The following is a 144,179-nucleotide window of genomic DNA, read 5'->3' on the forward strand; positions in this document are numbered from 1 at the left end:
AATCCGAGGAGCTCTGTTCTAGCATATATTGGATGACCACGGTTACAGGAGTTGTTGAGGTTGCTACAGTGCTTTCTCTTCTCATTTTTTCCGTCCCCTCTCTCTGGGATCTCTACCCTTATTTATATTACATCTCCCCCTTCATCCTTACCCTACATGTGGACTACATGTGGACAGTTGATGGTTTATGCTGATATTTGTCCCATCATCCCCCTCTAAAAGTCTTCTGGGGTGGCTGTAAGGCTGCCATAATACTGTTCAGAGGTCACTTCCTCATTAATGCGGTGATAGCAGCTTTCCCTTAGATATTTTTGAGTCCTTATCCCTCTTGTACGTTCATGATACTCGTTGCTATCATTAGAACTTCTTGGAAGGTCATCCTTGATCATTAGGATTTATACTAGATTTACATTTTTAGCTTTGTCCGAGGAGATAGTACTCCTCGGACTAGGACCACCCATGCTTCTCGGCCAAACCCACATGCTCGCGGCCAAAACCACATGCTCTCGGCCAAATCCCAAGATCCATGACCCCACAGTAAATTTTATATTATTAAGTGGATTATAAATATTTATGATAGTAATTAGTATATAGAGGGTGGACAGCAAAGTGATCTATCTTTTTTTTACCTTCTTCTTTTTGTATGGTACTCTATTTTCAAGAAACCTAGTATTGGGTAATTTTTTGTTTTTTTTTTTATTTTGTAAATTTTATATTATTAAATGGATTAGAAATATTTAAGATAGTAATTAATATTTAGATTGTATACTATGGAGTGATTTATCTTTTTCTTTTTGTATGGTACTTTATTTTCAAGAAATTGAGTACTGCATATATTGTGTCTTTTTTTTTTTCTTTTGTAAATTTTATATTATTTAGTGGATTATAAATATTTAAGATATTAATTAGTATTTAGAGTATGTACTGTGGAGTCATTCATCTTTATTATTATTATTTTTTTGTATGGTACTTTACTTTCTAGATATCAAGTACTGGGTAAATTTTTCACTTTTTTATTATTTTGTAAATTTTATATTATTAAGTGGATTTTAAATATTTATAATAGTAATTAGTATTTAGAGTGTGGAATCCGAAGTAATTTATCTTATCTTTTTCTTTTTCTTTTTCTATAGTACTTTATTTTCAAGAAATTAAGTACAAGGTAAATTTTTTCACTTTTTTTTTTCTTTTTTAAGTTTTATATTATTAAGTGGATTAAAAATATTAAAATCGTAATTAGTATTTAGATTATGAATTGTGGAGTGATTTATCTTTCTTTTTTTGCAGGGTACTTTATTTTCAAAAAATCAAGTACTGAGTAAATTTTTTTTCACTTTTTTTCCTTTTATAAATTTTATATTATTAAGTGGATTATAAATATTTAAGATAGTAATTAGTATTTAGATTGTAAACTGTAAAATGATTTATCTTTTCTTTTTCATTTTATTTTTGTATGGTACTTTACTTTCAAGAAATCAAGTACTAGGTAATTTTTTTTTTCACTTTTTTTTTTTCTTTTGTAAATTTTATATTATTAAGTGAATTATAAATATTTAAGATAGTAATTAGTATTTAGAGTGTGGGTGACTTATCTTCTCTCTTTTTTTCCTTTTTGTATGATACTTTATTTTCAAGAAACAAAATACTGGTAATTGTATTTAACTCTTTTTTTTGTAAATTTTATATTATAAAGTGGATTATAAACATTTAAGATAATAATTAGTATTTAGATTGTAGATTGTGGAGTTATTTATATTTTATTTATCTTTTTCTTTTTGTATGATACTTTACTTTCAAAAAATAAAGTACTGGGTAAATTCTTTTTTTCATTTTTAAATTTTATATTATTAAGAGGATTATAAATATTTAAGATAGTAATTAGTATTTAGATTTTGGACTATGGAGTGATTTATCTCTTTTTTTTCTTTTTTCTTTTTGTATGGTATTTTACTTTCACGAAATCAATATTTTTTTTCACTTTTTTGGTAAATTCTATATTATTAAGTGGATTATAAATATTTAAGATTGTAATTAATTTTTAGGGTGTGGAATGCAAAGTGATCTATCTTTCTTTTTTTATTTTTCTTTTTGTGTGGTACTTTATTTTCAAGAAATCAAGTATTGGATAATTTTTTTTCTTTTTTTTCTTTTGTAAATTTTATATTATTAAGTGGACTATAAATATTTAAAATAATAATTAGTATTTAGATTGTGGACTGTAGAATCATTTATGTTATATATATTCTTTTTCTTTTTCTTTTTGTATGGTACTTTACTTTCCAAAAATCAAGTACTGAATAATTTTTTTTTTCACTTTTTTTTATTTTGTAAATTTTATATTATTATGTGGATTATAAATATTTAAGATATTAATTGGTATTTAAATTGTAGATTGTATAGTAATTTATCTTTTGTTTTTTTTTTCTTTTTGTATGGTACTCTACTTTCAATAAATCAAGTATTGAGTAAAGTTTTTTATTCGCTTTTTTTTTTTCTTTTATAAATTTTATATTATTTAGTAAATTATAAATATTTAAGATAGTAATTAGTATTTAGAGTGTGGACTATGAAGTGATTTTTTTTTCTTTTTGTATAGTACTTTGTTTTCAAGAAATCAATTAGTACTAGGCAATTTCTTTTGACTTTGTTTTCTTTTGTAAATTTTATATTATTAAATAGATTATAAATATAGAAAATAGTAATTAGTATTTAGAGTGTGAAATACAAAGTTATGGTTCCGTGTTATTTTTTGCAAAGGACATGACAATTCCTCACAAATGCCACCTTAAGCTACGACGTGAATCATATATAGATATTGCTCAGCAAATATGTATTGTCTTTGTCTCTCTATTCCATGTCACGAGAGACTTCAACGTTCAAAGAAACTTCCAAGGCTGCAGCACAACCTTTTGGATGTTGCAATTAAGGCAAATGTGATAATTGATATTCTAGCTCTTCAAACTTTCACCGCGTAATATATGTCTTGAATTCCACGTTAGACTAATACGAAGGCTTTGACAAGTTGGTGTAGACTATATCTATATTTAGAGGGGTGTGGCTTGGTAGTAAGAGTTCTCGTATCGCTTCACATAATACTTGATAAAAGTTAAGCAGTTTGAATAGTGATATTTCAATGAATATGTTGTACTCACGATGATAACCTTATCAAAGCTCTAGTCATATATATATGATATTACTTATTGGCACCATATATCGTGGGGTCGATCAACCTAAGACTTCTTATTCATTAAAACAGAACATATAAAGCCGTGGAGTCACGAGGGAGAGAGACAGAAGAGAGAGGCATATGAACATGAACATGAACATGATATGACCAACTACTTGTTTGTTTTCAATAATTGGCGGCGGCATATGATATGACCAACTTAGAGATCTCACCCATGACCCAACTCGTACGCAACTAAACGCATATTTATGTGAATTGTGAAATGCCATTGCATCAGTGCATGCTTCCCGTTGCTTTACCCATGCGAAACTTCAAATTCATTTTCACGCATTATATCATGCGCGCAACTATAAATCTATACTCTCTCTCTCTCTTCATTAATTTAATAACTTTCTATCTTTTTCTTTGTTAGCTTCAATCTTCATGGGTGAGAATGAAGATATTGTGAACAGGACCAGAAAAATTTTTCCTGAATAAAAAAGTACGTAGTTGGTGTGGAATTATTAATCTTAAGTTACGTGAAAATAAGGATAATACCAAATATATTACCGAGGTTTTAATGAGCTATTGTAGTAGGGAGCATGATTTTATCTATGGAGATCAAAACATGAACCAACAATTTTTTTTGTTAAAAAAATTTACTTAAAATTTAATATTAAATAATATTTAAAGGATAAATGTTATATCGACAACATTTTTACAATATTTTAACAACAAATCCTAAGTAGTAGATTGTTACTTGCTATTATAGGTGGACAAAAAAATAATTTAAGTAATGAATTCAAATTAGAATTAGAAACAATTTACCATCTATAATTTGTTGTGAAAATGTAGTAGACATAACACTTCTCTATTTAAAGAATGAAACTAAAATTTATTCAAAATTTAATAAAATATTAACAAAATTATGAAAATATACAAAATGGTTATTTCTTAACACATTTTTAACCCAACCATTTGTGGTCAATGATTGGTCAATCCCAATAGAACTTAACTTTAAATTCCACAAATCACCTATTTAGGAATGATTTCCATATCAATGTACAAAATCAATGAGTCTAATAGAAAATCATTTTTTATTTTGTTACAAATCCCTAATCTTGACAATGGTTATCGCAAAGGTGAAATATCATTTAATTTGTAGCATAGTTTTGACAATATTCATAACCAGTAACCAAACTAAAATGGGTTTGAAAACGAAATCAACACTTTATTGCCGATACATTTTAATTAGGTCTAAGATCAATATCATTTTATTATGCACCAATCATAATATAGGTTATATCAACAATTGTGAAATATATATTTTTCATTAGACTTATTGATTAGCCGGACACTGGCTTTAATAGTTCTGAATCTTGTCCTTCCCTCTACCATCTCTGTATCTTTGCTTGCATAATTAATCATGAACTGGTGTTTCCCTTGGGCTTCTATAACCTGCATTTTCAACTGCTTGTCTTAGGTTTGAAAAATCACCAGGGCTTCACAGCTAGAGTAAACAGGTTAAAAGTTTAATATATCCCTAGTGAAATGTCTAGTTTAGACCCTCTATACGAATTAATTAGCAAAATTATCAAATTGCCTCAATTAAGAGATCCATACAGATAATTATTCTTTACCACATCTTGGCATATTCCAAATCTGAATGCAACAAAAAATAAAGGCAACAAAGCATGCCATGTGATTAGGTAACAAGTAGAAAACCAAATAAGAACTTCGTCAATATAAAAACCACTTTAAAGGTAACATATCCCAACAAGTCAATTCACTATAAAAGAAATAGTTTACACACTCCCAAAAAATTAATTTGTGGTTATATTAGCCCAACAAACAACTTGTTAATATCACTATAGCAACTCCAGAAAAGCTTTGAACTTCTATATGATTCCCTTTTTGTTAATAATTAGTTTTTAAATCGTGGACTGTAGAGTGATTTATCTTTTTTATTTCTTTTCCTTTTTGTATAGGACTTTATTTTCAAAAAATCAATTACACTGGTAAATTTTTTCCCCCTTTTTTTTTTTTTGTAAATTTTATATTATTAAGTAGATTATAAATATTTAAGATGATAATTAGTTTTTAGATTGTAGATAGTGGAGTGATTTATCTTTAATTTTTTTTTTGTATGTTACTTTACTTTTATGAAATCCAATACTAGGTAATTTTTTTCACTTTTTTTTTTTTATTTTGTAAATTTCATATTATTAAGTGGATTATAAATATTTAATATAGTAATTAGTATTTAGAGTGTGACATGTGGAGTGATTTCTCTTTATCATTTTTATTATTTTTCTTTTTGTATGGTACTTTACTTTCTACAAATCAAGTACTGGATAAAAAAAAATTTCACTTTTATTTTGTAAATTTTTTATTATTAAGTAGATTATAAATATTTAAGATAGTAATTAATATTTAGATTTTAAACTGTGTAGTGGTTTATCTTTTTCTTTTTCTTTTATCTTTTTTTGTATGATACTTTATTTTCAAGAAATCAAGTACTAGGTAAAAAAAATCACTTTTTTTCTTCTATAAATTTATATTATTAAATGAATTATAAATATTTAAGATATTAATTTGTATTTAAAGTGCGGAATGTAGAGTGATTTATCTTTATCTTTTTTTTTTCTTTTTGTATGGTACTTTACTTTTTAGAAATCAAGTACTAGGTAAATTTTTGTTTTCACTCTTTTTTTTCTATTTTAAATTTTATATTGTTAAGTCGATTATAAATATATAAGATAGTAATTAGTATTTAGATTGTGGACTATGAAGTGATTCATCTTTATCTTTATCATTTTTTTTTGCATGGTACTTTATTTTCAAGAAATCAAGTATTGGGTATAAAAAAATTTTCACTTTTCTTTTATTTTGTAAATTTTATATTATTATGTGGATTATAAATATTTAAGATAGTAATTAGTATTTAAAGTGTGGAATGTGTAGTGATTTTTCTTTTTCTTTTTCTTTTTGTATAATACTTTACTTTCCAGAAATCAAGTACTGGGTAAATTTTTGTTTTCACTTTTTTTTTTGTTGTAAATTTTAGATTATTAAGTAGATTATAAATATTTAAGATAGCAATTAGTATTTTTTTTTCTTTTTGTATGGTACTTTATTTTCAAAAAATCAAGTACTGAGTATTTTTTTTTTTACTTTTTTTTCTTTTGTAAATTATATATTATTAAGTAGATTATAAATATTTAAGATAACTGTGGGGAGTAAAGATACCTTGATGGGAATATGGGCCGATGGGTCATGCTAAGGAAGGCCGACCTGCTCTTGGGTTTAGGGTCTGTTAGTACTACGGGTCGGCCCATAAGCCGAGGATCCGAAGATCCATCCGAGGATGTTTTTCCCCTCGGATTGACCAATGATTAAAGGGGGTGAACCCTTGAATGTCCTAGAAGCACCGATGTTGAAAAATGTCAAAGGTAAAGGCTACTGCCTCCACATTAAAGACCCTGCACCTACCACCCTGGCCGCATTAATGGGGAAGTGACACTTGAACAGTGGAAGGGAAACTTCTAGTTACTGTTCAAAGGCATTAAGAAAAGAAATATCTAGGCTAAGGGAGGAATTGGGGCAACACGTGTATAAAGTATTAAAAAGAGGAGTATTTAGGGAAGGACCTAGAACAGAAACGGGACGGACTTTTTGTAACCTAAAAAAGAAAAAAGATAAAGAGAAAGATATAATATAAGAACAGCTCTCGGCTTACGTCCGAGGAGGCCTATTTTGCAATATTCCTTGTTGTTTCCAAGTACTGGCAATCTTTGGTTTGTCATTTAATTCCCACCCATTTCTAATCTAGGTTTCAAGCCCACACTCTACAAATTCGTATTGTTTAAGGCTCATTGGGCCTGAGCCCATAACTGTTCTTGGGTCCAGGTGCAATTGTGCACTTACAATTGGCGCCGTCTGTGGGAATCTAGTCTAGAAGAGGTAGGGATATTATGGCAGGCTTAGGCTCTCACCATGCAGAGTCACAAGGATCACAACCGGAAGATCATTTCGAACGTCTTGAACATCGTAGGGATCGTGAGGGAAGCGTCCATACAGAATACCCAGGGGCTAGCCATACTCATGAAGGGGGTAGCACTACCCACGATGAGGGTTCTAAATCCATGCAGAAGGAAATCAATCGTTTGAAGAGGAAGTTACGCCGTGCTAAACGTAAGGTTTCCCCGTCCTCGTCTAGTTCTTCCTCAGAGAAGGATAGGGGACTTGGCTATAGTTCAAGGTCATGTTCCCCCACCAGCGCAACATCCTCTGGTGAGGAGGACGACCAGCCAACCCGCAGACGTAAGAAGCTTCGTTCTAGGGGCTTAGGCAACGATACCATGAGTAGGGCGTTGCACCAACTCTCTAAATCTCCGTTTTCACGGAGGATTGAGAGGGGAAGGCTTCCCAGGAGGTTCACCCAGCCCACCTTTACCATCTATAATGGCCGGACTGATCCGGTGGAGCACGTGAGTCACTTCAACCAAAGGATGGCAGTGCACTCTCACAACGAGACTCTGATGTGTAAAGTCTTCCCCTCCAGCTTGGGACCTGTGGTTATGAAATGGTTTAACGGTCTTAAATCGGGGTCTGTAGGCTCGTTTGGGGAACTAACTAGTGCATTTGCTTCGCGGTTCATTACTTGTAGCAGAGTCCCTCGGCCATTGGATTCGTTGCTATCCATGGTCATGAAGGAAGGGGAGACACTAAAAGCATACTCCGACAGATACTGAGAGATGTTTAATGAAATAGATGGCGACTTTGATGAGGTGGCCCTTAATACCTTTAAGGTGGGCCTCCCTACTGATCACGACCTAAGAAAGTCTTTGACGAAAAAGCCCGTCCGCAGCGTACGCCGTCTTATGGATCGTATTGATGAATATAAAAGGGTAGAGGAAGACCAGCAGCAGGGGAAAGGGAAGGAGAAGGTTATCCCGCAGGAAAGAAGGGATTTCAGGTCGGATAAATATCACAACAACAAGCCGAGGAGGGATTACTTCGGACAATCCGGCTCGGCAGCACCCCAGGCTGTAAATACTGTGTTCCGAGAACCAGTGCATCAGTTATTAGAAAAAGTTCGTAAAGAGCCCTTCTTCAGATGGCCTGGCAAGATGGCAGGAGACCCTGCGAGAAGAAATCAAAACCTTTTCTGTCAGTACCATCAGGATGTGGGCCACACTACTGAGAACTGTCGGACCCTGTGGAATCATCTAGAGCAGCTCGTCGGTGAGGGAAAGTTAAAGCAGCACTTGTGTCAGCCCACTGGGCAAGTCAGTCAAGTTGGTTCAAACAACCAGAGGAACAGTTCATCTCGGCCAGCATTGGGAACAATCAATGTTATCTTCGCTGCACCTGGTAGGACCGGCTCAGGTCCCACTAGGGTTATGGCGGTTTCCCATCCGCAGGCCGAGGATGTGGGTAGCAGGCCGAAGAGATTAAAGAGTACTTTACCTGTCTTAGGTTTTTCCGAGGAAGATAAAGTAGGGACTATCCAGCCCCATGACGATGCTCTTGTGGTTACCCTCAGGATAGGGAATTATGATGTGAGAAGGGTGATGATAGATCAGGGCAGCGGTGCAGATATCATGTACCCTGATCTATTTAAAGGGCTGAGGTTGGAGTTGGAAGATCTAACTCCTTACGACTCCCCACTTATAAGCTTCGAAGGAAGGGCCGTTGTGCCGAAGGGACAGATCCGTTTACCCGTTCAATCCGGCACAGAAACGGTTGAGGTAGATTTCATTGTGGTTGACGCGTACTCTCCATATACAGCCATCCTCGCCAGGCCATGGCTGCACGCTTTGGGAGCTGTCTCTTCTACCTTACATGTTAAAGTAAAATTCCCCTCGGGGGAGCATGTTGAGGAAATCCTCGGCAGCCAGGTAGTGGCTAGGCAATGCATATCGGCTGCGGTGCTTCGTCAGTCAGAAATTGAGTCATCAACCTTGCCCATCCAGGAGTCATAGCAATTAACAGCTCCGGAGGCACCTGGAGCGATGACAGAAGATGAGGCTGTTTGTGAGGAGTTAGAGAAGTTTGTAATAACAGATGATCCAGAGAGGTTCTTCCAAGTTGGCATACGATTGCCACACCAAGAGAAGATGGAGTTGTTGAAATTTCTGAAGGATAATTTAGATGTCTTTGCGTGGGACCCTTATGAGGCTCCGGGCGTAGATCCGAACTTTATTTGTCATCATTTAAACGTCAATCCGGCCATTGTTTCGAGGAGGCAGCCACCTCGGCGATCTTCCCGAGAACATTCTGAGGCTGTGAAGGAAGAGGTTCTTAAACTCAAAAGGGCGGGGGCTATCAAAGAAGTTTTCTACCCTGAATGGTTGGCTCATACTGTTGTTGTTAAGAAGAAGAACGGCAAGTGGAGAGTATGTGTGGACTTTACTGATTTGAACAAGGCCTGTCCTAAAGATTCGTTCCCAATGCCACGGATTGATCAACTGGTAGATGCTACTGTCGGACATCCTCGGATGAGTTTTTTGGACGCCTTCCAGGGTTACCACCAAATTCCCTTGGCGTTAGAAGATCAGGAGAAGACTGCTTTCATTACTCCAACCGGGAATTATCATTATAAGGTCATGCCATTTGGGTTAAAAAATGCTGGGGCTACTTACCAAAGAATGATGACCCGAATGTTTGAACAGCAACTGGGGAAAACCATAGAAGTATACGTGGATGATATGGTGGTGAAGAGTAAGACGGTACCTTCGCACATGACAGATTTGGCCGACACCTTCCAGATGTTGAGGAAGTATAAGTTGCGCCTTAACGCCTCCAAGTGTTCTTTTGGCGTGGGATCTGGAAAGTTCTTAGGATATATGATCACTCATAGGGGCATAGAGGTAAACCCAGTGCAGGTTAAGGCTATTCAGAATTTGCAGCCGCCTCGGAACCCAAAAGAGATTCAGAAATTGACCGGGATGATTGCTGCGTTGAATAGATTTATTTCTCGGTCAGCTGACTGGTGCCGTCCTTTCTTTCAGTTGTTGAACAAATGGAAAGGGTTTCAATGGACCGAGGATTGTGAGTCAGTTTTCCAACGGCTTAAGCAATATCTTTCTCGGCCACCAATTTTATCTCGCCCTGAGGTGGACAAGGTTTTATTCGCTTATCTAGCCGTGGCTATTCACGCGGTGAGCCTAGTCCTTATAAGGAATGAAAATGGAGTGCAGAGACCGATTTACTACGTTAGTAAGTCCTTGAATGAGGCCGAGGTGCGCTATCTGCCCTTAGAAAAAGCGCTTCTAGCTATAGTCCACGCCACGCGCAAACTTCCTCATTATTTCCAATCTCATACTGTGGTTGTTTTGACCCAGTTGCCTCTCAAGGCTGTGTTGCGTAGTGCTGATTATTCTGGCAGGGTGGCAAAATGGGGAACCATTTTGGGAGCCTTTGATGTTAAATACAAGCCTCGCACTTCAGTAAAGGGACAGGTGCTCGCTGATTTGGTGGCAGAGTTTACTGAACCATTGTTAGAAGAAACTTCAAAAGAAGCACACATGGGTGAAAAATCAGTTGGTGTGATCACAGCCATATCACCCTCGGCTTGGAGAGTTTATGTAGATGGGACTGCTAATCAAAAAGGGTCTGGTGTTGGACTTGTTCTAATATCCCCTGAAGGAATTGTCTTTGAAAAATCTTTGAGATTGGCCTTCTCGGCTACTAATAATGAGGCCGAGTATGAAGCAGTTTTGGTAGGCATGCAAATGGTACATAAGATGGGTGGTAAGGAAATCCATGTGTTCTCGGATTCTCAGTTAGTGGTCGGCCAAGTCATGGGGACCATGGAGGCTAGAGACCCCAGAATGCAGGAATATTTGGCCCAGGTCAAGTGTCAGCAGGCAGAATTCGATTCCTTTGCCTTAGCTCATGTCTCTAGGAGTGGAAACACTCATGCAGATTCTTTGGCTACGTTAGCAACATCCTCGGCTCAAGGTCTACCAAGGGTTATTCTCGTTGAGGATCTGGTAGAACCTTCTCTTGTAATTGCTAACGCACCTCGCATCCATCTAATAAGGCCTGGTCCTAGTTGGATGGATTCGATCATATCTTTTCTTAAAAGTGACATCCTTCCCGAAGATAAGGTTGAAGCAGAAAAGGTACGTCGAAAGGCGCCGCGTTTCTGGTTGTCCGAGGACCAGAAGCTATACAAACGATCCTTTTCAGGACCATATTTGTTGTGTGTACATCCTGAATCAACAGAATCATTACTGGAGGAATTGCATGAGGGAATTTGTGGGAGTCACACTGGGGGAAGGTCCTTAGCCCATAGAGCCCTAACTCAGGGTTATTGGTGGCCCAATATGCAGAGGGAGGCTCAGGACTATGCCAGAAAATGTGATCAATGTCAGAGATTTGCCCCTAATATTCACCAACCTGGAGGGGTTCTTAACCCTCTCTCCAGCCCTTGGCCTTTCGCACAATGGGGCCTGGACATTGTAGGGCCATTTCCGAGAGCTGCTGGTAACAAAAGATGGCTGCTCGTGGGAACGGACTACTTCACTAAATGGGTTGAAGCTGAGCCCTTAGCCAATATCCGAGATGTTGATTCTAAGAAATTTATATGGAAAAATATTGTTACTAGATTTGGTATACCGCATACACTTATCTCAGACAATGGCGTTCAATTTGACAGCAACGCCTTTAGGCAATATTGTGGTGACATGGGTATCACGAATAGATATTCTACTCCAGCTTATCCTCGAGGGAATGGGCAGGCCGAGGCCGTTAACAAGGTCATAGTCAACGGGCTCAAGAAGAGGTTGGATGATGCGAAAGGCAGATGGGTAGAAGAGCTCCCTCATGTCTTGTGGACGTATCGGACCACTCCGCGCAGGTCCACTGGAGAAACGCCATTCTCTATGACTTATGGAGCCGAGGCGGTGATACCATTGGAATCTGGTTTTCCTACTCTAAAGACAAGTTCTTTTAGCCCAGAGAATAACAAGGAACTTCTAGAGAGAGATCTTGATTTACTTGAGGAACGGCGTGAGGCAGCTATGGTCCAAATGGCTTATTATCAGCAGAAGCTAAAACAAGGGTATGATGCCCACGTGAAGCTAAGGCCACTTGCGCCTGGTGATCTTGTATTAAGGAAAGTTGTAGGCACTTCTAAGAACTCAGCTTGGGGTAAGCTAGGACCTAACTGGGAAGGCCCCTATCGCATTGTTTCAATAGCAGGCATAGGGTCGTATAGGCTAGTTGACCTAGACGAACGAATTGTACCACGTCCATGGAATGTAAATAATCTTAGAAGGTATTATTATTAATGAAAATGAGCTTTTGTCAATTAATATTTCAAAGTTATGGGTAGTTCTGATTTTTGAAGTCATAATTTTTAAGAATCAAACAGAAACTTGGTTAAGTGCAGTCCTCGGATCACAAACCTTGTGGAAATTGATGTCTTGTCACTTGTTAAACAGAACCTTAGTTATGCCGGGTCTTCGGACCTCCTACTTTGGGAAAATTAACATTTGAAGTCATAATTTTTAAGAATCAAACAGAAACTTGGTTAAGTGCAGTCCTCGAATCACAAACCTTGTGGAAATTGATGTCTTGTCACTTGTTAAACAGAACCTTAGTTATGCCGGGTCTTCGGACCTCCTACTTTGGGAAAATTAACATTTGAAGCTATAATTTTTAAGAATTAAACGTAAAATTGGTTAAGTCTTATCTTCGGACCACAATTTTGATCAAGGTTATCTCCTTATTATGTCTGGATGTTAATGCGTTACTGTTTATTAAACTCGGACCTTAAGTTTCATATCTTTAAGTGTTAAGCAATTTTGTGTAAGGAATGGTCCTCGGATCTTACATCCTACTAGAAACAGTGTTATGCATTATAAGGGTTTAATCGTTATATGAATTCTTCTTTTCTTTTTAATCAAGGCATTGTTTAAATATATTAACCATGTCACCTTTATTAAATCTTTAATGATGTGCATAAGATTATGTGAAAGTTATGATTGTGCAATCCTTGGAGTTAGATTTGTTTACTCTGAGAAATTTTGGTTATGCGCTAGTGGCAATCTTTATAACAAATACAAAAAAAGTAAGGTAAAGTATAACAGATACAACCCAAGTGAAAACCAAATGAAATTGTTCTTCATTAATTAGTTAAATATGCATTACATAGATAGTTCAAAAATGGAAAAAGAGAAGCCCTAAGCTAAGTCCTAAGCTTTCGGAGGAGGCTCTTGCTGAGAGGTACTAGTGCCCTCAGTCTTTCTCAACTCCAGCTCAAAGGGAGTCAAGATCTGCTTTCCCTTATCTGCTGTCTTCGTTGGAGGGACGTTGGGTTCAACTGTTTGGCTTAAATCCTTCTCTGCATCCCCTCCTCCTTCCTTCTCTTTGTTGGAAACAGAAGGTTCTGTAGGATCAGGAATTTGCTGTAGGACCACTGGAGGTAGAGCAGGAAGAGTTGTCTCAGGGGTAGGAGTAGCAGCAGGAGCCTCTTCAATCTCCTGTATTTCTAGGGGAAGCCAAACGTTCTCGGACTTCCTCAAATCCGAAGATTGGGGAACTCCTGTTACTTTTAAAGCTTCCCCCCATACTTTTTGACAATATTCGCGGCATAAAGCCGTGAACTCCTCTGTCAGTTGCTCCTCGGTGGTTGCTACCCCTTCATCGAAACTTGCCTACTTGGCAGCTTGAAGAGAGAGTTGGAAAGAGCTGGCTTCTTCCTTCATCAGCGCCAGTTGCTTCTTCAGATCCGAGCACTCCCTTTGAGCTTGGGAGAGCTCTTCATCTCTTTCACGAAGGAGCTTGCGCTGTCCTTCTATCTGGGTCTTCATAGTCTTCAAGTTTGACTCGACCCCATTTTTCTCTCTCCTCAGATCTGCCACCTCCGAGGTCAGCTTCTCGTTCTCAGCAAGGGCTGTACCCAAGGACTTCTCAGTCTCCATCCTAATTTCGAGCTCAGTTCTGGCTACTTTCCGAGTGTCTTCAATAAACTTTTCAGCTACAAAGACCTCCTGAATAGCCTGTAACAAAGTATAATGGAGTTAGGAATAATAAAAAATAAACTTACCTATAAATATTATTAAAAGTGGAATTTACCTAAAAAAGGAGAAAAACTTACCAGCGCTAAGTCTCTTTTCAGTGAGAGGAATAGTTGTGGCTGGCCCATCTTTTCCAAAGTCTCCATGTCTTTGGGCAGCAGAAGAGGGCGTTCCAAGACCTCGGCCAGGTGGTGGGCATGGCCTTGTTGAACCGCCCTTATACTGGACTGGCAGGAGATGGGTGCGCCGTCCAGCCTTAGATCGGGGGACCAGGTGGTCGGTGCTCGGCGCACTTCGGCCTCGTCCCCGAATTCCCCGATTTCAACCGAACGGGCTCTACCCTTGCCCTTGTCCGGCCTTCCGCCGCTGCTGGGCCGGTGGGAGTTGTTGGCGTGGTTTCTTGGGGTCTTTATTAATTGTCCCCTCATTATCCCCCTTCCTCTTCTTCTTGGGATCCTCGGCTGGCAGTTTTGGCTCAGCTGGAGGAGGAGGAGGAGGTAAAGCTGGGGGAACTTGGGACGTCCCCGTTTTCTTTTTCTCTGCAACCTTAGCAGCCCTATTGGTGAGGAGACCCTCCATTCTTCCCATGTCTTCTTCAAATTCGTCCTCAGGAAGGGCAACTACAAACCCTGCGATTCCAGAGGCCTCGGTGGCTTCTTCCTCCTCGTCGGAAAGTACCACAAACTGGTTCTCGCGAGGTCTCTCGGTGTCTTCGAGATGGAATTGATCTATCTCGTCGTCAAGTGTGTGTGAAGAAGACACCTGCTCTTCTGGAATGACAGCTGTTTGTGAATGCACGGCAAGGGGGATTGCTGCTATAGGCTGGTTGTACAAAACGGTGTTGGGAGCGTCCGGGAGGTCGCGGTCGTCCAGAAAGTGGGGCCAAGCTACGTTTATCCTCCTTCGTCTTCGGTCGCCCGCAATTATGGCGTTCTCTATCTCCTGGAAGTCCGAGGAAAGGGGATTGTACCCTAGAATGAGGTGAGCAGCCCGGAGTTGTAAGTCTTCACTAACGAACACTTCGGAGCGAAGTACTCGGTTTAGATCAGCAATGTTACAGTGACTCAGACGAGGACGCACGTGCTGCTTATCTGCAAAAAAGACGTCAAAACAAACAGGCCTGGTCAGCTTCACACAGATATTTAGCATATTTAAGTAAATACGAATACGTAGTTCTGTGTGTGTTAGGAGAAGTTGTGTTGTGGGGAGATTAATCCTACGGCGTCGCACCTGGATCCCCCCACTCAACTGGGCAGTGGAGGCCGTCGTGCCAGTTCCCAGACACGATCAAGTAGTCGTCCTTCATGCCTTTGTTTGATTTGGGCAGACAGGAGATTAGCCTAACGGTGCTGGACCGAGATTTAATATAATAACCTACCTTAGAAAGTTTGTAGGACTCATATAGGAACACGACATCGTGCCATGTGAGGTTTAAACCCATCTGCTCGTTGAGAGCATCTACACTACCTAGAACTCTAAAAACGTTTGGGAGGCATTGATCGGGACACAACCGGTGGTTGCGAAGGTACTCCATCATTACGGGTTTCATTGGAAGGGTCATCCCACCCTCTATAAAGGCTATCATAGGGATGATAACCTCTTCCTCTTTTCTAGAACCGGCCACGGCTTCTGCCGGGCAATATTTTAGTCCTACATCGCTGGGAATACGGTATTTAGCCCTAAAGCCCTCTATCCCAGCGGCGGTATCAACTAGACACTTAAACTTACCCATTAGAAAAGAACGAAATGCTAAACTCTAAAGGAAAAGATGTTTACGAAGACAGCCGAGGACTGTATCCGAGGAGAAAAGGTTAAGAACAGAGAGAACAAGAACTTACAAAGTTGAAGGTACGGGTTTCCACGGTTTTCTGCTGGTAAAGAATGATTGTAGGTGTTTTGATGGGATTGATCCCTGATTAATTAAATGAAGGCGCAGGTTCCCGAAGCGTCACGACGTGCGAAAGGGCGGCCTCGAAATTATGTTTGTCCCGCTTAAAATTTCGTGGAGTAACGAGGACCGTTGGATGCCCATCTCACCGTTGAACATGGGAGACAAAGAGTAACTTGCAGTAATAAATGCGCGCGTTTTTTAAAATAAAACCGCCAAGTGGCATCTTCTGGGGTGTGAAACGATTTCCACATGTGCCATCACTTATAAAGTAGTGAGAGTGGATCCTCGTTAGATCAAAACCCTATTTTTCTCCTCGGATGTCGAAAATTAGAGTTTTGAGGGGCTATTGTGGGGAGTAAAGATACCTTGATGGGAATATGGGCCGATGGGTCATGCTAAGGAAGGCCGACCTGCTCTTGGGTTTAGGGCCTGTTAGTACTACGGGTCGGCCCATAAGCCGAGGATCCGAAGATCCATCCGAGGATGTTTTTCCCCTCGGATTGACCAATGATTAAAGGGGGTGAACCCTTGAATGTCCTAGAAGCACCGATGTTGAAAAATGTCAAAGGTAAAGGCTGCTGCCTCCACATTAAAGACCCTGCACCTACCACCCTGGCCGCATTAATAGGGAAGTGACACTTGAACAGTGGAAGGGAAACTTCTAGTTACTGTTCAAAGGCATTAAGAAAAGAAATATCTAGGCTAAGGGAGGAATTGGGGCAACACGTGTATAAAGTATTAAAAAGAGGAGTATTTAAGGAAGGACCTAGAACAGAAACGGGACGGAATTTTTGTAACCTAAAAAAGAAAAAAGATAAAGAGAAAGATATAATATAAGAACAGCTCTCGGCTTACGTCCGAGGAGGCCTATTTTGCGATATTCCTTGTTGTTTCCAAGTACTGGCAATCTTTGGTTTGTCATTTAATTCCCACCCATTTCTAATCTAGGTTTCAAGCCCACACTCTACAAATTCGTATTGTTTAAGGCTCATTGGGCCTGAGCCCATAACTGTTCTTGGGTCCAGGTGCAATTGTGCACTTACAATAACAATTAGTATTTAGAGTGTAATTTTTTTTTGTATGGGACTTTTCTTTCAAGAAATCAAGTACCGTGTAATTTTGTTTTTCATTTTTTTCATTTGTAAATTTTATATTATTAAATAAATTATAAATAATTAAGATAGTAATTAGTATTTAGAGTGTAGACCGCTGAGTGATTTATCTTTTTTTTTTTTTTGTATGGTACTTTATTTTCAAGAATTCAAGTATTGGGGAAGTTTTTTTTACTTTTTTTTTGTGTAAATTTTATATTATTAAGTGGATTATAAACATTTAAGATAATAATTAGTATTAAGATTGTGGACTGTAGAGTGATTTATCTTTTTTATTTCTTTTTCTTTTTGTATTAAACTTTATTTTCAAGAAATCAAGTATTGCATAAGCTTTTTTTTTCACTTTTTTTTTCACTTTTTGTAAATTTTATATTATTAAGTAGATTATAAATATTTAAGATAATAATTAGTTTTTAGATTGTGGGCTGTGGAGTGATTTATATTTTTTATTTATTTTCCTTTTTGTATAGGACTTTATTTTAAAAAAATCAAGTACTGGGTACATTTTTTTTTTACCTTTTTTTGTTTTTGTAAATTTTATATCATTAAGTAGATTATAAATATTTAAAATAGTAATTAGTTTTTAGATTGTGGACAGTGGAGTGATTTATCTTTATTTTTTTTGTATGTTACTTTACCTTTATGAAATCAAATACTAGGTAATTTTTTCACTTTTTTTTTAATTTTGTAAATGTTATATCATTAAGTGGATTATAAATATTTAATATAATAATTAGTATTTAGAGTGTGGCATGTGGAGTGATTTCTCTTTATCTTTTTTTTTTTGTAAATTTTTTATTATTAAGTGGATTATAAATACTTAAGATAGTAATTAATATTTAGATTTTAGACTGTGTAGTGGTTTATATTTTTCTTTTTCTTTTATCTTTTTTTTGTATGGTACTTTATTTTCAAGAAATCAAGTACTAGGTAAAAAAAAAATTCACTTTTTTTTTCTTCTATAAATTTATATTATTAAATGTATTATAAATATTTAAGATATTAATTTGTATTTAAAGTGTGGAATGTAGAGTGATCTATCTTTATCTTTATCTTTTTTTTTTCTTTTTGTATGGTACTTTACTTTTTAGAAATCAAGTACTGCGTAAATTTTTGTTTTCACTCTTTTTTTTTCTATTTTAAATTTTATATTGTTAAGTGGATTATAAATATATAAGATAGTAATTACTATTTAGATTGTGGACTATGTAGTGATTCATCTTTATCTTTATTTATTTTTTTTTTTTTGCATGGTACTTTATTTTCAAGAAATCAAATATTGTGTAAAAAATTTTTTTACTTTTCTTTTATTTTGTAAATTTTATATTATTATGTGGATTATAAATATTTAAGATAGTAATTAGTAGTTAAAGTGTGGAATGTGGAGTGATTATCTTTTTCTTATTCTTTTTGTATGGTACTTTACTTTTCAGAAATCAAGTACTAGGTAAATTTTTGTTTTCACTTTTTTTTTTTCTTTTGTAAATTTTATATTATTAAGTAGATTATAATATTTAAGATAACAATTAGTATTTAGAGTGTGGATTGTGAAACGATTTGTTTTTCTCTTTCTTTTTGTATGATACTTTATTTTCGAAAAATCAAGTACTGAGTATTTTTTTTTTCTTTTGTGAGAAAAAAATAAGGGAACCACCAAATGTGACAAAGTAGAGTCATACGTGATATTCGTATCGCACTATATATATGAGGATGATATTATCAAATGTGAGAAAAAATACGGGAACCATTGATTGTGACAAAAGTATAGTTACATGTAATGTCAGTACTGCACAATATGAGGATGATATCATCAAATGTGGAAAAAAATATGGAAACCGCCAAATGTGACAAAAGAACAGTTACATGTGATGTTAGTATTACACAATGTGAGGATGATACCATCAAATGTAATATTTTGGTAATTTGGTATAATAGGTTGCCTACTAGTGGGTACTGTATCAAAAAAAATAAAAAAGTATGGTAGAATTATCCCAAATCAATTAATTGTTTTTTTCTTTTCCATAAATTAAAAAAAAAATTAATTTATAAACATTGTGTTGTAATAACTTTAGTATTTTTGTTGAAATTAAAAACATTTGGTTGAATACAAAGAAACATAAATGATATTACATGTGAAGTTACGCTAATCCTTTATGAAAAAGGCAGTTTCACATGTATGAGATGACTCTATAATCACTGAGATGATCATGTTTCGAGGTGAATGTGATCCATCTAGTTATTATGAATTACAGGATTCAATATTTCAAGGCCAATGATGGCCATTTTTGTGTAAATTTTTTAATATTTTGTTCACCAAACAAAGCAATAATTTTGGTCCATTATGCTTGCTTATATGTGCAGGTAATGGTGAAAATTTCAAAGAAAAGGGTTTTCCCTTCTCTGAGGACTTCCCAGTTCCACGTCTCCTGTGAGTTAAGTTCATCCTTTTTCTTCTATAATATGCAACAAAAACCATATGCTGAGCTGCATTACTCTTCTTCTTCTTCTTCTTCTTTTGGGACCTTTTGACTAAGATCAAGTTTTAGATATCTGTTATTATTAATTTAATACCTGAATTGGGAGACAAGTAAGTGAGATTTTGAAGAAACAGTTGGCTTTGCCCTGAGCTCAAGGATACTAGATACCCCACTTAAAAAAAGACTATGTTAATGCTCAAGAGTTTAATAAGTTTCTCTTTTAAAAATAAGTTCCTATTTGATTCCATTGAAATAGATTGTCATCTAAATTGTCTATTTATATGCACTAGTTTGTAATCTCGTACATATATATGGATATACTTAAAATATATATACTAAGATGCATAATATGAGTCTTACATATATAATTTAAATATTATTGATAGCCATTTTTATATTTTTTTAACTTTTTAAAAAGTCTTGTAAAAATATTATTAGGTAGAAAATGTAAATTGTCAATTTTTTTTATATTCATTAATTTTAGACTCTTTGGTTTTTATATGATATAACTCACTTGGGTTCCATATTTGACTCCAAAATTAAAAAATAAAACTCTCTTTAAAAATAAATAATTTAAGACACATGATGCAAAATTAGATTTCACTTGTAGAATCTAATTGGATTTTCTTTTTATTTTTATTTTTTTTATTTTATTTTTTAGAAACTATACCTATTAATATATATAGATTACAATTAGACCCCACACTTTGTGAACTTATTCAGGCAACATAATGAACTTAATTAGACCATGTAGCACGCCCCGACCTTTTAATGATCTTCAACAAATGAATGAAATGATGCAAACCTTTGCTCATTAATATACACAATTTTTCTAGACTCTAGTTTACAAAAATAAAGAGACATATAGCCATACAATAAACAATGAAAACGACTAAATACCCCATTTCATAATCTTACAAAGTTTCAATTTGTGCTAACCGAATATTTTTTTTTAGTAATGTCGTTTTCCCAATTATCTGTCTTCTCTCGTGGGACCCTCATTTGGTAACATTTTCAATTTTTCATTCATATAATTACATATATTCTTCCTTTCAATTTTTTTAATAAAACAAAATTTCGTTTTCTCTTATAATTTTTTCCCGTTTAGCAAGTCAAATATCATCTAATTTGATAAGAGTCATAAGACAACTTTCTAAATAAATAAATAAAAAATTAGATAAGACAAGCTTATAAAAATGTTCAATTTTTTTTTTTTTTTTGAAATACTGGGTCCGAAATCCGTTTACACGTAACCCAAAATATCGGGTAAGCCTACCAAACAGCACCGAAATATCGGACCCACAACTATTCATTTTTTTGACACGTCATCAAAAAGCCAGAGTCAGATCCAGCAAAAAACACTGGGCCCCCACACTCACCCCGCGAAATGCGCGTTCTTGTCAAGAAGCTCAAAAAACGCCACCGTTTTACTGTTCTTCTCCAAATCTCCAATCAACAAAACAAAAACCACTTCTCTCCGATTTTCTCGAGAAAAATCTATCTCCGAGAAAATCTCGGCTTTCTCACTCCCAAACTCTCTCTCTCTCTCTCTCTCACACACACACACATAGAGATATATATACATACGTGTGTATTTGTATACATAGATAGGAAATGGATCGGAGGAGGCCGGTGAGTCCGGTGTACTCGCGGCAGTGGAGCGGTTCGAGCACGGGTTCGTCGTCGCCGGCGATGTCGCCGGCGCATCCGCAGTCTCGACTGGCGGCTGGAGCCACCGGATTCTCCAACGTCAAGCGAACGCAGAACGCGGCCGCCAAGGTCGCGGCTCAGCGCTTGGCTAAGGTCATGGCGTCGCAGACCTCCGCCGCCGACGAAGAAGACGACGACGACGACGACGAGAACGGATTCAAATTCGCCGTTCCGGCTCCGCCTGCTCCCTCGCCTTTCTCTTCTCTCGGCAACAACAGTAACAGCAACAACAATTACAGTAGCGGGATTTCGGTTTCTCGGCCTAATCGATCTCCGTCGCCTGCGGTAACTTCGACAAATCTTTGTCTCTCTATTATTTGAACTAATTGTTTTTGAATTATGTAAAATTTTTAGTCTTTCAATTCGCTCTCTCTTTTTATCTTTGAAGATCTGAATTGTATTGCTTTAAGTCTTAATTTCAATGATAAGATCGAGTTTGATCGTAATTCTGTGGAATATCGTTTTTCTTTGAGATTAAGTTTTGGTTTTTTATTTTTTAAAATATCTAAATTTTAGAGAAAATCGTTAAATTTTGAGTTAAAGTTGATAAAATGGTTGATTTTTGATTTGGTTATAGTTGGTAAAGTATTAGGCTAATTGGGATTCTGATATTTTAATTAGTTAGGTCGGAACTTTGTAGAGCATGCTTCTTCTGTTCGGTCAACATCAGCTGGAAGACCATCAATGTCAGTTCGTTCGGCAGCCGTGGTGCCACCCAGCAGATCCTCACTTAGAAGTCCCGTGGCGATACCTCCGATTGAACCTCCTTCTAGTAGGAACAACAAGTAAATACACCCGTGTTTTTATCTTCTTTGGTGTTATTTTTACTCTATCTGATGAGCTCGAGTTGACAAAACTTTGTTTTGTTGGGTGTTTTGGTCATGGTTGATGTTTTGCATTCTGTTGATTAGATAATTTTATTGGTCTAATGAAGCAGGTTTATTCCCAATATTTCACCACTCAACTCAAAAGGTAAAGAAGATCAGCGTGAAGCTTCAGCACTTCGAGATGAAGTATGTCATTCACATCCATCAATTCTTGCTTTCATAGCTGTATATGGTTTTAAAGGAAACTATGTATGGTTTTTTTACTTTGTACCAACTTTACGCTTAGTATTATGTGGGGTTTGGAATGTAGATGGTAAGCATAGTTTCGAAGCTAACATGCATTAAAATTGCAGCTTGATATGCTAGAAGAGGAAAATGAGATTATTATTGACAAGGTGTGTTATCCAAACTCAATAACAAGTTGATTTTTGTACACATGTCATATGTAATGTACAACATTGACGCCCAAAAATGCTATACAGCTTAGACATGCGGAAATAAGACGTGAGGCAGCAGAGGCCAGAGCTAGGGAGCTTGAGAAACAGGTCAATTATATTAGTTTTTACTGTTATTGTTATATTAATTTGCAATTGCCAATTAGTTTTTTAAGTTAGGATTTTACATAAGTTGCATATCAGTGTTATGAATCTATCTTAAGCATCCATTCTTACTTTTTCTTGTTGAGGAAAATCCTGCCACTATAAATGATTGTGCATAGACAGGACAATCTTAATGATGGAAAACATTTTACCTCCCATCCCCCCCCCTCCTTCTCCTTGCCCTACTTTAAAAGAATCGACACTAATGAATACCATACTGAAAACAGTTCAATAGGGTGAATATTATAAATTATATACAACTGCATCTATGTAAATTTTTTGGTAGTTATTTTTTCCTGTTTCTGCCACTTCTTTTTCATTGTGCTGCCTATAAGACAAGTGTCACTTTCTTGTAAATTAAGTCTACATTGTGTATTCTAGTAGCTATCTGCTGAACCATTTGCTGAGTAAATTTGCACTCAGTTTATTTTGTTCAAATCTTAGTCTTGTTTATGAAGTTTAACAAATTAGCACTAAATATATCCCTCAAAAGTATTGTTGCTTCTTTATCCGTGTTCATGTTTTATTTTATGTTCACAGGTTGCTACTCTTGGAGAAGGCGTGTCCCTCGAAGTTAAATTGTTGAGCAAGTAAGCATTGTTTGACTTGCTTTTCCATTTCATAGTTTAATATTCTTGGTATATGATTCTATGGATGATTTTCTGCAGGAAGGAAGAATTGTTGCGGCAAAAAGAGGTATGTTGAAAGAATGGATGTGGCAGAAATGTGGCATTGAAAATTTGATTTCCTTAGGTCAGTAAAATTGAGATTAGATTTGATTAAACATGCCATCGGCCATTGGACCAAATGGCATCTGCTTCCCCATAAGTAAGGGGTGGATGGTGAAAACCTGGGTTCCATCCTGTGCGCGTGAGTTGTGTATGACCCTTTTTTTTTTTAATTAAAAAAAAGTGAGAGAGAAAGCTAGTTCTCCTATTTTTAGGTAATTTACATGGGCTGTGTTAACTTTGTTTCATGATCTATATTACAATTGAGCTCCTTTATGGCTGTTCTTAGACTGCAGTTTTCTTTTTTGGTCACAGCTTGCTCTAAAGGCTGCTGTAGCACAAAACAGGGATGGGAAAAATGAGGAGGTTGCTGCCCTGCGTACGGAGGTTGAGGTAATTTATGCTGATCAGTAGGCTATAGGTTCTCTATGTTAAAATGTGTGATTGTCCTAGTTGAAAAGTTTCCAATTTTTTATTGTAGTTTCATTCCTTTTTTTTCTTTTTTTCTTTTCAAATTAGAATTTAAAAGATGAAGCTGCATCAGCTCTGGAACAACTCCGAGAAGCAGAATCTGAAGCAAAGGCTCTCCGCACTATGACACAGAGAATGATTTTGACTCAAGAAGAGATGGTTTGTCTTATGATAATCAAGTGGTTTATGATTATCTGTTCTTGCACTTAACTCTGTTGCTGCATCTATCTTTTAGGAGGAAGTTGTTTTGAAGAGATGTTGGCTTGCTCGTTACTGGGGTTTAGCAGTACAGCATGGTAATCAACTTGTTACAATCTTCTCCTGCTTGAAAGAAATAAGTTGCATGCTTTAATTCAATGTTTCCTTGCTTGATGAGCAAACTGCAACATGAGCTTGATTCTAAAATTTCTTTTTCTATGTGGATTTAGTTTATAGAAGTTTCAAACATATCTTCATCTAGGTATAAAACAATTATGGACTAGTGTTTTTGTGATACCACAGATCTTCTAGATTGGTATTGAAACTTACAGTTTCTCCTGCTTGAAAGAGGAAATAAGTTGCCTGGTTGAATTCCACATGCTCTGTGAAATTTCTTCTTTTGCGGATATGGTTAAAAAAAGTTTCAAACATATCATTATCTAGGTATAAGTCAATTATGGATGAGTGTTTTTGTGATACCTTGGATCTTCTAGATTGGTATTAGATTTGATATGAGTGTGGGTTATGTGGCTGTGTGCTAAGTCCAATGTTGGATGTGTACTGAACGGTTGCGAGGAGCCCTAATTGTAACTTAAATAGTCCTTTTGGGGTATATCACAAGTCCTAATTGTAACTTAAATAGTCCTTTTGGGGTATAGCACAAGTGTAGTTATCACTCCCTTGGTTGTGACAAATGATATCAAAGCCAAGCCAGTCGTGCTATATGACTCAGAGCCACTGTAGCATAATGCAAGCCAGGATGAGGATGTCAGGAATATAATTAATGGAGATTATGTTGTCATACCCTGGATTTTTGGATTTCTAAGAAGCATGGGAACAGACACATGACACGGGTTAGTAATTCTTGAAAAATCAGGACACAACATGACTGTCCGTGCTTATTAGTTGGTATTAGATTTTTTTTTTTGGGGATACGTAGTTGGTATTAGATTGATTGAATGGGTTGTGCGGTGTGTGCTGAGTCTCACATCAACTGTTTCTAGGTTGATATAAGCTATAGAAACAATTACGGGGGAGGCCTAATTCTAACTTAACTAGTCCTTTTGGGGTATAGTGCATATATAGTTAGCACTTCTTCGGGTCAGGACCATTTTTATTGTAAAAAAGTCATTGTTCCTTAATGTTCAGCATCTTGATTTCTTATTTATTGGGGTGGAAATTCTTGACAGACCTTTGCTTTAATTCTTGATTTTTAAAGTATGATGGTTTTGAGATATTGGCTTTGAATGAAGGAGCTCTTAGATCTGTAATATTTAGTCACATCTGAGTTGCTTTTCTGGCGTTTGCCCTTTTCTTTATAGGCATATGTGCAGATATAGCAGTGTCAAAGCATGAGCATTGGTCATCTTTAGCCCCTCTTCCATTTGAAGTTGTAATTTCTGCTGGACAAAAGGCTAAGGAGGAATCTTGGGATAGAGGTTAGTTTAACCCCTTTTTTATTAGTTTAATAGCTTTTATTGTCCAGTATTTGGTAATCAATGATTTACATTGTCTGACATGGAGCAGGTGGAGATGATCCAGACAGGAGCAAGCTTGTCCGGGATATTAGTGATCTCACAGGAGAAGGAAATATTGAGACTATGCTTTCAGTTGAAATGGGTTTGAGGGAACTGGCCTCTCTAAAGGTTTTTCTTTATTTATTATTGTTTTTTCAATGTTAATCTGCATTCACTTTTCTGTTATTTTATTTTTATTTTTCCATAATTTTTCTCTGTGAGATGTAATTTTTAAAAATAAGGTACATGCCGCAAACCTTTAAGGTTTTTTCCTTATATAATGTGGATTTTAAGAGTTTTTTACATCATTTTATTTTATTTTATTTTATTGGTAAGTTACACATGCACTCAATGGATCCTGAATCCATGACCCCACCCTCCACTTAGGGGTGGAGGTGCGAGTTAAACTAGAGCTCATAAGCTAGTCTATTACATCTTTTTGTGTCATGATATGTTTGGCATATAGTTTTTCAAGTCACCATTTTTGCTTAAAACAAAATGAAGACCTACATAAGCTAACTATACTTTTTTTATATAAGTACATGTTAACTATACTTTTTTCTTATTCTTTTTTAATTTTTAATTTTTATCATTTCTGTTTTAAGGTTGAGGATGCTGTTGTACTAGCATTGGCTCTACACAGACGTCCGAATTTGGTTCGGCAGTCCAGTTTAGGTATGCTTTTCTTATGACCTAAATTCGGTTGCATGGTCTTCTTTCTCTGGATCCATCTGTTATTATATTATCTTTTAATAAGAACGCTTTCTCAATTTATATCTGAATATTTGTTTCATTTCCTCGTTTGATAGACGTAGGTTCATTTCTAGTCTATATCATAAATATGTGACATTATAATACCAGGCTCTTCCAACTGATTAACAGTGTTGTGGTTTCATATTGTTTATGGTTTTTGTCATAGATGATTTTAGGGCCTAGATGCTACATTTGGAAGAAAAAATTAAATTTTTTTACTTGGATGCAAGTCTTTTGTAGTGGCTACCCTGTGAGAACTAGCAGGTCATAAGAGTTAGCAGGGATAATACATGATACAATGCTTATTTTATCTCATTTTTTAATTTCAGATTCCAAATCAGCTGTTGATCCCAAGTTTATGGAGGCATTTGGTAAGAGAGATACTCTGAAATGTCAAGTACAATATTAGAAATGCTAAGAATTATGGAAACTAATCTACTTTTATATATATATATATATATATATATATATATATATATATATATGTATGTATGTATGTATGTATGTATATAAATAAATTTAATAAAAAAAAAAAAAAACCTACTCAATCATATGGGAGGATATTTGAATTGATTCTGGCAGCTCTGGCTTCCAGGATACCTTCACTTGTCAATTTTTTTTTCTTACTTTTTTGTTGAAGAGGGGAGGCAAGTTGACTGCAAGTTTTATAGCAAATGCTTCTCCATGGATCAGAACATTTATATGGGACAATTGGGGTCTTGCTCTTGCATTTACATTATTTATTGCATGCAAACATAGTTCCATATTATGGTACCTTTTTTATTCTCGTGAAGTGATTGGTTCCCCTACCCTTAACAATTGGTTGTCTGTTTTTTCTGTCCACACTTACGAGACTAAGTGATGTCAAGCGGACCTTGACTTTGGTGAATATTTAGGACCATTCTTAGTACAGAGAAAGAACTATGAACATGTGCTTATCTCTTATGTTTCAACCTTTTAGGCTTATGTGCATGCATTGTGCTATATTTCCTCCTAGTTAAATTTGAATTTTTGCATTTAAATAACATTAATTTTTCATTTGTACAAAAGTAGATTTGAAGTTAAATTGGATTTGGAAGTAATGATCTTAAAACTAATATATATTTTTCTCTCCTCTTCGTGCAGAATTAAGTGAAGATGAGACAGTAGATGTTCAATTCAAAGAGGTCAGCTATCAGCTACTTTTTCCATTTGAATTTGTTTACATTTGGCCATGCTTTAGTCTTAGATCAATAAGCCCTTTCTTTTCTTTTTCTTATCATTTCATTTGTTCATTTCCACATCCTGGTTCTTTACCAAATAATTAAGGGGAGCAAAGGAAAATACATTTCTTAGTAATAAACCAGGGAATCTGCTATAACATAAATGCAGGGACCAATATGGGTATGTTATTTTTACAAATTTCATGGGTTTTTAGGCAGATATATTAATAATTTACAATCGCCAGCTGACAACCACTATAATGCTCAGGCCATTTTTTTGAACCATTTCTTTATTTTTATGGTACACTGAAGTAGGAATTAATTATCAAAAAACTCGGTTGTATTACGTTGTGAATCTAGTTAGTTGTTAGTAGAGTTATTTACCTGCAACAGCTTGAAATGAGTTAGTTTTCCTTTAAATGAAGGCTCCAAAGTAAGCATAGCTTCTAGATGAGTTACATATTTTGTGGTGTTGATTTTTGAAATGGTTCTTTTATTTGAATAGATGAGTAAACATTTTTCAAAAACTTGTATCATTTGTGCAGGCTTGGCTGACTTACTTTTGGAGAAGAGCTAAAGTACATGGTGTTGAAGAGGATATAGCAGAAGAGCGGCTTCAGTTTTGGATCAACCGTAGTGGGCAACAACCAACTTCACATGATGCTGTGGATGGTAAGCTTCTTCCCCATCATCACCATCATTTATCGTTATTATTTTGGCTACTGTGTTTCGTTACTATGAACAGACGTGAACACCTAAATTCCATATAATGATGTAGATAGGCCATGTTGGGTGCTTCATTCTTTTGTACATTATAAGCTTTGAGTGTGACGTAAATCAATCTTTTGGATAGAACAGAAAAATCCTTTTGACATATTTTATTGGTGCATGGTCAGTAAGTTCTAATTTAAATGGCACTGCCTACCTTTGAAGGATAGGATAAGGGGGTAATGTTCATTGGATGTCACTTATCAATGAATTTTTTTCTTCCAAAAAGAAAATGTGTTGCTGCATCTTCTGTAGAGTAGTTTTCGTGACTATGCTATAAATAGATGCATCCGCTAATCTGTGTCAAAATCATACCTGTGAATTCAGAGTGGGAGACAATATATAATGTTTTGAGTTCAGTTTTACTTCGCTATATATGCGTGTCTTTGCACTGATAATTTGTAGCTCCTGTGTGTTTATTTAACTTACAAGTAGACTCATGCTTCAGTTTGTGTTTTGTGGCAGTGGAACGAGGCTTAGTGGAGCTGAGAAAGCTAGGGATAGAACAGCAACTCTGGGAAGCATCCCGTAAAGAAATAGATCAGCCTCTTTCTTCTGCAGTTGCTAATCACAAATCCAATGCAGATTCAGAGACTTCGCCTTGATGGATGCCACCTTGATATGTGTCTCGTGCCAATTCTTTCTTTTTTTTAATTTTTTTTTTCTACATAAAATTTTCGCCTGGCTTGCTAGTATCCCTCTTCATTGTTCTCTGCCATTCTCGCAACTTCACACTTGATGTTATACTTAGTCCCCCATGTAAGGTAATTAGTGAAAATTTTCATAGATATAGCTGCTGGATTGTCATTTGTAAAACAGGGGATAGTTTTTTTTTTTTTTTTTATATATTTAATTAAATTCAATTTGCGGTTCTGTAGATCCTTGCTGTCCTTTGAAGTGTATATGATTAACACTATCTCAGAAAGACAAGTTCTTTTTTTGGTGGTATAGAGTGGTGCCTGCTCAATAATTTAGTGGTATCATAATTTTCAGAGATTCAAGAAAACGCCAATTTTCCAATTAGAGCCAATAGCAATCCAACCTTATTTACAAGACCAGATTGATTTTAGTAAGGTCATGGACTTTTACCATGTTAATGAACCCTTAATCAAAATCCTTTTGAATAAATAACATCTAATTGACATGAAATTTTACATGCATGTTAAGAACATAAAAAAAAAAAAAAAAAAATTTAAAGTTATATTTTTAAAATATGTAATTATGTTTTTTTTTTTGGTAGGAGTTGTAGTCATTGGCTTCAAACTAGTTTGTAGTTAAATTTTGTCCAATTTGGAATGTGAATATGTTCCGAGGTCGAGTATTTGACAAAAAAGAGTTCTAAATTGAATCAATTAGCTACACATGATGCTCACAGCTGAAAAAAAAAAAAAAAATTGTCTTGGGGCTAAAATGTGTCATATTAAATTGTAATTTAAGTTAAAAATGTTTAAGTAAGTTTGGAAGAATCTCTTTCAACTTATCATTTAGTGAATTATAAAACTATCTATTTGTACTATTTAAACAAGTTTTACAGCTCATTAAATAGTCATATAACTAAAACTATATATAAATGATCTTTTCAATTGTCGAACAGAGGAAGATAACTCCAAACCTGTTTGGAGCTAAATTTTTTCCAATTAAGATATGTTTAGAACAAAGGAAGATAACTTCAAATTTGCTTGAAACTAAACTTTTTTCAATTAAAATATGTTTAAAGCTTGTTTTTGTATCATCATACCTAGAAGTCCCCTTGGGAAACTGTCTTATTTCACTTACATAGACCGATTGAGGGCCAGCAACCCTATTACTCAACCCTAAGGCTCAAGGTAAGCCCTCTACCCTAAATGAAGGTACTCTCTAGTCTCAACAATCAAGTGCCTAGGGAAGCCCTCATATCTAGGACGTGCAGATTGGATTTGACTCTCGCTCTTTTTAACAAATTTCCTCATTCTTCATCATTTGATTGTGCTTAAAAGATTTTGGTGACTCGGATGTGCTCCCACAAACCAAGATTTTCTTGCTTTTATGACTTGAGCATTCATGTTCAGAACATTTCCTTGCTTTGATGACTTGAACATACTCCCACAAACCAAAGTTTTTCTAGCTTTGATAACTTTGGAAACACTCCCGCAAATCAAATTTTCTCACTTTGATGATTTCAACAGAGTTATCAAGATTCTGACATCTTCCTGCAAAGTCTTACACTTGCTGAAGACTATGTGAACTAAATAATTACCCAAATAAGGACAAGATATGTCATGTATATTATCATTTCAACTTTCTTTTAAATAATGAATATTATTTTTGTTATATTTTACTTACTTATGTTTATTCATTATTTAGTGTTTATCTTTATATAGGAAAAGCTCTTCCACACCATATAACCAAGGGCGTAGTCAGAAATTTTTGTTTGAGAGGCCAACTTATGATACTAATTTATTAACTTATACAAACTTTCATAAACATGCATCATTTGGACTAGCTCAAATATTTGGGGGAGGGGGGGAGTCCCATTTTTGTAGGCTAATAATTAACATGTTAAATATTTATATATAGTATTAAAATATTTTTAAAAATGGGGGGGGGGGGGGGGAACAAATGACCCATTAATATGAGTTCTAAACTTGATTATCCCAACAATTTTGGGTCAACCTGTCGACCTATTAATTTATGATGCCACACAAAAAGACCAAACAATTTAATTTATACACTAATTATTATTATAACAATTTTGGGTCAACCTGTCGACCTATTAATTTTTAGTGATTCTACTAATTTCTACATTAATCTATAAAATTACAATGGCATATATTCCATGAACTTGCAATTGAAAATTTTGTCTTATTGTCCCTGCCTCTGCCATGCCATTGACAATTGACTGAAGTGGTGTCTGAATCCATGTTGGGGCACACGTGGTCTCTGTTGACCCTTCATATATGTCATCATGTGTGTTTGAATATGAAAAGACTAGATGATGGTTTTGATTCTGTTGAATATCCCTTTCAAAAAATGGCCAAGGACCCAGGAAAATATTGCAGAATACATTTTATTTTTCACCTTATGTTATGTTCTTCTCAAATAAGAACCCAGGTAACCATGTTATGTCCCAATGACAAAGCATTTACAGATCTTTAAAATTATCAAGAAAATTGGTAATACATATATAATACAAAAAACAAAAAAACAAAAAAAGAGGGGGAGGGGAGGGGGGGGGGGGGGGCTCAAGTATTTGAACATCTTTTTGAAATCTCTCTACAATAAACAGTCCTTCTGTCAATCTTTAATATCTTCTCAAACTTTAGAAAGCAAGATTTAGATTTGTACTTGTAGATCAAGAAAAGGGAATGAATCAATTCATTTTTTGGAAAACCAAAAAGGAACTGTAGATACCTGTCCCTGGCAATATCCCAGAACATGTTGCACACTAGCTTTTATATTCTCTCAGGAATATAAATAAAGCAGACGAGATTTTTCTTGAGAATCACTCAAATACTGCTCATTTAAACATTTTTTTTCTTTCTGATAAATGGATTGTAAAGCCACTTTCCGTGTAACATGTCTCATTTTTTTATTATTTTTTTCCTTTTTTGGGTAGAAAAGGAGCTTCATTATACTAGAAATTACTAGTTGGTGCAAGATCTAATACATAACCATTACTTCTTCAGAAGTAGTAAAGCATCAGTAGTGGCATCCATGAAGATAACAAAATCCTAATGCACATGAGCCTCTCTCCTGGAAAATGCATCTGCACACCAATTTACTTCCCAACAAGATTTGATCCTAAAAAGTTCTCTACAATCAGCTACAATAAAAGAAGAGTAATGCTATAATGATGTGGTAAGTTGTGATTAGAGTAACATTTTCACGTGGATCTACTACCGGCCCTAATATGTACAAATCACATACACGAGAGACCCCTTTATATCTGTTGAATATATTTCGCACTCGACTATCTCAAAACCTTCACAAATGCTAGACCACATTAATGTTGATTTTCACAATCACAAATTTAGCAGTTCTTTGGGGAGCTGCAATTATTTAAAGGGACAAACCATATGAGATTGAGTCAACCAAATTGTGTCATTTGGCATAAAACTAGAAGAACCCACCTTTTTATGCAATCCAATTACAAATGGCAGTTTAGGCTAATGTTTTAACAAACCAAAATAGCCTTTCCCTTGAAGTGGAGGATCTTGGCAGTGCCTCTAAACTGCCATATATAAAATCCAAAATAAGGCTCCACCCTAGGTAGGAGAAAACCGATGTTTGTTTCACACAAAAGTTTATATCCAATACATTATGCCTAATTAGTTTTCTCTATATTGGAAACATAAACAAAGAGTTCTTTGTCTCTCTCATCACATCATTCCAAATTTACCTACTATTGTGATTTAAAAATATGCATCGCTAAAATTCCTTCTTTTCGGCAAGATTGTTGATTCAAGCATAATTTTGAGACGCACTGCTAACTTTCTTCACTTTCGGTGTTGATACAAGTAGTGAATTTGATTGTGCCCAAGTTGAACCCGAGTCTAAAAGGCAACCCAACCAAAACTCGATGTGTAGCAAGGCAAAAATAAAAGACCCCAACACACTAACTCAAACTGCTGTGAAAAATTGTGTGTTGCGTGTTAGAACTGATAGTCTTGCGAGTTAGAACTGGTAGTCTTGCGTGTGTTAACATTATAGTAACAATGGCATGCCAACGAGGAAATTTGTGGTTCCCATATGACCTTGTTAACATTGTCCCAATGGAATGCCAACGAGGTAATTTCTGGTCCCCTTATCAAAACAAAACAAAACAAAACGAGATCCACACAGCAGTGTAATTTTTGAAAGTATATTCAGATGTCTGTTAAAGCGGCCTAGATTCCAAATGCTATTTCTTTTCATATCACAAACCTCACATGCTGACGCAGCCAAAGTAAGCTAGCACTGAGACACAGACCCAACTTTCTCTAGTCATTGAGTGACGAGTCTCTCACACATCTCTTTCAAAACCGTTTACAGGCTTGCATGCAAAAAGCTAAAACTGTAATGATAACAAAAAAACAAAACCAGCCATTTGTTAAATAAAGTGTCCCACCATTTCCTCTATATATCTCAGATCCTCCACTGATCAACACTCTAAAAGGCCTTTGACTTGTTATTCATCTCTCCACTACTAACTTCTCTAGTGATCATGTACCATCAATTCAGGAAGACCATGGCAATAATGGCTGCACTTATGCTTCAGTTGTGCTTGTTCATGAAAGTTGACTCGTATTCTTCTCATTCTGACAAGATTACAAGGCTTCCTGGACAACCCCATGTTGGCTTTCAACAGTTTTCAGGTTATGTAAGTGTGAATGATGATGATATGAAGCATAAAGCTCTTTTCTACTACTTTGTTGAAGCAGAAATAGATCCAGCTTCCAAGCCTCTTGTCCTCTGGCTGAATGGGGGTAAGCAACTTGCTTTCTTTATATATGGAAAAAAAGAAGTATCTTTTGTAACATTCTTACTAAGTCATTCATGTAACAAGCCAACAAGTGAATGTAATGTGATTTAATTTTGTACTTCCTTGTGGGAATTGATCCACCAACATTCACGTGGTATTTACTCATTAAATTGTTACATAGATGAATTACTATAACTGTTAGAAGAAATACTTTGTCATTATTTATTTCATTTTAAAGCAAAAATTTTTATTGAAATGAAAAGTAAGAGAACAAGAACCAAACTTTGAATTTACAATGTGAAGGTTCAGTTGTTGAAGGGTCATTTCAATGTGTTAGTTTCCATCTCTTGTAGGACCTGGTTGTTCCTCCTTGGGAGTCGGGGCATTTTCTGAAAATGGACCCTTTAGACCAAATGGAGAGATTCTGGTTAGAAATGAGTACAGCTGGAATAGAGGTATGCCAAGATAGTAAATAGTTTCTTGATTTCTTTCTTTAGTACATATATGGTTGGATGTGGAATAATTAGGCAATTGGTATTCTCATGTTCATATGATCTTGCAGAAGCAAATATGTTATATCTAGAGACACCAGTTGGAGTGGGGTTCTCTTATGCTACTGATAGCTCAGCCTATGTGGCAGTGAATGATGAGGCAACAGGTATGTATCTTTCTACCCCAAAAAAAAGAGAAAAAAATAAAAGAGAAGAAGGTATATGCACCTTTCTGTTTGACTGGTAAAAATAAATCTTTTTTTTTTTTTTTTTTAATCATGCCCCTTTTAAAACATGTACAATTTAGGTTTTGCTGCATAGACTTTTTTTTTTTTTTTGGTGGAAGGGAGCTGCATACACTTTTAAAAAGTTTTTAAAAGAGCATTCTATGGTGAAGAATCTTCTTTTTTTTTTTTTTGGCTCTAAATTTCTATGATGGAAGTATCAAGCTAGGACTAGGCTTAGGTCCATAGGCTTGGGTCAAGTGAGTGCACTGAACCTAAGCTAACTCTTTTAGCTTTGCCCATCAAGCTAACTCTTTTAGTACTTTACATAAAAGTTCTTAAAATCATGGTTAAATTTAGCAGTATGATTATTTCTTCTTATTTTTCTTTTAATATTTTTCCTTTCCTTGAATAGTCATCTGTGACACAGTTTTCTATACTCTAAAGATGTTTATGTTTTGTTTTCTTAAGCTAAGGATAATCTTGCATTCTTGAAACGCTGGTTGAACAAGTTTCCCCAATACAGGAATAGGGATTTGTTTATAGCAGGGGAAAGTTATGCAGGTATCTCAATATCCATAACTTGTCACTCAATGTTACATGCCAAGTGATTGTGATTTTTCTCTAATCATTTTTCTTATTGATTCCAGGTCACTATGTTCCTCAACTTGCAAGCCTTATCATTGAAATCAATAAAAAGGAGAGAGTTTTCAATCTAAAAGGAATTTCTGTGAGTAGTAAAATTCGGAATCTAACTTTTGTGACAAAGTGATGCATGAACATTTTTATTTTTGAACAACTTGGAAGTATAAAAGATATATAGATAGGTATTTTGAAGTGAATTGATGCTTATGACTCACAACAATAAAAGGGGTCAATAGCTATGTTTATTTACTAATATGGTTAAATGAAATCGCGTATGTAATCATATTATAGATAAACAGTATGGATGAAGTTATGAACTCTTTTATTGCAGCTTGGCAATCCTGTTCTGGAATTTGCCACTGACTTAAATTCAAGGGCTGAGTTCTTTTGGTCTCATGGGTTAATATCTGATTCGACATACAAAATGTTCACTACTTCTTGTAACTATTCGCGGTATGTGAGTGAGTATTACAGAGACACAGTGTCATCTATTTGTTCAAGGGTTATGAGCCGAGTGACCAAAGAGACAAGTAGATTTGTAGACAACTACGATGTCACTCTTGACGTATGTACTTCATCCGTATACTCACAAAGCAAAGTTATTAGTCCCCAGGTAAATATCCTTCCCAAGACTCAATGCACCGTTTAAAACTTTTATATTTACTAAGTTGGTTTGTTGTTGTTTGATCATCTGGCAGCAAGTAACTGAGAGCATAGATGTATGTGTGGAAGATGAAACTGTGAATTACTTAAACCGAAAAGATGTGCAAAACGCTCTCCATGCCCGGCTTGTGGGAGTTCACAAATGGCTTGTTTGCAGCAAGTAATTTCTTTTCACTTGGCTAAAGATATCATATATCAATTGGCATTGCTTTATCCAGAATTTACTCCAACTTAGTCATTTCCTTTGGAAAGACCTATTACAATTGTTGCTAAACCAAAGTGGTGGAAATATGAGCTATTAAAATTGTTATATATACTATGGAACAAGTTTTAGCTGGCTTTATACAGAACTCAAGTTTTAACCTATTAAAATTTGTTTTTGAGTTACTTTAGTCCTAACCATTTGAATTGTTTTCATTATCAGCATCCTGAAATATGAGCTGCTCAACCTGGAAATTCCCACAATCTCTTTGGTTGGAGAACTTATCAAGAATGGGATTCCAGTCTTGGTTTACAGGTAATTAGAACTCAATCTCACTGCTCCATCATGAGCTTAATTAATTTAATGAAAGATGGCTCATTTTTTGGTACAATTTTTTTTTATATGTAGTGTACCTACTTAATCTTAACCATTCATCAATTATTATGAAATATATATATTAAATAAGGCAATATCCCATATTAACGGTTAAGATTATAAAAAGTTTGTATCATAGAATTCTTCCCTAAAGATTTGTATATCTTATAGCTAATATCTTTGTTCATAAATTTCTGAATTAAGTGGAGACCAAGATTCTGTAATTCCACTGACTGGGAGCCGCACCTTGGTTCATAGACTGGCAAGGGAATTGAGCCTGAACACTACTGTTCCTTACAGGGTTTGGTTTGTGGGGAAGCAGGTAAAATCTTGTGTTTTATTTATTGAAAAGTAGAAACTTTTTGAAGTTTTTATTTTTACCTTTCGATCTGTATGAATAATTACTGCATGAATTTTCTTTATTTATTTGATAATGAGTTTCCATAACTTTAGAGAGGCTGAGATGTAGCACGTGCTCTAGTCCATCTCTCTGCAGGCTTAGTAGTGGCAATACCCCATTCATGGATCTTTATGCTTCTCACATGGCCCCTAGGAAAAAAGAATTAATTTGTGGGGCGCCTGTGTTAGGACTTAGAAAACATGTATTCTAATTTGTAACCTCATCTATGGGTGGGAAAAAAAAAAAAAAAAACTAGTACTACATCCATAAGGTTGCTACATACTATAACGTTCTTATGAAGATACAACTTTTAATAGGAGTTGAAGTAATCTTTAACACATATATCCCACCCTGTTACTCACTATCTTCTCTCTTCTCTCTATCTATTTATAGAGTGGTGATAGTTACATACTGTGTACTAGACACATATCAAAATATGATTTTATAAGTCGTGTGTAACTAGCTGTGTGCAACAATAATTAGTGTTATATATATTGCTACACACGTGAGAAATTACAATAAAGTGCCTAAATTATTTAAAATGTACTCTTATTTCAAAAATATCTCTAAGACATAATTAACGTATCTAAATAGACACTGAAATTAAGTCAAATGCTTAAATGTTGGAGAAACAATCATATTTTGTATTAAATAAAGGAACAACATCAGATCTGCTATTTTTAGTGACATCAGATTCACTGCAATACACAATTAGATCTTGGAATGAGAATATTAAGATAATGGTGATCATTTTCGAATGGCAACTGCCATGTGACACGCATCTCTTTGGTGCAGAACAAAGGTGGTGGAAATATATTTTCATCCTTTTTTTTTTGAAGAACTTCATTGTGTAAAATGTCACTTTAAACTATTTTATTACAAAAAATGAATGTTTACTTTCTTTGTACAGGTTGGTGGGTGGACTCAAGTTTATGGTAACATCCTATCATTTGCCACCATTAGAGGTGCCTCTCATGAGGCTCCATTCTCACAGCCAGAGAGATCACTCAAGCTATTCAAGTCATTTCTTGAAGGCAAGCCTCTACCAAATATTTTTGACTAGTAGGCTGATATTGACCAATGTGCTTTTTGATGAAGTGAAAAGAGTAAATAAAGAAATGGTATACATGTGTTTGTTCATGTGGTTTTGTTAATGTAATTGATGCTGCCTCGGAGAAACTTTATACATAGAAAGTGTGAAAGAAGAAGAAAAAATGATTCCCCTGGCCCCTTTTTCCCTTATAGATAAGGTAGCATTTGAATGTTGGATCGGTTCATTGATGATTGCTTAAGCAAGATTCGATCTCAAGCCTTTATTCAACAACAAAAAGTTATTGGTTGGGTTAGTGGAATTCACTGCAGGAGTTCGTAAATGATTAAAGTGTGATTAAAGTGAATCATTGGTTATAGTATAATATTCTCTCGTGACTAGCCTCGAGAGGGGTGGCCTGGTGGTTGGGATCTGTGAATCAGATTTGTGGTCCCTAGTTTAAGCCCGGGCGAGTACCTTTAGAGAAATTTGGGTATCTCTGCTGAGGAGCTCCTGATTACCAGCTCTCTCGAGGTCACCCCAGACCACGATAGCTATGATTCAATCCAACATTTCCTAGCGGGAGGTGCCCCTATGGTCACGTCCAGAGGGGTGAGTCATAATGGTTGCCCCCGCCCCCCTTCTTGGTTCATCAAAAAAATATTCTCTCGTGACTAGAATAATGAAAGAAATTAAGAAAATTAAGATGGAGATTAATTAGAAGGTCATTTTTAGTAACAGCTTTAAAATTTCTCTCATTCCCATCAAACTAATCTTTTTATTTGAGTTTTGAAGTTAATCTCTCCACCTTAAATAATGAAATCTAAAATATATATGAGACATGATTTTCACCAATTAGAAAAGGCTGGATAAATTAACTATCTTTTTGTGTATAATGTATATAAATTATGGCTCTAATAAAAAAAGAAAATCTTTTGTATTAATTTGACTAGTTCAAGTCACTTCCAACTTCCAAATCTAAATTCTTCTAATAGGTACTGTAAGGTCACAATTTGCACCCAAACCCAAAGTAAGATTAAGATAGGTCCAAAAGGCCTAGTACAATGAATTTATAGAGAGTGGGTTTGAAATCTAGGTTCTAGTGATTTTTAATAACAAAGATAATGGGCTAGATTACAACACCATACATTTGGGATGGTTTATATACCAGAAATTGTCCTCGGACTCAAGCCGAGGAGACTGAATCTTATATTTCCTTTTGGACTTGGACTGAAACAGATTACAGTTTTTTATCTTAATGTCCACAGTGTTTCTTCTTTCCTCCCTTCGATCCCCCTTTCTGAATGTCCCCTCCCCTTTTTATATCATACTTCTTCTTCTCCCCATCCTCCACATATGGACCAGATTACTAGTTTAGATACTTGTCCCATCAGCCCATCTGTGAAGTCTTTAAAGGCAGTTATAAGGTTGAACATTGATGCTCAAGCATCACTTCCCCATTAATGCGATCAGAGAGGTAACTGCAGAGCATTCAATGCAGTGGTAACAGCTTTATCTTAGATATTTCATAACCCTTCTTCTTATCTTGTACATCCACCATACCTACCCTTACTTATAGGATCTCCTAGAATATCATCTTTAGAAGTCAAACGGCCCTTTCCTACCTTGGCTTTATCTAGCTGAGGACATACTTTTCCTTGGACCATCTTCTTGGACAACCTTGATCAGACCTCACCTCTTTATCCATCAGCAATGCCTCTTGGGCTGATATTCCCACATCTTCGGATCATTCAGTGTTTTCGGATTGGACCTCTAGCCCAACACATATTTCTGGGTCCATTAACCCCATAGGTACTTTCTTGTTTCTTTTATTATTATTAGCTTCTTCAGCTTCAATCATCTTAACAGCATCTTATATTTTAATTTGTTTCATTCTTTTAACTATTCTTGTCTTCCTCTATCCTATTTTAATTCCATCGTTTTATGTTTTTTACTTTTTAGCTCTATATTTAGAGCCTCACCAATCATGTGATATAATTGTAACCCCATATTTAGTCTAACAAATAATTTTCACTTTTCTTTTTTTATTTTTCATCTCTTGTTCTTTCATCTAACTCCTACAACATTTATTAATTTATTTGTAAGCTTCATATCATTTTTCAAAAATATTTATTTGCTCACATGTGATATAAATAACTCAAGACTGAAAAATAAAATTAAAGATTGAAAGAAAAAAAAATCTTGGAGAAAAAGCTATTGTATATTTCCTTGAGTTCATAATAAGATCATTATTTTCTTCAGTAATACAAGAAAGTTTTAAGTTTCTACATAGTACAAGTTGTAAATTATACAATCAATTATGTAAAGAGAGTTGCATAATAAAAAATATTTACAAAATAAAGAGAGTGAATATCAGAAAAGATAATTTGATTCTTTCATTGAGGGCTCCAATAGTAATGGTGGTTGACCATGATATTAAGATTGGGTTTTGTATCTTGCAGATGATGCCTTGGAGGATATTGAACGAATGATAAAAATTTCCTTTTCTAATTTTTTTGGTGCATATTCTATTACTATTCCAAATAGCAAATCTCTCTCTCTCTCTCTCATGATTACTCCTCTCTTTTCTCTTTTCTCTTTTACCTCTACCCTATTAAATCAAAGCCATCTAATTTGGAATGAAAAAATAAGTAATGGTGGGACTAAGATTTGAACATATGGTATGGTGCCATCATGCCAACTACCAAGACACCAAGGCACCAATAACTTTCTTTTTTGTTTAAGCAGAGTGTACTTCCATCACTTCATCTTATTTTAGCTTACAAAGAATTTGTTTTTAAAGAAAAAAAAAAAAAAGCTTACAAAGAATTTTACTTTTACTAATTAAGTTCTTGAAAATAAGATTAATAAAGAAAAAGACAATATATATCCTAAAAACGATAGTCAACTATTTTTAAAACCTTCTTATAATTTTTTTTTAAAAGTAATTAAAATTTTTTATAATATTTTTATTTTTTAATGAAAATCCTATTTAAACTTTCTTAAAATAAATTGAATTAAACAACATAATTAAAAAAAAAAAAAAGGAATACTAAAATAGCCCATGAGAGAATTGCATCTAATATTTCTCTTTCCATAAGTCGGTGCCAATATATCCAAGTACATACCATGACCCACACCTCATGTTTGATGATGAGTAAGTAAGTATAATCAAAGAAAGTAAACGTTAAAGCAAAAGAGAGAGAGCAAGACATGATTGCATCATGCAACAACCATTTCCAAAGCCAAGCCGGTAACTGCAGAGACTCACTTCAGAAGTATTCATAGTACTGTTCTCTACTGTTTGTTTCATACAAAAACAGGAACTCAAAAATCGAGCGTGGCCCTCAAAAACCGCTCTCTCTCTCTCTCTCTCTCTCTCCCTTAAAAAGGCAACTGCTTTTTCTCTTTTCTTTGCCATTCCGTGCAATTTTTTATTCTTTGCTTTCAAATTTGACTAAACCAAAAAAAAAAAAGCGATCTTTTTTTTCTTTCAATTATGTCTAAACAGCAAAAGCTTCACAACCCTTCTCCTGCTTCTTCAATCATCACCAACTCTCTCTCTCTCCAGGTAATGTATTTTTAAAAAACAACAAATACCCAGAAATCATTACATCTTTCTAACTTAGTTTAATCAAAAAAGATTATCTTTTGGTATAGTAACTGTGTGTATTGGATCAAAAAAGTTTACCACTTTTCATTGCATCACGTTGTTGAATCTTCATTTTGGATTTTTTTTTTTTTTGGGTATGTGGGAATTGCAGGATAAAGAGGAAGACAAAGAATTGGACCTGGGATCCGAAGAGCCTGAGGCTCCATTGCCCTTATCTGTCACTTCCCGGGTCAGTTTTAGATTTTGTACAATTTATCTTCTTTTGGGGTTCTAGTTTATAGTAGAAGGAAAATAATCATGTGATTCAATGTTTCTCAAAAAGACAATGTGATTGAATAGTTAGCAAAAACATTGCAGGTGTTGTATATGTTGGGGGATATCACAGAATGGCTAGAATTGGTCCGTAAACGCAGTGGCCAATATCGTTATTCTGGCTTTCCTCGCCGCCCTTCGGGCCTTGATCACATGCTTACTAGGTTCTTCTTCTTTTCTTTTTTTTCTTTTCTTTCTACTTGTGAATTGAGAGGGCGTTTGGATCCACGTTTTGTAACTGCGTTTTGCGTTTGCGTTTAAAAACTGCTGGGACCCACGCTACAGTAGACAAAACGAAAAACGCAGAGATGAAAATAGCTGAAGAAAAAACGCAAGCTTTTTTCTTCGGTGTGCACCAAAACGATCATCCAAGAAGGTTCGCCGGCGTCAGACTGGGTTCTTTTTAAGGCTGTACAGGCACCGCCCGCCACCGACGAAACCGGCTGGAGCTGAACCGATCCGGCCACCTCAAACCTCCACCGCAGGTGTTAGGCACGGTGGTTGGCAGCGATTTTCAAGCACCAAAGTCGGCCGGTACGGTTGTCGGCAAAGATTTTTGAATTCCGGTGAACACCGAACCGCACCGATTTGCTTATATATATACAAAACTTGAGATTTCTACCCCCTTCAAGTCAGATCTAAGATTTCCATCCCCACCCACAACACAAAACCCACCGGCGATTTCAACTTTTTATCTTCAAGCACCTCTGTTTTTGCTGCCACCCAGGTCAGATCTTCAAGTTGTTGTCTCTACCTCCATTGCTTGGTGGTCGATTACTCGATTAGACTTCGCAGGTGAGTCAATCGATGGTTAGTCCCAAGAATCTTGAGTTTGTTTGGGTTTTAATATTTGGATATGTAATGGGTTTGATAGACTTCGCAGGTGGACATTGACCATCGCGCCGACTGGAACCTCCACCGGCGTCGGACTAGATTGTCTTCCTCTGTGGATTTCTCTGTTGGGCGTGGGCTTCTCTTCTTGAAGACAGGCGTTAGCGTAGGCGAGGAGTGAAAAAAAAAAAAATTTCATCTGCGTTTTTCAACTGAGCTACAGTACCCGTATCAAAAAATAATCATCTACGTTTTTTCACTTATTTTCTACAGTGTTTTCAGTTTTTAGTTTCAGCAAAATAAGTTCTATCCAAACAGACCCTGAATGTATTGAATAAGAAAGTGATTTTGGATTCCTAAAATATTGAATTTCATGGGAATGCAACTGATTTGAAAAGAAAGATAAGAACTTGGCAATTAGTTCTGGTCCAAATGGCACTTATGATAAGAAGTGTTTAAGACTTATTGAATGTGTGTGTAACTACAAATCAAACTGAAAGGGAAAAAAAAAAAAGATTTGAAGATTCAACTACTAATTGAAAGGGGTGTACTAGTTAATTTCTTGAGAGATTTCCCTTGAGGCCAAAACTTACTTATCAAAGAAAAAATTCTAGAGACTGTAAGGCAAAGTTCACGGCCAATGCAGGTTTTCATGACCATTGTTGAGTGCAAATGAATATTTTCTTTATTTGAAAGATAACGTGACTATTCATGTTGATTTATAAATGTAAAGCTAGTTGGAAATTCTTAACAAATTGTTAACTGAACCACCAAAATTTTTCAATTTTATTTATGGTTTTATGTGCTGAGATTTGGTTGCAATTTTTATATACATATATTTACATTGGTGCATGATTTTAATCATAATTGTGGTTCAGTGCAGGAGAACTTGTCGATGATCCTCAAAGTTCTCTGCCTCCTGAGCAGACCACAGAGACCAGCTTGTGGGAAAGGCTTGGTAAAGCTGCTATGTTGGACATTGAGTCAAGCTCCTTCTCTTGGGACAAGCTTTCTTCGCTTCACCACACGGAACATAGTAGTAGCACCGAACATTCCGAGGATGAAATGAGCAAAGCCCTTGAGGTATGTGATCTGCTTTGCTACGGTGTATACATTGATATTTTGTCTGAATTTATGTCAGTGTGTCAGAATTTGAAGAATGAGATTCCAAAGGATATCTGAGAAGAAGCATGTACAAACTTGTTTATTTGCTTATCTGCTTCCTCAGTTTCTCTTTGGTTGTGTGCATATAGGTCACTGTAAATTCTGGGGGAGTTGTCTTCTTTGCCCTATTCAACCAGCCTGGGAATTGTGATGATTGTCCAAAGGAAGCAGCAGCTGTGATAAAGATAGCATCATCAAGGATGGCCACACAATCGGAACGCCTTGGCTACGAATTTGCAAAGTGGTTAGGTGTTCGAACTCCACAGGTTGCTCCTTGTTGCTACTGTAGTTGTGTGATATCTACCATCTCAGGCAATTAGGCCATCCTTGGCCGAAGTAATTCTGTTGGAAATTCCCTCTTCATGAAATGTGTTTTGTTGATATAATGCAGGCTAGAGTCATCCATAATTCAAGCCCAGAGTGGCTCCAGATTAAGGAAGCTGCAGAGAAAGCAAGAAATGCAGCAAGTTCAGAAAGAGATGAAGTTGGTGAAATGACTTGTTCAGAACTTTTGGAAGCACTTGAACTTAGCCGATGCCTTTTTTTCCTGAGGTGCACCTGGAACTTGGATTACTTGTGAATTAGATGTTAGAGTGTGGCAGCATGGAATATCTGTGCTTCCTTAGGAGGCAATGAGTCAATGAAAAATAACTTGCACCTTGTTAAGTACTTGTTCACCTAATCACAATCTTTTTAAGGGTAGATTCATTTGACTCAGTTGAGTGACTCCACACACTACTATTCAGCTGGTTAGGATAATCAATGATCATTTGCATATGCACTCTATTTGTCTTTTAGGTGGCTAGGATTGTGTGAGTGTGACTGAGCTGAGTGTCTTAGTGCACTCAGTTATCAAGGTGGTCTTTTTCTTGATTTGATTTGAACTTGAACTTAAAAGGAGCTTATTTAGAATATGTATAAGTAAAATTAGGCAATAACTTATTGGTTTATTTTCCTGTTTTGGTCAACTGGTTTGTTATCCAACTTCTCTGCATGTGCACAACATAATAAAAGTTAGAGAAATAAACAAGTTTTTTCGCTTGTTAGCTTCAGATATGCCTACAAAATTCACTTTAGATTTCCTAGATTTCTCTGCTTCCCTTTGCCCATGTATCCTATTGATAGTTTGTGTTTTGACCCTTAAGCCTGCTATCCTTGTGCCTAAGTTGACACCACAAAATCTTCAGAAAGTTAGACAATTCCTACACTTGGAGAATCACTCACACCCAACACCCATGCTGAGTCCATTTCATAGTTGACTGCAAATTAGTAGGGGGATTTTTATTTGTCTTGATGCATGGGACTGAAAAATATTTTTAGAAGATAACTTTTTTATTCCCCACTTATTTGATGTTGTGAGGATTGTGATTTTTTTTTTTTTTTTACAGTTACGTGCATGGATCTCCCTTAATGGAATGCTCAAGTGCATTTGAGTCTCAGGAGTATTCTGAAAAAACAGCAGCAGCTCTAGGCCGGGTCTTGTTGTTGGACCTTGTTATTAGAAATGAAGATAGACTCCCTTGCCGTCAGCTCAGGTGGCGTGGCAATTCTGCAAATTTGTTGTTGGCTGATAAAACGGCCTCTGCAAATATGGATGCACTAGAGGAAGCCTATGACTCTGAAATAAAGCGATCCAGACCAAGGGTGGTTGGAGCACTCCCAAAAGAGAGAAGGGCAACTTCTGTAGATAGCAGATTGAGCCTTCTTAATTCAGGATTGGTATCACAGGCCTCTGATCTTTCTGATATCATGGAATCGCCAAAATCTAGTGAGAAGAGCCTAAGAAGTCAAACATCAGATTTATCCTTCTGTTCTGATCTCCACATTGTGGCTATTGACTCTGGTGTCCCTCGTCGACCTCCTGCTGGAAAACGTGCAAATGACCAGGCAAATTATCCTAAGTTAGTTGAGTTACTACTTAATAGCTCTGAATACTCCTCTAATCTATTATATGACATAGCAGGAGGGAAATTAGGATCCCCTCCATCAGAAGATACAAATGTAGCATCTGATCCATGTACAAATGAAATGACTTCCATTGTTCATGAATTTCGTAATGGGTTCCGCGCTGCTCTTAGGGATCTAGAGGGGTTTTATATATTCATGCTCAGACTTCACCAAAAACTGGAATGCTTGTTACGAGCATTTTTGAATATTATAAATAAAATGTCCTCGGGGGAGTCTGACAAAGAGGATTCGGTGGTTCCTGGGTCACCCTCGAGTAAGGAACGATTTATCCATGATCCAGAATTTATTGAATCAGAATTGCATAGAACTGCTTCAAAGTCATCATCTTCAGGAAATAAAGAAAGCTCAGGCTCCAGCTCTCCCGTGACAAGAGAAAATTGGCATGGAAAGTTGCCCAAAGGAAGTGGGGAGCCCATTCGTAGCCTGCGTATGACAGCAAAGTTGCGTGACTTCCAGAAATTTGCCAAGGTTGGTTATACACTTATAGCAAACTGAATTTGGTGGATAAATTATATCTTTTAAGTATAAATTAATTTATTCATGGCACAAAGCTGATATCTAACTTTATTATTATTGAGAAGCTTTATCCTTTTTTTTCCCGGTATTCCTATGGATAAAGTATGCAATCTGGGTCATGCTTATCAATTTGCTTCTTGTGTGTGAAACTGAGACTTCTTATGCTGTAGAGAAATTGAGCTGAAAATTAACCAAACTGGATTGTTCTGCAGTGACTTTAATGTCGTGTCTATGACGTTGATCTGTGCGTATATATCAGTGTTATGTTTATTAACATGACTAAATTGTGTAGCGTATGAAACATGACCAGCAGACAGAAACTAGTATTGAAACAATGGAACTTATTTAGTGGTTGCTTTATTCTCATGTTAGCATGTTGGATATTTTTAATTATAACTAGTGTATATACACTGCTTGATATAGTAGGTCTTTTGTTCTTTTTGCAAGTTATGTTATTAGTATTATCATTATTATCATCATCATCATCATTTAGGATGAATGAGAGATATTTATTAAAGAAACAATTCAAGAATCATATCACAGAAAACCAACAGACTAGCTGTGCACCAGCAAGTCAGCTGACTCAGGGTCAGGACTCAGGGGAACCAGACTTCCAGAAACTAAATTCTAAAAACAGAATATGCTATTCCTCAATTCAACACAACATCTTGCTTGAAAAAGAGCTCTTGACTCCTTTACAATATTGTTACCAATTATTTGTCTACCTAATGCTCTATTGTTTGATTTTGTTCTCTCTATGCTCAGGTTGATGCTGAATCAAACAAAGACCTGGAACAGTGGAATGAAATGCTAAGAAATGATGCTATTAGACTCTGCCAGGAGAAAAATTTCAATACAGGGTTTTTCGAGGGTAGTGATAATAATTGTGTTATTGATGCTTACGAATTGAAGGTAATATTGCACTCAACTTTATTTCTGTTCAGAAACGAAACTATATATGCAGTTTTTTTTTTTTTTTGGAAAAAGGGGGGGGGGGGGGGTGCATTTTTACAAAGAGAATAATGTTCCGTTTTTCCTTAAATTTGAACTTTCAGGTCAGACTGGAGCACATTCTTGAGAGAATTGCATTGATATCTGAGGCTGCAAATACAGAGAGGCCATCTTCAGTTACGAGTAGCCTATTCATTGGAGGTGCCATGGCTGCAAGATCTGTTTTCACACTGCAACATTTAGGAATTAATCATATATTGTGTTTGTGCTCAAATGAAATTGGACAGTCAGATTCTCAGTTTCCTGATCTGTTTGAATACAGAAATTTTTCTGTAAGGGCTCCTTTCTTATCCATTCCCATTGTATAAGAAGAATGGTACCAGCTCATTCTGCACATCAAGCTAGCTGCTATTTCATAAATCAATTTCCAACTGATTGTATTATTTGCCATATGAACAGATACGTGACAGTGAAGACGAAAACATTAGCAGCATCTTTGAAGAAGCTTCCAATTTTATTGATCATGTTGAGCAAAAAGGTGGGAGAGTTCTAGTTCATTGCTTTGAAGGGAGAAGTAGAAGTGCCACATTGGTGCTAGCTTACTTAATGCTCAGGAAGTAAGCGAAAATTACAATTTTCATGTTACTTTAGTTATGTAAATGGGCAAAATTTAGGTACACTTCTTCTTTAAGTATTGTACCTTAGGTTTCCCAATTAAAATCAATCATGTGGTTGTATTGACTAATGTCACACAAACAATGTTATACACTTCTTTCCAAAAGACAGTTAATTTTAAATATGTGGTTCTTTGGTTAGTGCAACCACATGATTGGATTTATTTGGGGAACTTAGGGTATACACGTAAAGAATTGTACCCAAGTTTTTTTGTATGTAAATTTAATTGATATGGAACCTCCCCAATGGTAGACTTCAGACCTCAACTGACTGCTACATTGGATATGCCATACATGTAATCTCCTTTGTTGGAAATGAAATATGATTTTCTAGATCTCCAAAGAAATATTCTATTATTGAATGCTCTTTGTTTCTATGATGTAGGAACTTAACTTTGTTAGAAGCATGGAATGGCCTCAAACGAGTTCACCGCCGAGCCCAGCCCAATGATGGGTTTGCAAAGGTCCTATTGGATCTGGATCGGAAACTACATGGTAAGGTTTCCATGGAGTGGCAAAAACGAAAGCCAACAATGAAAGTTTGCCCCATTTGTGGGAAGAATGCTGGTCTCAGCAGCAGCTCACTTAAGCTTCATTTGCAGAAATCACACAAGAAGTTGTCATCAAGGAGTGTGGACAGTGCCATGAACACGGAAATACTAAAGACTTTGAAAGCACTCAAAATTAGCCGAGGTGGGAGTGTCAGCCCTACACACAGGCAATCTCACTCAGTAAAGGATGATTTAGTTTAAAAATTGCCTTCATATCAACACGAGGAAAATATGGAGGAATTCTGAGGATTGTTGCTCTTCGTAAACCATGAACTCTACTAGACCAATTTTAAGTTGTAACAACACTCATTTTTTAATTCTCTACTATCTCTAAATATATGTTCACAAGTGATCAGTTTATACAACAATTGCACCAGTGAAATGTACACCTGCCTCTATAATGTTGATTCTTGGAATCAAAATTCTTGCATTGGCAATGGTATTGAGCATGGAAAATCTCAGATGCAATATTTGCTCAAACTGATCACTTGCATACGCATTTTCAGAGATGGTAGAGAATTGTATAATGAGCATTGTTACAGTTCAGAATTGATCTAGTAGAGTTCAGGTACATATATAATTTTAGTTGTATGTGTAGGTACATCTAGGATTTTAGATGTATTACTATGCGTGGTACATACCTTATCAAGTGTAAAGGATGCTAAATCATAATCATATAAATTAGTGATTTGTATATTTACAGGAACATTTCCAATACAAGTTCCATGTCATGCATCTTTTCATCTGTCTCTGCTATGTGTTACAAAGCTAGGTAGTTACATGCACATAATGAGTCTTGGAGAATGATAACATGCCAAACTGCTTGGATTGGTTTAACTATGTTGACCGTGGCTTTGGTAGGTTCTCTCATTGAAAAGGCATTTTGTACACCTGACATATGGATCATCTCTTTTGCACATATGTGGGCCACATACAGTATGAGGTCCACATGTGAAAGGGATGATGCATATACTGGAAGCACGAGATAATTATTGTTCTAAATCTCTACAAAAATGACTGTGTAACACAAAACTGGGTGAAAGCATAAGGGCTTTTGACTTTCCGAAAAAAAAGGGGGGGTGGGGTTCTAGTTTGGTACCTACGTTATTGAGATGTTACTTTGTATGTCAACCAAAGTTTCAGACCTTTGCCATTGGCCAAATTCACATTTCATTCTACAAAACACTAGAAACTCTAGCATTCCTTGAAAAATTACCTAAAAAAACATACTAGGTTTACATACAATCAGTTAAAAGCAGTTTACATACATATTTGTTAACTTCTACTTTCACTTAAAAAAAGAAAAGAAAAGAAAAGAGATTGATGTATTGGTATATTGGATTTTTTTTAAATCCAGATTTAGTTTTTTTCCCCTTTCAAATGAACAAATTACTTTCTTTTTTTTCTTTTTTTTTGAGAAACAAACACACGTACACAAGGGAGAGGGAAAGGGGTTGGACAAATTACTTAGTTATTGTCCTACAAAATTAAGTACTACAAAGATCTTGATAGCTTTTGGTTTTAATTTTAACTCATAAACCTAGTTATAGACTTTGTTTTAACCTATCAAATTTAGTTTTTTTTTTTTTATTGGATCAACTTCGGTTCATAGTTAATATTTTTTTTTTTGAGAAACTAAAAATAAATAAATAAATAAATTTCCGTTTTATCTTTCAAAACATAATACTCTGAAAATATACGTTTTTTTATCATTAAATTTACAAAAACGTATTAAATATTCTCCTATTAAACTTGTAAAAAATAATTCAACTTAATTTTCAACACTTTTATTAGAATATTTTTATATAAGGCAATAAAATTATCAAAATTAGTATTCTTAGTTACATGCTTTACTATTTATATTCAAACCTCAATATTTTCATTTTAGAAAATAATGTAAATATGATACTAAATTTCAATATAATATAAGAAATAACTAAACATATATAGTTGTTCTTTGAGTTCCAAATTTTTCTCTCAAATTCATAATATACTCAAATCTATGTTTATTTACATTTTTTTATACAATATTTTTACAACATATATTATAATTTTGAACCAAATAAAACATGTACATATTCCTATCCATATATATTATGTCCCATCTTCCCATGTATTACTAACTATGCTTTGATTTTAACTCATAATAAATTGGGTATATGTCTGCTTGTATCTAGATTATGCTAAAATTGTTTCCTTTTAATAGAATCTACGCTAGCTAAGCAATTTCCAGGAGTTTTAGAACTTAGTGGTATTGCATGTTCTTCTTTATGAGAAACAATGTTCGAATTCCCTCTCTTCCATCTCTCACATAGTTGTAACTATTGAATTATTTTATTAAAAAAAAGTAGAGGTTTTCGGGTAAATTCCTTTAAATCAGTATGAAGCTCTTCTTAAACAATGCAAGGGGTGAATGTAAGTCCCTCTGCAATAGTATTGACCATAAATAAACAACCTCATATGCAATAGCTGCATAAATTGATCGCTTAGGTACATATATTCAGAGATAGTAGAAAATTCTAAAAGGAGTGTAATTACAACTAAGAATCGGTGCTAGTATAAGCTTATTGAGTGAAAAATGCTCAATTGTAACCATATAGATCAGTGATTTGCATATTTACAGAACATTTGCAGTGAAACTTGCATGCCATGCATCTTTTCACCTGTCTTTGGCTTATTTTATAAAGCTAGGCACTCTCCTTTAAGACATATATATCATATGCAAAAGATATCCTCTCCTTGAAGAATGATATCATGCCAAACTGCTTGGGAGTGGTTTAAGCCTATAAGCAAAATAGGGCCCATACTTCTGCATATATGTAGGCAGGCAGGCTGCCTGTACATGCTCTCCACACAAAAATGACATTGTTAGGTTTACTAAGCGATAACTTAGGACTGAAAAAAAGTGGGGAGGGGGGGTTTCTTTTTCTTTTTCTTTTTTGGTAGAATGGGGGTTTCTTATTTAGTACTTACGTTATTGAGATAATATAATTTATTTATATTATTTTGATAACAAAGAAAAGGTGATTGTTTTGTGCTCAAACTACTTATGCTGAGTTAATCCAAACTACATAACAATTTAATCAAGTTGTTGTATCCAGATAACAAATCTAACAGAACCTACTGTATCCATGACTAAATGAATCAAAATTTTCATGCCCATTGAGTTAAAGTGTAATTTTAAGCAACATTACACCACTTAGTTTGTTTTTTATTGGGTGCGAGTTTTAATAAATTCACTATTAGATTAGATTTTCTTCTTATATTTAACATGTTTACAAAATTTCAAGATGGTCTAAAATCGATAACTATGCCATCGTTGATGTGTTTACATCTTAAATTTCTGTATTTAAAGTTCTGCATAAAAGAAGGGCTTCTAGATAGAATAGTAAATGACGAATACAAATCTTATGTACTATTTTTTATGTTCCACTTTATGTTCCACCAATTATTACTTACTATGTGTATGATTGTTTTCCATTTTAAATGAAAAATGTTGGATTAATTGCTGGCGCCTGAAGTTTAAAAATGACATCCGATTAGCATAAAATTTAGTGTACATTTTAAGAGCATAAAATCCAACAGTGTGATTTTTGAAATATTAATTTAATATGAAGTTATTAAGTGGTAACATTACTTTGAGTTACACCAAGTATAACTTGAACCCAACCTCTCTCTCTCTCTCTCTCTCTCTCTATATATATATATATATATATATATGTGTGTGTGTGTGTGTTCCCTCCAGTCTAAACTTAAAACCTGGCAAAAAGGAAGACCTTGTATTATCAAAATCAATGATAACAAGAACTCCTCTCTCTCTCTCTCTCTCTCTCTCTCTCTCTCTCTCTCTCTATATATATATATATATATATATATGTGTGTGTGTGTGTTCCCTCCAGTCTAAACTTTAAACCTGGCAAAAAGGAAGACCTTGTATTATCAAAATCAATGATAACAAGAACTCCTTCAACACGTCCGTAAGGTTAATCCATTCTAAGAGGTTCTGATCATCATAGCCAAAGATATCATAATATTGTAAAAACAAATAATCTTTGACATCGTTACATTTTTATTATAACAATATTCTGCAAAACTAGCACTACCAAGTACCAACACCTTACAACCTGTGAATGACCTATGCGTGGTGTTTGAGGCATAACAAATACAACCTAGAAAAAGCCAGGCGCCAGCAATTAATCCAACATTTTCCAATTCCACTTTCAAGTAATCTTTTCATAAAAAGAGACTACAACTATAGTTCAAAATGAGAAGTACAAACAACATATTGGTAAAAGTTTACTAAATAATGAGGCCTATTTTACACTGGAATTGGCTCGGGCTCTGGTAATGATTCGGGGGAGCCGCTGCTACCTTTGAGGACGGTCACATTGCCATCAGTATCAACATCCACAATAACTGAATCACCCTCTTTGATCTCTCTAGCAAGCATCTTCTCTGCCATGCTGTCCTCCAAGAGTCTCATTATGGCTCTTCTCAGAGGCCTTGCCCCATAGCTTGGGTTATACCCTTCGTCAACCACTCTATCTCTAAATCTCTCTGTCACCTGAAGCTCTATTTCTTTGGTCTTCAGCCTTTCAAAGACCTCTTTCAGCATAATATCAGCTATATCCTTTACCTCCAGCTTTGTGAGCTGCCTAAAGACAATCATTTCATCCAACCTGTTCAAAAACTCTGGCCTAAAATATTGTTTCAATTCCTCAGTCACCAAGCTCTTGATTCGGTTATAACTGCTATCCTTCTCATCGTAATCAAGATCAAATCCTATTCGGCGGCCTCCTTTCTCAATTACACTACTGCCAACATTTGACGTCATTATCAAAAGAGTATTCTTGAAGTCCACAGTTCTGCCCTTGCTATCTGTCAACCTTCCATCTTCGAGAATTTGAAGCATCATGTTGAAGACATCAGGATGGGCCTTCTCAATTTCATCAAACAATACCACAGTGTAAGGACGGCGTCGAACAGCCTCAGTCAACTGACCTCCCTCAGTGTAACCAACATAACCAGGGGGGGATCCAATTAGCTTGGAGACAGTATGTCTTTCCATAAATTCACTCATATCAAGCCTAATCATGGCTTCTTCAGAGCCAAAGTAGTAAGCAGCCAACGCTTTTGCCAGCTCAGACTTTCCTACACCAGTTGGACCTGAAAAGATGAAACTAGCAATTGGACGGTTAGGATTCTTGAGACCAACACGGGCACGGCGAATAGCACGGCTGATGGCTTTGACTGCTTCATCCTGACCAATGACCCGCTTATGGAGGGTCTCTTCCATCTTGAGGAGGCGGTCAGATTCATCTGTTGAGACTTTCTCAACGGGAATGCCTGTCCAAGAGGAGACAATATGTTGAATATCCAGCTCAGTCACCAGTGGACCTACATCCCCAGCCTCAGTCTCTGCTTTTGACATTTCCTTGCCTTTATCTACAAGAGCTGATATTTGTGCCTTAAGGTCCATTTCTCTATCACGTAACTCTCCAGCCTGTTCAAGATTTTGTGCAATGTCATCTAAGGTGAAGCCAAGAAAGAAAAACCAGTAGACAAAACATTTTAAAGGTTTTATAAGTTAGAAACCTCAAATATTCCAGAACTATAACAAAGACTTCAAAGAAAACAACTCTTCAACTATTCAATCTCTCTCACATATTGGTTATGCTGATAAATCCTGGTACAATTTTGTTTCTTGACGAGTATAAATGGCCAGTGAGCTATGACTCAAATGGCACTTCCTCCTCCCACAAGAAGACAAGAAGGGGTGGAGTTTTGTGTGGTGAGTTTAAATGTCACTAGCTGTGCATGTAACAGCCATGTAACTTACTGGTTAAAAAAATGGTTATATATTCAATTTGGTTCACCATCTTTAGGGAAATAGTTGCAATATGTGCAGTCCTCTATAAAATATGCAAACTAAGAAACCAGAATCCTGAACTCTGTGATTGCAATATGTACCTTCTCAAAGTCTTGGCTGCGAACAGCTTCATTCTTTTCTTTTGTGATCTGCCTGAGCTCTTTCTCAAGTTCTCTAGCTTCCTCTGGTAGCTGCAAAGAAATTATGTCCCCAATCAACACAGAATGGGTGGAAAACAGGATGTATAGTAACAAATACGATTTATCGGCCATACCTGAGCATGACGCAGACGAACTCGAGAACCAGCTTCATCAATCAAGTCAATTGCTTTATCAGGCAGGAAACGATCACTGAAGAGACGGAACATATGTCAAAATTAAAACAAGAAATACATAAGGCAATACAAAAGTAATTGGCAGCATTGTGAAGGTACTAAGCTGGCCACCACATACTATGGAAGCTAAATTCTCAATTTCAGAATGATAATTACACAACTCAGAAGTAGAAATTCTAAACCATAAAACACATTGCATGTCCAAAATAAATTTTTGTTGCTAATTGTGCTACATAACTTGAGAGGAATTTTAAGCATGTATGAAACCCATTCCACCAGATTCCCTCAGTCCTTTCATCCTAGGTTACATCAGTAAAAATATAGAATTCGGGTCCTTAATTCTGTAGAAAACTTCCACAATAAAATAAAAGCATTTAATAAAAATCATAGGATACATTGATTCCCTTAAAGGGCCTCTAGAACTGTTGTGTTTTGTAATTTTGTTCCCATATTTGTCTCTAAAGTAACAGTAGCTAGTGGAACCTTATCAGTTGGGCTACTTATCCCCGACACAACACAGCAGTTTACTAAAAGATCTAGATTAAGCAGTAGTAAAAAAAAAGGGATGAGTTTGGTCAGCCCCATTTGATGATGGCACCACATCAATCAAGCAGAAAAGCATATGCTGGCAACAATGCCTCCCACAAAGCTGGATAACTTATTAGCTTCTGGAGAGGAAAGGAGAAAAGGGAGAACAAGACAGAGGAAACTGCAATTCAAATGCTAAGAATTTCAACTTAAGTAGAAAATCTGTAAGTTTTGAAGGAACTCCAGAAATAAGCTACTTCCAATTGGTGCTCCTATAACAATGCCATCTCTACGTAATGTAGTTGCTTAAATTGACGTTATTTCAAGCACTCAAACTCTAAAATTTCTTTTGCATACTCATTAGCTGATGTCCCCAAATAAAAATAAAACAAACTGTGTTAAATATCATAATGAAGTATGATGTATTATCTACGGCAACGTTTCAGGGAACATTACATGATATTTAAATTTGAAAGTGCAAAGCAAGATGGTAAACAAACCTGATGTACTGATATGATAGCTGTGCAGCAGATACAAGTGCTTCATCTGTGTAACGGAGCTTGTGATGAATCTCATATCGCTCCCGAAGGCCCTTCAAAATCTGTATGGTTTCATCCACAGTTGGTTCAGGCACTTTGACTGGCTGGAAACGTCTTTCCAAAGCTGGATCCTTCTCGATGTGCTTTCTGTATTCATCTAGTGTTGTAGCTCCAATGCACTGCAACAACAGAGATGACACTAACTGAGACTATTTGTCTATAAATCCAAGATATAAAAACTGTAAGCTAATTTGACCACACTAACAAACTTGGGGGGAAGCACATAGTGACTAATCCAATCTGACTGTATTTAAAACTCCTATAATAGTTGAAGTTTTGTCAATTTCACCTTTTGCAATCAATCAAAAAGGCAAAAATGCAAAATCCTAGAATAAATAGAAATCCCATAACGTGATGATAAGCTACTTTGACCACAATAAACTAATTTTGGAAGGAAGGACAATGAGACTAATCAACATGAATTAGATAAATCTCTAGTAATAATTGAAGTTCACATGTCCAGAATCTCCAAATTTATTTAGCCATTTTGGGAATGGGATGTAGAAAAGTGAATCTTTTCCACCTCTTTCACAACCCAACCTTTTGCAATCAATCAACTAGGCAAAGTAGAAAACCCCAACAACAGTGACAATGAGTTGCTGGCTACATCAAGTATGCTACTGGTATGTTGGGAAATGAAATTCTAAATCATCTAAAAGATACAAACTTCACAGTCCAGAAACCAAACCCAGTTGAAAGTCTCATAGAGGTCAAGTACACATGAATCAAAATGGTCATTAAAGGAAAACCAAAGGGTCAACACAAGGCATAGGCAGTAGCACGTAATTGTAGAAGTGTAACTACAACATCTACACATGATAGGCAATATTGAAGAGCTAGGCAATGCTAAAATAGTCAATGTTATTTAATCCGAAGCTTAAACCGACACATACAGGTAATGCTTACACCTCCAAGTGACCAACAATTTATAGTTGCATTCTCAAATTAATATTTCATAGCACCAGAGAACAAAAACAAAAACAATACATCTATTAAGTTCTCTTTTAGGTAAAAAATTACCTGCAGTTCACCTCTTGCAAGAGCTGGTTTCAATATGTTTGCAGCATCAATTGCTCCTTCTGCTGCTCCAGCTCCAATTAAAGTGTGCACCTCATCAATAAACAATATTATCTCGTCACTTTGTTTAATTTCCTCCATTAACTTCTTTAATCGTTCCTCAAACTCTCCACGATATTTTGTACCAGCAACTAGAAGACCCATGTCCAAGGTTATAACCTAAATCACACAAGAAAAACAAAACATATATGGTTACATTGTTTTTAAAATAAAGGGGTGAAGAAAAAACAAGGTAGCTTCTTGAAATGCATCAATGATTTTCAAACGAAATACCCATATGAAATCCAAGCCCATATTCATTGATTCATAAAATGTTAAATGACAAAATTAATATACTTCAAATCATTTGCAAGCTTTCTCTTGTACTGACTTATAAGTAGCCACAGAAATTAAAAGGCAATACAAAGATAATTCAAAAACAAAACAAAGAGCCACTGTGTAAATCAATATGAAAAAGATAGAAATACTTGAGAATATCTGCATTAAATTCTTTTTGTATTGATAATTAATATTTTCCGAACCTTGTTAACATTAAAGTCGACTTATACTTACCTTCTTCCCCTCTATAGTTTCAGGAACATCACCAGTTGCAATTCTTTGAGCAAGCCCTTCTGCAATTGCTGTTTTCCCAACTCCAGGTTCTCCAATAAGACATGGATTGTTTTTGGTTCGACGCCCCAAAATTTGGGTGACACGTTCTATTTGTGCCTGCCTTCCAATAACAGGATCCAATTTACCCTGGAACACCAAGAAAAGAAATTAGAAACAACCAATTAGAAGGAAATATAGAGCAATCTCATGATATCACAAAGGAGATGAAAGAGTTATATAAACTACCTCCACTGCAAGCTTAGTCAGGTCAGTCCCATATTCGTCCAGGGTTGGCATCTTATTGCCACTACTTCCTCCTGCAACACCAGCAGCAACAGCTTCTGGGCTCTCACCAACCATTCGAATAACCTGCTCACTCCAATTGAAGTTCTCTCATGGTTAGTTTTCTTCTTGAAACAAGATGAAGGAATTCATACAAAAACGCCTTCCATGAAAATGAGCATGCAAAGCTTACCTGGGTGCGAATGTTACTCGGGTCAGCACCTAGATTTTCAAGAACACGAGCTGCAACACCCTCACCCTCACGAAGAAGTCCCAGAAGCAAATGCTCAGATCCAATATAGTTATGGCCTGATAAGTTCAGAAAAGATAGATTTTTCAGAAAGCTTAAAATTAATCTAGCAAAGAAGTAGTTGCTAATCACAGGCATGCATAGAAAACCCCAAACCCCATTAGAAAATCAACTTAAGACAGGGAAAATAGGTTCTTAGCACAGTTAATTGCAATCCAGCTATTTGTTCCCAAAAAAATCACATACATAACTTCTTCTCCTTTTGGTATAACTCATGTAAATCACCTGACAATTTGAGTAAAATTGCACTTCAAAAATAGAAAGCCTGTCCTATGTTAAGGTTTTCCAAATTGGATGATAACAGGTTTTCTGACTGAAGTTTATGCTGATACATACAGCCTCATCCATTTCCAGAAGGCCTGTACTATGTTAAGGTTTTTCAAATTGGATGATAACAGGTTTTCTGACTGAAGTTTATGTTGACACATACAGCCACATCCATTTCCAAAGTTATTGAGTTAATGATATATGTAAAAATCACTACAAATAAAAACATGTGACAAAAAGAAAGATAAAATTGCGTTTGTAAGGAGAAAATTCTTCCATGAAATTTATTTGTCACAAGATTTAAAGGTGCTTTAAAAGAACCGAAGGAATAAAAAAAAATGCTACCAAGTTGGCGGGCTTCCTCTAGCGAGAGCTCCAAAACACGCTTCGCACGAGGAGTGAATGGAATCTCAACAGCAACAAATCCACTGCCCCTTCCAATAATTTTTTCCACTTCTACACGTGCATCTTTAAGATTGATTCCCATAGATTTAAGAACTTTAGCAGCAATGCCAGTGCCTTCACCAATAAGACCCAACAGGATCTGTTCTGTGCCAACAAAATTATGACCAAGCCGTCTAGCTTCCTCTTGTGCAAGCATAATTACTTTAATCGCCTTTTCTGTGAAGCGCTCAAACATGGCTCTAGCCACACATCTGCTACCCCTTCCTTGCCGAGAATTGATTGCAATTCTCACCTTAGAATGTAAATCTATCCCAGGCTTTACCAGAGTATCCAAAGCATTAACACTACGCAATCCTGAGAAGCTTCCCATTCTCAATCCAGGTGCCTGTAAACTAGACATCATTTTGACGGACCTTTTTGCTTTTCCAAATCCTTTAGATTGGTTGCGTCTCTGATTAGCAACTAAACCAGGGACATTAGCTGACTGAAGCAACACCCGAGCCATGATGCCGACCTAATACTCTGCATTTGGTCATGACACTTGTCAGTTGACAATTTCACACACACACAATACAAGAGATTAGATTTTGCAAGGAAATTTCAAGACCAATAATTGAGTTTACACAGGAACTCTCAAAATTCTGAACCAACAAGCAGCCAGTTTAGTAATGACTAATGTTAATTTAACATGAATATCAACTTTAATCCTAAAACATATCATAGTTCGTCACTAGCAATCAAGTTTCTTTTGACAAATTGTGAGCTTATATCACCAATAGAGTAATCCACTACAAAGCCATTACCGAAGCAGTTAAAACACATCAAATCACACAGCACTAACAGATTTCAGCACACCAGAAAGTCTTTCTAAGAAGAGTAAGGAGTAATAAGAAACTACCATCAATAGGTTACAATAGTCAAATCCGTGTCTTATACAAGATAAGAAAACAACAACCCCTTTGCCTCAAAATTTTGGGGTCAATTATAGATCATTGACAATCTAATAGGTTCAAAATTTTGGGGTCAAACTACCCAATTTATTATTTTTAAAACAAAAGTTCCTAGTAAATGATAAGTGGAAAGTGCTAGACTATAAGCATAAGAAAGTATCACCCAGACAACCAAAGCAAATAGAACGAACCCTGTACAGCTAGGTATAGATAATTAACAAAATCAAGGGACTAGATTTTTAATCAATAGCATATTACAACAACTGGGTCATCAAACATGTAATGCTTAACTACATATAGAGTCACATATTACACACACAGACTACAGCACAGGTGCAATCCAGTTCCAACTCAAACAACAAACACTCGAAATCAAAATTCTGATTAATGGGGTTGGTGCATCTATTAGATCATGTAGCTCAGAATCCACAAATAGCTCACTTTAACAAAACACCCAGAAAACCCAAGTTCTCACCTTTGGAAAACCACAACTACCATTCAGAACTAAACAACAAAATCAAGCAAAGCAAAGCACCCACCACAAAAAAAGGCAAACCCAACAAGCAAAGCTCAAATATTTACAAAAAGGCATAACATTTAACATAGAAAAACAAAAACCCAAATCCCTAATAACCCAAAAACCGCACAGTATCAATCAAACCCACCTAGATTTACAAAAAAAGTTCTCACCTTTACGACTTTTAACCCCTCAAATGAAACTCAATACTTCAAAAAACAAGTTCAAAAAACATAAAAAATCACAGAGAGAGAGAGAGAGAGAGAGAGAGAGAGAGAAAGAGAGAGACCTATAAGTGTTTTGTTTGGGAGAAAAAGGCAGACCCTCGTATTTGGTCGGCCAAGGAAAGAGATGAGGTTTGTTTTTTAGAACTCAAACACAACAACACATCCCCCCCTTATTATTATTATCTGCTAATATAATCTATATTCTATGTTCTAGTCTGCACGACACTCCACCGCTTTGTCATGCACCGCCTTTGTACGCAATAATTATCCTTTTTACACTGCTTGAGTTACAATCACGGCCGTCTGATTCGATTACTATTGCGTAGTCAAAGGGTGCTTTTTTAAGTGGGGCCCATCAGTTTTATCTGTCAGTCAAAGGTGGAAATTGCCTTTGATATTTTTTGCATATATGTGACGATTTTGGCCTTTTGTGTCTACGCCCTGATTCGCCGCCACATACTGATGCGTAGAGTTCGAAAATTTGGGTTTGTACATTGGATTTTACTGTCTATAGTCGCTGTGGAACAGTCGTATACGGGTAGGAGACCAGTTTTTGACACATTTTTTTTAAAACAAATTATATGTATAGTGACACAAAAATAACTTCTTTTTATTAAAAAAAAAATTATTATTAGAGTCACGTGTCGGGATTAGTAGGAGAAATTGGGCTTTTGCTCTTATTTTTTTTTAAATATAGTAATATGTTCTTGTTTTAAAATTATTTAAGTTCTTGTCCCTTTTTAAAACTCAATTTTCTCAAAATTGAGTTTTAATGTAAAACTTAATTTGTAGAAAATCGAGTTTTAGACAATTAAATTTAAAAAATAATAATAATAATTATTATAGAACTCGAGTTCTACAAATTTTTTTTTAAAATTTGATTTGGCATAACTCGATTTTAAAAAAATCGAGTTTCAAAATAGGGGCATGAACTTAAATAGTTTCAAAATATGGACACATTGCTGAATATTTTTAAAAATAAGGATAAAAGCCCAATTTTCTTGTGATTAGCGGGAAATGACTATTGTGACGCTACGTGAGAACTAAACATAGGGAGATAAAGGAGACGAGACTTTTTGATTGTATGACTTACACAAAAGTCTCTAATATAGACAGATACAATATAAATAATGTTAGGAGTAGATCCGTGAAAGAAGAATGTTAGGGTCATAATTAGAGTAATATACTTTCATTTGGACTACAATCACAACATGTCATGTCAATTGTTTTAAGAAGTAATTGTGATTTTTTTTTTTTTTTTGTCTTCTAACATTTTTCTTTTTCTTTGGTAGGTATGTCGTAGAAGTTTGGTATAGAAAGAATTTCTGCTTCATTGGAGAAATTTTACAAAATGGGAAATAAAAATAAAGTTGTGGACTTGTTGTAGATAGTAGGGCCTCACAACAAAGGCAAAAAATCAAATTGTAAAAATCTAAGTAGAAACAACAACTAAAATATCCAGCAGGAATTGGGTTGGCTATTCGACAACCTCCAAAATGGCCTTGTTGTCGACTTCACCACCGTTTTTTTATTAGTGGTCAATTTTCTTTCTTTTTGATTGACAAACCTTAATCGAAATGAAAGACATTAGATACATATATCTCAAGCCCATGGGCTCGAGGTAAATCTATTGGGCTGTCATGAGTCAATATTTGGTAGTTGAGAGAATTGAACGAAAACCATGGCTGCAGTTGGCAAATCACAACTTATATCAAAAGGCCTTATAGCTCAAGCTCAATGAGACCCCATGTAAATATTATGTCATCCATGTGGGCCAGAACAGCTCAAGCCCAATAGTCTCAAATGAATGCTGTGGCCTTCATTATTGGTTTTTTTTTTTTTTTTTTAATAATTTTAATGCAGCAGCAATAGTAACAAACAGGATGAGATTGAATGGTGACCAATATTCGGATGGGTGGCCTAGTTGGTAAGATACCGGGCCGGCAAATCCCAGGTTTTGGGTTTGAGCCTCAACAACTAGTTATGTGTTGGTATTTCTTATATCTCATCTCCATCTCAAATGGTCCAAAAAAATAATAAGTGAGTTCCTCATAGACCGGAAGTATGGGGTCTCGCCCGAGAGTGGGTAAGATGCTACTATGGTCACGCTCAGGTAGAGAAATCACACTGGTCACCCCCCTCAACCCTTTTTTTTTCACCAAAAAAAAAAGATTGAATGGTGATGTACCATAGGAACATTGATATGTGTTTGTATGGCTGTGGCTCAAGGCAGGAAGTTCTAATTTATATGTGGTTCCAAAAGTTTGGTTAAATAAAGTTGTTGTGCATACACTATAAAACCATTTGTTACTGTGAAAGGTGACCATGTTTTCCAAATTTGATCTTGACTGCAGGAATTCACATGCATAGGATATGGAAGGATGATGAAATGAGTACCAAGTTCTATGCCTCCTTTCAAGTGAAAAATGGGCAACCCAGTTGTTTCATTTGATTCATAAAATGCGTTTGGATAGCACAGCACGTCCACGTCCAGCCCGTTTTTTTTTTTTTTTTTTCCACGCGCATATGTCACTGTTCATTGGCCATGAACAGTGATTTTAGGCCAATGAACAGTACTTTTTTGGGATGAACAGTAATTTTTACACATTAAAAAATTATTTTTGTACAATGTTTTCAGTTTTCAGCAATAAGTTCTATCCAAACGGACTCATAATGTATGGCTATAATTTTTTTTTTTTTTTTTTGGGTAGAAAGAGGGGAATTATTTATTGTAGCAAACTACAAATAAATCAGCTTTGTCCGTGTACCACCCCAAATGGGTGTCTAGAAACAAAAGGTTTCATAGGGTGTAGGGCACTCTCTAGGAGTACCAAGTTGCAAAAAGTCCCATACATGTACAATATATAAAAGACAACATTGGTTATATTTCTTCAAGTTTGCTTCATTGCTCCCTTCTCCTCTTGGCAAGTTGGTCTGCGACTCCATTAGCATAATGGATGTTAGAAATACTGAATTCAATAGTATTGTATTTCACACTAAAATAATATACATGAGTGCCTTTATATAGGAGGCATATGAGTGTTGTACAAGTAAATATGAGTGCAGTACAAGTAGTACAATGTGTGCTCTACAAGTAAGTGATCTAGATGGGCCAAGCCCACATATGAGTGTACGTTAATAGCCCCCCTCAAACTCGAGGTGGATGTGAGACCAACTTGAGGTTGTCAACCAAATCACGAAGGTGTCCCTTAGGATGGGACTTGGTGAAGATATCTGCAAGTTAATCTTTGGAGGAGACGGAAAAGAGCTTGAGAGCACCATGAACAAGATGATAACGAATAAAATGACAATCAATCTCAATATGTTTAGTCCGTTCATGGAAGACATCATTGTGAGCAATGTGAATGACACTCTGATTATCACAATAAAGAGGTGTAGCAGAGGATGTAAACACACCTAAGTCTGTAAGAAGCCATCGTAACCAAAGAAGCTCAGATGTGGTATCAGCAAGAGCACGATATTCTGCTTCAGTACTGGAGCGGGCCACAAAAGTTTGTTTCTTACTTCGTCAAGAAATCAAGGAAGAGCCAAGTAGAAAACAATAGTCAGTGGTGGACCTACGATTAGTGGGATCTCCTGCCCAATCAGCATCAAAGAATGCACGGAGTACAAGAGGAGATTGAGCTGAGTAGAAAAGGCCATGGAAGAGAGTGCCCTTCAAGTATTGAAGAATGCGCAGAACAGCAGCATAGTGAGTCGATCGTGGGGCAGACAAATACTGGCTGACCTGATGAACAGCATAAGAAACGTCTAGACGAGTAACTGTGAGATAAACTAGGCTGCCAACTAATCGTCTGTAAAGAGAAGGATTAGACAATGGTTTCCCCTCCGAGGGAGTCAGATGCGCATTAAGCTCAACTGGGGTGTCAACAGTCTTGCTGTCAGTGAGTCCAACACGAGACAAAAGATCAGAAGCATACTTGGCTTGAGTAATATAAAGACCATCTGAGGAACGAGTGATTTCAAGACTCAAGAAATAACTAAGATGTCCAAGATCTTTCATCTCAAACTGCTGACTAAGAAAATCCTTGAGTTCTTGTATGCCACTAAGGTCATTGCCAGTTATGATCATATCATCCACATAGAGGAGAAGTAGAATGGTGCCTTTATTAGTACGATGAAGAAATAAGGCAGCATCATAAGGACTGGCAGTGTAACCCAAGCGAAAAATAGTAGAGCTAAATTTTGCAAACCAGGCTCAAGGAACTTATTTAAGACCATACAATGCTCGGCGAAAGCGGCAAACCTTGTTGGAGTCAATGGAGAGACCTGGAGGAGGTTGCATGTAAACTTCTTCACTCAAGTCCCCATTAAGGAATGCATTTTTAACATCCATCTAAAAAATATCCCATTTGCTAGCAGCAGCAACAGCCAGAAGGGTACGAACAGATGAGATGCGGGCAACTGGAGCAAAGGTCTCTTCATAATCAATCCCATACTCCTGTGTAAAACCTTTTGCAACAAGGCGAGCCTTATAGCGCTCAATGGACCCATCTGAGCGAGTCTTAATCTTGTAGATCCACTTGCAACCAGCCACAGACTGTCCAAGAGGGAGAGTAACTAAGTCCCAAGTATGGTTTTTGGTTAATGCATCAATTTCCTCTTTCATTGCAATTTGCCATAAAGGGTCAGTGGAGGCCTCACGATAGGTTTGAGGCTCGTGGAGTGTAGCAAGTGCAGTGTAACAATGGTAATCAAGTAAATGTGTAGGAATGGATCTTACCCGGGTTGAGTGACAAGGTGGAATGTCTTGTGGAGGTGGAAGGTCTTGTGGAGGATCTTCAGGCAGAGCAGGAACGGGGGACCCAGGCTCAAGTTGGGGTAGCTTGTCATCAATCTGCTCATCTTCGACCTGTCCAGAAGAGACATTAAAAGGATCGGGTGTTTGTATAGAGAAGTCTAAAGGAGGATCAAATGGAGTTGGAGAAGGAACATAAGACTCCTCTAGAAAAACTTCAAGTACAGATGAGGTAGTGAGGGAAGAACGAAAATGAGAGAGTTCAACAAACAAGCGGTGTTCCCAGAAGACAACATTACGAGAAACATGAAGGCGATGAGAGACAGGATTATAACAGCGATACCCTTTTTGTGTTTCGCTATAACCAAGGAAACAGCAAATTCTAGATCAAGGCTCAAGTTTGTTGTGCTCATGAGACTGAAGAAGAACAAAACAAGCAGATCCAAAAGAGCGAAGGTGATGATAGTCAGGGGGTGACCCAAAGAGGCACTCATACGGAGTTTGATTATGGATGACAGTGCTTGGAATGCGGTTGATGGTGTGAACAGCATGAAGAACAGCTTCACCCCAGAATGGAGGAGGAACCTTGGCAGAAAGAAGAAGAGTACGAACAGTGTCAAGAATATGACGAAGTTTACGTTTGAGCCGACCATTTTGCCGAGAGGTACAAGTTGGAGATGATGTACAGTGCCATAGGAGTGTAACAGATTTTGAAAAGCATATTCAGTGTATTCAAGAGCATTATCAGAACGAAATATTTTGATTCTTTTGGAGAATTGGGTTTCAATTATTTTTGCAAAGTTACTGTATATTGGCAAAATTTCAAAACGAGATTTCATAGGAAATATCCAACTGTAACGAGAATAATCATCGATGAAAACAACAAAATATCGAGATCCACCAATACTAGCAACAGGAGAAGGTCCCCAAACATCAGAATGAATTGACTCAAAAATACTATTAGAAATAGAATCGCTATTATTAAAAGGTAAAGCTGGCTGTTTTCCTAACTGGCATGAAGTACAATCAAAATTGTCTTTGGACACAGAAACTAACAGACCTTTAGAAGCTAACTGTTGTACCCGAGAAGAGGGTGCATGACCAAGACGAGAGTGCCAAAGTGAGAGAGAAGGTAAGGAAGACACCGCAAAGAGCTAAGGAAGAAATGCATCCTACGGAGCAAGAGGTGGAAGATGAAGATTGTCCACTAGAAACATACGCCCAACTCTAGGGCCGATCCCAAGCTCTTGCCCCGTCTCCTGATCCCGCACAATACACCCGTAATAGTAAAAAATAAGGCGATAACCTTGTTCAGCTTAATTGTCTCACGTAACACAAATTATAGGATAAGTCGTGAATATGGTAGCACTAGAAGAGAGGTTGGAGGTTGAAACAAAACCAAGACTATTCCCATGCATGGTAGAACCATCAGCTATGTGAATATTGAGGGGATGTGAAGTAGGGTCAAGTTTGGAGAATAAGGACGAGGAGGTGTCATGTGATTGCAACAGGCAGAATCAAAAAGCCAAGTTTGAGACTTACCGGGTAAAACTGAGAGAGCAGTGGAAAGAGATGCATTACCAGCCATACGAACAAACTTTCGAGCTATGATCTCCTGGAGGTCGTGGGTGAGAGGTTGATAGTGGATCCAAAGATCGGGACTCAGCTTAAATGGGAGGCATTAGCGAGTAGACTCGTTGTTAGCAACCGCAGCAGGAGATTTGTTAGCGACTAACAAGCTCAATAGTGTGGCCGTGGCGCTCGCAATAGTTGCAACTTTATCATTGGTCTGTCTGCGACGATTGCTGGAGCCAGAAGGATCACCTGAGTGTTGAGGTTGCTCTATGGAAGGAGTAAGGGCCAGAACATTAAACTTTTCCTAGGCTGGAAGAGTTGCAAGGCGAGTTTCTTCTCTGACTAACTCATTCACAGCAGTATCAAGAGAGGGAGGAGGACAACAATTCAGAAGCTGACCTCGAATGGGCTCATAGTCCTTATGGAGTGACATCAGGAACTCATAGAGACGAAATTCATCTCTAATAGCAGCATATTGTTGGGCATCTTTTGAGCATGCCCAAGTTGGATCCGAAAGGTCAATTTGGTCTCAAATGAAGCGAAGCTGATCATAGTAGTCATTGATGGACCGGCCCAGCTTCTGCCTGAGTTGATGCAATTCAACCACTAACGATATTTCATGGATCCGTGAGTGGTAGAGTATCTTTGGCCAACATATCCCATGCCGATTTCGCATCATCAAAGCCGCCCAAAGAATCGAGATGAAGGGAATGGAAGTATTTCGAATCCATGTGAGGATCATGTGATTGTGACTATCCCATTCAATCATGCGATTGAGAAAAGCAGCATCTTCTTCACTTGCCCCCTTCACAAGAATAATGATTGCACCAGTGCAATAATGCCAGAGCATGCGACCCTTAAGGAAACTGCGTATAGCTTGAGACCAAGATAAGTAATTCCTAGTCCCCTCCAATACAGTATTGATAGGGCGAGAAAGAAAAACATCCTTTTTATCTATTTAGAGATACAATATGCAAAAACAGACTGCAAAAATGAAATTTACGCGAAAAACTGAGTAAGGAGAACCTGGACTGCAAAAAGTCAACTCCAGGAAAAAGTCAATGGTCAAAGTCAACGGTCAACGCCCAACGGCCAGAGGTGACGTGGCGGTGACGTCAGCAGTGCGCTGGAAGGTGACACCAGCGATGACGTGGCAAGTTGACGTGGCTAGGGCTGACGTCAGCAGGATCAATCTGGCGCGTGGCGACGCGTGGAGGCGCGTGAGCAGGAGTTTCGGCGCGTGGAGGATCGGTTCGGCGCGTGGGCGCGTGACCTGCAGTGCAGAAACTTTGGGCGGCGTGTGGAGGCTCCGATTACTGTGAGGTTTTCACAAATAGGTAGATCGGAGCAAGACGATCTTCGTGGTACCTTTGGAAAATTTTTCGGAGCAATATTCACAGCGGTGCCGGAAAAGGCAGTGGTCTTTGCAGTGTTCGAATTCCTCAACCGCGGCTGCTACAGGTTCGGAATCTGAGGACGATGTTTGGAAAACTCGAAGGTTCAACGGCGAAAGGCTGTGGCAGTTGTTGTGACAGCGGAAGCAATATTAAGAATGAAGTTACACCAATAAAGACAAGACTGCGAAGAAAAGGTCAGAGCAGTGGCTCTGATAACATGTTAGAAATACTGAATTCAATAGTATTGTATTTCACACTAAAATAATATACATGAGTGCCTTTATATAGGAGGCATATGAATGCTATACAAGTAAATATGAGTGCAGTACAAGTAGTACAATGTGTGCTCTACAAGTAAGTGATCTAGATGGGCCAAGCCCACATATGAGTGTACTTAACAATGGAAAATGTGATGCGGATGGACAGTCCACTCTCAGTTCAAGAGGATCTTGCAATAAAAAATATATATATATATATATATATATATAGAGAGAGAGAGAGAGAGAGAGAGAGAAAGAGAGAGAGAGAGAGAAAGAGAGAGAGAGAAGTCATATTTGGTGCCATGACACCATATGACATTAGCCAGTTTATAACAAGAGTAGAGTCCATATCTAGATTTATAAATTTAAATCCTAATTCACATGCTAGATGAAGTCCCTCCCTCGTGGAAACCAGCTTGATCATTCCTCATGAGAACAGTTTTATCTACAGATCTTGATGTACAGGTAGAAGATCTACCGTCTAATTAGCTGGATGTTATATTCCAAACTGATTTAGTTCATTTATAAAATGTTTCTTATCGGTTCCTCAAAAAAAAAAAAAAAAAAAGATGAAGTCCCTCCCTAACATTCCATAATTCTACAGAGTTATTAGTTGAAAACTTGTTAGAGATATATTAGTCCATTAGCATAGGTCCAAACCTAATTCTACTTTGTGTGCAAGCCAGTCTCTTATTTGTAAAAGTCTATTATTCTAGGGATTTAATATACTACATATACACATGTTAGGATTTATTGTAAAACAAGATTTGTACTACAATCTCATATAATAAAGATGCAACCCTTAAAGATTTTTTCCATGGAGGTAGGCCATTAGGCTAAACCACGTAATCTTCATATTCTTGTGTTCCTATTTTATGTTCTCTCTCTTCCGCATTTATCTTAGCATATTTAACATTGTATACCAAAGCTAATATTCAATAAAATGCAAAGTGAGAACCATTTGATCCATCTACCCTAGAATAACCACAACCCCCCCCCCCCCTCTTTCTCCTGCTAATCTAGTTTTCCTAGTATACTTCCATCTATGTTAAGGGTAACAAAAGGGTTAGAAGGAGGTTTCCAAATAATAAGTTTAGTTATTTTAAGTTGGGGATCCTTGATTGGTTGAGCAAGATGATAAAACAAGGCGAGCTAAAAATAGTTTTATAAAGAAGCTGGTTGAAAGTTATTGATGGAAGTTTGTAAGTGCAAGTTAGATTTTTAGGTGTTCAATGTGTGTGACCTAAAAGCCTACCAGTATATTTGGGTGTCAAAACTTGATGAACAATAAAAATGTAAACTTTAGCACCAAATCATCAAAAGGAAAGCAATGAGGTAGAAAAGTAAAGGAGAACAAGGATACATGTGGAAAACCTGGTAAAAGGGGTGAAATATAATGTTCCAAGCAGGGCTGGCCCAAGGCCTAGGCCTAAGGCCCATCACAAAAAATATTTACCCTTTACAAAAAAGGACCCTATCCCATTGTAAAATGCCCAAAATTATATAAAAATATGAATTTTTTCAAATTATTATGTACTTTTTATTATTAATGATGTTAGAGATATTACAAATTTTACTATAGAATTACAAACTGACATGTTATCAATCACAAAAAAATATTTTAAATATTCATTAATTACATTATTGAAGTTCATCAATCACTGTTATTGTCACATTATATTGTGAATATTTTGTAATACCTTTAACATTTTCCTTTTTCATTTACAACAAGGCTTTAAAAAAAATTGCAAATGTGTTAGATCATCAATGATGATTAATCTCCCCTAATAGTTTGAAACTTTAATATTTGTAAACTAATCTACTACAAAGCCACACATCAATTAATATCATAGATTATAAATGTAATTAACTATGTATCGTTATATATCTAAGAGAAATTAATTTTCTTTTTAAATTTTTTTCTTCTTGTTAAATTAATTTTTTGACTATGATATTCAATTCTCTATATAAAATTAACCTTACTTTTAGTTAATATTATTCATTGAATTATGTATTTAATACATCAAATTAATCTCAATTTGATTAATATTAAATAATTTTATTTAATTAATATTTATATATAAAAAGCCCCACATAAATCTTTCGCCTTAGGCCCCAATTAAGTTGGGCCAACCCTGGTTCCAAGGGGTATAAATGTAATGATAATCTGTTGCAACTTGTCTGTTTGCAACTTGTAAGATAGGACTGAGTTGGGAGCCTAATATCATGACAACATTTCCAATTCGATTTTTTTTTTTTTTCATGCATGGGTAGTGTTTTCCAAACCCAAGTCCATCTGCTTTTGTCTTCTAAAATTCCCTCATACTGATATAAAAATTGAGTTGCTTCCTTAACAGAACATTGGCATGTACCATTTTAACCTATCAGGATGAGTATAATATTGAGGAATTGGAAGTCCTATGATATATAATCTTCTTAATTTCATTTGGAAGAGGTACATATAAAAGATTTAAATTCCACCTTCCATCTGTATAATGTTAATTACACGTGCAACTTGTCTGCTTGTGTCTTTCATTCATTGTAAAATATATAATATTAATTATCACCCTTCCAAAAACAATTTTTTACAACTTTTTCCATAGCTAATAACATGACATGTTGTAACTTGATGCACACTAAAAATGATATCAATAATGGACTCTAATGAAAGTACTTTTGTTTTGATCACAATATATTAATTATATTAACAATTATGAAAAAATTTAAAATAAAAATTTTAAAAAGTAAAAATTGTTGTATCTCTAACCTCACTCTCTTTCATAGACATTATTTATTGATGGAAAGCATGTTCAATGGGCCTTAAGACAATTTGATCCAAATCTAGAATCAATCCAAATAAAGTCATTTTGTCAAAATTTTGAACAAATATGAAATTCAAAAGAGAACAAATGGAGTAATGCTATACAAAGAAACAGTTCATGTACAAGTTTTATGATTCTATCACACCAGAACAAGATTACTACAATATATAATTTGATTAGATATCTAGGAAACTGTCATAGCTGCAATCAGTAAAATTAGCATGGAGTACAAACTAGCAAAGAATATTATGTGGCCGTTAAAACAAAGGGCAGCCAACCTTCTATGTCCCAAATAACTCACGAGGTTACGCATGAAATATTAAAGACGGCTTTCCTTCTAAAGCCCAAGCAGTCGAACTGCAACTTATTTAAGATTCTTGTCCTCCTCTTTTGTTCCAGGTCATTCTTTTTATTTAAAATTTATTACAGATAGTACCCGTTTGGATATTGAGTCTGCGTTTCAACTTTTTTTTTTTTTTTGGTGAGAAGAGTGGATTATGCTTTTCTAGTGGATCTTGTGTACTATTTACGGAATTTGTAAGTACTTTATTTAGCAACTTTTTCATTAAAAATAGGTCTCATGGCACTATTCACAAATTTGAAAATTATTTTACTATTTTCAGTTTTCAACGATATCCAAACGGACCCTTAGATGTGGTCCATATATGATTTATCTACTTGCCTTGTGTTATTTAAAACCAGCTTGTAACCCCATGAGTATGCATAGATACACTTAAAGATATACAATAAGATACATAATATAATTCCTATATATATAATTTAAATACTATTGATAGTCATTTTTATGTTTTGTTAACTCTTTAAAAAAATTTGTAAGGATATTAGTAGGTATAAAATGTAAATTGTCATTTAAAAAAAATTATTGTGAAACACTTTTTTTTTTTTTACGATTCATTTATTCTAGACTCTTTGGTTTTTGTATTTAATAACTCACTTAGATAGATATTTATGATATGGTCCCACATTTGATTCTAAAATTAAGAAATAAAACTCTTTAAAAATAAATAATTTAAGACACATGGGGCAAAATTGAAACTTTAATTTGAAATTCTAATTTAAGTTTCTCTCAGCTTCACCTATTATTATATACATAGATATATAGATAATGGGCCCAAATAGAGAATAAAAGTAACGTCTTTTGGAAAACACCCCAAAACCTAAGTTTTTATAGGGTGTTTGGTACATGCACTTAAAAACTGAAAATTGTTATTTAAAAACATGTTATACACAATAATCAGTAAATAAATTTTATATGATAGCCACATTAATATAGAAAATCATCAATAATCTCATATATATCTCTTTTCAAAATTTATATAAATCAGTTTTGTCACATTACATAAATTAGTGTTTAGTTAGCTATAATGCACATTTAATGTGATGCACATTATGATAATGTGATATTAAAGTTTTTTATTTATTTTATTTTTTCTAACATTGCCATAATTTAAAATTTCAAAATATATGATATCGCTTTAATCTCATTACCTTCCTAAACAATGTAGGTTGCATTTGGTATTGGCTTAAAAAGTCAATTTTTTTTTATTTAACTTATTTTTGCTATTATTTATAGGTCACATTGTACTTGTTGGTATTATTCATGAGTCCCAAACTCCCAGTATACTATTTCAATTCTCTTTTAACTTTATTTATGTACTTTTAGTTTCAGCTAAATGAGTTATTTCCAAACAAACTCGTAATAATGTATTTTTTTTATTGAGATTACGTTAATACTTAATATAATATTAGAATAACGTAATATACTAATGTTAGGGTGGAAGGGCGAACCAAACGCCCCCCAAGAAGCAACTTACTTTCAGTTTAGACAAGGGGAATAAGAAAATGCTGCTGAAACCTGGTAAAGTCATACTTTTATATTGAAAAGAAGACCTGAATAACACCTAGGAAATGTTATTGGATACATCCCATCCCAAGTTAAGATCCTAAAAGACACTAAAAAAAAATCATCACGTTATTCACTATCTTAATAAAAAAGAAAAAAGAAAAAAAAGAAAAAGAAATCACAGATTGTGAAACTCCTGTAAATCTCAAATGGTGGGGTTCTAAAATCTTTGCATTCCAGCACAGTGTTGAACGTATTAAACAAATCCAATAGAGAATATTATATCGTTGACTTTTAATCAATAATAATGGAAGCCATTAGAGATAAGCCTAAGAGCAAAATGCTCCACGTAATGACCACACTTTTTAGTTGCACATGCACCGCTAAGCAGAGCAATCAAAAAAGAAAAAAAGAAAAAAGTTCAAGTTGGTCGAGAGCGACAAGTCCTCTGGATTTTTTTTTTTTTTTTTTTTTTTTGGTTTCAGAAAAAAGAGAAGAAAAAGGTAGATATGACGTGGCATGGCGTGTCGTACGCACGCGCCGTGCCGGAAAGCCGGTTTGTTTTGGATAATTTTTGCTTCTAAGAAAGTACACTTTTTTTACCATTTTACTGACTGTGGTTTTTGGGCTCCGACTTATCAGAAGTTATTACATACTAGTTTCTGAGCACGCGCGTGAGGCTCTTCTATTTTTTGGATAAGGTTTAATGTAGAGCATTTATTATAATTTAGAATTATTACTTTTTTCAATCACAAAAAAAAATCTAGGGGTGTGATGAAAAATTATTTCACCATACATAATACTCATTTTTATCATAAGATTGTTTGCAATTTGTTGAACATCGAAATCAACTTTATAACCAACTACCCTCTGAGCACGCGCGTGAGGCTCTTCTATTTTTTGGGTAAGGATTAATTTAGAGCATTTATTATAATTTGAAATTATTACATTTTTCAATCACAGGAAAAAATCTAGGGGTGTGATGAGTATTATGTGTGGTAAAATAATTTTTCATCACACCCCTAGGTTTTTTTACCACACACAATACTCATCACATTCCTAGGTTTTTTTCTGTGATTGAAAAATGTAGTAATTCCAAATTATAATAAATGTTCTAAATTAATCCTTACCCAAAAAATAGAAGAGCCTCACGCGCGTGCTTAGAGGGTAGTTGGTTATAAAGTTGATTTCGGAGTTCAACAAATTGCAAACATTCTTATGATAAAAATGAGTATTATGTGTGGTGAAATAATTTTTCATCACACCCCTAGATTTTTTTTGGTGATTAAAAAAAGTAGTAATTCCAAATTATAATAAATGCTCTACATTAACCCTTACCCAAAAAATAGAAGAGCCTCTAAGCACGTGCGTGAGCGCGTGCTCAGAGGCTAGTATTCCGTAACTATTATCCATTTTTGCCAATTTTATTTATGCAGTAATCAACATGTTATTGATTGGAAGATGATGCAATAATTTAGTATTAACCTTTAGGGGAGGAAAAAAAGATCCTCTGAATAAATCTTATAAATAATGCATATATTGAAAATGCATAGTAAAATTGTAACAATAAAACTACTTATAAAATACATGTGATGACCTTTACAAAAGCAATTATGAAGAAGTTGATGGATCAATGTAGAAAACTGAAATATTTACATTAGGTAAAACTGTAAAATAATGCACTACATCTGAAACATGAATATGTGAACTTATTAATATTATGCCGGCTACGGTGGAGAAGTTGGTGGAGCAATGCTATTTGTTCCACATTCTAATTGCTTTCCAGCAGCATTTGTCATGAACCTATGATACAAAATGTGTTAGTTTGTGTTATTAATAGAGACTTTAAAACGTACATAATAATAATAAGCACAATAGATATCTAGTATAAACTTGTAAAATGAAATATTTGAACTGACCTTGTGATGATATTGCATAGCTCCATGTATGTGAAATAGTCTACTTCAGCTTGGGACTTGAGGAACTATCATTTAATCACCAAAATTTTTAAAAAAAAATTATATAAAAACTATGTAATTAAGTTTTTTTTTTATTTTTAAAGTAGATGTGGTAATGATTTGTACCTGCTTTATTATCGCATCGTCCTTGACTCTCATTTTCAGTTTTTCTTTACTATTTTGGGTCTTGAAAATTGCAACATCCTTGGTTTTTTTTCTTCGTATCTTTTTTTTCTCCTGGATGTTGGAAACCACATTGTCCTTGATTTTCATTCTCCGTTTGTCTCTGTTGGCATGAGTGTTAGAGATCACATCGTCCTTAATTTTTCCTTTGTCTTTTTTCTTATGGATGTTGCGCACCTCATTGCTCTTCTTGACATTGATCTGTTTTTTGTCTTTGTTCTTGGAACTTCAAAATGAAGAAAAAATTTGTTTGTATATTAAGACTATCAATTAGTTATTTTCCTATTTTAAAAAATACCGGAACAAACCTTTCCAATTTTTGTGACTCTAAAACTCGTTTCACTTCTTTCCAAAGCTCTTTCTTGTCAGCTCGAATAGTGAATCCCCAACCAGGTGAATAAATTTCCAATTTGCGAACCTAACCCATACGCAGCATGACATTTTTAATATTAATTTTGATAAAACAATTGAAAGGGATGCTGATTAAAGATTTCATTAAAAAGAAATATATCTTGTTATCAATGGTCTCCATGTTTAATAATGATTGATCATCTTTCCAATTTTCCCAATGAGTAGTAGGAACAGCATGCACTCCATTACTTAGCATAGTGGACTCAATCCTCACATTTAAGTTGGGCATCCTTCCTGTTACCAATTAATTGTATACATAAAAAAGATCAAGAAATAAAATATTAAAACGTAGACCACATAACCATTAAAATTTGTAAATTATTAAAATAAATTTATATGTAAGACAGTTCTTTCCAATTGTTAATTAATATCTATGAGGAAGGGAACAAAACATCCTTATACACAATATTTCTTGTGTGAACACCTTCCTTCTCAGGTATTGTTCCTTTTTGCACCAATAGTTTTGTGGTGGATTGAGAGACTCCCCTTGACAACGTCACATATAATTGGCCATGACTAAAAACATGATCAGGAAGATAAATTCCAATAGTTGGAATTGTCTGACCTTGCGCTTTGTTTATTGTAAGTGCAAAGCTTAAACGTACAGGAAATTGTCGTCTGATCATTACAAATGGCAAGTGTACATTTTCTGTTGTCTTCAAAGGGATTCTTGGCAAGAAAACACGTGTACCCGCATATTGTCCAATCAAAATTTCAGCGTCAATTATGTTGTTAAAACATCCACGGCATATCAATCTTGTACCATTACATAATCCGGCTTTTGGATCTATATTGCACAGCAACATAATTGGAGCACCCTTTTTTAGCCTTAATATATGTGGTGGTAAACCCCCTGGAGATATAGAATTTAGGAATTCTTGTTGATATAGATGCTGCGTATCTCCTTCAACCTCATCAAAAGGATGTAACATAAACTCATCTCCTAGGAACTGAGAAATTATCTTTGCATTAAGCTGTTCAACATCATCATTGATAGGTGTTAGCAAAGCCCTATCAACCATATACCTTGCATCATTGGCATGTTCTTGCAAATTTGGAAAAACTTGATTAATCAAGTTGTATATAGAATGTTGACCCTCCCATTGCATTGCCATTGAAGGGGGTAGTTTAATCAAATCATCCATTATAAATGGTTCATTCCCATCACCAATGCGTTGTATATACTCAGCAAACTCTTCATCGTTGATAGATCTCATATTCTGCTTCAAATGTAACACTTTGACATCTTTCCATAATAGGGACTTGACTATGCATGCATCAATCATTTTTGTCCTTGTACCCTTTGGAACAACCGGAAGTACTTGACGAAAATCTCCACCCAAAATTAGCACCTTCCCACCAAAAGGTAAATTTACTTCCATAATATCTTTAAATGTTTTATCTAAAGATTCGAGTGCACGTCGATTTACCATTGGGGCTTCATCCAAAATAATTATGGTGGCACGTCTAATAAGTTCAGCTAAGTCTGATTGTTTACTTATTGAGCAAGTAGATGAAGCATCAGGAGTTAAAGGAATCTTAAACCTGGAATGCACTGTTCTTCCACCAGGAAGTAATGTTGCTACTATGCCAGATGTAGCTGTGGCAATTGCAATGTGACCTGCTTTTCTCAAGGTTGCCAATATTGTGCGATACAAAAATGTTTTCCCCGTTCCCCCTAGCCCATCAATGAAGAATATCATGCTTTCCTTACAATCAATAACTGTCATGATTTTCTCAAATGCAACTCTCTGGTTGTTATTCAACTTTTCAATTAAAGTGAGTTCTTCATCTACATTAGGAACAGTTAGCTCATCTTGAATGAGTCTGGGTACAGCTGAATCATTGTCACATTCTCCAGTTGATATCGGCAAATCATACTCTGTAATGTGCTTTCCATGTTGCAAGAGTAACGCTCCTAAATCCTTGAGAAGTTTATTTGTACGACGTGTCTCTGTTGTAACAGATGTTGATGGATAATCTTCTACCATATATGGGTAAAACTCATTCCACAATTCTCTTACTCCAGTTGGTAGAAAAAATACCAATATTGTTGCAAACAATCTTCTTAAAGCTGACGGCATTCGAATGTCTCTTATCTCAAGCAGATACTGTCGTATGTTGTTATCATTCTCTAGTAAACCCCTTTGTTCAGCTGCTTGCTTAAAAGTTTAATAGGTTATCCCATTAACAGTCAATAAATCATCAAATCCTGTTGGCCCTTTGACATGATTAAGAAGAACACGCAAATTGAACTTCTCTCCATCAAATGGTGAAACAGTATATATCCTGCCCACTACTTTTTTATGAGATATTCTTCGTGTCCATATATTTTTTTTATAATCCCAATAATATTGCTCAGGAAACTCTCTATATACATAATTTCGTGCATCATGATCAATCATATTCATATAAAAAAATTCAGTAAGCATTGTCTTTTTACTTCGCTCCAAAACATTAGCAATATGTTCATGTGATCTAAAGCGTACCTGTTGTCTATCTGGAAGATGAATTTGCAAACGAAAAACGACAGGGTACATTCGATACATAGGAAAAGAAAAGATCTTCCAACATGCCTCTGGAGCACATACCCATCTTGCATCAATGTACTGTTGGACCTCATCATAATTTGGGTCTGGCCTAACTTCCATAGAGACACGATCTGGGCCTTTATACACATATTTATATAAGTACTTTACACTTTTGATACTGCAACATATTTCAACATTAATATGACAATTATATTTCAGCAATAACCAAGGATTAGATGGAACAACCCAAGTGTTGTCTACCATAATCCTGCAATGATCATTCAGTGACATGAGATTATTAGTATCATATCGTTTGTAAACAAGATATAAGTCATTGCCTTGGTATGTTTCTGGTGAGAAAGGCTTTGGGTATCCTTTTTTACATCGCCCATTTTTCATGCACGGTGAGCTTGGATTTTGTACTCCGCAAGGGCCATGTATCATATGCTTCAGTACAACTTTATGTAACTGAGGTTGTTCCTGTTAGGATTAGTGCCCTTAAATCCTATTGTATGATGTTATGTATGACATTATGTATGACATGATGTATGACTTAATATTGTGATTGATAAAGTTATTTTATTATTATCTAAAATAATGGTAACATGAATATGAGACATTATCATATAGTCCATGAGATGTATTGTATGTGATTTATGTGAAAAATCACAGAAGATGTAAATCACAAGTTTTTTGTAAACTCAGAATTTATAGTTCGTAGTCGGTGATGAAATTGGGTATTTCATCTGCGAAGACTATAACGTATCAACTAAGATGATTTGTCTTGATCATGGAAGTGGAGACTTCTAGTTGATATGTTGATATGTTTTAAGAGTTAAGACATATTGAATAGGACCGCTGTGAGATTTATTATTCTCCTAACGACTATCAAATGAATAATAAATCTCACGACTTCAATTTGCATGAACTCTTAATCCTGAGAGAATAATGAACCTGATCATGAGATGTGGGTTGCTTTGATATATCAGGAGTGATATCTAAAGTGACGGTCAAAACCTCAGTATGTTGGGCAGCCACATTTAGTGTTGATGGAACATATATTCTCAAGATGGAATTCATAGTCTCTTGATGAAGATATAAAATATTCTCTTGAGATAAGTTTAATAGGTTCAGTTATTCAGAGAGTTAGGCCTAACCACTTTAGTAAGAAATTGCTAAAGTATATATTTATGAAATTGGATTTCATAAATATATAATGAATAACTTTAAAGAATTAAACCGTGTACTCAATGATAAGATGTAGTAATTTACAAAGTGGCAGTCTACATTTATGACTTTGTGTTACTACGAATATTTTATGAAGGGGTTGCATGTATAATAAAGTCTTGGGATATAATTTATTAATAAGGCCTAGAGTGCAATTATATTTATATAGTGGTATTAAATATAATTAATGGTAACTTTGGACTTGTCAAGAGTTGACGGAAAAGCCCAAGGCCCATTGAAGCTAGTGTCTTATTGGTCCCTTTTGGTCCCACTCCAAGCCACACACTAAAACCCAATTGGAAAGGCCCAATAGGCCAACCCAATTAGATAATCAGTTAGTTATAAAGGGAAAAACATATAGAATTTTTATTAGTGTAAAAAAAGTGAAATAAAAAACGGTGTGTGAGAGAGTGTGAGACACACTTTCATTCTCCCTTTGAAAAACTGATTGAGAGACCACACATCTTGGGCGTAAAGTGAAATTGGAGTGAAGATTAAAAGTGTTCCCAAGTGCTTCTAATCTTTGTTTTGAATTTCTCCACACCAAGGTACGCCATCTTGTTCTTAACTTCTGAAATTTACATAGTGCACGTTATCAATCATGAATGAAATAGATCCTTGTTTGTTGCTTCCGCTATGTGTTTTGTATGAGACACAAAACCAGAATTTTTTCTTCAATTGGTATCAGAGCCAGGTTTTCATATCATGATTGTATAGCGTGTGATTGAATTTTAGATTTTGAGAAAACCGTTGTCTTTGTGTTTTTCAAATTTCTGCATAAAGATATTGTTCCATAAATCTTGTGTGCATTGATAAATATATGTGATATATTGTTGTGCATGTGCACGGATTGGTCATTGATTCTATAACCATTAATGGAAGAATATGATTGAATGTTAATGTTTTATAGCCATGGCAAACTGTACGCCAACATTCAAAATGATAACCACATTTTCCACACCAAATTTCCATACGGAAGGGGCGGTTATTGAAATGGATGGTAGTTATTCAAATAATAACTATCATTTCATTCACGGCCTGGGATTTTTTCTTTGCACCTCTTGCATGTCATTGCATGGCTTGTATATGGCTAACATGGCTTGCATATTAGATTTTCAATTCTAATGGTTTATACGGATTGCATAATATGCATGTGAAGGAGTTGGTGCACTTTTGACTTTGTCTTGATTGCATGTTTTGTCCTTTATTGCATGATATAACTCTCATGTGACTTAGTTTATATACATTGCATGATACAGATTGGTTCTTGGATTTTGTATTGCATTGGTTGCAATTTAATACATGTTTTGGCTTATTGACATAATTGTCATGTACCTTAATTTATACGATTTTGGTGGCCAACTTACATGCAAATGGTATATAAATAATTCATGCAATCCATATGTTATATATATATATATATATATATAATGTAATAATTATATATTATATATATTAATTTGTATATTATATTATATATAATATAATATAAATTTTTATATATAATAAGGGTTTTTATTACGTTATATATATTTATATATGTTAATGCTAGTTTAATGAAATTTATTCCTAATGAGATTAGGATTATATTTTTTCACGTGTTTAGCATTATTATGGTTCTTGACCTTAAAAACCTTTAATTTAAAATATCTAGTGGGAGAGAGATACAAGGGTTGGATCTCACGGCCTCCATTGTTGGTTCATAGTAGTGTGAAATATATATTTTGTCTTAGCTTCGAGCTTTGCATTCCATACGGAGAATATTTATTTCATGGTCCTACATGATTGAATTTCCTGGTTTATAGTGGTTTGATAAATACCTTGTCTTAGCTTCGAGTTTTGCATTCCATGCGGAGGGTGTTTTATCATGGTACTACAAAATAAGCCTGTTAAAGGGATGAAATATGGTTACACATGATTCTAGACAATAGTATACACTAGACTAAGTATTATAGTATCCTCTAGGCTGAGTTCTTACTATTATTAATTAGAGGCTAAATGTAAAACGACATATTATTAGTGTTTGATAAGAGTTATCATGATAGCACTAATAATGAGAATAGTTCTCAATCAATCATAGTATTTTATGTTCACTCTATACTGAAGGATATTGAATATGAGATTGGGTTGTCGTTGCATATATTATTTTATGGTTTTGTTAAGGTTCCATATTATATGCTTATATGCTAAATTGATAATGTCCAGTTTACTTATTATATTCATGTTTATTATTTTCAGATTTTATCATGGCATCATTTAGCCCAATTGTTTCTATTCTTAACCAAAACAAACTAACTGGATCCAACTATGTTGACTGGAAAAGAAATTTGGATATTGTTCTTACTGCTGAAGAGCACAAATATGTGCTTACTCAACCATGTCCTAACTTTCCTTCATTAGATGCTCCTCTTGAGGAAAAACAGCGATATGATCGTTGGCAGAAATCTAATGAGATGGCCAAGTGCTACATCCTAGCATCTATCTCAAATGTTCTACAGCATCAAATGCAGGATGTGGAACTTGTTTCGGACATAATGCATAGTCTGAAGGAGATGTTTGGTGAGCAAGGCCGTTCTGCAAGGCAAGAAACCATGAGGCAAATTTATAATACCAAAATGGCTGCAGGAAGTTCAGTGAGAGAGCATTGTCTTAGGATGATTGCTAATCTGAACACATTAGAAATTTTAGGTGCCGACATTGATGGAGAATCCCTAGTGGATATGATACTCCAGTCACTACCAGAATCATTCAAGGAATTCAGACTCAATAATAATATGAACAAAAAGATTTATTCTTTGTCTGAATTAATGAATGAGTTAGTGGCGGCGGAAGGCATCCTTGGTACTTCTAGTGTTAAAGCCAATGTTGGTGAAGCTTCTACTTCTCAACCTAAGTCGAAAGGCAAGGGTAAGAAGAAGAAGAAGGACTTCACTAAGAAAGATGGTAAACAAATTGCCTTAGGGGTTGCCAACAAAGGAAAGAAAACTAAAGGAAAGTGTTTCCATTGTGGTGAGAAAGGACATTGGAAGAGGAATTGTCCAACATTCAAGGCTGCCAAGAATAAGGGTATAAAAAGTTCATTTCTTCTTCAAATATGTTTGGTACAGAATCCAACAGATTCCTGGTGTGTGGATTCAGGTTGTACTAATCATATCTGCAATTCTTTGCAGGGGTTCTAGGAGACCAAAAAGTTGAATGAGGGAGAACTATTACTTACTTTGGCTGATGGGAGCATGATTCCGGTTGAAACTGTTAGAGTGTTTAATTTGTGTTTTAAGTCTAGAGTTTTAATATTGGAAGACTGTTTGTATGTACCTAATGTTTGTAGGAATTTAATTTCTGCAACTTACTTAGGTAAACATGGATATTGTGTTATCCTGAAAGACAATGTTGTAATAAAGAAGGATAAAGTGTTTATCTGTTCTGGCAATATTGTGGATGGTCTTTATATATTAACTCCTGATAAGCATGAATTATACAATTCTGAATTAGATAGTAGCTCTCATGTAAAATCATTAAAGAGAAAGTTTCCTTCTACTAGTGATGCATATCTATGGCACTTGCGTTTAGGTCATATTAATTCAAGTAGGATTCAAAGACTAATCAAAGATGGACTTTTACAGCCAATGGACTTTGATGGTTTTTCAGTTTGCGAATTTTGTTTGGAAGGTAAGATGACCAAATGACCTTTTAATGCAAAGGGTAGAAGAGCCCAAGATTTGCTAGAACTAGTACATTCAGATGTATGTGGTCCTATGTCAATCCAAGCAAGAGGTGGCTATGAGTATTTCATTACTTTCACTGATGACTAATCTAGATTTGGTTATGTATACCTAATGAAACGGAAGTCCGAAGCCTTTGAAAAGTTCAAAGAGTTTAGGGCTGAAGTTGAGAATCAATTGGGTAAACACATAAAGGCCATTCGATCTGATCGAGGTGGCGAATACCACTTGACTGAAAATGGGATTATATCCCAATTGACTGCACCTGGAACTCCACAACAAAATGGTGTAGCAGAAAGAAGGAATAGGACTCTTTTAGATATGGTTAGGTCCATGTTGAGTTATTCGACTCTACCAATTTCTTTTTGGGGATATGCCTTAAATACTACAATGTATCTTCTGAATTTAGTACCTTCGAAGTCTATTCCTAAAACACCTGTAGAGTTGTGGAATGGGCGTAAGCCTAGTATGAGACATCTCCACATTTGGGGTTGTCCAGCACATGTGTTGAAAGGAAAGTCTGACAAGTTACAGTCTAAAACAGAAGTGGTATTTTTTGTAGGGTATCCAAAAGGAACAGTTGGAGGTTTATTCTATAGTCATAAGGATAATAAAGTGTTTGTTAGCACAAATGCCAAATTCTTGGAAAATGACTATATGAATAATTTTACTCCTAGAAGTAGAGTTGTCTTGGCTGAAATGAATGAACCTGTAGTTGAACAACCAATGGATGAAACTAGGGATGATGTGACTGTATTAGATACACCACAAGATACTACTCATGAGATGTCTAGTACACAGGTGCCTCGTCGTAGTGGGAGAATTGTTCGGCCCCCTATAAGATTCGTAGGTTTAGGAGAAACTTATGAAGCTATCTCAGAAGAGGCTGAATCGGATCCTTACACTTATGATGAAGCAATGAATGATATAGATGCACATCATTGGGTCCAAGCTATGAAATCTGAATTGGATTCTATGGATTCCAATCATGTATGGGATCTTGTAAAGGCGTCTAATGGCATTAAACTTGTTGGTTGCAAATGGGTTTACAAGAGAAAGAAAGGGATAGATGGAAATGTTGAAACCTTTAAAACAAAACTAGTGGCGAAAGGGTATACACAAAAAGAAGGTATTGATTATGATGAAACTTTTTCGCCAGTAGCCATGCTTAAATCTATCAGAATTCTCTTATCCATTGCTGCTCATTATGATTATGAGATTTGGCAAATGGATGTCAAGAATGCATTTCTTAATGGCAATCTTAAAGAAGAAATATACATGTTGCAACCAGAAGGTTTCATAGCAAAGAACCAAGAGCATATGGTATGCAAGTTGAATAGGTCCATTTATGGACTTAAACAAGCATCTAGGTCATGGAACATTAGATTTGATCAAGCAATCAAGTCATTTGGTTTTGAACAAAATATTGATGAACCATGTGTGTACAAAAGACATCAAGACAAAGTAGTAATGTTCCTAGTGCTTTACGTTGATGATATTCTACTCATTGGGAATGATGTAGGGGTAATGTCATCGGTTGAAGTTTGGTTGTCAAGCCAATTTGATATGAAGGACTTGGGTGAGACTAACTTTATTCTAGGGATCAAGCTTTGGCGAGATCGCAAGAATAAGATGTTACGCTTATCGCAAACTGGATATATAGATAAGGTCCTAGAACGGTTTAGCATGCAAAACTCCAAGAAAGGATTGCTTCTTTTTAGACATGGAGTTCTTTTGTCTGATGACCAAAGGCCTAAGACTCAAGAGGAAGAAAATATGATGAGACAAGTTCCTTATGCTTCTGCAGTGGGAAGTCTCATGTATGTCATGCTTTGTACTAGACCAAATATTTGTTATTCAGTTGGCATGGTCAGCCGATATCAATCAAATCTAGAACCAAAATATTGGCAAGTTGTAAAGCATATTCTCAAGTATCTTAGGAGAACGAGAGATTATATGCTTGTTTACCATAGTGAGGATTTGGTTCCCATTGGCTATACAGATTCAGACTTTCAGTCAGATCTAGATTTCAGAAAATCCACTTCAGGATGTGTTTTCACCTTGGGAGGTGGAGCCATAAGTTGGAGGAGTGTTAAGCAATCTTGTATTGCGGACTCCACCATGGAAGCCGAGTACGTTGCTGCTTGTGAAGCAGCAAAGGAGGCTGTTTGGCTCAATAAATTCCTTTCTGATCTTGGTGTTGTGAGAATGGAGCAAGTTCCCATTACATTGTTTTGTGACAATAGTGGAACGGTTGCACAATCCAAAGATCCAAGAAATCACAAGAAAGGAAAGCACATTGAAAGGAAGTACCACATCATTCGAGACATTGTTGCTCGTGGAGATGTTGTGGTAGCAAAGATGAAAAAGTGCAAATAATCTAGCAGATCCTTTTACCAAAACCTTGCCTCAAAGGACTTTCGAGTCACATTTGGAAGTAATGGGAGTTAGATTAATGCACAATAGTCATTAGGGCAAGTGGGAGATTGTTAGGATTAGTGCTCTTAAATCCTATTGTATGATGTTATGTATGATATTATGTATGACATTATGTATGACATGATGTATGACTTAATATTGTGATTGATAAAGTTATTTTATTATTATCTAAAATAATGGTAACATAAATATGGGACATTATCATATAGTCCATGAGATGCATTGTATGTGATTTATGTGAAAAATCACAGAAGATGTAAATCACAAGTTCTTTGTAAACTCAGAATTTATAGTTCGTAGTCGGTGATGAAATTGGGCATTTCATCTGCGAAGACTATAACGTATCAACTAAGATGATTTGTCTTGATCATGGAAGTGGAGACTTCTAGTTGATATGTTGATATGTTTTAAGAGTTAAGACATATTGAACAGGATCGCTATGAGATTTATTATTCTCCTAACGACTGTCAAATGAATAATAAATCTCACGACTTCAATTTGCATGAACTCTTAATCCTGAGAGAATAATGAACCTGATCATGAGATGTGCGCTGCTTTGATATATCAGGAGTGAGATTTAAAGTGACGGTCAAAACCTCAATATGTTGGGCAGCCACATTTAGTGTTGATGGAACATATATTCTCAAGATGGAATTCATAGTCTCTTGATGGAGAAATAAAATATTCCCTTGAGATAAGTTTAATGGGTTCAGTTATTCAAAGAGTTAGGCCTAACCACTTTAATAAGAAATTGCTAAAGTATATATTTATGAAATTGGATTTCATAAATATATAATGAATAACTTTAAAGAATTAAACCGGGTACTCAAGGATAAGATGTAGTAATTTACAAAGTGGCAGTCTACATTTATGATTTTGTGTTACTACGAATATTTTATGAAGGGGTTGCATGTATAATAAAGTCTTGGGATATAATTTATTAATAAGGCCTAGAATGCAATTATATTTATATAGTGGTATTAAATATAATTAATGGTAACTTTGGACTTGTCAAGAGTTGACGGAAAAGCCCAAGGCCCATTGGAGCTAGTGTCTTATTGGTCCCTTTTGGTCCCACTCCAAGCCACACACTAAAGCCCAATTGGAAAAGCCCAATAGGCCAACCCAATTAGATAATCAGTTAATTATAAAGGAAGAAACATACAGAATTTTTATTAGTGTAAAAAAAGTGAAATAGAAAACGGTGTGTGAGAAAATGTGAGACACACTTTCATTCTCCCTTTGAAAAATTGATTAAGAGACCACACATCTTGGGCGTAAAGTGGAATTGGAGTGAAGATTAAAAGTGTTCCCAAGTGCTTCTAATCTTTATTTTGAATTTCTCCACACCAAGGTACGCCATCTTATTCTTAACTTCTGAAATTTAAATAGTGCACATTATCAATCATGAATGAAATAGATCCTTGTTTGTTGCTTCCGCTATGTGTTTTGTATGAGACACAAAACCAGAATTTTTCCTTCAGTTCCTCCTTACACGGTATTTCTGCCTTAAAAACCCGATCGTAATCATCTGGATTATGCAATTTATCATCTTCATCAAGAATTATAAGCATGTGTGCATGTGGTAAACCCCTTTTTTGGAACTCAAAGACCTGCACGTATACAATAACTCTTCCGAGAACCCCCTTGACCACGATATCATCTTTCAACTCTTCAAATTTCGATTTGAAAACTCTTGCAAGCAAGTCTAGACAATCTTGTGCTGTTTGTGCAGGTAAAAGCTCATTTTGGATTTCTTCCCATCCTGGATTGCACGTCATTGTGATGAATAAATCTAGCTTCCCAAACTTTTGAACCAATGACATTGCATCTTGAAATCGTTGGATCATATCGCGCGGGCTTCCCACAAATGATGAAGGTAGAATGGTTCTATGTCCAACATTTCCTATATATATAAGATGAAAAAGTTGGGGCACTAATAAATATTGATACTAATTCGCCATTAATAAAGTAATGTAACTTTCAAATGTAAAGTTTACATTACCAGTATCACTCTCTCCTTCATTGAAAGCATCTTGTAGGCCTTGGTACAGATCTGCCCTAATAGAATCTTGATTGTGCTCAAACCACCTAAGCTTGTGTGTTTCAATTTTTACATAATTATCAACAACAGACTGTTGGGAAAGGCGTCCTCCAAGCCAAATCATTGATAAAGCATCGTCGCGAATCTTCGACATTAGTAAAAATAGATGTATGTTTAGTTATTTTATAATGTAAGCGGCATTTCGAAGTAATAGATTGAAAATAATAAAACTGTTACCTGAAATATGTATGCATAATAATCGCGACATGACACTTTATTTCTATTAGCGTCACGTGTGTTGATATCCCATCCATATGTTCCAAATGGAAAAAGTATTGGGTACTGCAATGGATCATAAAATCCTGTTGTATCTTGAACATTGATCAAATTACCACCAAAGGTTTGAACCAAAATTTCTCTGCCACTTAAATGACCAGCTTCTTCTCCTCCTACAATAATAGCAGCCACTTGGGAAGCATTGGGAAGGCAATATTGAGGTTGGTTGAGAGGTTGTTCTTTAATGAGGAGTTTACACTGATGTAAATTTGGACTTTGAGATAATTGACGAAATTTCTCCACAAATGGATTGTGCATGTCTAAGATCCTTTGAATAAGTCGCACAATATCTTCATGAGCTTCTACAGATTGAGACATTCTGCGTTGTATTTCAAGATCGGTGTCATAGATATACAATTGTAGATGCCGCACACTTAGAGGTGTATGTGGTAAAAGACTACCAATTTTAAGATAGATGGCACCTTGGGCACGAAATGTATATATTCCTCGACTATTTGAGGCCACGCTTTCATCCACATGCACACCCATTGAGGTAAATGCAAACATGCTGTTGTAAAACCGTATATATTGCCTGAAATATCTGCCCCGTGGTGTTTGCTCACAAATAAGTTCCATAAATTCAGGACAAATTGGTATATTGGGGAAGGATATTTTTCCATCCTTGCAACACATCAAGGATGTCTCTCGATGGAACAAACGGGCATTACAAAAGTGACATGTCTTTGGTTGTGGTAGTTGGTACCTAATGATCTCTATACCTTCTTTAAAATCCTTTGCATAATTGTATCTGCCTCACATATAATTTATTACATGTGCAGTACCATCGAATGTGTTGTCAACACCTAATTTTTATTTTGAAGAAAAAATTAGTGATAAAGAGTGTTGTGATAGTTGTGAAAGAAAATATTAAAATTGTACCAAATATTATGTTATGAAATAAGCAAAATATTAATAATGTTTCGAATATGCAGCTTGATAACAAATAATAAAATTGATAATGATAAACATGTAAATTGAAATGAAAATGGTGACATTGAGTGACGAACCTTGTTCTCTGTAGTCATCTCCATGATTTTGATCATTTATGTTTTCAACTACTTCAGTTCTCTCTACAGCTGCAATGTAATTATAGAAAATGCTCAATTGGTGTAATTATATATAGAAAATTATGGTGAAAGTTTTATAGAAGGATATAAAAATGAAAATAAAAATGGTGGTATTAAGTAATAAACCTTGTTCTCTATAGGCCTCCCCTTGGTTTTGCTCAACAATATTTTCAACTCCTTCAATTCTTTCTGTAACTACAATGTAATAATATAAGATGGTCAATTGGTTTAATTATATATAAAAAATCATGGTGAAAGCTTTATAAATATATTCTATAAAACTTACCATTATTAACATCAGAATTTATATGACTTGGTCCAGCCTCAAAGTCATTTGCCATTATAGTTGGATAGGTTGGAGGGAGACCTAAATTTAATATTATAAACATTAACTTAGTAATTTTGTATACATTGACATACAACTAATATGCCAAAAAATATGAATTTTGTATAATCTTACCACTGACTTCTTGCATAGCCCTATGCTCAACTGGCATATTGCGTGCCAAGTTACGGATATGTGTAAGACGACGACTTTGTCTAGCCTTGTGATTAGGCGGTATTAGTGATGGGTTTGTTGATGTTGAATTAGAATGTGCAACATCTTCTTCATTCAAATTTGTTGGGCCTCCCACTAAAATGTGATCACCACCCAAAGTTTGTTGTCCTTGTCTTGCGTAATTGGCACGACGTCTTGCCAATCGAATATTTCTGCTTTCATTATCTTCTCTTTGTATTCTCAAGCAAGCATAATATCTCCATTGTTCTCGACGACATTCTATGTCATCGGTATCCACCATCGCTGTATTTTGCGAACTCATTCCTACATAGAATTAAATAAAATTTATAGTGGTTGTTGCACATACATACACAATAATGAATAGATTTTTCCTTGTCACAAATAGAGTGTATTAAAACCTCAAAAAAGTGAACTAATTTTGAACAAATTAATCACATGTAAGAATTGTAATAATATGTGTAATTGTAATAATTTTTTAGTAAAATAGGAGAAATAAGTTACACTTCTTAAAATTATTAAATTATTATTTGAGGTAGAAGTTTTGAGAATATATTTAAATTTAGGTAATGATTTGTAAGATCAATATGACGAAAATATTATTTACAAAATGTTTACTTTATTTCACAAAATCATTAATTATCCATAAAAAAAATACATGGCTTGCATTTTTGGATTGGGATTTGGATGCTTCTACTAATTTTTACATTAATGAGTATCTGATGAGTTTTAAACTGACAGAATATCATTATCAATACTTATGTTGTATTTTATGAGGTACGTAACATTTTCTATGGAATAGTAAATTAATAAGTTTTTTGTTAAAGGAAATGTTCGTAAAAAGATCCTAAAATTTAGTAACTATTCATCCACTTTTTTTTTTTTTTTTCTAGTATTGTTGATGTTGTTCTTTTTTTCAAACTTTATGTATGACAGTTACCATTTTTTGTCTAATCCTAAAATGTAGTTTTTTTAATCCTAAAATTTAGTCATTTAATACATATCCATAACATAAGTAAATAAAAGTTTAAATTGAAAATTTTATGGCAAGAGATACATGTTAATTGTATAAAACCACAATTGTATTTTGAGATTTTTTTAAATAAAGTATTAAATGGTGCTTTAACCTTAACAAAAGGCTAATACAATTAGGAATTAATGATTGAAGTATCTTGAAAAAAAATTGTATAAAAACTTCATGATTGTTTGTTGAGAAGAAAAAAAAATAAATGTAGTTTAAGGTCATAGCAGTAGGAACAATATCCAAATTGACGTTTAAAAATTTGTTTTCAATAAAATATTTTGTAAACCAATGCAATTCTCCAAGTTAGTTTAAGCATGGGCTTGAAAGTTGGAAAGCGGAATATAGTTCATGCAAATTTGGCGTTTGCACCTTTCACTTAATGGAGTATGTGAACCATTGAGATCTAAGGAGGTTCGGCACACCCATGAACATGATCTGACCGTTAAGTAAAATAGCTTTCTCTCTATCTCTATCTCTTTTTTCTTTTTCTTTTTTTAAATCTCTTCCATATTTTGGAAAAAAAAAAAGAAAAGACTTCTACTATAAAAACACTACTATAACTTCTCCATCCTTATCCTTATATTTAGGCACTAATATATCTGATTTTGAAAGAAAATAAAAGGCTAAATTTAGTTTCATAATTTTACAGGCAGTTGAAATTGGTTTTTGCTTAGATTTTTTTTTTTTTTTTTTGATATAAGAATGGGATAGTTTTTATTTTTTTAGAATGTGGGATGGTTTGAAGCTTGGTTTGTTGACAGTGTTGTCCAATTGTGGACTTCACGCGCACCACATAGGTGATGTAGATAAAGTTGTGTTGTAGGCGAGATTGTGGGCTTATCAGGGATCGTGTGGGAATTTTTTTTTTTTTTTTTTGGATAGAAGGTGGGGGTAGTTTTGGTTGTGTATACGGGGAAGAAACTTTTTGTGATTAATGTTGGAAGGAGCAGTAACGTGTGGTAGTTTTTTTAAGATAGGACTGTGGGTAGTTTAAATTTCAAATATATCAACAACATCAATAATATATTTTTTTTTGTAGAAAGACATCAACAACATTTAAATATGAGAAAAAGGTACGTAACATTTTTTATGAAGTAGTAAATTAGTACTTACGAAAAAAAATTTAAATTGAATTTGACATAAAATTATACAAATGATAAATATAGTTTCTATTACGAAAGAAATTTTTTTACAACAATTTCTTAGATAACAACCACTTTATGTGAAGTTTAATACATATAATAATTCTTGTAAAGTCTCTCACCTAAACTTATCTAATATTCCATTTCAATGACTCCTCAATACAATCCAAAAAATTTGTGTGTACGTGAACCTGAGAGAAATAAAAGAATTAGGGTTAAACCAAGTATTTAAAAAAAAAATTTAATCAACAAACCAAAGTTATAATTTAACTCTATCATGGACTCTTTAAAATCTAATCACCACATTATCAACTATTTAAATAAATAACTAAATAAAAAAATTTAAATAAAAAACTAAATAAAGAAAAACTAAAAAACTTTAACGCCAAAAACATATACAATGAAGGTTAAAAAAAAATTCTTAAAAAAAAAAACGTAGAAGGGAAAAAAAAAGTGAGGAAATAGAAGATAAAGATTTTTTTGAATTTAACTCTATCATGGACTCTTTAAAATCTAATCACCACATCATCAACTATTTAAATAAATAAATAGAAAGCTAAAAAAATTTTCTTAAAAAGAAAAAAAAAACATAGAAGGAAAAATAAAATAAAATAAAAAATTTAACGCCATTCATTTCTTAAAAAACTAAATAGAAAGCTTTTCTTAAAAAGAAAAAGAAAACGTAGAAGGGAAAAGATAAATAAAATAAAAAACTTTAACGCCATTCATTTCTTAAAAAACTAAATAGAAAGCTAAAAAAAATTCTTAAAAATGAAAAATAAATGTAGAGGGAAAAAAAAAAGTTGAGGAAATAGAAGATAAAGATTTTTTAGAACTAAAAACTTTAATCAAAGTCATTCATAAACCAAAGATAAGAAAACAAAGAGGAACTTGCAAAAGATAGAATTTGAAAATTTGTTGATTAATTGCTTTTTTTGTAGCATAAGGCAGCCCTGTCTTTGGATCACAATACCTACAACATGAAATGACAATTCATTAAGATGTACAGTGGTAGAGCATATGAAGAAACCATTCATTTCAAAATTACATTTAAAAAGTAGAGCTGAAAGAAAGTGAATCATAAACCAAACAAAAGAAAACAAAAAGAAATTTGCAAAAGATAGAACCTGGAAATTTGTTGAGCCTTTGACAATAAATATCTTTAATCTGAAGATAATCTGAAGAAAAAGAAACGAGGATGTAGAGTTAAATTAAATGTCTTCAATCTGAAGAAGAATGAGAAATAGAAAGTGTTATAGAAACTGCAAAGCGTACGTGAGTTTGTGAGTTTTAAAGTGTAGGAGTTTTAATTTACATATTTATCCTTGTTAGTTGAAAACTTGTAAGTAGATATGATGAAGGTACTTTAGGTATTCAAAATGTGGAATCCAAATAAGGGAAGCCCCTTAAATAGTAGTATAGATAAGAGTGGTTTTGGACCACACATTATCCCACAAATATTTTTTGTTACAATTATAACATAGTAGACTGAGTTATGACTTACATGTAGACCAATTTTTGTTTTTTCACCACTTACACTCAATTATTTCACAATTATGATAAAGAAGTTGTGTAAGAACTATATATATATACTAGTTAGGGCAACACGTACAAGGCACGTGCTAGCCATGGGAAAAAAAAAGCAGTAATTATGATCAATTCTAGATTTTATTTGTATCACAAAATAAAGATATAAATCATTTGATTTTTAAAATATATAGAGATTTACATTAATCAAAAGAGACATTAATTTTAAGAATCTTGATAATTATGTCATAAAAAGTTAATCTAATTTGTATAATAATTTTGATTAACCACAAAATTAGGTGAGCTATTTAACATATAAATATCTATTTTACTATAATAGTTTTTTAGTACTTATTTGCTATAGTCAATATATCCACTTACTAAAAACTTCTAAGAATTATAACAAATATCATTCTCCAACAATAAACAACTGAGTTTTGCTAAGAGAATAAAAAATAAAAATAAAAAAAGATAATAAAAGGCATGTGTTATCCAATTTTCCATTAGATAAATTATAAGTTTTAAAAATTTAAACCTAGAAAATCAATGTTCTTTAGACAATAAATAAAACACCTTATATCATCATTCTAACTTTCCAATAATTATTACCATCTAAAACTCAAAATACTAGAAGAAAATTTTTAGGATGTTAAAATTTAGTGGGAGTATTTTAAACATTACACAATAAAATATTTTAAAAGTCATAAGCCTTCATTAGAGTCTAACTAAGAGAATAATAACATAACATATTTGTTCTTTTCCAAAATATTAAGGGAAAAATTACTTGATTTTAAAGTTTAAGAAGGAGGAATTGTAAACTACCCCAAACATAAAGGATGAACAGTGTTTGTTTCCTAAGTTTTTGTTTTTGTTTTTGTATGTAAAATTATGTAGTTTTACTTAAAATGGTGCGCAAAGAAACAAAAAATACAAAAAGTCATCCCAAGAAAATTGTATGTGAAATAGTGAATTTTGGATCAATAAAGCTTACTAAACCCACAAAAAAATTTCTAAAAACACAACAAAATGGCACAACATTTTCATAATACCTTTATAATTTTGTTATATTTTATTTTGATTTGTAAAGAATTGACAGCTCAATAGTATTGAAAATATTGTGATGACAACAAGATGTTCTAACATTTTCACAAAAAAAAAATATGATATGTCCATGATATTTTCACAACAAATTATAAGTAATAGGTTGTTACAGGTTGTTATTGGTGGACAAAAAAGTAATTTTATTGGTAAGTTTAAGTTAGAACCAAAAACAAATTACCACCTATAATTTGTTATGAAAGTATTGTAAAAAATATTGTGGATGTACACTTCTTTTTTCACATTAACTTTATTTTTAGTTGTGATTGGTTCTGGTATGATATTTTATTATTTTATTTCAAATTATAAGGAATTTGTGTGGGGCGAAAAGATCCTGGTGGGAATGTGGGCCTTTTGGGCCGTGTTAAGGAAGGCCGACCTGACCCTGGGGTTAGAAATTGTTAGTGCGATGGGTCGGTCCATACGCCGAGGATCCGAGGATCCAGCCGAGGATGTTTTTCCCTTCGGACTGACACCAGAGAACCCGGGACCTCATGGTACAGGTTAGGGAATGACACGGTCAAGACCAATGGTTAAAAGGGGTGAACCCTTGAATGTCCTAGAAGCACCGATGTTGGGAAAGTATCAAAAGTAAAGGCTGCTACCTCCACATTAAAGACCCTGCACCTACCACCCTGGCCGCATTAATGAGGAGGTGATACTTGAACAGTGGAAGGGAAACTTCTAGTTACTGTTCAAAGGCACTAAGAAAAGAAATATCTAGGCTAAGGGAGGAATTGGGGCAACACGTGTATAAAGTATTAAAAAGAGGAGTATTTAAGGAGGGACCTGGAACAGAAACAAGGGGGACTTTTTGTAACCTAAAAAGAAAAAAGACAAAGAGAGAGATAATATAAGAACAGCTCTCGACTTATGTCCGAGGAGACCTACTTACATTTCTCCTTGCTGTTTCCAAGTACTTGCAATCTCTAGTTTGTCATTTAATCCTCACTCACTTCTAACCTGGGTTTCAAACCCACGCTCTACAAATTCTTATTGTTTAAGGCTCATTGGGCCTGAGCCCATAACTGTTCTTGGGTCCAGGTGCTATTGTGCACTTACAATTGGCGCCGTCTGTGGGGATCTAGTCTAGAAGTAGTAGGGATATTATGGCAGGCTTAAGCTCTCACCATGCAGAGTCACAAGGATCACAACCGGAAGATCATTTTGAACGTCTTGAACATCGTAGGGATCGTGAGGGAAGCGTCCATACAGAATATCCAGGGGCTAGCCATACTCATGGAGGGGGTAGCACTACCCACGATGAGGGCTCTAAATCCATGCAGAAGGAAATCAATCGTTTGAAGAAGAAGTTACGCCGTGCTAAACGTAAGGTTTCCCCGTCCTCATCTAGTTCTTCCTCAGAGAAGGATAGGGGAGTTGGTTACGGTTCAAGGTCATATTCCCCCACTAGCGCAACATCCTCCGGTGAGGAGGACGACCAATCAACTCGCAGACTTAAGAAGCTTCGTTCTAGGGGCTTAGGCAACGATACCATGAGTAGGGCGTTGCACCAACTCTCTAAATCTCCATTTTCACGGAGGATTGAGAGGGGGAGGCTTCCTAGGAGGTTCACCCAGCCCACCTTTACCATCTATAATGGCCGGACTGATCCGGTGGAGCACGTGAGTCACTTCAACCAGAGGATGGCTGTGCATTCTCACAACGAGACTCTGATGTGTAAAGTCTTCCCCTCCAGCTTGGGACCTGTGGCTATGAGATGGTTTAACGGTCTCAAATCGGGGTCTGTGGGCTCGTTTGGGGAGCTAACTAGGGCTTTTGCTTCTCGGTTCATTACTTGTAGCAGAGTCCCTCGGCCACTGGACTCGTTGCTATCCATGGTCATGAAGGAAGGGGAGACACTGAAAGCATACTCCGACAGATATTGGGAGATGTTTAATGAAATAGACGGCGACTTTGATGAGGTGGCGCTAAATACCTTTAAGGTAGGCCTCCCTACTGATCACGACCTAAGAAAGTCTTTGACGAAAAAGCCCGTCCGCAGCGTACGTCGTCTTATTGATCGTATTGATGAATATAAAAGGGTAGAGGAAGACCAGCAACAGGGAAAAGGAAAGGAGAAGGTTATCCCGCAGGAGAGAAGGGATTTCAGGTCGGACAGATATCACAACAGCAAGCCGAGGAGGGATTACTTCGGACAATCCGGCTTGGCAGCACCCCAGGCTGTAAATACTGTGTTCCGAGAACCAGTGCATCAGTTATTAGAAAAAGTTCGTAAGGAGCCCTTCTTCAGATGGCCCGGCAAGATGGCAGGGGACCCTGCGAGAAGAAATCAAAACCTTTTCTGTCAGTACCATCAAGATGTGGGCCACACTACTGAGAACTGTCGGACCCTGTGGAACCATCTAGAGCAGCTCGTCGGTGAGGGAAAGTTGAAGCAGCATTTGTGTCAGCCCACTGGGCAGGTCAGTCAAGTTGGTTCAAACAACCAAAGGAACAGTTCATCTCGGCCAGCATTGGGAACAATTAATGTTATCTTCGCCGCACCTGGTAGGACCGGCTCAGGTCCCACTAGGGTCATGGCGGTTTCCCATCCGCAGGCCGAGGATGTGGGTGGTAGGCCGAAGAGATTAAAGAGCACTTTACCTGTCTTGGGTTTCTCCGAGGAGGATAAAATAGGGACTATCCAGCCCCATGACGATGCTCTTGTGGTTACCCTCAGAATAGGGAATTATGACGTGAAGAGGGTGATGATAGATCAGGGCAGCGGTGCAGATATCATGTATCCTGATCTATTTAAGGGGTTAAGGTTGGAGTTGGAAGATTTAACTCCTTATGACTCACCTCTTATTAGCTTTGAAGGGAGAGCCGTTGTGCCAAAAGGACAGATCTGTTTACCCGTTCAATCCGACACAGAAACGGTTGAAGTAGATTTCATTGTGGTTGACGCGTACTCTCCATATACAGCCATCCTTGCCAGGCCATGGCTGCACGCTCTGGGAGCCGTCTCCTCTACCTTGCACGTTAAGGTTAAATTCCCCTCGGGGGAACATGTTGAGGAAATCCTCGGCAGCCAGGTAGTGGCCAGGCAATGCATATCGGCTGCAGTACTTCGTCAGTCAGAAGTCGAGTTATCAACCTTGCCCATCCAGGAGTCATAGCAATTAACAGCTCCGGAGGCACCTGGAGCGATGACAGAAGATGAGGCTGTTTGCGAGGAGTTAGAGAAGTTTGTAATAGCAGATGATCCAGAGAGGTTCTTCCAAGTTGGCATACTTTTGCCATACCAAGAGAAGATGGAGTTGTTGGAATTCCTGAAGGATAATATAGATGTTTTTGCGTGGGACCCTTATGAGGCTCCAGGCGTAGATCCGAGCTTTATTTGTCATCGTTTAAACGTCAATCCGGCCATCGTTCCGAGGAGGCAGCCACCTCGGCAATCTTCCCGAGAACATTCTGAGGCTGTGAAGGAAGAGGTTCTTAAACTCAAAAGGGCGGGGGCTATCAAAGAAGTTTTCTACCCTGAATGGTTGGCTCATACTGTTGTCGTTAAGAAGAAAAACGGCAAGTGGAGAGTATGTGTGGACTATACTGATCTGAACAAGGCCTGTCCTAAAGATTCTTTCCCAATGCCACGGATTGATCAACTGGTAGATGCTACTGTCGGACATCCTCGGATGAGTTTCTTGGACGCCTTTCAGGGTTACCACCAAATTCCCTTGGCGTTAGAGGATCAGGAGAAGACTGCTTTCATTACTCCAACGGGGAACTATCATTATGAGGTCATGCCATTTGGGTTAAAAAATGCTGGGGCTACTTATCAAAGAATGATGACCCGAATGTTTGAACAGCAACTGGGGAAAACCATAGAAGTATACGTGGATGATATGGTGGTAAAGAGTAAGACGGTACCTTCGCACATGACAGATTTGGCCGACACATTCCAGATGCTGAGGAAGTATAAGTTGCGCCTTAACGCCTCCAAGTGTTCTTTTGGCGTGGGATCTGGAAAGTTCTTAGGATATATGATCACTCATAGGGGCATAGAAGTGAACCCGGTGCGAGGTTAAGGCTATTCGAATTTGCGGCCGCCTCGGAACCCAAAGGAGATTCGAAATTGACCGGAATGATTCTTTGCGTTGAATAGATTTATTTCTCGGTCGGCCGACCGGTGCCGTCCTTTCTTTCGGTTGTTGAACAAGTGGAAAGGGTTTCAATGGACCGAGGATGGTGAGTCAGCTTTCCAACAGCTTAAGCAATATCTATCTCGGCCACCCATTTTATCTCGCCCTGAGGTGGACGAGGTTTTATTCGCTTATCTGGCCGTGGCTATTCATGCGGTGAGTCTAGTCCTTATAAGGAATGAAAATGGAGTGCAGAGGCCGATCTACTATGTTAGTAAGTCCTTGAATGAAGCCGAGGTGCGCTATACGCCCTTGGAAAAAGCACTTCGGGCCGTGGTCCACGCCACGCGCAAACTTCCTCATTATTTCCAATCTCATACCGTGGTTGTTTTGACCCGAGTTGCCGCTTAAGGCCGTGTTGCGTAGTGCTGATTATTCGGCGAGTGGCAAAATGGGGAACCATTTTGGGAGCCTTTGATGTTAAGTACAAGCCTCGCACCTCGGTGAAAGGTCAGGTCCTCGCTGATTTGGTGGCAGAGTTTGCTGAACCATTGTTAGAAGAAACTTCAAAGGGAGCACACATGGGTGAAAAATCAGTTGGTGTGATCACAGCCGTATCGCCCTCGGCTTGGAAAGTTTATGTGGATGGGGCTGCTAATCATAAAGGGTCTGGCGTTGGACTTGTTCTAATCTCCCCTGAAGGAATTGTCTTTGAAAAATCTTTGAGATTGGCTTTCTCGGCTACTAATAATGAGGCCGAGTATGAAGCAGTCTTGGTAGGCATGCAAATGGTACATAAGATGGGTGGCAAGGAAATCCATTTGTTCTCGGACTCTCAGTTAGTGGTCGGTCAAGTCATGGGTACCATGGAAGCTAGAGATCCCAGAATGCAGGAATATTTGGCCCAGGTCAAGCGTCAGCAGGCTGAATTCGACTCCTTTGCCTTAGCTCATGTCTCTAGAAGTGGAAACACTCATGCAGATTCTTTGGCTACATTGGCCACATCCTCGGCTCAAGGTCTACCAAGGGTTATTCTCGTTGAGGATCTGGTAGAACCTTCTCTTATAGCTGCTAACGCACCTCGCATCCATCTAATAAGGCCTGGTCCTAGTTGGATGGATTCGATCATATCTTTTCTCAAAAATGACATCCTTCCCGAAGACAAAGTTGAAGCGGAAAAGGTACGTCGAAAGGCGCCGCGTTTCTGGTTGTCCGAGGACCAGAAGCTATACAAACGATCCTTTTCGGGACCTTATTTGTTGTGTGTACACCCTGAATCAACAGAATCATTACTGGAGGAATTGCATGAGGGAATTTGTGGAAGCCACACTGGAGGAAGGTCCTTAGCCCATAGAGCCCTGACTCAGGGTTATTGGTGGCCCAATATGCAGAGGGAGGCTCAGGACTATGCCAGAAAATGTGATCAGTGTCAGAGATTCGCCCCTAATATCCACCAACCTGGAGGGGTTCTTAACCCTCTCTCCAGCCTTTGGCCTTTCGCGCAATGGGGCTTGGACATTGTAGGGCCCTTTCCGAGAGCTGCTGGAAACAAAAGATGGTTGCTCGTGGGAACAGACTACTTTACTAAGTGGGTCGAGGCTGAGCCTTTGGCCAATATCCGAGATGTTGATTCCAAGAAATTTATCTGGAAAAATATTGTTACTAGATTCGGTATACCACATACACTCGTCTCGGACAATGGCGTTCAATTTGACAGCAAGGCCTTTAGGCAATACTGTGGTGAGATGGGTATTATAAATAGATACTCTACTCCAGCTTATCCTCGAGGAAATGGTCAGGCCGAGGCCGTTAACAAGGTCATAGTCAACGGGCTTAAGAAGAGGTTAGACGATGCGAAAGGCAGGTGGGTAGAAGAGCTCCCTCATGTCCTGTGGACGTATCGGACCACACCGCGTAGGTCCACTGGAGAAACTCCATTCTCTATGACTTATGGAGCCGAGGCGGTGATACCATTGGAATCCGGTTTTCCTACTCTAAAGACAAGTTCTTTTAGTCCAAAGAAAAACGAGGGACTTCTAGAGAAAGATCTTGATTTACTTGAGGAACGGCGTGAGGCAGCTATGGTCCAATTGGCTTATTATCAGCAGAAGCTAAAACGAGGGTATGATGCCCACGTGAAGCTAAGGCCACTTGCACCTGGTGATCTTGTATTAAGGAAAGTTGTAGGCACTTCTAAGAACCCAGCATGGGGTAAGCTAGGACCTAACTGGGAAGGCCCCTATCGCATTGTTTCAATAGCAGGCATAGGGTCGTATAGGCTAGCTGACCTAGATGAACGAGTTGTACCACGTCCATGGAATGTAAATAATCTTAGAAGGTATTATTATTAATCAAATAAGCTTTTGTCAATTAATATTTCAAAGTTATGGCTAGCTCTCATATTTGAAGTTACAATTTTTAAGAATCAAACAGAAACTTGGTTAAGTGTAGTCCTCGGACTACAAACCTTGTGGAAATTGATGTCTTATCATTTGTTAAACAGAACCTTAGTTATGTCGGGTCTTCGGACCTCCTACTTTGGGAAAATTAACATTTGAAGTTACTTTTTTAAAGAATCAAACAGAAACTTGGTTAAGTGTAGTCCTCGGACTACAAACCTTGTGGAAATTGATGTCTTATCATTTGTTAAACAGAACCTTAGTTATGTCGGGTCCTCGGACCTCCTACTTTGGGAAAATTAACATTTGAAGTTACTGTTTTAAAGAATCAAACAGAAACTTGGTTAAGTGTAGTCCTCGGACTACAAACCTTGTGGAAATTGATGTCTTATCATTTGTTAAACAGAACCTTAGTTATGTCGGGTCTTCGGACCTCCTACTTTGGGAAAATTAACATTTGAAGTTACTGTTTTAAAGAATCAAACAGAAACTTGGTTAAGTGTAGTCCTCGGACCACAAACCTTGTGGAAATTGATGTCTTATCATTTACAGTTACAATTTTGAAGAATTAAACGAAAGATTGCTTAAGATTTATCTTCGGACTATGACTTTGATTAAACTTAACTTCTGATTGTGTCTGGATGTTAATACCTTACTGTTTATTAACTTGGATCTTAAGTTTTATATCTCTAAGTATTGAGTAAATTTGTGTAAGGAATGGTCCTCGGATCTTACATCCTACTAGAAGCAGTGTTATGCATTATAAGGGCTTAATTGTTATATGAAGTCCTCTTTCCTTTTTTAATCAAGGCATTGTTCAAACGTATTAACTATGTCACCTTGTATTAAGTCTTTAGTAATATAAGCATGATTATGTGGAAGTTATGATTGTGCAATCATTGGAGTAGGTTTTTATACTCTGAGAAACTTTTTATATGACTTAATGGGAAACTTTTGTAATAAGTACAAAAAAAGAATAAAGTAGAAACAGAGACAATCCAAGTGAAAAGTAAACGAAATCGTTCTTCATTAATCAATTGAATATGCATTACATATAATTCAAAAAAAAAAAAAATGGAAAAAGAGAAGCCCTAAGCTAAGTCCTAAGCTGTTGGAGGAGGATCTTGCTGAGACGTACTCGTGCCTTCAGTCTTTCTCAACTCCAGCTCAAAAGGAGTCATAATCTTCTTTCCTTTATCCACTGTCGTTGTTGAAAGGACGATGGGTTCCACTGTCTGGCTTAAGTCCTTCTCTGCATCCACTCCTCCTTCCTTCTCTTTATTGGAACCAGAAGGTTACGTAGGATCGAAATTTCTTTGTGGGACCATCGGAGGTAAGGCAGGAAGAGTTGTCTCAAGGGTAGGAGTAGCAGCAGGAGCCTCTTCAATCTCCTGTATTTCTAGGGGAAGCCAAACGTTCTCGGACTTCCTCAAATCCGAAGATTGAGGAACTCCTGCTACGTTTAAAGCTTCCCCCCATACTTTTTGACAGTATTCGCGGCATAAAGCCGCGAACTCCTCTGTCAGCTGCTCCTCGGTGGTGGCTACCCCTTCATCAAAACTTGCGCTTGGCAGCTTGAAGAGAGAGTTGGAAGGAACTGGCTTCTTCTTTCATCAGCGCCAGTTGCTTCTTAAGATCCAAGCACTCCCTTTGAGTTTGGGAGAGCTCTTCATCTCTTTCACGAAGAAGCTTGCGCTGTCCTTCTATCTGGGTCTTCATGGTCTTCAAGTTTGACTCGACCCCATTCTTTTCTCTCCTCAGCTCTGCTACCTCCGAGGTCAGCTTCTCGTTCTCGGCAAGGGCTGTACCTAAGGTCTTCTCAGTCTCCACCCTAGTTTCGAGCTCAGCTCTGGCTACTTTCCGAGCGTCTTCAATAAACTTTTCAGCTACAAAGACCTCCTGAATAGCCTGTAAAAAAGCAGGATGGAGTTAGGAATAACAAAAACTAATTTACTTATAAATATTGTTAAAAGGAGAAACACTTACCAGCGCTAAGTCTCTTTTTAGAGAGAGGAATAGTTGTGGCTGGCCCATCTTTTCCAAGGTCTCCATGTCCTTGGGCAGCAGAAGAGGGCGTTCTAGGACCTCGGCCAGGTGGTGGGCGTGGCCTTGTTGAACTGCCCTTATACTGGACTGGCAGGAGATAGGAGCGCCGTCCAGCCTTAGATCGGGGGACCAGGTGGCCGGTGCTCGGCGCACTACAGCCTCATCCCTGATTTCCCCAAGTTCAACTGAACGGGCTCTACCCTTGCCCTTGTCCAGCTTCTGCTGCTGGGCCGGTGGGAGTTGTTGGCGTGGTTTCTTGGGGTCTTTAGTAATCGTCCCCTCATCATCCCCCTTTCTCTTCTTCTTGGGATCCTCGGCTGGCAGTTTTGGCTCAGCAGGAGGAGGAGGAGGAGGTAAAGCTGGGGGAACTTGGGACGTCCCCGTTTTCTTTTTCGCTGCAACTTTGGCAGCCCTGTTGGTGAGGAGACCCTCCATTCGTCCCATGTCTTCTTCTACGTCGTCCTCGAGAAGGGCAACTACAAACCCTGCAATTCCAGAGGTCTCGGTAGCTTCTTCTTCCTCGTCGGAAAGCACTACAAACTGGTTCCCGCGAGGTCTCTCAGTGTCTTCGAGATGGAATTGATCTATCTCGTCATCAAGGGTGTGTGAAGAAGACACCTGCTCTTCTGGAATGACAGCTGTTTGTGCGTGCACGGCAAGGGGGACTGCTGCTATTGCCCGGTTGTACAGAACGGTGTTAGGAGCGTCCGGGAGGTCACGGTCGTCCAAAAAGTGGGGCCGAGCTACGTTTATCCTTTTTCTTCTTCGGTCGCCTGCAATAATGGCGTCCTCTATCTCCTGGAAGTCTTTGGAAAGGGGAGTGTATCCGAGAATGAGGTGAGCAGCCCGGAGTTGTAAGTCTTCACTAACGAATACCTCGGAGCGAAGTACTCGGTTTAGATCGGCAACGTTACAGTGACTCAGACGAGGACGCACGTGCTGCTTATCTGCAAAAAAGACGTCAAAACAAACAAACCTGGTCAGATTCACACAAATATATAACAAATTTAAGTAAATACAAATACGCATTTCTGTGTGTGTGTTAGGAGAAGTTGTGTTGTGGGGAGATTAATCCTATGGCGTCGCACCTGGATCCCCCACCGGGCGGGGCGGTGGAGGCCGTCGTGCCAGTTCCCAGACACGATCAAGTAGTCGTCCTTCATGCCTTTGTTAGATTTGGGCAGACAGGAGATTAGCCTAACGGTGCTAGACCGAGATTTAATATAATAACCTACTTTAGAAAGTTTGTGGGACTCATATAGGAACACGACATCGTGCCATGTGAGGTTTAAACCCATCTGCTCGTTTAGAGCATCTACACTACCTAGAACTCTAAAAACGTTTGGAAGGCATTGGTCGGGGCACAACCGGTGGTTGCGAAGATACTCCCTCATTACGGGTTTCATTGGAAGGGTCATCCCACCCTCTATGAAGGCTATCATAGGGATGATAACCTCTTCCTCTTTCCTAGAACCGGCCACAGCTGTTGCCGGGCAGTATTCTAGCCCTACGTCGTTGGGAATATGGTATTTAGCTCTAAAGCCTTCCATCCCAGCGGCGGTATCAACTAGACACTTGAATTTTCCCATTACAGAAAGGCGATAGACTAAACTCTAAAAAGGAGAGTGATTGTAGTGATAGCCGAGGACTGTATCCGAGGAGAAAAGGTCAAGACTAAAGAGAGCAAGAACTTACAAAGTTGAAGGTACGGGTTTCCACGGTTTTCTGCTGGTGAAGAATGATTGTTGTTGTTTTGATGGGATTGATCCCTGATAACTTAAATGAAGGCGCAGGCTCCCGAAGCGTCACGACGTGCGAAAGGGCGGCCTCGAAATTATGTCTGTCCCGCCTAAAATTTCGTGGAGTAATGAGAACCGTTGGATGCCCATCTCACCGTCGAACGTGGGAGACAAAGAGTAACTTACAGTAATAAATGCGCGCGTTTTTGAAAATAAAACCGCCAAGTGTCATTTTCTGGGACGCAAAACGATTTTCACACGTGCCATTATTCACAAGGTGAGTAGAGTAGGTTCTCGTCGGATCAAAACCCTAATTTTCTCCTCGGGCGTTGAAAATTAGAGTTTTGAGGGGCTATTGTGTGGGGCGAAAAGATCCTGGTGGGAATGTGGGCCTTTTGGGCCGTGTTAAGGAAGGCCGACCTGACCCTGGGGTTAGAAATTGTTAGTGCGATGGGTCGGTCCATACGCCGAGGATCCGAGGATCCAGCCGAGGATGTTTTTCCCTTCGGACTGACACCAGAGAACCCGGGACCTCATGGTACAGGTTAGGGAATGACACGGTCAAGACCAATGGTTAAAAGGGGTGAACCCTTGAATGTCCTAGAAGCACCGATGTTGGGAAAGTATCAAAAGTAAAGGCTGCTACCTCCACATTAAAGACCCTGCACCTACCACCCTGGCCGCATTAATGAGGAGGTGATACTTGAACAGTGGAAGGGAAACTTCTAGTTACTGTTCAAAGGCACTAAGAAAAGAAATATCTAGGCTAAGGGAGGAATTGGGGCAACACGTGTATAAAGTATTAAAAAGAGGAGTATTTAAGGAGGGACCTGGAACAGAAACAAGGGGGACTTTTTGGAACCTAAAAAGAAAAAAGACAAAGAGAGAGATAATATAAGAACAGCTCTCGGCTTATGTCCGAGGAGACCTACTTACATTTCTCCTTGCTGTTTCCAAGTACTTGCAATCTTTAGTTTGTCATTTAATCCGCACTCACTTCTAACCTGGGTTTCAAACCCACGCTCTACAAATTCTTATTGTTTAAGGCTCATTGAGCCTGAGCCCATAACTGTTCTTGGGTCCAGGTGCTATTGTGCACTTACAGAATTAACATCTCAAAAATTGTGAAAATATTGTGCCAATTTATTGTGTTAGTATTTTATTATAATGTGAAACAGTGTGAATTGGATAAACCAAAAATAATATAGCAAATCTATTACAGCTTTACGCATTCACAAAAAAAAACAAAACAAAAAAACAAAACAAAACAAAACAAAACAAAAGCGGCCCGCAAAACGGTGAAAATTGAACAAGCCAAAACTACTATAGCGAAGCTATGATAGCTTTTCCCGTTCACTCTTTTTATATATAGATTACTAAATTTGACTAAACCAACAAAAAAAAAGTTTATGAATACAACAAAATATTACCACATTTTCACAATACCTCTATTTTCAACCGTAACAGATCACAGTCCAATATTTTATTATCTTATTTTGACCTATAACTTATACCTCAATAGTTGTGAATATATTATAATAACAACAAAATGTCACGACATTTTTAGTTGTGCTAGATCTCGGTATGATTTTTTTTTTTATCCATAAGGAATTGACACACGCATCACAACATTTTCACAATATCTCTATGTATTGTATACATTGTAATTAATTACAATGTAAATTTATATTGTAGACACAAAAAAATTGGCAAATTTTGTACACATTTACAAAATTTGTACAATATTTACCATTTTTTTGTGCAAATGTGTGTGATATTAACCACTTTTGTATATTTACAATGTCAACTTGCATTGCAAGTACAAAGTAAACATATAAAGATCTTAAAAAAAAAACAAAACAAATCTCAAACCAACTGGAAAAGAAAAAGAGAGAGAGAGAAAGAAAGAGAAAAGAAAAGAAAAGGTGCACCTCACTAATTGAATAAACCAAAAAGCACTGTAGCTACACTGCATTAGCGCTTTTATATATAAAAATTAGATATGCCAGCTTACATAAATATTTATAGAAAAAAAACACAAACCGATTACTGGAAAAAAAAAAAAAAAAAACTTTAGGCATGGTATAAATTAATGTTAAAATGTTGTGGACTTAACATTTTTTTTTTGATCTATAAGAAACTAAGATCTCAACAATTGTAAAAATATTGTGATAACAATAAGTGTTGTAACATTTTCTCAAAATATTTATTTTTAGTTGTGGTTGGTCACAGTCTCATATTATTTTATTTTATTTTGACTTGTAAGAAATTGACACGTCAATAATTGTGAAAAATATTGTAAAATTTGTTGTGTCTATATAACAATATATATACTAGCTTACATAAATATTTAAAAGAAAAAAAAACACAAACCGATTACTAAAAAAAAAAAAAAAACTTTAGGCACTGTAGCTACAATGCCAATTGAATAAACCAAAAGCACTATAGCTACAGTAAAATAAGTGTTGAAACATTTTCTAAAAACATTTATTTTTAGTTGTGGTTGGTCACAGTCTCATATTTTATTATTTTATTTCAACTCGTAAGAACTGACACGACAATAATTGTAAAAATATTGTGAAATTTGTTGTGTCAGTATAACAATATATATATATATATATATATATATATTTATTTATTTATTTTTACATAGAACATGACATCATCAAAGCAACGTAATCACACAAAATTTAATGCCACGATCCGTAGTGGACATTGAGCACACGTAAACCACCACATTATAATGTCAGTCTTGAGTCTTGGCTCACAGAAAATCTCTAAACATTCCTTACTCATATCACTTATTCTTACTCATTCTTCTTCTCAAAAAAAAAAAACCTTAAAACACCGTGGAACGAACACAGACTGCTGGTAATGATGCCTCCCAACAAGAAACTCAGAACACCATGAATAAATATATGAACATCTCTAATACCTCATCCTTGCTATTTAACAAGCGCTCGTAACATATTCTTATGCATTTTAAAGCATTAGACAATTTAAGCATGTCAACTAAGACATGTAATATATATTTCACTCAAATAAATATTGCAAAATGTATATTGAAATTAAGCACATTAATATCCAATCAAGTTCACACATGTTCAAAATATATGTATATAAAACGTGCTCAAATACAATAGTCATGTGTCATTTATATCAATGCATAAAATTGTCTCTTAAATTTTATAAATAAATAACACCCCAACCTAGGGGTGAAATGTACACTCTCTAACTAAGATTAAAACCCATAATTTCAGCCCCTTAGTGTACAATTCGCCTCACTCTTTTTCAAGTTTGGCGCTATCAAATATTGGGCTTATATCCTCATTTTTAAAATTATTAGAAATAGCTCTCATAGTGCTATTTAAATTAACAATTAATAAGTCCCTTGATGAATTAATACAAAGCTAACTAGTGACTAAGATGACAACCACACCCAAAAGATAATAATTCATCAAGCCCAACATCTTTGCATATAAAAGACCAAGGACATGTTATTAGCATTAATGACATTTAATTGTCTATAACCTTGATATTAAAGTTCACATATTACAACCATTGTGTCTATGTATATTACTCATAAATTGCATGTCACCATTAAGAAATATAAAACTGTAATATGCCAACAGAACAGAGCATCGTATCCACGCACTAATTCAGAATAGCTGATTACTGTAGAACATAGTTTCTTGATCACAATTCAACGAAACAATCTAATGTATATATTACGAACTGGTTTAATATCAAAGTTAAGAATGGCCTGTTATTAAAAAAATGCCAAGAGCAAAGATAACAGAGATATTCTAAAGAATAGAACACTCGGATTGGCAATATAACACAATAAACAAATATATAAATTTGTACTACCCAATACAGAGTTCATTGATTAATAATAACTGCAAAATACTGTTTTAAGGCCAAACATACAAAGGACAAGAACTCAATGCTGTCGTCCAATCAAAATCAAAAGCAAACTTGCAATAATTTAGGATTCAACGCGGTTTTGACTAGACGTATCAAAATCAAAAGAAACGTGCATTAATCCTCGCTTGCCAAAAAATATCAGGGTTGATTCTCAAAGAAACAAAAAAGTCAGAAAAGGTTTCATTCTCAGAGAAAAAAAAAAGTGGGAAATCTGGTTTTCATTCGTGTTTGTAGGGTATACGACTATACGTGTGTTGGTTCAGTGGGAGACAGGGGCGGAGGGAGGGAGGGAGGGGGGGGGGGGGGGGCAGGTGCCCGAACTTGCAAATTTTTTTACATATAATTATAATATAGTATATTGGTATGTTGTGGAATATGGAGTGGATGAAGTGGTAGTCTGTAGAGGACAAAAGTGAAAAGAAAAGTAATCAAAAGTGAAGATAAAGATCAGAGAGAAGGGAAATAATATGTGTGAAGGAAAATAATAATAATAATAATAATAAAGAAATGTGTGGATGAAGAAAAAAGAGATAAGGGAAAAAAAATTTTAAAAAAAAATTAAAATTAAGAAATGCTATAATAATATTTTTACAATAAATCTTAAGTGTAGGGTAGTTACTAGCTAATACTAGTGAATAAAAAAAATTTAAGTGGTGTGTTCAAATTAAAATCAATAACAACTTACCACACATGATTTGTTGTGAAAGTATTGTACAAATGTTGGGAACATGGCACTTCATATTAATATTAGATGATTTTACAAGTCATTATATTATTGCCACAAGTGCTCCACTAGATTTGTTAAAAAAATACCATTGGAAAATTAAAACTATTACTGTTAGGTTTTGTTATTTTTATTCCTAAATTTAATACACGAAAACTAAACTCACGTTATTTTTTAAAATTATATATATATGTTTAACTTAGTTAAAAAAACTTAAAATATATTTTTTTAATTTTTATTATTTAAAAAAATTAATTATATTATTTATGATGTTATCGGTTTGACTACCGTCTGACCAAAAAACCAGTAACCAGTCTCTTTTTCGATTCTTTTATCGTACTGGTTTTTAAAACCATGATTTTATGTTAGATTCTATATGGTAATTATATTAGCATATAGTTGTTTATTTCTTTTGTTATTAATATTGATAAATTTTTTTCAGATTCATTTTTTTACTTTAAAAATCTTGTCTTCTAATCTTGCCCCCTCTGACCTAAATTTCTAGCTCCGCCACTGGTGGGAGATGACTCAACCACAAATATCAAATAATAAATTTTAACAAAATACAAACTAATTAATGGCATCATTCTCATAGTCAGTCAAGAAACCAGATTGGATAGGAACTTCCCGAGATTTTGAACTTCCCATTCGCTGCCTGTGGTGGTCCCTACCCAATGAAGAAAAAAATTGTCCAATCATTTAGCGTTCGGTTAATGTGTGCTTTAGGGATGCATTAACCAGATTCTATAAAAACAGATTCAGATCTTCTAGAATTCTTAGGGTACTCTACTAAATAGAGTTCTTTTAATTTTGACCTCTCATTTAAAATTTAATGGTTCAGATTACACCATGTCATTAATTCTTAAACAAAACCTTAAAAATAAATTCCACATCAGTTATCAAAATGGACATATCACATTTTGAATTTATTTTTAGTTTAAAAAAATTTTAAAAGTTAGATCTGAATCCAATCTCTCTGCCATGCCAATACCAACGACACCAAACTTTTCTCCGGCAAAGAATGACAGATGAGGAGATTTTGTTCTTTAAGGAGGCACGAATAGCAGAAGAAGAGGCAACCGATTTCAAAGGGAATACACTGAGAAAATGTGGAGGTTCACGTCTAGCAATTCTCAAATTGCAGAAACTTCAATCTCTCTGCCATGCCAATTCCACCCAGTTCTCTATTCATTCCGACGCTCAGATCTCGTCGGAGAAAAGTTTGGTGTCCTTGGCTCTTCTTCTGCTTACATCTTCACGTCATTCTTCGTAAGCTGTGGTGGTTATGTATTCTTGAAAGAATCCAGTTCATGTTTTAATAAATAAAAAAAATCTTTGATTATTTCATTCTGATTGATTTATTGATGGAGAGGTTTTCAAGGCGTTGGTAGTTGGGTTTTGGTTGGTGGAGCTTTTGGTACTCTTGTTCAGATCTGACTTTTAAAATTTTTTTAAGCTAAAAACATGTCCATTTTAATAGCTGATGTGGAATCTATTTTTAAGGTTTTGTTTAAGAATTAATGACATGGTGTGATCTGAACTATTGAATTTTAAATGAGAGGTCAAGATTAAAAGAACTCTATTTGGTAGAGTACCCTAGGAACTCTAGAAGATCTGAATCCCATAAAAACAACATTTTGTTCCTAAAAGTTACTATAATGGAAAGAGAAAACATTAGGTCAAGCAGTGTTTTACGCCATCCAATAGCCTTTTGCCATGTCACCCATCACTTAAAAACAGGACGATTTCAAAAAAAATCACACTGTGTTCCCACAAATCTCACAACCCCTTCTCTTCGCTTTCCTCTTTCTCTAGACTCACCCATCACTTAAATCCCTAACAGAGGAAGAGAAACAAAATGATTTCCAAAAAAGAAGTTCTCATCGTTTTCCTCTGCTTCACCATACCGTGTCATTTGCCGTGACCACAAAACACTCTAAAGTATGTTTGGTTGCCAAGAAACTGAACAAACAAAAACGAAAAAGAAAAAGAAGAAGAAAACCCCATCTCTTTCTAGTTTTACTCAAGAGGATGGGGTAAAACCCAACAACAACAACAATAATAATACTAAAAAAACACAACAATTCAACACAACAGACTTAAAATTCTTCACTTATTTCCCACCCACATCTTCAATTTTCTTTTCCTCATGTTTTCTCAGCAACCAAACAAAAAAAAAAGGAAAAGAAAAAAGAGACAGTCAAATCAATAAAGACCCACAATTTTATTCAGTACCCAAAAGAGAAAAGAAAGAGAAAAACTCAAAAAGGGTAGGAAAGGAAGGCTAAAAAACCAGTGAAGCAGTTGAGTTTGATGATGGGTGAGTCTAGAGAAAGAGGAAAGCGAAGAGAGGGGTCGTGAGATTTGTGGGAACACAGCGTGATTTTTTTTTTTGTTTTGAAATTGTTTTGTTTTAAAGTGATTGGTGACGTGGCATGGCATAAAACCAGTGTTTTACGCCGCAACCTGACGTAATGTTTTCTCTAATGGAAAAAGTAGTGTGATTTTGAACTTCCCATTAGTCTGCCTGCAGTGGTCCCTACCCAATGAAGAAAAAAATTGTCCCATCGGCTATAAATGAAGCATCAGGGTAAGAGTATATATGCACCCTTCGGAAGTTACACTCTGTTTGTTTTAGCATTAACGTTTTCTATAAAATGGTTCATTTTCAAAAAAGTATTTTCTAGAATACTGTTTTATTTTCCAGTGTTTGGTAACGATCTTATAAATGAGCTTGAAAATATTTTTTGGTGTTTGGTGTGCAATTTTTTTAAAATATGTATATTATGTAAACTAACTAATGTAATCATTATAAATAAAAAAACCAAGAATGAATTTGGTTTTCATACTAAAATTTTGACAATAGATACAATCAAAATTAATTAGTTGTCAAATTTTCATGATCTTTACCACTCGTCTTACTTATATATATAGACAGTAATGTACGTACACACACACACATATCAACCATTTGTCTACTATGCTCAACCACAAGGCTTCAATATTACTCTAAATTATGTATTTACATAATGTACTGCATAATATATCATCACTGCATAGTATTTGCAACCAAAAAAAGTATTTGCCAACAAATGTAATTCTCTTAAACAATTATCATTCATTATATAAAAATATTATTAGTCCATGGTAAAGTTTGTCCCATGTTAAAACAATTTAGAGCAATATAGGTATTATGTTTAAAATTTTCATCTTTTACTTCATTCATTCTTTCTTCTTCTTCATTCTTTATTTTAATTTTTTTGCACTTTATGTACGAAAAAGAAGTAACTTCTGCCTGGAATCCATCATACTGAAAATTTCTTAGAGAAAAAAAAGAAAATCCAGCTTGAAATTCAAAGCAAAGAATTGGGATTTTGGTAGAGAGGAACGAAATAATTACCATTGCAAATTTGTTCTCCTTTGCAAGTCGGAGCTGTTGACCAATTAGTGAAGGAAAAAAAATCTAATCAGAGAATTGTGTTACAAAGGAAAGAGAAACATGGAGAAAAGAGAGAAGAGAGACAGTTAAAGAGAGAGATCTATGGGAAGAGAAAAGATCAGAGTTAGTGACAGTGAGGGTGTGAGGAGAGAAAAAGCAAAGAGAAGAGAGAAAAAGTGAGAAAACTTACCATGAGAGAGAGAAGGCGCCAAAAAATTATGTTTCCCATGATTATAGACGAAGATAATATTTACAGGAGATGTAACGCGTGAGAGAGAGATTGTTTTCCAAAATTTTTTTTTGGAAAACAATTTATAGAAAATAAGCCTTATTTTTATTAGAGTTTTCCATTGACAAAGATAGTTTTCCATTGAGTAAGTTTTTTTTTGTGCTACCAAACACTGAAAAATGTGAAAAACTACTTTTACAGAAGATTATCCATCGAAACAAACAGAATGTTAGTTGTTTTTTTTTTTTTTTAAAGAATATCTCCGATCAAGGAAAAGCCTGTCCCTTATCGCCTATAAATGGCATCATTCTCGAACTCAGTCACCCCCACTCAACTTTCCTCTCTTCATCTCTCTACCATCCTATGGATAGCCTCTCTCCAGTGTACACTTGTGGGCATTGTGGAAGATCATTTCCCCGTAGGAGGGCTCTATGTGGTCACCAGAGAGTTCATTCCAGTCTCTCTGGACGACCAGCGCAACGTCGTCGTGTAAGAGAGCCAATGCCGGTTGTGATGGTAGCCCAAGAGAATGCCCCAAGGGTTGTTGTGCTGTTAGCCCAAGAGAGTGCCCCAACGGCTGTTGTGCTGGTAGCCCAAGAGAGTGCTCCTAGGGCTGTTGTGATGGTACTCCAAGAGAGTGCCCCTAGGGTTGAGATGGTACCCCAAGAGAGTGCTCCTAGGGCTGTTGTAATGGTACCCCAAGAGAGTGCCCCTAGGGTTGAGATGGTACCCCAAGAGGATGCCCGTCCTGCTGCTGTGAGTGCTCCTAGGGCTGTTGTGATATTGGTAGCCCAAGAGAGTGCCCCTAGGGTTGAGATGGTACCCCAAGAGACTGCCCGTCCTGCTGCTGTTATGGTAGAGGCCCAAGGGAATGGCCGTGTTCCTGATTTGAACGTGCTTCCTGAGCCTGAAGATAATCAAGTTTAAATGAATGGTGTGAATTTATGTTTTAACAAGTCTATAATAGATGTTTTCATATATGCGTTGTTTGTGACTTTGTGTCATTGGTGAACAATAGTTGTGGTGAACGAGTCTATGTTATATGCCCTTGTAGTTGTGGGGAACCGAGTCTTTGTGTAATGTACGTGTCCAAATAAAGGTCTCTATTAATTAGTGTACTTTCTTCTAGTCTGATTTTACTTCTATATTTATTTATTTATTTTATAACTTTCTTTTTTTGTTGGGCTTGATGTTGTAGTTTGTGATCTTTTTAAAGTTCTGCCACAAGTTTTGACATTACAAAGCTGAATTCTAGTCCTATCAGATCACAAGCCGAGTTTGTTACCAATGGATTCAGGCGTACCAGGATTCCCTCTTTCCAAACTGGCACACCTCCCATCCATTCGGCCCATAAAACATAAACGGGGACATTTCTGTCATTTCACACCCAGACAAATTAGGGTCAGGATAGTGGTTCCAGGGCCTATAAAACCAACTCTAAACCATCATTTTCTCACCACAGCACACTCTTTTTGCGTTTCCTCCTCAAAATCTTTGGTTCTCAATCGCGTAGGTTTCAATCAAATACGAGCATACCCGTCGGCGCGATGGAGGTAGAGACAATACCTTGAAGATCTGACCTGGGTGGCACTGCGGCAGCGAAAGCAGATCGAGGTGGCTTGAAGATTAAAAAGCTGAAACGGTGGTGGGTTTTTTTGTTGTGGGTGGGGATGGAAATCTTAGATCTGACTTGAAGGGGTAGAAATCTCAAGTTTTGTGTATATATATGCAAATCGGTTCGGTTCGGTGTTCATCGGAATCCAAAAACCTTCGCTGACAACCGTACTGGCCGTTTCTGACTTTTTTTTTTGTTTTTTCTTCTTTGCCCATAGATTTCAACGGCAGATATGTGGCGTTTGGTACGGGAGAATCCACATTACTTCTGGCATCCAGATTCCTAGGAATGTGATTCCTAGGAATCACATTCCTAGGAATGTATTTATTCCTATGTTTGGTTTCATTTGGAGATTCCTAGGAATGTGAGATGATAATGTTTGGTGTATTCTCAGGAATCTTAAATGAATTATTTATTTTTCCCATTTTGTCCTTAGATTTGAATGTGAACTACTAAGTCCTTTAAAAAAAACTTCCTTTAAATAAATAATGAAAAATATATATAAACTATTAAAAATATCTTCCTCTAAATAGATAGATAAAAAAAATATTTTAGAATTAATATGAAATTGACGTTTTTAATCAATGATATTGTAATTTGCTCAATCGACAGGTAAACAAGGGTGTCACCTAATTTGAACTAATTAATGGTACCTCTTTGTTAATGAATTATTTTGACACTACTTTTATGAAATGTATAAAAAAAAATGGCAGAAAAAATCAATTTTAAAAAAAAAAATTCCTAACAAGTTTCTAGAAATTTAAAATTTCCTTTTCCATTAATTTTTTTCCTTACAAAATTGGGAAAAATTAATAGTTAACTAAGAGCATAGATTTCGAAACTTTTTTTTATGAAATAAGAAAAAAAAAAAAAAAACCAACATCCATGTCCAAGCTAAAGCAAAAGCAAAAGCAATCCTTTGGGCGGTTAGTTTGGCTAGACAATTGAATGTAGATCAGATGTTGTTTGAAGGGAATTCTAAGGCCTGCATTGAAGCTTTGAGTAAGTCAAAGCCTGTCTCACAGTGGCGGCTTGTCACTTTTGCAAAGGATGCCCTTCGGACCTTTCGGAGCAATCTAGCTGGAATTTCAATGCCTAGAGCTGGAAATTTGGCTGCCATAACTTAGCAAGATGGTCCTTCTTTTGTAAATGTTGTTCAGAATGAGGCTGGACTCTCTTAGTTTAGGAGCCTCGCGTTTTTTTGTGCCCTTCTATCCTTTGTTTCCTCATTTTTTTCAAAGTCACTATCTTCACTTCCTAAGACAAGTCGCAAAGCATTGATATAAGCCATACAATAGCTTCATTTTCAATTTTGTCTTTTTTTTTCCAGCCTCCATTGAAGGACAAAGAAAATGATAAAGATGTTCATATCAAACCTTAGAAACTTCATCATATTATACTTTAATTTATATATTGCTATAAATTAAACAAAACTAAGATCTGAGATACGGATAGAAACATTAACAAATTCTCATGAAAATAAATTCATTAAAGTTTTGTTGAACAATACACATAACAGTAAATGTGATTTCTCAACAAAAAATAAAAAATAAAACTGAATACCTCGCAATAATGGAGAGTCTCCTTCAAACTTTTTTTTTCACACGTAAAATCTAAATATAATCTTGTTAAAAAATATATTAACAGGGTTGTTTATCCTTATATTGTTTTGGCGGGAAAAGATAAAGACAAAAGAGAAGATATTGATAATTTGTTTATAGTTTATCTTAATTGCTTAAATGATAAGGAAAAAAGGTTAAAATTGTCAATTTATAAAAAATATAATTTCTTTTAAGCTTGGGAATCTGGATTCCTACCTGTTTTAGAGGGAATCCACATTCCCACTGAGAGGGGTTTAAGAGGGGAATCCAGATTCCCCTGGCATCTGATTCCCAAGCGTAATTTGCAACCAAACATAGGAATCTTTAAACATTCCTGGAAATCCTAAAACATTCCCCCATACCAAACGCCACAATATTGTTCACCATTCTACGTAAACAGTACGTAACTGTACAGTAAGTACGTACTTTTTAATTTTTTCTTTTTAAATTAAAAATAAAATTCACTATCTAATTTATACATTTAAAAATTATTTTATTACAATATTATATCCAAACGAATCACTATGTACAGTGACACAAAAATAACTACCTTTTATAGAAAAAACAAAAAGAATTATTTGAGTGACATGTTCTGATCAGCGTGAAAGGACTGTTGGGAAGGCATTTTACTTGGGTCGCACAATAGTATACCATTATTCAAAAAAATATTATTGAGAATTGAAATTTTTTTACCTTTTACCAATTTTTCATAATATATATTTTAAAAATAAATAGTTTAATATGTGTCGTTAGTCACACATTAATCAGACTCTTTGCGCAAAATGAGAACTAAATATAAGGAAATAAAGGAAATGGGGTGTTCTAATTGCATGACTGGCACCTGAGTCTTTAATAATGTGAGGAGTAGATCCATAAAAAGAAAAGAATATTAGGGTCATAATTTGGAGGAATATACTTCTATTCGGATTACTAATCATAACAGGTCAAATCTTTTAAAAAGTAATTGGGATTTTCTTTTGTCTTATTTTCACTAATCATAACTTATTGTGAGAACAAATTATGATTTTTTTTTTTCTTTGGCATTGTTTATTTTTTATCTTTGGCAGGTATGTCGTAGAAGTTTGGTACAGACACAGAATTTTTGCTTGATTGGAGATTACTTACAAAATGGAAAATAAAAATAAAGTTGTGGACTTCTTGTAGACAGTATGGCCTCACAACTTATGGCAAAAAATCAAATTGTAAAAATCTGTGTACAAACAACTACTAAAATATCAAGTAGGAATTGGGTCCGGATTTGACAACCTCCAAAATAGCCTTGTTGTGGATTTCACCGTTCTTAGTGGTCCATTCTCTTTCTGATTGACAAACCTTAATCGAAATGACAGACATTAGATGCATATATCTGAAGCCCATGGGCTCGAGGCAAATATATTGGGCTGTCATGAGTCAATATTTGGTAGTTGAGAGAATTGAAAGAAAATCATGGTTGCAATTGGCAAATCACGACTTATATCAAAAGGCCTTAAGCTCAAGCTCAATGAGACCCCATGTAAATATTATGTCATCCATGTGGGCCGGAACAGCTCAAGCCCAATAGTCACAAATGAATGCTGTGGCCTTCATTATTGGTTTATTTATTTATTTTTATTTAGCAGCAATAGTAACAAACAGGATAAGATTGAATGGTGACCAACATTCGGATGGGTGGCCTAATTGGTAAGATACCGGGCAGGCAAGTCTCAGGATTTGGGCTCAAACCTCAATAACTAATTAACGTGTTGGTGCTCCTTATATTCCATCTCCATCCCAAAGGGTCCAAAGAATAATAAATGAGTTTCTCACAGATCAGAAGTATAGGGTCTCGCCTGGGAGTGATTAGGATGCTACTATGATCACGTCTAAGTAGAGAAGCCACATTAGTTGCCCCCCTCTACCCTTATTTTTTTTTCACCAAAAAAAAGAAAAAAAAAATTGAACGGTGATGTACCATAGGAACATTGATATGTGTTTGTATGGCTGTGGCTCAAGGCAGGAAGTTCTAATTTATATGTGGTTCCAAAATTTTGGTTAAATAAATTTGTTGTGCATACACTATCAAACCATTTGTTACTCTGAAAGGTGACCATGTTTTCCAAATTTGATCTTGACTGCAGGAATTCACATGCATAGGATATGGAAGGATGATGAAATGAGTACCAAGTTCTATGCCTCCCTTCAAGTGAAAAATCGGCAACCCAGTTGTTTCATTTGATTCAAAATGTATGGCTATAATTTTTTTTTTTGTCTTTTTTGGTAGAAAGAGGGGAATTATTTATTGTAACAAAGTACAAATACATCAGCTTTGTCCGTGTACCACCCCAAATGAGTGTCTAGAAACAAAAGGTTTCATAGGGTGTAGGGCACTCTCTAGGTCTACCAAGTTGCAAAAAGTCCCATACATGTACAATATATAAAAGACGGACATTGGTTATATTTCTTCAAGTTTGCTTCATTGCTCCCTTCTCCTCTTGGCAAGTTCGTCTGCGACTCCATTAGCATAATGGAAAATGTGATGTGAATGGACAGTCCACTCTTAGTTCAAGAGGGTCTTGCAATAAATAAATAAAAATTAGAGAAGTCATATTTGGTGCCATGACACCGTATGACGTTAGCCAATTTATAACAAGAGTAAGTCAATATCTAGATTTATAAATTTAAATCCTAATTCACATGCTAGATGAAGTCCCTCCCAATATGGGCAGAAGATCTACCGTCTAAGCTGGATGTTATATTCCAAACTGATTTAGTTCATTTATAAAATGTTTCTTATCGGTTCCTAAAAAAAAAAGATGAAGTCCTTCCCTAACATCCCATAATTCTACAGAGTTATTACTTATTAGTTGAAAACCTGTTAGAAATATATTAGCCCATTAACATAGGTCCAAGCCTAATTTTACTATGTGTGCAAGCTAAGTTTCTTATTTATAATAAAAGTCTATTATTCTAAGGATTTAATATACTATATATACACATGTTAGGATTTATTATAAAACAAGATTTGTATTACAATCTCATACAATAAAGATGCAACCCTTAAAGATTTTTTCCATGAAGGTAAGTTATTAGGCTAAACCACGTAACCTCGTATTCTTGTGTTCCTATTTTATGTTCTCTCTCTTCCTCATTTATTTTAGCATATTTAACATAACATATCAAAGCTTTTTAAAAAAAAATGGGAATCAAAGCTAATATTCAATAAAATGTAAAGTGAGAACCATTTGATCCATCTACCCTAGAATAATCACAACCCCCCCCCCCCCTCTCCTGCTAATCCTAGTTTTCCTAGTGTACTTCCATCTATGTTAAGGGTAACAAAAGGGTTAGTAGGAGGTTTCCAAATAATAAGTTTAGTTATTTTAAGTTGGTGATCCTTGATTGGTTGAGCAATAAGATGATAAACAAGGAGGAGAGCTAAAAATAGTTTTATAAAGAAGCTGGTTGAAAGTGATTGATGGAAGTTTGTACGTGCAAGTTAGATTTTTAGGTGTTCAATATGTGTGACCTAAAATCCTGACAGTATATTTGGGTGTCAAAACTTGATGAATAATAAAAATGTAAACTTTAGCACCAAATCATCAAAAGGAAAGCAATGACAAGGTAGAAAAGTAAAGGAGAACAAGGACATACGTGGAAAACCTTGTAAAAGGGGTGAAATTTAATGTTCCAAGGGGTATAAATATAATGATAATCTGTTGCAATTTGCCTGTTTGCAACTTGCAAGATAGGACTGAGTTGGGAGCTTAATATCATGACAACATTTCCAAATAAAAGTTCAATTTTTTTTTTTCATGCATGGGTAGTGTTTTCCAAATCCAAGTTCATCTGCTTTTGTCTTCTGAAATTCCCTTATACTGATATAAAAATCGAGTTGCTTCCTTAACAGAACATTGGCATATACCATATTAACCTATCAGGATGAGTATAATATTGAAGAATTGGAAGTCCTATGATATATAATCTCCTTAATTTCATTTGGAAGAGGTACATATAAAATATCTAAATTCCACCATCCATCCGTATAATGTTAATTACACATGTGCAACTGGTCCGCTTGTGTCTTTCATTCACTGTAAAATATATATAATATTAATTATCACCCTTCCAAAAACAATTTTTTACAACTTTTTCCATAGCTAATAACATGACATGTTGTAACTTGATGCACTCTAAAAATGATATCAATAATGGACTCTAATGAAAGTGTTTTAGTTTCAATCACAATATAATAATTATATTAACAATTGTGAAAAAATAAAAATTTCAAAAAGTAAAAAATTGTTGTATCTTTAACCTTACTCTTTCATAGACATTATTTATTGATGGAGAGCATGTTCAATGGGCCTCAGACAATTTGATCCAAACCTAGAATCAATCCAAATGAAGTCATTTTGTCAAAATTTTGAGCAAATGAAGTATTGCTATACAAAGAAACAGTTCATCTACAAGTTTTTTGATTCTATCACACCAGAACAAGATTACTACCATATATAATTTGGTTAGATAGCTAGGAAACTGTCATATCTGCATTCAGTAAAATTAGCATGGAGTACAAACTACCAAAGAATATTATGTGGCCCTAAAAACAAAGGGCAGCCAACCTTCTATGTCCCAAGCTCACGAGGTTATGCATGAAATATTAAAGACAGCTTTCCTTCTAAAGCCAAAGCAGTAGAACTGCAACTTATTTAAGATTCTTGTCCTCCTCTTTTGTTCCAGGTCATTCTTTATATTTAACATTTATTACACTTAAATGTGGTCCGTATATGATCTATCTACTTGCCTTGTGTTATTTAAAATAATGGACCCAAATAGCGAATAAAAGTACTGTCTTTTGGCAAATTTTGAAACCCAACCAGAAAAAAGTTCTCTTTTGGTTAGTGTACAGTGTACACAGTAGTCTTTCAGTGATGCCTTATTAGTAGTCCAAGATTTTTTTATTTGAGAAAGTTCAAGAATTAATATTATTATTATTTTTTAATAAGTTCAAGAATTAAATTGAATGTCCCTTCTGGAATATCCGATAAAATTGAAATGAGTTGCATGATAAATTTGAAACAATCAGTAGTTTAGGAATAAAGTTAGCAAGATATATATATATATATGATCATTTTAACTGCCTACATGGATGTTCCTCTTAAGGTTTCCCATAAATTTTTTCCAATTTATTTAACATTCAACTTATTAGATCTATGTATAATTTTTTTAGAACTTTACCTTTTTTTCAGATACAACTATAATGTTGTCCAGCTTATGTTTTAAGCCCAATAAACCAATGAAAGTTAAGTATTCGAAAATGAGACAAATTAGTCTAATCAATTTCATAAAAAAAAAATAGTCTAATCAATTTTAAAAGTGAAATAAAGAAAAAAGAAAGTTATCTCAAACAAAGAATGGAGCGTAAACTTTTATATTTTAAAAAACAAAAAGTTTTGAAATGACCTGCAATTTTTCTCTTGTTATCATACTAATAATAATTCTTTTTTATTTTTTTTTCTATTTGTAAATCTTGAAAAAGGGCATAAAGATTTCAATGTCTAACATATAACTAAATTAGTATTGAAATGACCCATATTGCTTATAAACAATTTTGGCTCAACTTAAAAAAAAAAACTTGTTTATGTTTGCTTGTATTTAACAAATGAGCCAATCTAAAATCTAAAGTTAAGCTCGACTATTAAACAAACAAAGTTAAATCATAATAATGTGTTTTTGAAGAAACTCATGAGTATTATACTCGATTTGAATGTATATAATATTATAAATTTATATGTATACATATATAAATTTATACTTATATTATACTTAAGATTAAATTGTGTAAGTTTGTAGTTAAATTCTTAAGATGTCAAATTATTATTTATAATTTATTGTCAATATAAATATTACATTTTGTATTAAAAATTATAGATAAACAATACAAGGTTGATGAACATAATTTTAAAATATCATAAATGAATGTCATTCCATCTAATTAATTCAAATAATATAATTTCACATATAATTATTATTGTTTATTAGTATAGACTTGTGAAGGAGTAAAAATATTTAGTTGTGATATTTACTATATTTGGAAAATAGTAAGCTAATCAAGTAACTAGTAAACAAACTTAAACATGTAAGTTAGTTTGGTGATGAGCATGAAATCAGCACATGTTTAAAATTTAAAAAATCAAATCAAATTATCCAATCATAAACTTTTAATACTCAACTTGACTTAACTTTTTCTTTTTTTATATACAAGATAGAAATTATACTCTAACTTAATTTAAGTGTATATGTGTGTGAAATTCTCTTCTGAAGACTTGAACTCCGGTCTTTACCCCCCATATTCCACAAGTATTTATATTTGTAGAATGACTATCACACCAATTTAACTTGGCTTGGAAGATTGATTTGTGGAATTTGAGGTCGGTGGAGATTTGTTAAATATTGCCACAATTGGTAATTTAATTTGGTTTGAGTTTTCTTGGTGAGAAATGAAAGTCCATTCATTGTCCACCAAGAAAAGTATTCCATCCCCACCAAGGAATAAATATTGCAATATAATAAATATAGATATTACCATAAAAGGTTTAATGGTTTTGGTCTAACGGTCCTCCTACAAGAAAAACTTTTGAATTAGTTTTAGAAAAGCCTAAAAAGATTTTGTTATGTGTAAGTTCTTTTAAGCATGTCAATACTTATGTAATATCACTTTGATACGGATAATAAACGGCAGTACATGTGGATGTAGGTTATAATTGAACCACGTAAATTTTTGGCCTTTTGTAATTGTGTCCATTTTTTGTTTCAAATTCTCTTATTAGTTCTCATTATTTGTTTGGATATCTTTGTCATACCCATAATTATAATTATGGCCTATCAAAATAAAAGTTTTTGAAATATTGGAAATCAACTTCATAAATTGTAAAGTTGTGGTAATTAATAAACTCTTTTAGTAAAAAAAAAAATTGCACAATGTCTTTACAATAATGTGGATTAGAAATTTGAAAGGCAAAAATTCATGCTGTTATGCATTTGTTTTCTATTATTGAGAGAGAGAGAGAGAGAGAGAGAGAGGTGAGATGGTACTTGAGGAGTACTTGTGTAGAAGGAGATAGGAAGTAACCGTTGAGCAACCATATCCTGCAAATAAGAACTTAAAAGGGAAAGAGAGAGAAAATAAAAGAAAAGAAAAGAAAAGAAAAGAAAGAGGTTAAGGTTTTGATTGGGTAGTAGGTGCGGTGAACAGAAAGGCATCACGAGAAACTTGGGACCCTCTCCATTTATAGCTCTAAATGTTATTCCCAGTACTTCTGCCAGAACTGTCTATTTTTTGTGCAATCTCTCAGTCTCACTCACTTTTATATCAAAAAAATTGCACCCACCCACTGCTACTAGTACTACTACTCTTCTTCACATTTAATTAATCATGTCTCAATCATGTCTCAATATTGGGTTCTTTACATTGTCACTAATAATCTCTGCACGCACACAAAATCTCATTCATTCATACCCTTTTTTTTTCAATCACCAAATTATGCACCATTAATGAAAAGTGCAAGCAATTATAATATTGGCAGTTTGTAAAAATATTATAAAATAATTTATATTTGTAACATTATTCATAATCATTAGTGCAATAGTGACCATACTCCACAAATCATAACTTGTTACAAACTTTTTTTTTTCTTCTTTCCATATAAAATAACTAATGCTTAAAATACAGGGAAAAAAAATTAGACACAACATAAACTACGAGTAAACTAGATTATTGTTATTATGTAATCATAGCCAATACCCAAATCCTAAAAACCATATGCTTACATCCTTGTAAAACCATAATTATTTTTTTTGTTGAGAAAGTATCATTACCTAGTAGAAAGTGAAAAACATGTGGTAGAATGAATCGAATAGGTGAACTCCTGCGCAAGGCCACACATGCAATTGCTATCTAGTGTTTGAGGAAATCATAGCAAGTAAATCATGCATGCTCTATTATTACGAGTGATAAATTTATTTTACTATATTAGGATTATTTCAAAGTAAGATTTGTTAAAATTATACAAGTATAAAACAAAAACAAAAACAAAAACAAAAACTGAGTTTACTAAATTGGTCCTTCCATTGAAGTCTGCAACTTCAAGCTCTTCACTATGCAGTTTTTGATTAAACCTCTTGAGCATGGAATTATTAAGCTCTTTGTTACTCCTTGTTTAATCTATGTCCAGACTGGGAACTAAATACATACATTGATTGAAGGCTATATTAGCAGTTAAAGAAAAGCTTGAAGTCTGTCACTTCAATTGGGTGTAGTCTGTAGTGTACAGTGTCCAGGTCTGCAGATGCCCATTTATGCTCATGCCTGAGCCAAATGGAATCTTTTTTTAATGGTTACTCTGTTTGACAGGTTGTATTAATTTTGATCTCCTTTCCATGGGGTCAACCCAATTGTTAAAGTAATATGTTTGAGATTAATGTTAAGAAAAGTGGTTTTGGTGGTGGATTTATATAAAAAGTGATTCTAGTTCTTCTAACAAGGACCTTAAAAAAATGTTAATTTTTACATAACCAAATGCAATATTGTGAAGAGGATAGGATAAGTGCAGTTTGGGACCAGGACTTAAATACCATTTTTACCAGGAGATTTGGCATTTATTGAAATACAACCATGAGGATGGAATTACCATATATACCTTAGAATGAGATATCGTCATTGAATATCTCCCATACTTGGAGCATTCACGTTTGAATGAAAAAAAAAAGTGGTAAACACTATTTAACTGCTATAAATAAATCAAATTTTAACACATGATTAGTATGAGTCTTTCATTTGGGATGATGTCTTAGGGGTAAAAACCAATTGAGTAGAAAATAATTAAAATTATAAATTCAAGATATATGGTCCACATATTCGATGAGTAACACTATTTTACATGGTTTTTAATAAATGAAAAGTTTTGTTGTATGTGCGTTTGTTTCTCCAAAAAAAAAAATCTAAAATGACCATGAAAACACTCATTTTGCGCGTGTGTTTTAAACTCTTAAAAACAAAGTCTCTTCTAAAAAAAAAGTCAAATTATTTCAATGGGTCAATCATTTCTATAGGTCTACTAGAAGGGTTTTATTTATTTTTTGAGAAGAGTCTAACAGAAATAATGATTCTGGATGTAAAACTCTTTAAATAAATTGAGTGGAAAATTAAAATATTAATTTTTCTTTTTATCTATATCGAGGGGAGGGTACTTAAAGGAATCTGACTAATCCTTGAATGAGTGTAGCATGTGTTTGGTTTGGCTTATTTGTGAAGTTTATGTAGTTATTATAACTTTTTGAAGCTTCAAACAAAATTTATAATAAAAAAAAAAATTAACTTCACTTTTACACAAACAAGCAAATCCAAACCAACAAATAGTGAAAAAGTGGATTTTGAAACTGTTAGGGAAAAGGAAAAAAGTTTTATGTATTTTGCTTATTTTGCTTTTGTGCAAGCGCTTTTGTAAATAATTTGATTTTTAGTTATTTGTCATAAATTTAATGTAAAAGTTACAAAAAATTATATCTTTTTATAAATACTATGCAAATAAGTCATTGAAAATTATATGTATCTAAAAGTACACTTGGATGCACTTTCCTAATTGCTTATCTTGAAAGAAAAAACTATTCTTCTTGCATGTATTTGGATAAGATGAAATATTCCTCTCTAAGCGTATTTGAATGCATTTTGCTGGTTGCTTATTTTTGGGCTCAAAATAAGCTCAAAGAAAAAAAGGCCAGTTATTTTTAGGCTCACAAAAGACACAATATTCTGCTTCTTTTCGTTCACACTTCCTCTCATTCCAAACACATCTTTAAGAACAAAAACACTAAAAAAATTTAGAAAAGGGTCAAAGTTTTTGCTGTAAAGTTCCACGTGTGGCAACACAGAGTGAGAAACACCAAATAGGAGTGCAACCAAGGGTGAGAAATAGATAATATAATGATGTACCTATCCTATTTCCTAAGTAACTCCCACAGTCCTAAAGTCCTAACGTAATAATCATTGTGTTATATATATATACATACACTGATATACACATCCAACCATGTATGGAAACCGGTTAGCAAAAAAAACCATGTATGGAAACCATGTATGGAAAAGCAGTGACTGATTAGTGTAACGTTCAAAGGCTATAGCGTGTCTCAAACCTCACACCCTCCCCTTTTTGAATACCAATGTACAAAAAGCCAAACCCCTTTTCTGTTCTCTGCACAAACGTAGCTCTTTCTACTCTTCCTCTCTGCAGCAGCATATACCATTTCTCTTCCTCCTTTAAAGCCTCTGTCCCCACAACAACTTCATTTTAAAACCCAACCCCCCCAAAATAAGAAAAACAGAGAGAAACAACTGTTCTCAGTGAGTCAGAGACGAAAACCAAGATGCTATCCAGAGCAAACGGTAACGTTTGGATGGATGATACAGAGGACCCAGACTCTGCTTCTTGGGCCAAAACTAACAACAACAGCAGCAGCAACAAGGAAGAGATGGGTTCGCTTTCAAGCTTCAAATCCATGCTGGAAATCGAAGACGAGTGGTATAATATTAATTTGGCTAATAATTCTCTACAAAGCCACACTGATATGGGAGGCTTAACTTTCTCTTCAAGCTTGCCTGACCCAGAAAGCCTATTGCTGAACCCAGTGGACTCGTCCTCTTCCTGTTCACCATCTTCCTCTGTTTTCACGAATTTCGACCCATCTCAGGTGCACTACTTTTTACATCCAAAACCCACTTTGTCTTCACTCATTAACACACTCCCTAGTAACCCCGGGTTCGATTTTGGGTGTGAGGTTGGGTTTCTTGAACCCCAAGCAACTAATACTTTGGCAAACAGGGGAGTTGGGGGTTTGAGCAACTTCACCGATTTAGGCTCGAATTCTCAGATAAACAGTCCCAATTTGTGTTCAGAACCTCAATTCCAAACGAACCGTCTTCTCAATTTTCCTGAAACTGGTTCCAGTTCCGGTTTCGCTGGGTTCAAAGGCTTTGAAGAGAATTCTGGGAATGCTCTGTTTTTGAACAGGGCTAAGCTTCTAAGACCCCTCGAATCTTTCCCTTCAGTAGGAGCTCAGCCTACTCTTTTTCAAAAGAGAGCGGCTTTGAGGAAGAATTTGGAGGAGAGTGGAGCCAATTTGGAAATATCAAAGGCGGTTGAAGTAGATAAGGGCAAGAGAGAAATGGGGGAAGAGAATGAGAGGAAGAGGAAATTGAGTGTTGGGGATGACATTGATGATGTGAGCTTTGATGGGTCGGGTTTGAATTATGATTCTGATGACTTTTTAGAGAATGAAAAGGCAGAGATGAATGTTAAGAATGGTGGAAATAGCTCCAATGGCAATAGTACTGTAACAGTTGGAGAACAAAAGGGGAAGAAGAAGGGTCTCCCTGCTAAGAATTTGATGGCTGAGAGACGCCGTCGGAAGAAGCTCAATGATAGGCTATACATGCTGAGATCCGTGGTTCCAAAAATTAGCAAAGTAAGAATTTTTTCTCTCTTTTTTTGAATGATATTTTTGTTTTTTGAGCAGTGTTTTCTCGTGAATTTTAGTGTGAATTATTGTTGTTCTGTTTTAGGTTCTCATATTTATCCAGCAATTAATTTTATTTGAATGTAAAAGTTAGCTTCTTTTTTTTTCTTTTTTTTTTCTTTTTTGTGTGTGAGAGAGGGTGAATAAGTAGCATTTTTTACATGGTTCTTGGAATTGAATGTAAAGTAAGCATTAATTTATCTCACATGGACTCTGGTGTTAGTATTGTTTTAAATTTGTATGGAGATTATTCTTGGACCCACTGCAGGATAACAAGTTGAAGTTATTCTGTAGAGTAACACACATAAAAGAGATATAAAATATTAAAACTTTTGTATTGTTAAGCAAAATTATATTTATGGAACAACAAATGCTAAATAGAGCTCTCTTGCCTTTGGTGATCATTCCCTACTTATGCCGATATGAGGTTAATTTTTCCTCTGTCTTCCATCTAGTTTGTACTCCCTTTGATATGTTTCCATTTTATCTCCATTGATCTAGTTATTCTCTTGGAATTTACGTTCTAGAGTTCTGATTGAGGTGAATTTAGATTTAAGGTCTGTAAATTGTAGTGAGAATTTTGTTAAATTTCACTCAAAAGGCATATCTTGTGACCATCCTATCCTACAGTTTCTTCTAGACTGCCATTTCAAAATGAATCTCATGGGATTTGAACCAGATGAAAATCCCATAGGATTGAATTGTTGTATAGATCAGAAGATTTTAGCTAAATAAACACTCTTTAAAAACTAATAGAAGGTCATATTTAGCACACAAAGTTCCCACTTTTGCGGGGTCTTAATAGACAACCTTAATTCTTTATTTGTTATTAATTTTTTTTCCCAAAAGACTAATTTTCATCCTTAAACCATGACCTGTCGCTTTCAGTAAAAAACACTTACCATTGCACCAAAACCCGAGCTCTACCATCTTTAAAAATTAATAATAATAAAAATAAATCTAAGGCTTCTGCATTTAAAAAATCACCATGAGATCACAGATGGGTTCACCCATTCTGTAAATATAAGAAATTATTAAACTACTATGCACTGAGCATAATTTCAGTATTTCATTCAAATTTTTATGTCAATTCTACTGGTTGGCTCATGAAATAATTAGAAATTTTATGCTGAAAGGGAAAAAAAAAAATGATATTCTTTGATGAATTTTTAAGTTTTCCAGTACCCATTTCAAGTGGACTACTGGACTTTTCTGGTTTTGATTAATTTATTGTTCTAAAATGTTAAGCACAGTGATCAAATTTTAAGTGGTCTAAGTTCCTTTAAACTATTTTGATTGAACCAAGCCTCCAACAGTTGAGATCTCAGCCGTAGAAAATCTTGTGTTTAGATCAAAGATAACATTCGTATAAGATTAGTAAGTTAAGTATCATTCCTTAAGATTCATGTGAATGAAAGGTTTATTAGTATAACTTCACAAATTACTTAACCATAATCAAGTCAACTTTAGTGCAAGACAGATGTTCAGTGTTAACTACTTAAGAAATGTGTTTGGAGCTTTGTATGTTTTTGTGCTTCATGAAGATAAAATGATAGTATTATTTCCTTGTGTTGACAGATGGATAGGGCTTCAATCCTTGGAGATGCAATTGACTACTTGAAGGAACTTCTGCAAAGGATCAATGATCTCCATATCGAATTGGAGTCAACCCCTCCTGGCACTGCATTGACACCCACAACAAGCTTCCACCCTTTGACACCAACTCCAGCTACCCTACCTAGCCATATCAAGGAAGAGCTTTGCCCCAGCTCATTGCCAAGCCCGAATGGCCAAGCTGCAAGGGTACAAGCCTCTCTTTGTGATGAAAAATTAAATACTTTCTGTTATTGCAGTTCTTTTCCTTTTTTGAATTAGTAAGTTACACACGCAGACAATGTGTCTTAATTTCACGACCTCAACCTCCACCTAGCACTTAAAAGGGAGGAGGTATCAGTTGGGCTAGAACTCATTGGCCTTTCTGTTGTTCCATTTCAATTGGGAAATGTTCAATTCACATCCTTTTCTTCTGCTTTAGGGGGATTTTTTTTCCCTTTTCAGTAGTATTGCAGATAGGATGATTTCATTGAGACCTTTATCTATTGACACCCTGATACTGCAAATGTGGTTATCTAAATGAACTTTGAGTAATACAGTTCTAGCTGTTTGTATATACAGGTTGAAGTTAGGTTACGAGAAGGAAGAGCTGTAAATATCCACATGTTTTGTGGCCGCAGACCTGGTCTCTTGCTCTCCACTATGAGGGCTATGGACAACCTTGGGTTAGACATACAACAAGCTGTCATTAGCTGCTTCAATGGGTTTGCAATGGATATTTTTCGAGCTGAGGTAAAATTGCTTTGTGTTATCCATTCTCTAGCTAGCCTTGGAATATTATAAAGCAGCCCCACCTTCCCGGTCTTGTTTTAATCTTCTTCCAAGTAAATTAAATTCAATACTATCCAATGATTCCAATCCAATACCAATTGGATCTTTCATGTTGTCTGACTCTTGCATGTTTTCATGAGGCCCACCTTGATTATGTGTACAAGCTGAGATGCCATTATACATTTAGCTTCTCAAGGAACATGCTAGTGACTTAAAATTATTGCTATCCTTAGAAATACCAAACCTTAGTTCCAAAACATTTGAACTTCCTTTGTCCCAAAACTTTGAGTCAAACTGTATAGATTAATCAAGATCGGTCACATGTATTCTTTTTTACTATAGTACTTTGTGGGTGGGGGAAATTTCCCTGTTTTTGCTAGATTCTTTAGTCAAAATGACTCAATATTTTTCCTTTATAACTTAGATGATAATGGCTAATTTCTTTTTTCTTCAGCAATGCAAGGAAGGCCAAGACGTCCATCCCGACCAAATCAAAGCAGTACTCTTGGATTCAGCTGGCTTCCATAACATGATGTAGGTTGAAAGTTACAGACTGCAGTAGCTTCTCTTAAAATTAATCTCTCAAATGTTTTTGTTCTCCAAAGTTCAAATGTTTTTTTCACCAAAGTTCAATTCTAGTTTAAGCAATTAGTAGATTAGCTCATTAGCATGTATCAGCAGGAAGTTGACCAACAACTACCCCTGCATTGACTTAATATCTGTAGACAGCCTTTCTCAGCTTTGAAATAATTTGTCCCATTTTGAATTTTGATCTGTCTTTACTCAACGCAGACTGATATTTTGGAATCGGCCTCTGCATTGTCAATTTATTGACTTTAAAATAATTTCAGAATTGGCCTAACTGCATATACTGTCGATGTATTGACCTTGAAACAATTACAATACCAAACAAAAAGGTCGTATCTAGTGCACAAAAATGTATCTTGTGCATTCAATATATGCACTATCTCTCACATGTAGGTCTCATAGTTATAAGGTTCGCATGTTATAAGAGAGATGATATAGGTTCGACATTCTGTGAAAGGGATGAAATATATACCAGATGCATAAGATAGTTATTGCCTAGTGTACAAGTTCCTGTTTTTCAGATTTAAATCCATGACACTTCACTTGAATGTAAGGCACTTGTCAATGCATCAAGCCCAACTTCTAATTCTAAGCAAGCAATTCATAAATTGAATGATATCTTGCTGTTCTGTTCCATTCTAAAATGAGCTGCAAACTTGAGTAAATGAGCTCCAGTGAGAGAAAATGAAGGAGGAAGAAGAAAAAGACCAACCACCTTTGTATGTGTAAACACTTGGCAACATCACAGTGTGCTATGAATTTTAGATGAATACACGTAATCAAAAGATGACCCACCGTCAAATATGTATTTTGGCTATTGTCATTTGTCACTAGTGAATTGATTGGATAAGCTGTGTGTGTCTGGAATTTGTTGTGATGGGTTTGTGTTTTGTCTTTGTATTATCTGTTTGCAACTTTGTACGTACATGTTTCTGGAAATGGTGACACAAAACGAAGATGGCCTAGCCTGTCGATTTTGTGTTTTGGCTGAATTCTGTTCATTCATGACTGGAATTCCCGCCAGAAGCTGTTGTTTCATGGCTTAAGCACAACATGTGATCTCAGTACGAGGTCCCTTGTTTTCTTCCCTAAGTTAAATAGGGTTGTTTCAAGGTGTCTTCTTTTTTTTCTCTTTTGGACTGAACTAGTTGCAAACCCGCCTGATACGTGAGAATAAATAATTATTTTATAATTGTAATATAATTTATAAATCTTCTTCTCTAAAAATTAAACAATTTTTATTCGGTCTAAATAGGTTTCCTTTAGTCCACTTCAGTCTAGTTTGGTCCGCTCAGTTAATTTCGATCTCCTTTAGTCCATTTTAGACTAATTGAGTTTTAAATTGATTTCTTTGTAAATTGCATTTTCAAGTTTAGCTCAAAAAAAATTTTCTTAATTATTAGGTTGAAAAATATGAAATTTTATTATATTTGGGCTAAAGTCTTTAGTCTTGAGTTAAAAAACACAAAAAAATAGACATTAAAATTTAGAAATATGAACCCTAAAAATGTAATAAAAATAATAAATATTCAAAAGTCCTATTCGGTTCATTTTGTCCTCTTCAGTCCACTTTGGTTCTTTTTTTTTTTTTTTTAATCTGTCCACTTTGGTTCTATTTAGTCCTATTAGGTCCATTCAGTATACATTGGTCATTTTTTATCCACTTCAGTCTCATTTGATCCTATTCAGTCGACATTGGTCCTATTTGGTCTATGAATATATAGATATAATCTTTAGGGTAGTTACTTATTTGTTTTAACGTCTATTGAGGTCTAAAAAGTTATAACACCAAGGCCCAAAATAGCACAGTGAGTGCACTCCATGGAAAATAATAATAAAAGGGTTGAGCTCACCACAAAAAAAAAAAAAAAAAAAAGGATGGTAGGCCCAAGTCCATTAAAAAGATTTAAAACCCAAGACTCATGAAGGGACAGGCCTTAGGACTCATGAAACAAAGGGATGAAAGGAAAAAGTCCAGCCTGCCAAGATCAGAAAATCAAAAGGGAGTCCAATGGTAAGAACTAGGTCGGGATACCCGGAGGCTGCCAGGGGCTCAAGATTCTCAGGACATGCAGCATAGCTAGGACGAGATTGAGACAGCTCAAAAAGAGTGCTAAGAAACACAAGGAACGAAGAACAAAAATGTCATTTTTCAATCACCCAATGATGCAGAAAGGAACTAGAAAGCTTGGAGAGTAACAATTCATGAACAAGGGGCTAGTACCTCGAGAAACCCAAGAAGAAGAACTATGAAAGGAAGTAGCTAAGAAAACTTTCAACCTAGTAGGGATGAAATCGGCTCACTTGGGAAAAATGACAAAGGGAAAAACAGTCAAAAAGTTAAGTCGAAAATGTAAGGTTTAGAAGCTTTAAAGGAAGAGAGATTGGAGGTCAACTTTTTAAGGACACCCCAGAATGGAAAGTCAGCAAGAGGCTTTTGGGAAAAAAGCACCAAAAGAAGAAAATTATGAGAAACAAGGAAGGGACCAGCCACCAAAGCTACTGGCACAACATGGGCTCTGGTACTCAGAGAAGTAAAGGAAGGAAACCAGTGGTACCCCGGAACCCTAGGATGACACTATAAAAAGGGGAAGTAGCCAACAGTGAAAAGGCATTCAGTAACAGTGAATCAGAATAGAATCATTGAGAAAACTCTGTCAAAAAACTCAAAGAAAGTAGTAAAAGAAAGAGAAATATTGTCCGGTGTCTCAAAATAGCCACTATAGAACATACTTGGATTTAAAGGAATTCAAACTTTGCAAATCTTAGAGGCTTAGAGAGCCATCTAAGTCTGCAATTTTTGAGCTTATTTGGACCTTGTAACACGTCTAGGTGAGCATATTGTAATTCACAAATTAAGAAAAGTAATTAGATATTCCTTATTGTTTTAAGGATCCTTAACGTTCATTTTGTGTCTTTCTTTATACATTGCTCCTTCACTGTTTTCTTGCCGTTCAATACATATATATTCTTGCTTGTTAGTATGTATGTACTGTAGGATTCTTACTATGTGCACCACTTGGTTTGTAAACAACTCATTTAGCTACGATGAATCAAGCCCGGTCCCTTTAAACAACAACTAAAAGACCCAGGGTTCTTGCTTCAACTTGGGTCTAGACACTGTCCAAAAAAGGACCCTCACAACATCATTACTTTTAAATGAATTTCATGAGATTGATTATGCTTTGAAGCAATATATATATATATATATATATATAAAAATTATTCAAATTTTGCATTCTCTTATAAAAAAATTATTATGATAATCAAAACTTATAACAAACTAACACTAAATATGTATAATTTATTCTCTAAATTTTATTATAGATAATTTGTTCTACCTAAAAAATTAAACAATTTCAAAGAGTAATTTTTATCATTCTATTTTTAAAAAACTTTATTAATTGAATAAATTAGAACTCACAAAATGAGACATCAAGAATTAAAAGGGGAAGAGAAATGTCACAAAATATTTAGAATTAAAAATATGAAAGTTATTTCCTCGTCAAAACATATTTTTTTTCATCTATTCAACCGCATACTAATATAGAAATTACTCAAATTATTCAAAGAAGCCTCCCAAACTCCCATCTTCCTAGGTAGATTCCCCTTTTTTCTTTTCTTTTATTTTTTAACTTTTTATAAGTTTGGATATATGGAGAGAAAATAATTGGTTAATATAGTAATCAATTTTTTTTTTTTTTTTTTTTAAGAAAAGGTAAAAAGTAGTGGCAACCAATACTCTCTGGCTCTTTGCTTGCATGAGGTGACTGGTACTTGCGCTTGAGTCCCTACTTTCATTTTTGTGCCAGAAGGATGGGCCTAGGCCTTTAAAGGATAAAAAGGATCTCCTTATCTCAACACAACCCAGATGAGGACCACCACCTTACTTGCCTTATTTGAAAGACCTGTCACAGTATTGCAGCTCAAAATGTGAAAGTCTAATCTAATCTACTCCCTATGCTAACCTAAATTTGGTTTTCCAATTCCAGTATCCGCACTGGTTCAACCCAAAGCATTGTAGTAATACATAAAATGCCACAATTTTTACCATAATTATCCTACATGTTATACTGTGATTAATAACCTGTCACTTTTATATGGATCTATCACTTTTTATCCATCACTCAGTTTATCACGTAAATAGTTGTGACACAAATTATGGTATTTTATGTGGTCCACACCAATTAGTAGTTTTGGTACCACATAAAATGCCACAACTTTTGCCACAATTATCCTACATGTCAAACTGTGATTGATTACCTGTCACTTTTATACGGATCTACTCCTTTTCTCTATCACTCAATCTATCACGTAAATAATTGTGGCAAAAATTGTGGCATTTTATGTAATCCACACCAATTCGATATAGAGTAGTTTTGGTACCACATAAAATGCCACATTGTCATACATGTCAGACTATAATTGACTGTTTATCACTTTTATATAAATCCACTACTTTTTCTCTACCACTCAGTCTGTCACGTGGACAGTTGTAACATAAATTGTGGCATTTATGTGATCTTAGAATTTTTGTTTCATGCACATATAATTCGCATGCAACACCTACAAAGTTCTTAACTTGGGTTTAACAGTCTTCGCATTTGGAAAAGTCACCACAAAGTTGTTGACTTGGTAATATTAATATAGATGGGCGATGGCTGCCTCTTTAAGCGTGGGAATGTAGGCATCTCCCCACATTCTATTGAGAGAACAATTCTCATTGCTCTATAGTTTTGATTCTAAAGTAGTAGATTGCACGGTAGGGGTGGCGGTATTTTACACTAGTAAACACAGACATGAAGTCCATAGGTTAATGCTTACACTTAACTAGTCCGTATCAAATTTGGGTCGTTACAAATTGGCCCATTAATAAACAAATCAATTTGAGATTGACAAGCAAAACCCACTCCAACCTGTTTTAACTAAAATTTAATTTTACCATTTTACCTTTCAAATTTTAAAAAGGCTGTAATTATAGTTTATTTTTTGGTTACTTCATTTGGAATTAGATTGTATATTTTACAAATTCTATAAAATATGAAGATTGTTAACAGGTTATTTGTGTTAAAGTAAATGTGTTAACCTAACTACTACATATTTATGATAGAGTCATGCCAACCCTATCACAACTCATAGAAGTGTATCACATAAACGGGTTAAGCAAGTCAGAGTTATGTCAAACCTATTATTATTATTTAATACATAGCTAGTGTTAAAGGTTGAAGGATCTAATAATAACATGTATTCATGTCTGACTCATAATAGTCTAAAACTTACTCATGATTCAACACAACAGTAGCTGCCACACCTGATTGGTGATGATTGTAACAAGACCAAATTTTTGTTGGGACTTCAGGAGGAGCTAGTGAGGATCACAGGCCAGTTAGGAAATACACACTTCCACGTGAGGGCATTGGTTGGTACCAAACCATAAAGGAGAGAGAGTTGGTCGAAACAGTAATGGAGAAAACATAGGCATGAAAACCAGGACCCCTATCCAGCTAGTACTGTTTGATTTTTGACCCTACCCACATTATCAGTTAAATATGGGGGGCACCCAAAATTAATTTCAAAGACACAGTGATTGTTCCCGTACAAACACAATTGAAGAACTGGGGCAGTGGGGGCTTTTTTTTTTCTTTTCTTTTCTTTTTTCTCAATATACTTAAAGTAACCAAACTGCAACGTTTATTCTAGACTCTCCAACCCTTTTGATAAAAAAGAAAAATAGAAATATATAGCTAGAAATGTGTGCCTCAGGTTCAGATATCATATCCCACACCCACAACTCGTTGTTTGAAGAATGATTGGTTAAAACTAAATGAGTCAGCTTGGCTGATGGCTACCCAACCTTTCTATGTGGGCACAGATTCCCTGAAGAATGTGACTGCCAAAAACCATCCCACATGCAAAGGACAGAAACCCCTGTTTATGATGCTTCCCTACCCAAACAACAAGAAGTAGGTCGACTTTCACCATCACCATAATAAATAACCCCCTTTATTATTATCTATTACTTTGGTTGCTCGTTTCAATTTGCACCCATACCAAAAATACCACAATTTCAAACAGAAAATGCACCCCTCATAATGATAAAAACTCTCATATAGTAATCAAAGATCAAAATTGTGAAAAAAACCAACAAAATTGAAGCACTAGACGATTGTATTCTTCTTAACCAAAAACATTAGAACCATGTATGTTCTTACTTACATTAAAAGGAGGATGGAAAGGCGGAGGTAATACAACTATGTACACAAAAGGGGGGCTGTCACTCACAAGATGAGGGTATACATATTTTATGTATATAACTGGGACACCATAAAATACTAACTCCGCAATATGTCCAAAATTGGATATCTATATCTGATTTTAGAGACAAAGAAAGCAGCTGATCTAAAAGAGGGTGAGACTCGCATCCATCTCAACTAGTTAACATAACTGGAATGGCTGTACAGCACTCTCCTCCAAAGACTGCACACCAAAAAAAAAAACTGATAAATAGAAGACACATTGTTATCTGCCATAAATCTGCGGAATAAGAATAACAAACTCGCAGTAATGTAACAATAACAAAATTGAATGGCATCGAGGGAGATAGAATGTGTCCAAGGTCATTAAAACATATTCCATTTTGTGATAAAGACCGCCCTGAGCACATTTCTATACCATGAAAGATATACTACCAACATGAGCAAACACATGGAACATACCTAAAATCCACAAGAGCCAGGGCCTTAACATTTCTCAGCAGTAGATGCTGGAGGAAGCGTCTGAGATTTCGCTTCTTTCACATCCCCACCTTCAGCAGCAGATTGAAACTCCCCGCCTTTAGAATTTAGGGTCCCTGGGTTCATTTTCTGTACCTCCTCTCGGGTATAGATGAAAATTTTGCGAACCATACCACAAAATTCCCTGAGATACACACACAAGATGCTCCAAGTTACTTAAGACCTCAGAGCAAAGAAGAAAATGATACACAAGGGTATACGAATGCAATAACAATCAATAATATTTATTTAGATCAAGTCAAGATAAGTCCTTACTGCCAGGGATCATCCCCAACGAGCATCATATCACCCTCGTCGTCGGTATATACAATCATCCAATTCCTTTGGGGAGCCATTAGTTCACCACCAAATTCAAACAACTGGTCCAATTCAGCAATCAGTTCCTCATAATTGTTAAACTTAGTTAGGTCCACGGATCGACCAAGTGCAATCCCCTGCTTGTGAACCTGAAATAAACAGCATTTGGTTAAGCAAGCTCAAACCAAATTTCCAATAGCAAAACTGACAATTACAATTAAGGGGGAAAATACCTTAGTACAACTCCTAGTTGAACTGCCTAGTGATTTGCCTTGCACATCTCTTAAATTTTGCTGACAAGTTTGCACAGGCTTCTCCTTCTCATTAACAGGAAGTGGATGATCAGCTAATTTAGAGCCCCATTGTTCTGACTTTTGATCATTGTCAAGAGTATGAGCCTGGTGTGAAGTATTAAGCACATGACCCGTTGGTTCATTCATCAAGTTCCTAGGTGCCACTACTGGCTCTGTAGTAACAAGATTACTGATAAGGGGTATGCCAAAGAGCTTGCAGTTCCCATCCTTAGGTTTCACAGCCTCACATTGTTGTACCGGCATGGGTTTTTTTAATGAGTCTCTTGAATGAACAGGATTCTCAAAACATTGGGATGGGGGAGGCATCATCCAGTTTCCTTGTGAGTGCTCAACTCTATGACAATGAAGCATAGGATAGTCAGCAGGGCCACCATATCTAGGATTGCCTTGTGCTTGATAAACTCCATCACCACCTTGCGCAGGACCTTTCAGATTAGAGTCCGAAAAGTTAAGTGAGAGACTGGATGACATTACGGACCACGGATTAGGAAGCAAGTTAAACTTGCCTTCCAGATTCACTGGTGGTTTTCTTCGAAGATTAACAGCCACTCCAGGTTGGTCAACAAAGGATGCACAAATCCCATTGGAGGAATCAGCGTTAGCCCCAAATCCTGACAATAAATCTGTGCAAGTTGGTTCATGCCTCCCTGAGGCCATCCAGCTCTCTGAACCATATCTTTTTGATGCAGAACCCGCATCATTCTTTTCATCATCTAGTGAATGTGGCCACACAACAGGCTTTTCAGCTGTGTCAGACTCATTGCTCTCTGCAAAATTGCCTCTCAAGGTCGAGAACTCTTGACCTTGCAAGACCCTAGAAAACCCACTTACTGGTGAATGGTCTAGAGTCACTTTTGATGAACCTAATCATTTTGCAAAGTTCAAAATAGTAAGATATATGCACTAAACCTCAGTTAATCTTCACAAAACTGCAAATGAAAAATGACCAATTAGGTTTACTATGCAGACAAGGTTCTACCTTCCCTGGTAAGAACAGAGGAGTCAGGAGATGATGGCACCATGGTTGCTCGGGGCCTTTTTGGCCTGGACATTGGAAGGGGATTCAGTGCTGGAGGAGCTAGAGCAGGCTCTATTTTCCAAGGTGAAACTCTCTCTGGACGAGGTATAGTACTCGTTTCATCCCATCTCACCTAGAAAAATGAAAAAAATCATTTTAGCATGCTAAAAATGTCAATCATACACACTGCTCCAAAGACTAAAATACTACCTTGAGGCATCTCCATCTGGATTTTTGCCACCTTTCGTGGTCCGCATCTTCAAGTCCAACTATAGTGCCAGTAAACCTGTAGAATGAGAACTAAGTATATCAGAAAACTTGTCTCCATCCCCATACAAAGAAGAAATGGTCGCCATTTAACCTACAGGAACTTCAGGGGAAAAATCAATGAGGACTGACCATACCTTTGTTCAGGAGCTTCTTCACCTTCAAATCTCATTTTGAACCTCATCCCTATAGAGTAGTTATTCTTGAGAGACTCCATATACTGATCGTAAGGAACAATAAATTCAGCAGGGCTTGTCCTGTTAGAAAACATTTATAAGCACTTCAGTCAATAACTTTAACCATAGCCCACCACTTGCAAAATCAAAAATATAAGATGCCCAACATTAGAATAGTTCTAATAAAAAATATATATACTCAATTAACTTGCATTGCACAATGGACAGGCTTCAACCACACACCTAGGCTTGTAGTAAACAGTGAACATAGTTTTAGTCGAGATGGCATGCCATGCAGTGGCAAGTACACCAAGATGCATGCTGTGACTGGATATGACCGATGATGGAACATTACCCTGCTGTCTCATAGCACGTCTGACACCCACACGAAGCTCCCCATTCTCACCCCTGGTAGTTTTAAGTTACTCCCATGTTAGAGACAAGCAACACAAACGAAAATTGGAATATCGTATGTATAAAGAAGAAACAAACCTTAGGAATATAAATGCATCCCCAGCAACAAGCCTTTTTGAGCTAACAAAAACACTCCAACCACTTTGAAGCAAGTGCCTTCGCGGTTGACCTAGCAGTCCAATTTCTCAAGTTAATTTATAAATAGAAAACTAGAATGCATGGATAGATAATCCTTGTCACAAACAACATAAATCATACAAACTTGAAGAAGTATAACTGGTCTGCAATACGTTTGAGTAAATGTTTATGAAGGTGGCAGACAATACTACATGTCATATATGAAGCTAAGAATATAACCATTACCCCTAAAGATATGCCTGAACCGCCACTCATTTGCGTGCAAGTCCTTGGCGACCAACTCCTGAGTTGGAGGCTGCCTTGACATGTCCTGTCCAAAAAATAAAAAATAAAAAATAAAAAAAATGGAGCACCCACTTAGAATTTAATTTCGGTGTATAATCGATAATCTCTCAAAAAGTTTAAAAGCTAATAAAACCCAACCAGTGGTGGGAGACATTCATCTGCATGCCGTCTCAACACTGAAAAACCACCGTGAGTGCTCGTATCCGAAGCCGTCAGTGTCTTACAAAACGAGTGTACATGAAATCGTGGCGGTTGAGGTGGCGGAGATTCCTTCTCTACCGCATTCTCATCTTGCTGGCATCAACAAAACATCAAATTAATAAGTTCTTAAGCCTCTATTTCACTCCCTTCCAAAACAATTTACACTCAGATACCGCTCAAAGAAACTTACGTTTGCCTCGGGAATTAGAGTCACTTGTGCAAATACCTCATCCGTATCAGGTTCAGCCTAAAATTTCCCCCCAAAATAGAAGTCAGCAAAACCAAAAAAAAAAGCTCATCAAAACCCTTCATGGCTGGTCAATTAGAGTCCAAAAAACAAACAAGATCACTACCTTCAATTGTACATTGATAACCCTGCAAAGGATCTTAGCAGGAAGATCATATAAAGGCATCTGCTTGTCCGCTACTTGATTAGTAGACGCCTCAACCTAAAATTAGGACACCCAAATCAAAACCCATCAAAAAAAAACCAAAAAAAAAAAAAAAAACCCATTACTTATTAGCCACTTTAAAGTTTGAACAACAAAACCCAGAACCAAAAACTCACAACTTTCACAACTGTAACACCCAAAATAGAACAAAAAACCATAATAGTTATAAAAAAAATTCAGACTTTGCAAAAAACCATAACACAATTGAAGCTAATAAGGTGAAAAAATGCTAGCTTTAGAGTTTGAAAAACGAACCTGTTCGATGTGTCCCTGAGGGAAATAGAAGACGCGCTCGTTTTCGCGAGGAACAGTGACGAGAGGTCCAGCACAAGCGTGCCATAGCTCTCTGTAAAGCGCGGTTTCTGCGTCTGTATAAGAGCCCAGACAAACCATGAGAAAAACAGAGTCAGAATCGGATCGTTACTGAGTCGTCAGCAGGTGGTCGGAAAATGAAGAAACCGAGTTTTAAGCTTACCTTTGCTGGTGCCGGAAAATGTAGAATGACCTTTTTGCCCTTCACTACTGTTTCTACTATCACTGTTGTTGTTGTTGTTGTTGTTGTTGAGGTGGTGGTGGTGGTGGTGGTGGTCGTTGTAGCCGGCGGTCGCCGGATTTCCTTTTCCGGTCACCTCCGACGAAGACATTTCCGTTTAGCTTCAACAATTACCACAGATCTCTCATCTGAGAAAACAAACAAACAAACAAACAAACAAAAAACTACCTCTCTTTCTCTCTCTCTAGAATTCTCAGCTCTCTCTCTCTCTCTCTCTCTAGAATTCCTTCAATAAAAAAAACTCCAAATCTCTTCGAATTCTACAAGCTTCAGAGTTCAAAAACCAAAAAGCTTTTTTTCTCTCTCTCAAAGCTCGTCGTGTTCAACAGCTTCTTCAGAGAGCTCAAACCAAAAACTCCACTCTCTCTCTCAGCTGAAACCTCAAAAGCTAAGCTCTCTCTCTCTCTTTCTCTCAATTCTTAACCAAAATTCTCAACCTTCACTCACTCTCTCTCTCTCTCTCTAAGAATCGCTCACAAGCTCTATAGCTCTCTCTCTCTCTCTCTCTTTCTTTCTTTCTCTCTCTTTCTCTCTCTGTGTGTGCGTTTGTTTCAACTTTCTATGTTTGTCTGAAACAAGGGGTTGGGTTGGGTTGGGGTTGGGGGGGGGCTTAACCAGGGTGGTCAAAACTTTGGGCAATAATTTTCAACCGTGGTCAAATTTTAACCAGTTTGGACAACCACCGCCAGTTACCGGTTTGATAAGCTTTATCTAACCGGGAACAGCCGGTGAACTCAGAAAAAATAAAAGTGAGGCGCTACGTCTACAATATTTTTACAACAAATCATAGGTGATTAGTTGTTATTGGTTCAAATTTAAACCTAACACTAAGATTAATTTTTTGCCACAACAATAACAACCAGTAACATCCTGCCACTTAGGATTTGTTGTAAAAATATTGTAAAAATGTTGTGGACATATCATTCCTCAAAATAAAAATATATATAATTAAAACAAAAACAAAAAAAAAAAAGGAACGGGGATTAAGTAATAAAGGCGGCTGTGATGCGAAAAACGCCGTTGAAATGTGTCCGAATTTGGTTCGTTGAGCATGTAACGCCGTGTGTCTTGGCCGTTACTTTAAAACCACACAAAAAAAAAATTTTATTATTACTATTATTAATTATTAAAAAAAACAAAAAAATAATAATTATAAATAAAAGGTTGTTCTGTTTTTATGGGGAATTGGCTTTGTCGTGCTATTAACGAGCAAGGGTTAAAGGGGGGGTGTGTGTGGTTCACACCCTCCTCCACTTACTTTTTTGTTTTTTTTTTTTTTCGTGCTAACCATGGTTTACTTTTTTTTATTGGTACTAGTAGAGTATAGTATTATAGTAACTTTATTTTTTATTTTTATATTTGATCATTTTGTGTGGAGTCTATTTTATGAACAGCAGTTGTCTCCCATTTGCGTATTGTATTTCTCATGCGGATAAATTAACTACATACGAGTCTTTGTCTTTCTTTTCTTTCCTTTTCTTTTCTTTTCTTGATATATTGAAATACGGTATGACCAAAACTTAGGGCCCATTTAATAAATGCACTTTTTTTTTTTTTTTTGGGAGAAAAATGTAAGCTCTTATAAATTAAGAAAAATCAATTTGGAATACATTCTTCAAATCCAAGGGTAATTCTTCTATCCAAACATTTAAACCCGCAGATAAAATTGCTCTTCTAGCGAGGGCGTGGGCTAACTTGTTCCTACCTCAACGCACATGAATAAACCTACAAAAATGAAACTGACAAGCTTGACAATGTGTCTCCTCTACCACATTCCCATACAACGTGTTGCAGCGGACTGAAGAATTCAAAGCCGAAACCACCTAAAGACAATCACCCTCCATCATCACCTTAGAGAGACTCGATTCTTGCGCAAAAATAATTGCTTGACATGCTACCATGGCTTCTGCCATCTCCACCGAAAATAGAAGAGGAATCCGTTGAGATAACGCTGCAATGATCTCATCTTCTGAATCTCGAACAACCACTTCAATGCCTGCACAACCAATACTCTCAAACAAAGCAACATAAAAGTTCACCTTAAAAACACCTTTTGAAGGATGAGACCATCGAGCCCGAGCACCAGGACCTCTTGACAGTGCATCAAGTTTGCACAGATCCTGAAATTCCCAAACCAACATGACAACCCTCTCACCCACTTCCTACAACAGCAACAGTTTTCAAATAATATTATACGTATTTTCACACACTTTTTCACCCACAAGTATTTCCAAAAAATACAAATAACATTACTAGAACATCATTATCAAATAGCCCCTTGATTGCACTAGACACGTGTTTACTTTTTGATTATGCGTTATCATCTCAACGGGTTAAATACACTAGATGCACCGAACGTAAGCCATGTCGTTGAAGTATTAAGTTCTACCAAATGAGCATAGTGGCAAATATGGTATGTAATAACAAATTGGGGTCTAGTGTCCAATTGCATTGGACCCGTCACTGTGGTGACACGTGTTCACTTTTAATTATATGTCATCATTTCAACGGGTCTAATGCATTAGATTTAAGCCATATCTTTAAAATATTAAGTTTTACCAAATAAGCATCTTGAAAAATAT

The 144,179-nt window shown here is 35.6% G+C and overlaps 7 protein-coding genes across 12 annotated transcripts; 4 read left to right on the forward strand and 3 right to left on the reverse strand.

The window, feature by feature from the left end:
- The first annotated feature begins 21,108 nt into the window (after nucleotides 1-21,108).
- On the forward strand, nucleotides 21,109-29,329 carry LOC142631690 (coiled-coil domain-containing protein SCD2). 3 transcript variants are annotated; one of them, XM_075805936.1, is made up of 17 exons: nucleotides 21,109-21,674; nucleotides 22,011-22,174; nucleotides 22,324-22,402; nucleotides 22,570-22,611; nucleotides 22,699-22,761; nucleotides 23,356-23,405; nucleotides 23,484-23,511; nucleotides 23,859-23,936; nucleotides 24,063-24,173; nucleotides 24,250-24,310; nucleotides 25,535-25,651; nucleotides 25,740-25,858; nucleotides 26,335-26,404; nucleotides 26,812-26,853; nucleotides 27,608-27,648; nucleotides 28,230-28,356; nucleotides 28,918-29,329. In XM_075805936.1, the coding sequence occupies exons 1-17, from the start codon at nucleotides 21,294-21,296 to the stop codon at nucleotides 29,055-29,057; spliced, it is 1,713 nt and encodes a 570-aa protein (XP_075662051.1). In that variant the 5' UTR covers nucleotides 21,109-21,293; the 3' UTR covers nucleotides 29,058-29,329. The 3 variants fall into 3 exon arrangements, with proteins under 3 accessions (XP_075662051.1, XP_075662052.1, XP_075662053.1); XM_075805937.1 differs by having other exon boundaries at nucleotides 21,145-21,674; nucleotides 22,327-22,402; XM_075805938.1 differs by having other exon boundaries at nucleotides 21,536-21,674; nucleotides 22,015-22,174.
- Nucleotides 29,330-33,599: 4,270 nt separating this feature from the next.
- Nucleotides 33,600-38,131, forward strand: LOC142631847 (serine carboxypeptidase-like 45). Its single transcript, XM_075806170.1, has 10 exons — nucleotides 33,600-33,896; nucleotides 34,246-34,347; nucleotides 34,455-34,550; nucleotides 35,079-35,171; nucleotides 35,258-35,337; nucleotides 35,584-35,865; nucleotides 35,951-36,075; nucleotides 36,340-36,432; nucleotides 36,697-36,814; nucleotides 37,803-38,131. Exons 1-10 carry the CDS (start codon nucleotides 33,635-33,637, stop codon nucleotides 37,953-37,955), a joined length of 1,404 nt encoding a protein of 467 aa, XP_075662285.1. The 5' UTR covers nucleotides 33,600-33,634; the 3' UTR covers nucleotides 37,956-38,131.
- Nucleotides 38,132-41,301: 3,170 nt separating this feature from the next.
- On the forward strand, nucleotides 41,302-49,219 carry LOC142632197 (dual specificity protein phosphatase PHS1). 3 transcript variants are annotated; one of them, XM_075806617.1, is made up of 12 exons: nucleotides 41,302-41,493; nucleotides 41,687-41,764; nucleotides 41,893-42,011; nucleotides 43,557-43,761; nucleotides 43,932-44,108; nucleotides 44,234-44,394; nucleotides 45,231-46,278; nucleotides 47,092-47,238; nucleotides 47,382-47,609; nucleotides 47,737-47,894; nucleotides 48,337-48,446; nucleotides 48,554-48,780. In XM_075806617.1, the coding sequence occupies exons 1-12, from the start codon at nucleotides 41,422-41,424 to the stop codon at nucleotides 48,637-48,639; spliced, it is 2,589 nt and encodes an 862-aa protein (XP_075662732.1). In that variant the 5' UTR covers nucleotides 41,302-41,421; the 3' UTR covers nucleotides 48,640-48,780. The 3 variants fall into 3 exon arrangements, with proteins under 3 accessions (XP_075662732.1, XP_075662731.1, XP_075662733.1); XM_075806616.1 differs by having other exon boundaries at nucleotides 41,304-41,493; nucleotides 48,337-49,219; XM_075806618.1 differs by lacking the exons at nucleotides 41,302-41,493; nucleotides 41,687-41,764 and having other exon boundaries at nucleotides 43,562-43,761; nucleotides 48,337-49,219.
- Nucleotides 49,220-52,515: 3,296 nt separating this feature from the next.
- LOC142631607 (chaperone protein ClpC, chloroplastic) lies at nucleotides 52,516-60,661 on the reverse strand. Of its 2 annotated transcripts, none has more exons than XM_075805812.1 (10): nucleotides 60,521-60,661; nucleotides 58,705-59,286; nucleotides 57,976-58,091; nucleotides 57,747-57,869; nucleotides 57,462-57,647; nucleotides 56,853-57,068; nucleotides 55,734-55,951; nucleotides 54,646-54,721; nucleotides 54,473-54,562; nucleotides 52,516-54,005 (listed from the first exon to the last, which is right to left on the reverse strand). In XM_075805812.1, the coding sequence occupies exons 2-10, from the start codon at nucleotides 59,267-59,269 to the stop codon at nucleotides 52,821-52,823; spliced, it is 2,775 nt and encodes a 924-aa protein (XP_075661927.1). In that variant the 5' UTR covers nucleotides 59,270-59,286; nucleotides 60,521-60,661; the 3' UTR covers nucleotides 52,516-52,820. The 2 variants fall into 2 exon arrangements, with proteins under 2 accessions (XP_075661927.1, XP_075661928.1); XM_075805813.1 differs by having other exon boundaries at nucleotides 60,405-60,624.
- Nucleotides 60,662-74,862: 14,201 nt separating this feature from the next.
- On the reverse strand, nucleotides 74,863-89,853 carry LOC142633082 (uncharacterized). Its single transcript, XM_075807355.1, has 14 exons — nucleotides 89,514-89,853; nucleotides 89,340-89,420; nucleotides 89,180-89,248; nucleotides 88,994-89,062; nucleotides 87,888-88,288; nucleotides 87,612-87,795; nucleotides 87,074-87,512; nucleotides 78,177-78,396; nucleotides 76,112-77,849; nucleotides 75,860-75,921; nucleotides 75,585-75,694; nucleotides 75,220-75,502; nucleotides 75,055-75,119; nucleotides 74,863-74,938 (listed from the first exon to the last, which is right to left on the reverse strand). The coding sequence occupies exons 1-14, from the start codon at nucleotides 89,851-89,853 to the stop codon at nucleotides 74,863-74,865; spliced, it is 4,137 nt and encodes a 1,378-aa protein (XP_075663470.1).
- Nucleotides 89,854-126,232: 36,379 nt separating this feature from the next.
- LOC142632027 (transcription factor ICE1-like) lies at nucleotides 126,233-130,869 on the forward strand. The gene is made up of 4 exons (XM_075806451.1): nucleotides 126,233-127,664; nucleotides 129,294-129,518; nucleotides 129,891-130,061; nucleotides 130,555-130,869. Exons 1-4 carry the CDS (start codon nucleotides 126,567-126,569, stop codon nucleotides 130,636-130,638), a joined length of 1,578 nt encoding a protein of 525 aa, XP_075662566.1. The 5' UTR covers nucleotides 126,233-126,566; the 3' UTR covers nucleotides 130,639-130,869.
- Nucleotides 130,870-136,835: 5,966 nt separating this feature from the next.
- On the reverse strand, nucleotides 136,836-142,173 carry LOC142632026 (auxin response factor 2A). Its single transcript, XM_075806450.1, has 15 exons — nucleotides 141,520-142,173; nucleotides 141,300-141,412; nucleotides 140,946-141,041; nucleotides 140,783-140,839; nucleotides 140,530-140,685; nucleotides 140,332-140,416; nucleotides 140,047-140,137; nucleotides 139,798-139,962; nucleotides 139,516-139,635; nucleotides 139,322-139,397; nucleotides 139,073-139,244; nucleotides 138,013-138,956; nucleotides 137,738-137,928; nucleotides 137,405-137,606; nucleotides 136,836-137,165 (listed from the first exon to the last, which is right to left on the reverse strand). Exons 1-14 carry the CDS (start codon nucleotides 141,686-141,688, stop codon nucleotides 137,429-137,431), a joined length of 2,613 nt encoding a protein of 870 aa, XP_075662565.1. The 5' UTR covers nucleotides 141,689-142,173; the 3' UTR covers nucleotides 136,836-137,165; nucleotides 137,405-137,428.
- Between the last annotated feature and the right edge of the window lie 2,006 nt (nucleotides 142,174-144,179).

The sequence above is a fragment of the Castanea sativa genome, chromosome 4 (assembly GCF_040712315.1).
Source record: "Castanea sativa cultivar Marrone di Chiusa Pesio chromosome 4, ASM4071231v1".
Lineage (NCBI taxonomy): Eukaryota > Viridiplantae > Streptophyta > Magnoliopsida > Fagales > Fagaceae > Castanea > Castanea sativa.

Coding starts and splice junctions, on each gene's coding strand:
- LOC142631847 (XM_075806170.1), top strand. CDS start 33,635: ATGTACCATCAATTCAGGAAGACCATGGCAATAATGGCTGCACTTATG. Junction 35,172..35,257: donor AGCAGGGGAAAGTTATGCAG/GTATCTCAATAT, acceptor TATTGATTCCAG/GTCACTATGTTCCTCAACTT. Junction 35,866..35,950: donor GCAAAGTTATTAGTCCCCAG/GTAAATATCCTT, acceptor ATCATCTGGCAG/CAAGTAACTGAGAGCATAGA.
- LOC142632197 (XM_075806616.1), top strand. CDS start 41,422: ATGTCTAAACAGCAAAAGCTTCACAACCCTTCTCCTGCTTCTTCAATC. Junction 46,279..47,091: donor ACTTCCAGAAATTTGCCAAG/GTTGGTTATACA, acceptor CTCTATGCTCAG/GTTGATGCTGAATCAAACAA. Junction 47,610..47,736: donor TTGAATACAGAAATTTTTCT/GTAAGGGCTCCT, acceptor CCATATGAACAG/ATACGTGACAGTGAAGACGA.
- LOC142632026 (XM_075806450.1), bottom strand. CDS start 141,688: ATGTCTTCGTCGGAGGTGACCGGAAAAGGAAATCCGGCGACCGCCGGC. Junction 140,138..140,331: donor GTTCAGGCATATCTTTAGGG/GTAATGGTTATA, acceptor TTGGACTGCTAG/GTCAACCGCGAAGGCACTTG. Junction 137,607..137,737: donor GTTGGGGATGATCCCTGGCA/GTAAGGACTTAT, acceptor TGTGTATCTCAG/GGAATTTTGTGGTATGGTTC.
- LOC142632027 (XM_075806451.1), top strand. CDS start 126,567: ATGCTATCCAGAGCAAACGGTAACGTTTGGATGGATGATACAGAGGAC. Junction 127,665..129,293: donor TGGTTCCAAAAATTAGCAAA/GTAAGAATTTTT, acceptor TTGTGTTGACAG/ATGGATAGGGCTTCAATCCT. Junction 129,519..129,890: donor CGAATGGCCAAGCTGCAAGG/GTACAAGCCTCT, acceptor TTGTATATACAG/GTTGAAGTTAGGTTACGAGA.
- LOC142631690 (XM_075805936.1), top strand. CDS start 21,294: ATGGATCGGAGGAGGCCGGTGAGTCCGGTGTACTCGCGGCAGTGGAGC. Junction 22,612..22,698: donor ATGAGATTATTATTGACAAG/GTGTGTTATCCA, acceptor AATGCTATACAG/CTTAGACATGCGGAAATAAG. Junction 22,762..23,355: donor CTAGGGAGCTTGAGAAACAG/GTCAATTATATT, acceptor TTATGTTCACAG/GTTGCTACTCTTGGAGAAGG.
- LOC142633082 (XM_075807355.1), bottom strand. CDS start 89,853: ATGGTGGATACCGATGACATAGAATGTCGTCGAGAACAATGGAGATAT. Junction 78,397..87,073: donor GAACTGAAGGAAAAATTCTG/GTTTTGTGTCTC, acceptor AATATGTTGCAG/TATCAAAAGTGTAAAGTACT. Junction 75,922..76,111: donor AACAATACCTGAGAAGGAAG/GTGTTCACACAA, acceptor AATTGGTAACAG/GAAGGATGCCCAACTTAAAT.
- LOC142631607 (XM_075805812.1), bottom strand. CDS start 59,269: ATGGCTCGGGTGTTGCTTCAGTCAGCTAATGTCCCTGGTTTAGTTGCT. Junction 55,952..56,852: donor TTGCAAGAGGTGAACTGCAG/GTAATTTTTTAC, acceptor CTGTTGTTGCAG/TGCATTGGAGCTACAACACT. Junction 54,563..54,645: donor TTCGTCTGCGTCATGCTCAG/GTATGGCCGATA, acceptor ATTTCTTTGCAG/CTACCAGAGGAAGCTAGAGA.